At 33.0% G+C, this 123,376-nt stretch overlaps 4 protein-coding genes and 1 long non-coding RNA gene across 6 annotated transcripts; 1 reads left to right on the top strand and 4 right to left on the bottom strand.

Annotated features, from left to right (window-relative positions):
• Positions 1–2,390: 2,390 nt before the first annotated feature.
• Positions 2,391–101,099, bottom strand: LOC133324794 (uncharacterized). Of its 2 annotated transcripts, none has more exons than XM_061533633.1 (4): positions 101,088–101,099; positions 9,377–9,437; positions 3,582–3,752; positions 2,391–2,600 (listed from the first exon to the last, which is right to left on the bottom strand). In XM_061533633.1, exons 2-4 carry the CDS (start codon positions 9,432–9,434, stop codon positions 2,392–2,394), a joined length of 438 nt encoding a protein of 145 aa, XP_061389617.1. In that variant the 5' UTR covers positions 9,435–9,437; positions 101,088–101,099; the 3' UTR covers position 2,391. The 2 variants fall into 2 exon arrangements, with proteins under 2 accessions (XP_061389617.1, XP_061389618.1); XM_061533634.1 differs by lacking the exon at positions 101,088–101,099 and adding an exon at positions 10,866–10,872.
• Positions 17,148–19,161, top strand: LOC133324790 (GDP-mannose 4,6 dehydratase). Its single transcript, XM_061533629.1, has 3 exons — positions 17,148–17,282; positions 17,587–18,022; positions 18,579–19,161. The coding sequence occupies exons 1-3, from the start codon at positions 17,148–17,150 to the stop codon at positions 19,157–19,159; spliced, it is 1,152 nt and encodes a 383-aa protein (XP_061389613.1). The 3' UTR covers positions 19,160–19,161.
• On the bottom strand, positions 20,831–23,597 carry LOC133324796 (large ribosomal subunit protein bL28m). The gene is made up of 5 exons (XM_061533635.1): positions 23,534–23,597; positions 22,912–23,346; positions 21,278–21,424; positions 20,978–21,219; positions 20,831–20,911 (listed from the first exon to the last, which is right to left on the bottom strand). The coding sequence occupies exons 1-5, from the start codon at positions 23,552–23,554 to the stop codon at positions 20,833–20,835; spliced, it is 924 nt and encodes a 307-aa protein (XP_061389619.1). The 5' UTR covers positions 23,555–23,597; the 3' UTR covers positions 20,831–20,832.
• LOC133324798 (platelet-derived growth factor receptor alpha) lies at positions 32,483–59,902 on the bottom strand (the record flags this gene model as incomplete). Its single annotated transcript, XM_061533636.1, has 15 exons — positions 32,483–33,036; positions 34,676–34,826; positions 34,898–35,493; positions 38,452–38,696; positions 43,676–43,835; positions 43,902–44,381; positions 44,446–44,724; positions 44,795–44,950; positions 45,018–45,327; positions 46,882–47,538; positions 47,621–47,772; positions 50,149–50,832; positions 52,811–52,982; positions 59,302–59,429; positions 59,495–59,902. Coding segments are annotated over 15 exons (5,132 nt in total), but the record flags the coding sequence as incomplete, so codon positions are not given.
• Positions 46,335–46,703, bottom strand: LOC133324797 (uncharacterized). Its single transcript, XR_009754138.1, has 2 exons — positions 46,528–46,703; positions 46,335–46,464 (listed from the first exon to the last, which is right to left on the bottom strand). It is a non-coding gene; the product is annotated as an uncharacterized LOC133324797 (long non-coding RNA).
• Positions 101,100–123,376: the final 22,277 nt, after the last annotated feature.

The following is a 123,376-nucleotide window of genomic DNA, read 5'->3' as shown; positions in this document are numbered from 1 at the left end:
ATATTTTCTTCTTTCATTACGCATAACAGCCTTGCAACGATTTCTGCAGATACAATATATACGTCTATTGTCATCAGTAGGCCTTCTGCGCCATTCAAAGTAAGCTAAATCCCGAATCGAACGAGCTGACTTCACAACATCAGAATTCAACCACTCATCATTTTTGGGGCTAATATGACGAGTAGCAAGAGGAACAAAAGACAGCAAACTCTGAAATAACGTCTCAAACAAGGCCAGTTGGCTGTTTACGTTACTGGTGAGATACAGAGGAGAAAAATCAAAATTAAACACAAAATCACAAATACCGATCCAATCCGCATTACAAAAATCAAGATACTCGATTACCTTCTCTTCAGCAACTACAGGCAAATCAATCATCCCAAAGATAAGCGCATGGCGAGATATGCTAGGGCATTGCCCCTGCGAGGAAAAGCCCAGCCGCATGGGATCACTGATCAAACAATAGTCAATCAGCGAGGTAGAACTATGAGCAAGATCAAAGTGCGTAGGCTTGGAATTGTGGACAATAGAAAGCCCAAGAGACCTACATATGCCCCGCATCAACGTAGATTTCGAAGAATTAAATAAGTTACAATTAAAATCACCACAGACAAACACATTTGCATATGAATCAAAAATACCCTCATGAATGCTACGAAAGGAATCTACATCTCCATGCGGCAGGTATACAACGGCAACAAGCAACGTATATGCACCGAAACACAGCTCGACGCACAAAGACTCGCATACACCATAATGATCCGATTTAAAAACCACCTTATATGACAATCTGTCACATACATACAACATAACACCGCCACCTACACGTCCAATGCGGTCACTACGAAGAGCCTTATAGCCAGGAACTCTCAATGACCTCGATGAGACAGCTGAGTTAAGCCAAGACTCAGTCACACCAAAAAAATCAATTCCACTGCCAACAAGTAGACACTTTATCTCATCCAATTTGTTATTGAATCTAGACGGACGAATGCTTTGACAGTTCAAATGGGCATACGTAAGCTTACCATCACCACAATGAATGTTCTGCGTAAAGAATTGAGCATCGCTAATTACAGGCCCTAGATTCACATCAGGGCACATAAAAATTAAATAAGAGACTGGGGAGCATAATTATTAAAGTTCGATTAAACATTGAATGCATATCAAAATAATAATAAAAGAATAACAAATTAAACAATAAAGAATATACCAATTCAAAAAAATAAAATAATTGTTTTAAGAAAAATAATATTAAAATTAAGAAAAATGAGATCAACAATTATAAATATACATCACATGGCTATGTAACAGGAAACTGCACCGCCCCACAATCATTATCCAATACATTCCGCATCTGCGAATCTCGGGATCGATTGGCAAAATTAATAAGTTCCTGCTGCTCGAACCTAGTTTTCGTTCCATCAGGAAGAAGAACTTCAACCAAGGGCTGATCACCGTTAAGCAGCTTAAATTTCCTAATATGCTTCCTTTTAAGCAAATCTCTACAGGCATAGATAAGTTTGGAGGTCGACTTAATTAAGTGATCATTTATAAACACTCGAGACTCCACAATGCAATTCTCAATTACTTCCTTCAGAAGAATACGACCCTTTTTAGAGTAATTACGCATCAGTGAATCTCTATCCTGCACAGAGTTAAATTTCACCAACACCGCTCTACGGTCAGATATGTAACAACAGTGCTGCAAATCTCTAGGCACCAGTTGCATCCCACAAACCTTAGCAATATTTACAGTTAGCGCTCTAAGGTCTTTTATATTGTCCGGCAATCCTCTAATAATGACATTCGATCGATTCAGTCTGCGCTGGAGCATAGCATTATATAATTCCAATTCATGGACTCTGTCTATTAACTTCTTTTCCACACTAATAGAAGTGTTTTTCATTTCACTGACAGTTAACTTAAGATCACAAACGGACTGCTTCAGCTCAGTGATATTGCTCTTCACCTCAGAGAATTCAGCACTGTACAATTCAAAAAGAGCATCTGTTTGGGATTTAAACTCCTGCATACACTGTGCCATGTAAGCATCCATCTTTAGTTTCATGGTAGATAACATATCATTCTGCAAACTACGTAAGGCATCCGCATTAACAAGTGCAGCACCATTATCAACAGAAGCACTAGAAACAGGCATCACACCAGCAACCGAACTAACACTAGCGCCATGATCAACAACACCAGCCACACCATCACCACCAGAAGCACGGATACATGTAATGCACGTATATCTAAGAGCCTTATTAACTCGAAGAATTATTTGGTTTTTTTTTTAAAGGTACGACCGGACAAAACAAATAATCTTTATTTAAAAATAATAACAAAATTAAAAATAATACAATACAAAAAATAAAGAGGTTAAGTAAATTAGAAAGCGAACACCATTGCGACTAAAGCAATGACGGCAGTGAATCCAATAGCCATAAAACGACCAGCCGACGAGTTACTATTGCACAAATCTCCGGTACAGGTGTGACAACTGTCAACTTTACGGCTATGAGAGACAGTACAAACATTGGGATCGGAACCAATAACTTGGAAGTGACAATCGCGGGATATAATGGTGCCGGCTTTATCTGTAAAGAGAGAGAGAGAGAGGAAGAATTATATTTTTTAGTAATTTAAATGAAAATTCCTTTACGAATATTTTTATTGAAATAAAACAACTTTCTCTACAAATTATACAAGCTAAGATATAAAAGATATTGAAACCACTGTTCTTAAACCACTTAACTCTATTTAACAAATGGATTCAAAACAACAGGTGTTGACATTGTTAAAGCCTGTGTTTGGTTTTGTAATTAAGAAAGCTTTTGTTTTCAAAAAATAAAAAGCTTTACAACTAAAATTCTCATGATTGTAAGAACGAAATGTTCTCTTTATTGAGCTGTGTGTTGAATTTTATTTTAACAATTGAAAAATTGTTTCGAACATGACGTCATAAAATTCTAAGGTAATTGAGAATAATTTGCCAAGACGCATCTATACAAAAATTTTTTATATACATATTATTTTTATATATTAATTTTGTTTACTTGTGAAGTCCATATGGCTAATGTTATTGTCTATGACTGTTTACGGTGTGGTGGGAGGTCTTCCCCATACATAGATATGTAGAGGCAATCATTGCCAAATTTATTTAACAAAATGTCTGTATGGGAATGACATCACTATATCGATCGAATACAACAAAATTTCCATTGGCATTTGCTGATTTGAATATTAACAATTTCTACAAAAAAGTTTTGTTTATAAATTAAAATACGCATACGCAGTTTACGACAGCTAAGGCTTAATGGCGTGAGACTTATAATATATTGTCATATATTATTGGAATCAATCTAATCTTTAAGTTTTGGTTTTAAAAACTAGGTGTGGTTAAATACTTCTGGAAAGAAGCTAGTCAAATTTATGACAAAATTGTCTATGGATTCTACATTAATCTATTTGATATATTTTTAAAATAACTTAAAATATTTTTTTTATTAAAATACATTCTAAAATATTATAATTTTAAGGATAATTTACATGTTTCTTTTATCAATATTTGTACTTACCACTTGTGACAACACGATTACACTTTGTAACTGGCATATATTGATCCATAGAATTTGGTTTCCTTTCATTATCGCAGTCTACAACTCGGATACGAGAATTGGCATCAATCATGTCACTAGCACAGCCGGCATCAGTAATCGATTTACATTGATAACATTTAATGGCATTAGCTGGAAATAAATGGAAAAATATGAAATATTAAACATTTAAATTACAATTTTATTATTTTAAATTTATTATGATTATCTGATATCTCGTTATATACAGTGGTGGTCATATAATTATAACATTTACAGTGGTCAAATTGTTTTGATCAGCCCTCGATTCGTTTGAAGTATTTTTGAATTGTTTTTAATTCAGAACACTTCGATATTCTGCACTTAAGAGATTTAGTGTGAAAATAGAAAATTATTACATGCAATTTTTCCATAAATAACGGTTTTTATGAAAATTCGTCGACTTTGAAGTGGCCACATAATTAAAAGATTGTGTGATTTTTTACTTTATTGCATTTTTTGAAAATATTTTTAAAAAAGCTCTTTAATTTAGTTAAAATATGTAAACTAAGCACCGATAAATTCATTTACAGATACAAATTTTTGAAAAAATCTGTAAAATCTTTTAAAATTGCCAACAATTTGTACAATACACAGAATATTCAGAAAGACACCCTTATTATAGAATATAAAGGTCCGAATGTACCTGAAATTGGTAGAATTAGTATAAAACCATAAATAATTCTCAAAATAAATAAATATTTGAAATAAAAACTAAAAAATTGGGAATTAACCTAAAGGAACTACTCAACTTCGATAGCCTTTATGGAAGAAGGCCGGAATAGTTTTTGCAGTATGTCAGGAAATATCTGTCTGCTGGGAAAGTTAAAGGAAGAAAATCTTTTTTTCATTGAATAACTCGAAATTTTCAACATTTTCACACATATAAGAGGCAATGGCTCAATTATAGGAAAGATGCGGAAGCGACAGAAATATATATATATGATAAATTTCCATTCATGTTTTTCCATTTTATTTTGAGGATTCGACAATGTTACATTTTCAAAATAAATGCAATTTGTTTGTTTACATTTTTCTGTCAAATGACGTTGGCACTAGTATAACTTACAAAAACAAATTTCCATGTGGTTGTTGTACAACAAAACTTGCTTTTACCTTCTATTATTAATATTTAAAATGTTGAGAGCAAGGTTCAGCTTTAGAAAATATATTTTTTACTTTATTTATTGAAAATATGCCAATCGACATACCTAAAATTTTATGGAATTTATTTTTCATATAAATTAAAATTGATAGATGAATTCCAAGATAAAAAGGGTTGCCATCATCAGATTCTCAAATGAGACTACCTTCTGTAGTTATGCCATGGAATCCAGTATGTATCGGTCATGTCATATTTTCAGCCCGTTTGTAGCAAAACTATTGGTCTGTTCCCGTACTGCAAGAATCTACTATTTTTTACTCCGATAACACTTTTTTCCTTTATGATATCGAAGAAAATAGTAAAATCGAGTAGATTCTTGCAGTACGGGAACAGACCATATGTTGTGAGTAATTTGCTTTCTCGACATTCTGATTAAAAAGGCCATGGATCAAATTTGATCAACCCAGAATAATATTATTATCAATTGTGGTTAAAAGAACACAACTAAGAATATGACACATTACCACACAACATTCGAATTATGATTTTAATAAAAATATACATTGTACGTGCGATCAAATATGTCCAAATATAAAATTGTATTAAAAGGTTGAGGTCAATTTGAAGTTGGATTGTTTTTTATATGTGTGGATTTGTTGTTGTTATACGGCATTTACATTAGAACTTTTTACCGGGTTAACCTACTTTATGAGGATTTATTTGGCATATATTCAAAGGAATTGAAAATTTAAACCCACTGGGTTAACCAAATCCGGTTAAATGTAAACGACCTTTTATTGTTGACCTGTGATATGTTAATTCTTGTGGATTTTTTTTTTTGGCTCTAGGTCAATTGAAAAACTCGTTGGTTATGGTTTTTCCTTTTTGTTTATTTTTATTTTCAAATATTTCGACTGTCTTCGGCAGTCATCTTCAGGGAAATAGTTTATGAGAAAAGCAACCGATTTTTATCACCGTCTATGCTAAACTGGGGTTCCTTTAAAACGTGGCAAAACTTTTGGTTGCGGGTAAAAAATAAGTTTAAGAAAAAAATAATAATAAACTAATAAAAATAAATAATAATTATACAAAGTAATCTTATGCTTTCATATGTTTCCAATTTTTTTCAAAAATTTGCTTTTGACAACATTCAGCTTTCAAAGTTTAAATGAAAATACCATTGTACAATTATAAAAGGTAACGGCAAAACCCAGCTGATTTGATTTCAACGTAACTAGTGTCAATATCAATATGACAAATTATGTTTTTAAAAATTACCCAACAGGAAAATTGGGAACGCATACAATTCGAAATTGTTCTCTATTAAATGTCCTCCCGCATTCAATTTACTCAATCTGCCTGCTGGGAAAGTTTGAGGAAGCAAATCTTTTTTCATGGAATAACTCGCAATACCCAGCAATTTCATTAGTGTTACACGTATAAGTGGCAATGGCTCAATTATAGCAAAGATGTGGAAGCAATAGTAATATAAATTAGATAGATTTTCATTCATGTTTTTCAATTTTATTTTGAGGATACCAAAATATTACATTTTCAAAATAAAAATAATTTGTTTGTTTAAATTTTTCTGTCAAATGACGTTGGCCTAGTAAAACTTACAAGAAATTTCCATGTGGTTGTTGTATCGTTTGTTGTACAACAACACTTGCTGTTACCTTCTATTATTATACCATTGTTCCGTTCCAGAACCTAAAATGGTAAACAGGAATGCCTGTGTGTTGGGAAAATGTCAAATAACAACAATAACATGTTGCGTATATTTATTTCATATTCGAATTTAGAATCCACTATCTACAGAGTTGCATTTCTGCTATAGTTTAACTGACATAGAAATCACTTCACAAAAAAAATTATTAAAATAGATATATTATTCAATATGATTGTGAGATATGTTTAAAATTTACGCCGTCGGACCATTTTTCCGCTCATGTAACACATTTTTTAGTATTTCCTTTTTCTATATTTGTAAAGCAACGTGTTGTTTCATTTCTTTACAAATCGGTTAGTTTGCAACTTCCTGGTTTCCTGGGAGATCGGTTTGTTTTCTCGAGATCTTGCAGGAACACACATTTAATTTTTCCACGTTTTTTCTACATCTTTATACGAAAGATCTTTTATTGTCCGTTCTGCATGTTTGTGGAATCAGCTTCCAGTTGAGCTGTGGAATTTTTATTTGAAGACGTTAATAATGGGATTGACTGATGTCGCAATCATATGATTTACCATCAATAGTCGCTAACTACGATGTTCCTTTTTTACGAGGCTGGGGAGCCTTATAGCCTAGACAGACGACAGCCTTAATTTGCATTAACAGCCTTAATTCAAATTAACTTGTACATTATCCTCATTTTTATGTGTTGTTAATGCACAAAATCAATCTGAATTTATACTGAATTAAGTAATTTCAGTATGGCAATGCTGTAGAAAATAAATTGATTGTTGTCAAATTCGTTTACGTTTACGAAAATAAAAATTAAAAATAGAGGCAAAATTCAACATTTCTTCAAATTTGAAGCTGTTTTATCTTCATTATAGCTGTTAGTTTTCCTTCCTGCCATGTATCAATTTCAAAAAGATGTAATCCAAAAAAATATTTAAAGAAATGTCAATATTTTCTTCCTACACACAGACAAACAATAGTTTTGAAACAAAAAACTCGTTCATAAATGCAGAAACTCTCGTCTGTCAGGGGTAAATTTTAATTCAAATTAAGAACTTTTTAATGCAAATTAAGGCTGTCGTCTGTCTATGGTATTATTTTTGCATTGTAGTCTGTTATTTAAAATCCTTATATTAAGTTTGAATTGTATAGCTTTAAGACGAATTTTATATTGTGGTGTACATGTTTGTCGTTTTGAGCATATTGCGATATTTATTGACCAATAAATAAAATAAAAAGGTTTTACTAAATAGGTTCGTTCGTTTACTCAATAATTTGTACGAATTTGTACAAATTATTACAAAATGTTGTTCGTTTACCCAAAAGTCCAGTAAAAGAGAGTGAATTGAGAGAGCAGATTTGACAGTTGTGTTACTGAGTATTTGCAAATTCTTACAAGGAAAATTTACTCAGTAAGAATTTTCTTGTACCATCAGCTGATATATAATCAGCTGTTTTTTTATGTTTTGTAAACAAACAAAAAAATGTTCCCAAGAAAATTGATTGTTTTGTGAATTTTATTTTGATTTTGTATCATTAAATACCAAAATGGATGAAGAAAACGCAAGTATTTAAAAATAAGAGTAATAAGAGTAATTGGCGAACGATTTTTTAGGTTCCAAATCGAAACAAAAAAGTGTGCATCCCTAACATGTCTGGAACACCATCGGTTATGTCCACCCCCATATCAATTGCAGATACAGGAATAACAGGTCACAACCCTTTTAAATGTTTATGGGGAACAAACAACATCAATTTTCCGCTTGTTATCCATTTTTCTAATAAAAATGCTGTCTTATAGTTTGCGCCAATTTGTTTGTTGTTTTAATCAGCTGTGTCGAAACAATCTTTTTACTGGATGTTGTTCGTTTACTTTTTCCAGTTTTCTCTCTTGAAAAGGACAAATTCGTATTTACTCTCTGCAAATTCTTACTGAGTAAATATTACTGGGAAAGTAAACGAACGAACCTAATGTTATTATCCACATTAATTATATGACATGAAGAAAGATATCTTCATTTTATGATACCCTTATGTATTAAATATTTTCATTAAACACTGATTGTCTTTAATTCTGGCATTAAACAGTTAGATAATTACATTAAAGACAATTCCAAAAACAATTAAAATATATTCCACTGCATCACTTGTCAATAATTACGGTAATTAGCGGTAATTTAATTTATTATAATCGATTTGACATATATGTTCCTATATAATATACCTAATTATACATAATTGAACAGTGTATCATAATAATAGTCATAAATGTAAACATGCCACAAGATTTATTGGTGCAAATATCAGATCATCTAGGACGTGAGAATGCAAGACTGTGGGGATTTTTAATTTAATGTTTAATCTTTAAAGTACTTTTTAGCCCAAGCTTGTTTTTACAAATTTAAATTTTTATTAGATAAATAACCAAAAAAAAAAAAAAAAAAAAATTTTCAGAATATTACGTTCTACAATTAATAAAATATATTTCCATGAGTTCTCGCATTTGCGCAGGTTGCACATTTACTCACCATTTACTTGTTTATATATTCATATTTTATAAAATCTCACCAGTTGTAAATAACAACAACAATAATAATTAGTATTATAATTATAACTGCTTTTGCGTTGTAAATATGAAACAATTCAACACTGATGATGTCAAATATTTACATATTTAACATTCAATTCACAAGCTGACATTGAGAAGCCAGAGAATGTTCGATATTCTATTCAAGCAAAGGCAAAAAAACAGATTTATGGAATATAAACAAGTTTTTTAGCAACTTTTCCTTCAAACAACCAAAAAACCGAATATAGTATAGGCTCATTAATTTGTGTATAGGTATTTTAGCGTTTAAATGCAAATTTTCAAATTTAAATACACACTCATTCGTCCACAAAACATGTATATACATGTAACGTCTGTACATATAGAGGAAACACTTCACTTACCGCTATTTACCAAACACAAGGCAAATACACTGCAAACAATCAAAATATTTTTTTGCATTTTGAATTTGATTTTAGGAAAAAGAAAAACAAACACTGAATAGTTGTTGGAAGAGACGAAAGAGTCAAGTTAAGATGTTTGAGGCTACAACGTTCGCGAACGACTAAATGTATGTGGAGACTTAATTGAATAGCAATACGACATCTTTGGATATTCGAAATCGAAAGCTAAACTGAAAATCTACTTCTCAAAACAATAGCCAATGCTCGCAACGCATTGTGAATGCTCACAAGTTGATCGTGTTGACACGCAATGCACAGTGTTTTCGGCGAATGTTTTTAAAAATATATATTGAACAACTAAAAATAAATTGTCTAAGATTGACATATTTCTTAACAAAAAAAGATGGTTATTTTCTATAGATTTTATATATGATGGATAAATCTTTATATTGCATATAAATGCGTATGCAATGTACAGACATACATATATTTTAATCGGACTTACGTTCAATTGTTCGTTTACGCAAAAGAAAAATTACAACAATGGAAATGTTTATGCAATGTTCTCAATGTTTTGAAAGTAAAAAAAGTACCTAAAAACTCACAAATTCTATAAATAATATTTGTTTTATTTTGAATTTTCAGTTTTGTATTTGGTAACTGTTAAATATAAAAAAAAAAAACATGTGAAAACAGTGGCAATTTTTTTACATTGTGAGAGAGTTGTATTTTTCCTACAAAAACCTTGTTGTATCTCATTAGTATCATGATTTCAATCATGATTTAAAATAAATCCTTTCGCATGATGATTTAAATTTGTATGATAAATCGTGGTGAATTCAGCCAGATTAAGAAAATAAATCCTGATTCAGCCTTTAATCATGTTTAAATGTTATATGTAAATAAAATAATTACTTGTTATAATTTCAAGTACAACCCTGCTTTTGCAACAAAAATGCATCAATGTTTCTAAAATAGATTAAAATTTAAAATAGCTCACTAAAAAATATGGCAGCTGCCATGGTATAATTATTACAAGGTAGGGCACATCTACCAACTGATTACAATTTTTTCTCAAGGTGGCTTGTTCCATCAAATCAAAATACATATTTTTGGTCTGTTCCTGTACTGCAAAAATCTACGAGTTTTTACTATTTTTTCCGATATCATAATGGAAAAAAGTGTTATCGTAGTAAAAAATAGTAGATTCTTGCAGTACGGGAACAGGCCATTTGTGTATGTGTGTGTATTGTTTTGAATACTATCTCAAATAAATTCAAAATAAATTGAAATATATTAAAATTTAATAGAAATGAAAATTATTTTTTTAACACGTTCGTCTGGAAGTAATTACTTTGTTATGGATGAAACAAACATTTGATGGTATTCACACATACTGGATGTTGGTTTGTGTGTTTTCATTATTTTTGTTTTTAGTTTTGTGTTGAAAAAATGTCAAATAAACACAAACACTTGTTGCGTATATTTATTTTATTTTTGGTACAAGAAGCCACTCGTGCATAGTTGCTTTTTTGTTATTCACCTCAAGCTGTCCTACCTTGTATTTTTGTACCATGGCAGCTGCTAAAAATTTCATATATGTTAAAAAAATTATAATAAATATAACTATAATTGAAATATACATATGCAAAATTACATTTTTGGCCTAATGGAATCTCATGACATAATTAATGGCAACCCTTTAAGTTAACTGCAAAACTACAAGAAATACAATTCAACAACAACCACATAGAAAATTGTTATTGTATGTAATACTAGTGTCAGTATGATATGTCGAAAAATGTAAACAAAACATACGAAATATCAATAAATTTATTTTCAAAATACAATAGTTTTGAATTTTCCGAGTAAAATTGAAAAACATGAATGAAAATCTTGCAAATTTATAATTCTAGCGCTTCCAGGTCTTTCCTCACATTTATCCATTGCCATATGTAGAGGTAACAAAAACGCTAAAAATAGAGTTGAAAACTGCAATTTTTCATTGCAAAAGGATTTACTGCTTCAAGTTTTCCCATTAGGAAATTGAAGTAAAATATAATCCAGAAAGCATCGTACTTCTGTTGCGATTTCTTTGATTTGATGATGTATAATACTTAACGCGCGATTGGTACTCTTTTAAATTAATATAATTGAAGTGCTCATGCCAATACATGGTTGTAAAACCTGTTGAAAAAAAATGTACAAGCCAATATTATATTTTCCATCGTCTGCATATTTGGGAATATAGGAAAAATACATGTCAAACATTTCACAAAATTATGTTGTATTTTTTTCTGGTCCCTATATATTGTAAAGCTCAAATTATATTATCTATTTCTTATTTCAAATGTAATGTATACAAAATTTTCCTACTGGGTCGTTCTACATAAATCAAAAATGTCATATCGAACTTGACACGAGTATTACGATACAATCAAATCAGCTGAGTATTGCAGTTACCTTGTATAATTGTACCATGGGAATTCCTATATAAATTTCAAATAAAATGAAAAATAAATTCAATAAATTAAACAAAATATATTTTCTAAAGCTGAACATTGCTCTCAAGATTTGACTATGGTTGTTACATTATTTATTTATAAGTTTTAGAGGCAGGAAACTTCAAAATATTTATAAATATTATTTAGCATTTTTTGCCCCAGAACACATGATATGCGTACATTTCGAAGGAAGATATTTTCATTTATATTTTGAAAGTTGAATACTGTCAAAGAGAATTTATAAAAAAATCGAAAACATATGACTGCATGAGACTACCTTGTATAATTATGCCATGATACTAGTCATGATGTTTTTGTCTCGACCATCTGTCAATTTTTTCCTTGGACTTTGACAGTTAATCGAGACATCAGCTGCTCTAAATGGACTACCTATTCATTGTGCCATCATACTAGTATAAAAGTGTGTTTAGATTTACGAAATCCACTTGATGTCGAATATCAATTTCATAGCGTAGACGTCAAATATGATACACTGTATTTGTAAACAGGATTAAGGTGATGTATACAAGTGCTCTAAACAGCTAAAATTTTGAACCTCGATTAATAAATTGAGTCGATTTAGAAGACATATTGTAATCGTTAACTTTATACTAAAAACGCGAAAATAAATAAGGGTTTCTTCCAATAGTCGATGAAATAGAATGTACGTACTGATTCATTCCACATCTCTGATTTTCATTCACTGTGCAAGTTTTAACAAATACAATAATTTAATTAAAGCTTTTTTTTGCTACTCTCTCAGCCGAAGATCAAATTCCTAAAGGTTAAGATACAAAATGTTTATGGAAACAACAAACACACACCATTACAATCATTGAATTTTATGGAAATACATATGTATGTGCAAAAGATCAACAATTAATATGCAAATTCTAAATAAAATAAGAAAATGTGTAGACATATGCTTATGTTTATTGAATGGGTGGTTCGCTATGAGGTAGTGAGTAAAATATGTGTGTTGTGTTTTTGAAAACAAAAGTTGTTTTTTTTTTCTCGATCGCATTTGTTGCCTCTCAGTGACGAGAGATTCAAAATTAACCGGTTTGTCTAGGTTTACAATAATCACACGATATTATTTACAAATAGCAACTATATTATTATAAGCATTCTGCATTTTTCTCTAATAATTACTGTAAACTTCGGAACATATTTCTCATGCAGCGAGCTTTTTTTCAAACAACAATACGTAACAGTTTCTCAGCACTGTCGCATAATTTAAAACCGTTTTGTTTTGCTACACGTATTCGTAACCATAGTGGCATGACCACAACTTTGTTTTCAATACTGTTTCCGAATGCAGCCACTTTAATTGCCCAATGACATACTTTTGGCTGCCTTGCTTGTGAAAAAAAAATAAAAACAAAAAACGAGTTTTTCTGCATTGAAAATTGTTGTGGTCTTAGAAGATCTTTGTGTGCACATACATAGGTACATATGTATTGTAAGTCAATGAACTGGGCAACAATATTTACGTTTTTCAAAACACTAAACATAAAGTGAACATTGGCAATGTTATTAGCAGTGTTTTGTTTTAAAAAATTATATAATTAAAATTGAATACAATAATAATACATATAATAATAATACATAAATTCAATAATAATAATAATACATACATATACGATATCGTTTATGACGTTTTAATGGCACATCGGTCAAACGATCTTATCCAAATGTTTCGAAAAAAGTTCTGCCTTTTTCGACTGGATATTAAACCATAAAATTAAAACATTCAGTACAACATATTTTAAATTGTAGTATAAAGGCGCATTTAGACTGTGCATTCTAAATTGACTCTAATTCGAAATATCCAACTCGCAAGGGCACGATCTATTATAACACTGAAACTCGACGTCGAAAACTGCAAACACTCCTTGCCCCGATAATAATGTAGAACCACAATGGCAAAGAATTCCCCACTCCTTACAAACTGTAGGTTACCAAACCAAGGAGGACACCTGATGGCAGATATACATAGCGTTTTAAGGATCCGGAGGGAGCATTTTTCAAAGCTACTGATATCAAAGAGTAGCGGTAAAGAAGATACCCCAAAACTAATAAGAGATACCGCTATATATTGTAGATTGCCCAGATGAGGTAGAATAGCAATTAATCGGGTGAATAATTATAAAAAGTGGTGGCGATGGGTTACAAGCCGACCTATAGTGAGAGTCAAAAGAAAGTGTACACGAATGTTTACCATTATTTTTTCTTTTTTCCTTTCTGCTTGTTTTTTTTCTTATTGGTTCTAAAATTGTCAATGTTTTAGGAGTGAATTGGTCAGCAACAATTATAATAATGGGTAGACAAACCTCACTCGATACACGTGAGCTTATAATAAAATTTCACAATGAGGGAAAATCACTGCGTGAAATTGGTTTAACTATTGGCAGGTGTCTCAATACGGTGAAAAAAGAAATTGATAAGTATAAAAAGTTCCACAAATTGGAAAATAATCCTAAATGTGACACGCCAAAAAAAACTGAATGAGGTTCAATATCCAATTAGAATATCCAAAGAAATTTCAGAAACGTCTGAAACTACTGTTAGTGCCAGTACAATAATTTGCCAGTAAAATTTGAAGGAATGGCAAAAATGTCACGAGAAGTAATCGAAAATTTAGTCAATTCGATGCCGAGAAGATTACAGACTGTAATTCAAGCAAATGGGAAGCAAACAAAGCAAAACCATAGATCAGATTTTCACACTGCGCCAAATCCTGAAAAAGATCCACGAAAAACACATCGACAAATTCTACCTATTTGACAGCCCTATCCTTCAAAGGTGTTTAAAGTCGGATTCCTTCAATACAGAACGAGTGTTCAGATAAGTTGACAGATTTTCGTGTGACAATTTTAAAAATTTTACATCATCCCAGATGTAAAGGTGAACAGAAGTGGCACTCTGTACACCAAACAACAAATGTGACTCGCCTATGCCGATGACATGGACATAATGAGTCGAAGATTGCGAGCGGTAATAGTCACCTTTGGAAAAATTGTGAAGGAGTCTGCCAAAGTGGCATGGTGGGAAGGCCAAGCGGATAGTGTCAACGGGCAAGACGTCAAGTATACTCGGACCAATTGTGGTACAGCTTTGAGGTAATCAACATTTTTATATACCTCGGTACTAATGACATCAGCATGGGTACTTGCGCAAACAGAGGAGCCATGGGATAATTACAGAAAATAGTCTCATTTGAGAAATTGATAATAACAACCCTTTTTAATTTTGAATTCATATATCAATTTCCATGGCATAATTACAAAAGGTAGTCTCATTTGAGAAATTAATAATGGCAACACTTTTTAATTTGGAATTCATCTATTAAATTCAAATTGTTTAAAAAATAAATTCCATAAAATTGTATGCATGTCGATTGGCATATTTTGACAAATGGTCGAAACCAAAACAAAGGTTTTTTATTTAATACATCACCTTATTATTGCATCATGACTAGCACTAGAACGCCGAAGGCAGTCATTTTGACCGCTTTCCAATTTCATGTACAAAAGCAACTGTGCATTTAATGACACTTTTTTTTTTAAATTTGATGAATTTTTTATAATAAACGTAATTCTATGAGGTACAAAAAGTCACCAAATTTAAAAAAAGTGTCATTAAATGCACAGTTGCTTTTGTACATGAAATTGGAAAGCGGTCAAAATGACTGCCTTCGGCGTTCTAGTGCTAGTCATGATGCAATAATAAGGTGATGTATTAAATAAAAAACCTTTGTTTTGGTTTCACCATTTGTCAAAATATGCCAATCGACATGCATACAATTTTATGGAATTTATTTTTTAAACAATTTGAATTTAATAGATGAATTCCAAATTAAAAAGTGTTGCCATTATTAATTGTTGCCATTATGTACTTGAAATTGGAAAGCGGTCAAAATGACTGCCTTCGGCGTTCTAGTGCTAGTATCATGGCATAATTATACAATGTAGTCTCATGCAGTCATATGTTTCCAATGTTTTTATTTGAATATATATCGATTTAATTTGAATTTATATGACATGGTATTTAAAACAATACACACGCATACACAAAATTTGTATTTTGATTTGTTAGAACAAACCAACTCGAGAAAAATTTTAATCAGTTGGTAGCTATGCTCTAATATTTTCTGCTTCAAACTTTCCCAACAGGCAGCTTGTATAATTGTACCATGATTTTAACATGAAAAACTTTTCCTCTGTTCCAGAACCTGCAAGAATCAACATATTTTTCGATTTTCTCTTTATACATTTGAAAAGTTTGTGTACGGAAGACACCATATGCGTTCTAATGTTGCCAAAATAAATCACAGAATTATACAAAGTCATTTTTTATTATTCTAAATCGTGTCATTATATTTCGATGAATAATAGCAGTGTCTGTTTACTCGATATTTGGTAATAATTGTTACCAAATGTTACTGGATGTTGTCTGTTTACGTCAATTTCCACTAAAAGAGAGCGAAAAGAGAAAGCTAGTTTGACAGTTCTAAGCTGAGAACTTACTGCATGTTATTGGGTAGATTTCTTCCAGTAAGATTTATACAGTACAATTCCAGGTATAGCAATCAGCCGCTAATTTTAAATATTGACCAAAGCCCAGAAACATTTTTTATTTTATGAATTTTATTCCTTAATAACTGTAAAAAGAACATTTCAAGCATTTTAAACGAAAACAAGAGATATTTTACTGGAATAAATGTTACTGGAATAGTAACCAGACACAGCTATTAATTTATCATTTATATTCTTCAACGGATATATTAACGGTCAAAGAAAAATTCGATAATACTGCAGTTAAACGTATTATCGATTAAGCTGACGACAGTCACATATCAGTTTTTAGATCCCTATCTCAGCTACAGTAAATAGAGTTGCCATTCCAAAAGACACACAAACTCATATATAATTTACAAACTTTTGTATGTTATACACAGTACATTTCACTAAATTAGTCATCATTAATGAATACGTTAATTTATTTAGTAGTCTATTTTTCATAACTTTTTATTACAGTGACCTCTATAGAGTCAAACAATTCTTTCTGAAAATGCCAACTGTTAATATCCTAAAAAAATCGACCAAAATTATAAAACATACTTCTATATAAAGAAACTCGGCAACCCCGTCTGTATCACTTTGCTTGCCTTTGTTTATATTGAAAAGCCAGGCAGCGCATATTGTCGCGCATTTGGGGGAAGATAATTGCAATTATTTCCGATTGAATTAAAATATCCAAGAAATATGAGTGAAAATCAGAATAACGATGTAGTGGAGAACTCTAAAAATGCTACGGGGACTGAAGAAGCTGTGGAAAATTTAAATGATGGTGAAAAACCAAAGCAACGAATTGCTTTGCTTACCGGCATCACAGGACAGGTAGAGAAAAATCAGCACCAAATCATTTTGTACTGATACTACGTGGTATTCAGATAATAATTGTACAATGTTGTAATTATTTAAACTTAATAACGTCACCGTAATAGTTATGGCATTTCAGTTGATACATGTGTTCGTCGATGTATCGTTATGACTCAATTGGGTCGATGGATGGATGGATATGTTTAGATAAGGAAACACTAACAATAGTGTTGTACTAACAAAAAACAACAGTATTAGAACTATACTAGATATAATTGTGTATGTGTTTAAAAATGTTAAACATGTTTTGTTTTAATTTCAGGATGGTTCATATTTGGCTGAATTTCTGCTGAAAAAAGGCTATGAAGTCCATGGTATTATTCGCCGTGCCAGTACCTTTAATACATCGCGCATTGAACACCTTTATGCGGACCCAAAGGCCCACAAAGGTGGCTCCATGAAATTACACTATGGCGATATGACTGATAGCAGTAGTTTGGTGAAAATTATCAATACCGTTAAACCTCAGGAAATTTATAATTTAGCTGCCCAATCTCATGTTAAAGTGTCCTTTGATTTAAGTGAATATACCGCCGAAGTTGATGCTGTCGGTACACTGCGTATACTGGATGCTATACGTACCTGCGGCATGGAGAAACAGGTGAAATTTTATCAGGCATCTACCTCGGAATTGTACGGCAAAGTGGTGGAGACACCACAAAATGAACAGACACCGTTTTATCCCAGATCACCATATGGTATGTTAATTAAATTAAAATTTGAATTGAATTTGGTTGATGTAAGGCGATTTGGGGGCTGTTTATTGTCGTTAGGCAACTTCCAAAGATAATTATTAGTATTTGATGTACACTAGCTGATCAGAATTAAATTTAGTTGAAGCAGTAAGCCCCAAGGAATATATTTCTGATATGAATTCCAAACCCCTAAGAAAGTCATAAATTTAGTTTAATGTGAGGACGTCTTAATAAAGATGGACTTAAAACTGAAAACTTAAATTGTAGAAGGACGAAAAGCTACCCGGAATTAATATATGGGCAATATTACTTGGGCTATAGCTATAAAATGCTTCTAATGTCCAAATCAGATCATTCTATTCTAGAAGAGTTCTAGTTTTTGTTGCCATTGGATGGAATTATTTCTACACAAAACACCTTTTCGCCCTTACCTCCTATTTAATTTATAACTGGATGTTATTTTTTACTAATTTTTCATGGACCAACGGTTTTTAATTTATTCTGCATCAAAATAGTATAAATTATATTTGTAACATATTTTATTTTTTTTTACTTCCAGCCTGTGCCAAAATGTACGGTTATTGGATTGTTGTTAACTACCGTGAAGCCTACAATATGTTTGCCTGCAACGGTATACTCTTCAATCACGAATCACCACGACGTGGTGAAAATTTTGTTACTCGTAAAATTACCCGATCTGTTGCCAAGATCTATCTCAATCAATTGGAATATTTTGAATTGGGTAATTTAGATTCGAAACGTGATTGGGGTCATGCAATGGACTATGTTGAAGCTATGTGGATGATGTTACAACGTGATACACCCTCGGATTATGTTATAGCAACGGGTGAAACGCACAGTGTACGTGAATTTGTTGAGGCTGCATTCCGTTATATTGGACGTCAAATCATTTGGCAGGGTGAGGGTGTTAATGAAGTTGGCATCGAACAAGATAGCGGCATTGTACGAGTACGCATTAATCCCAAATATTTCCGTCCCACCGAGGTTGATTTGTTACTGGGTGATGCTTCCAAGGCTAAACGTGAATTAAATTGGTCACCGAGGGTAACATTTATGGAGTTGGTCAATGATATGATGGCTGCGGATATAGCATTGATGAAAAAGAATCCAATTGCCTAGTTGTTACAACCACATGAAATGACAAAAGAGTAACCAAGTAACGACCTGGCATTTACAACACGGAGGAGCAAAACCGGATAGGAGACTATGTTAGACGCTTGATTGTGGGTGTATCATTTATATTGTGTTATATATACATATACATAAGTACTTTGTGATTTGTTACAACTCGCTATGCCGCTTTCATCCAAAGCACAAATGTAATTCTTAATTTTCACATATATAATACATTTAAGTATTTTTTTAATTAATTAAAATTAGCAATGAACAGCATTCCTTTGTATGCATACAATAAAAAATAACAAACATTTATTTTTTTTTTTTTTTGCAATATATTACTATATATATTTTTAAGATAATTTGTATTACCATTGTCACATCATCGTGTATTATAATTTATAGACAAGCAAAATCAGTGTATTTATTGTACTGATTTTATTATGAAGGCCCACACAATAGAAAAAATGATTTTATTCATGTACACAATAGAAATTTAGTTTTTGTTTTGAAAACTTTTAATTTGGTATTTAGTTTAAGTAAAAAAGTTGTATCATTTTATATTTATTAACAATAGAATAATAAAGTGGGCGCATTATTTATTTGTAAAATGAGAATTTGGGATTATTATTTTGGGATGACACTGGTAATGGGTTGGTTTTGATAAAAACACAAAAAATTCCACTGTAATATCACCACTTTTATTCCTACGATGCAGTTTGGGCGGGCCACACACACCTATCGACCTATCGATTTATAAGAGGTCAATAAGGTTTGCTAGACTTTGCTTTAAGTGCTGTCGGTATCCCACTTTGGGGCATTGTTCGTTTGGAATAGGGGGAGGTAGGTGTTCAATCTTTCACATATGTCCTCAACAAAAGTACTCGAAGCTATGATCACGAGAACTTTCCCAAACTAAGCCGGAGTGAAGTGATCTCGTTGTGAATTTCCTTTCGTTTTCGAGTAGGAATTAGCGACTTCACATGGGTGAATGCTTTTTATCATAACATTGATCGTTTTCTGAGTGAATCAGGAGGCAGAGGCATCGGGCATTTGAATAGGTGAAACACAAGAATTATTGTTTGTTTTAGCAGATTGTATTATGGTATCTAGATGGGCAATTTTCCATCAGGGAGAGTCCTATAAAATCCTTCCTGAAAAGCTTGACAATCTAGAGTTTAATATACTCATGTACTTATGAACCTATTTCCAGATCGTATTTTCTAATATCCGGAGTCAATTTTAAATACACACTACCCGCTATTTAAAAAAATAAAACACTTTTGTTTACAATTTAATATTTCATTATCATAAGGCTAGGCCAACATATCATTTTATTTTTGTTTATTTATTTCGCATTACCTTTGCATTGAACTTGTTTGTTCGACTCTTTATTTTATTTGGGTTAAGGAACTCCAACACCGGAAATATTTTGAGAATATATAAAATCCAAACATGAGATGAACACATATGGAATTGAAAACAGATTTTCATTAATTACGAATTGCTTGTACATCTATTTAAAGAATTAAAGGGAATGGCCACAAGAAAAATAACATAAAATATTATTTTTAGGGACCATTCAGAAAGTTAAGAAAACAAAGAGCAAAGAATGGAACAACAAGTGGGGCAGTATTGAAAGAAATAAATATGCATTAATTTTTGTGTATATTACTTTATGTCTCCTGTTTCTTTCCAAATGGATTAATCTTTGATAACCAATTGGATGAAGTTGAACTTGAAGACGATGATTCCCTGGAAAAGGAAGAAAACATATTTGAAAATGTATTTTTTTTTTAGAAATTTAACAAACAAACTTACAATTTTGTTAGAGCTTCAATGTCTGCATCACTGTCTGACGAACTCTTTGTATTTACTTTTCCCGATGTTTCATCAGCTTCTGTTTCGGTTTTCATATTGGCCTGTTGTAGTTGTTCAATTAATTTTCTACGGAATTCCAATTTATGTGGTACTGGCTTGTTTTGTTCACGTATTTGGGCGGCAATTTTTTTAATTGCCTCATCATAGGTATAACCGTACCATTCAATTTCTTCGGGAGTGTACTAAAGGGGAGGGATTTTTTTATGTATTTGTAATCAGATTTGTAATCAGTTAACTTACCGCTTCCAAGTAACATTTGTATTCCTTGAGAACACGCTCACGTTCACTGGGCTGCGATGCAAGCGATGGACAATTATTTAACAGTTCAATAAGAATTTTCCTTTTCAATGTAAGTGCCAATGCTGAACGCAAGTCACAAGCAGGTGTCTGAAAAGTGAATATGAAATGGAAATTAAATTATTTTTCGACACTTATTATTCAGAATTCTGCCAAGACATGGATGGTTATACAGGTAATTTGGTAAGAACATTATTTACCCAATATGTATACGTACTATTGAATATAATCAAATTCGATTGTAAAAGTTTGATCTTTCTTAGCAAAAAATGTTCCCATTATGAAGCTATATTCTTTAATATTAAAAGAGACGCGCCAGACTGATCCTATTTCTATCTGAAAAAATCTCTTAATTTGATTTATACCTGGTATGGTTTGTTTCCCATAAACTGAGTTTTGCGATTGTTCTGTGAGAGGCTAGAACCAAAGTGTCAAAAATAGGCGATACCTTTATATCAATGACTCGTTGAAGATATTTGTCTAAGACCGACTCAATTTCAAATATTAATAATAACAAACATTTGTGTGTATGTGTCACATACTTGACCTAGACTTACCACACATAAAATTAATACAAATTGAAATATATAATATACATACATATATATTTGAGGTAAATAATATACATACATATATATTTGCCTATAGAAAGGTATAAGGAATGATCTATATTTCTCAGGAAAGTAAGTCCCAAAATGTTTAAAATTGCTCAGAAAAATGTCATTGTGCCTTGAAAAACAATTTGTTTATGACCGACACGATTTCAACAATAAATTAGTAAATTTACAAGAAATTTTGTTATTGGCCTATAAATTGGTCATTGAACGTTGTTGGTATCAGTTTGACTTAAACAGATGCACTGTAAATAATAATAATGATGTACAACGCAATCCCATAAATGATCAATATTTACTTAGCAACCATTCATTTGCCTCTTTTCAATCGAAGACAACAATTATTCAACCGAAAATTTCAAGAAAAAATATTCTCAATGGTGGCGAATGGAAAGGAAGTTTAAATATACAATCGAATCAGTTTCTAGCAACAGCGACCTATTTTATTGTTAGGGAAATAGGATCGGCAACTATACATGTCTGTAGTTTAGGTTAGAGCGTTCAAGCAAAGGTCCAAAAAATAGTTAACATACTTGACTGAAAACCATCCAGTACACGCAATTGTTTTAAATTTGTTAATCAATTGAAATATAAGTCACTACTAAATTAATCTTGTGTACATTGATCTATCGACCGATTTTACTGTCAATATTATGCTGATATATAAATCTCATTTACCTAAAACAACTATATACCAATATTGGTCTAGCCTACACACCACAGACCGATGAACATGCGGACATTATCTTGCTGTTTTGTTTGGGTGCATATTAATCTTCTCTTTTAATCTCTACTTTGCCTGAGGATGTCAGAATATATCTCTTCATTTCGTTTGGGCTGGTCATAGATTTTTTGACAGGGTAAGACTCGAGTCGTTCAGATCATAGTGAAAACTTTGGTTAGCAAGCATTCATATATCTACAATCTAATTGTTAAGATGCTCGCCTTTCCAAAAAAACTTACCTTTAACAAATAATGATCGAAACCATGACATTCATGGATTTTCTCAATAGTCCTATCGGTGACCACCACCGACATATACTCATTCAACACCTGACTATGGACGACAGATCGTTTCAGCACCGGCACCCAGAAATGTGGTACACGACGCGACAGACGTTGACGCTTTTGGAAACCCTTGATGACAGCCTCACCACCCCATATGCCTTGATGACTTTCCGGTGGATCTATCAACGGTAGGGGTACATTTTGTATTGGCTTAATTTCACCAGTCACTTCATCACGTTCCCATACACCATCCTTGGGTATGTAATGGACGGCGGCCGGTTGTGTCATTTTCCATTCGCGCCAGAATTTTTTATAGGCTTCAGGCAATTGGGCACCCAAGCCTTTGTCGAAACGGGTTAAACGTTTGAAGCCATTTAACAATTGGGGACCCTAAAAAGCAAATGGAAAAACACGTAGATTACCAGGGGGAAACACGTTGCATCCAAATGCCAAAGCGTTGGTTAGGCAATTTATGACGACAATAACAACAAAGCCGCAATGAAAAACAATTTCCACTTCTTTTCGTTTATTGCGTCACAAAAAAACAGCGGCAGGATGGTTGTCGAATAACACTCACTTGTTTGGTGGCATGTGCCATAATTCAATTTGTTGATTTCTTCCTTTTGTTTTACTTTCTTTATTTAGGAATTTTTTAATGCACCAATTCTACCGCCAATTAAATTCAAAACAAAAGTTATTTGAATTTGGTTTTTTTTTTTTGGAAATACTTTTTGAAAACAATTTGGGATGCCTTTGTCGGTGAACGACTGTCGAAAAATATCGGATCACGTTCTGACAGTTTGCACAATAACAGCTGTTTCTCTGTTTTGTCGCATTCTTCTTCTTCTTATTCTCGTTGAAAATGGTAACACACTTGCGGAGTGATGCCACACTTATGCAAATTGATGGGATATTAATAAGTGTAAAGTAAAAATAACAGTCAAAATCTAAATTTTAATTTCTAATCAATCGATTTTAATTTTTCAAGATTTTCAATGGGCTGGTAAATCAATACCAATGCTTGTTAAGGTTTGTAACTTTGCACATATATATTTGAAGATTTAAAAGAGAAAAAAAAATAATTTACAAAAAATTTTTGTTATTGTTTTGTTGTTGTTTTTTGTAATTAAAGAAATGTCCTTATTTTTGATGGCGGGCATGATAACTCCTCACTGGAACATCGGAATCCGTAAATTCTAACGGTGTTAGAAAGAGTACATGTATGGTTCTCGTATGAACTAGGATTATTGACTTCGCACTAAAATTAACAAAATGGTGGACCTTTGAAAAAATATTTTTGGAAAATCGCCGATTTTTTACCAAAAACCATGTTAAAAAATAAGGAAGATCTTCACCGATTGGCTTTATCCTAGTTCATACGAGAGCTATATACTCCCAGAGAAACGTTTCAAAATTTGGAACCGATTGGATTATTAGTTTTTGAGTTATCGTGCCCGCAATTCGCAAAAAAATGTTTAGAGAAAAACGCGTTTAAAGTTTCAGCCGTCACTTGATGCTGACACAATAAATCGGATATATCTTCAAGAGTTCTTGAGATTTTCACTTGAAATTTTGTAGAGACATTCTTTAATTAGTGTAGATTCGAATTATATCAACAAAAATTTTGACCCCGAGAATGGGGGGGGGGGTCCCCTTAAATCTTATTTTTGCAAGAATCACAGCGAAAGAACTATTGGTCTCGAAGATATCGGCTAAAATCTATAACAACACAAAAATGTTTATCACAAAAAAGTATTTTGCTTTTTATTATTATTTTTGAAAAAAATCATTATGTAACACACGATTTGTCTTTTCATAGTTACCATTGCGGGTAACCACATACTAAAAGCGATTTGGCGACGATTCCAATAAACCACGGCATTTTTTCGCGAATATTTTCTCACATTTACGTTTAATACATTCTCCAGCAATATTTCATTTAATATTTGGTAATTTCTCGTCCTAATCTCAAAATAAGAGTATTAAATATAGTCGTCGCGGCTTCAAAACATCCCAAATAAGTTTAGAATAATAAAAAGGAGGTTTTGCAAAATATATCTCGAGAACAGGGCCTTAAAAACTAATAAAACCAAAATCCAACAAACAAATTATTTAAAAATATCGCGAAACCCCATTTTTCTGACTTTATGGTCCATTAATATTGATCTAGGAACCAATATATGCGATGAAAATAGCAATAAGATATGAACAGTTCTAAAACAACAGAAACTACAAAACAGTACATGAGGTTGGGAGAAAGCATCATTCAAAGACTATTGCGTTTTAAAAAACTGTGGTAGCTGGTGACGAATACGCATTCAATATTTTACATCCGTTTAACACCACCAGTTGCGAATAAAATGCAGCAGTGAATAAACTGGTCGATCTATTTATTTTCGAAATAAGATGAATTTCTATTGCCACAAAACCGTTCATATCTTTAAATCTGACCTCCTTATTGCTAAACTTATTTGGGATGTTTTGAAGCCGCGACGACTATATTTAATACTCTCATTTTGAGATTAGGACGAGAAATTAGCAATTATTAAATGAAATATTGCTGGAGAATGTATTGAACGTAAATGTGAGAAAATATTCGCGAAAATATGCCGTGGTTTATTGGAATCGTCGCCAAATCGCTTTTAGTATGTGGTTACCAGCAATGGTAACTATAAAAAGACAAAGCGTGTGTTACATAATGATTTTTTTCAAAAATAATAATAAAAAGCAAAATACTTTTTTGTGATAAATATTTTTGGGTTGTTATAGATTTTAGCCGATATCTTCGATACCAATAGTTCTTTCGCTGTGATTCTTGCAGAAATAAGATTTAAATATGTTCACAAACATATTCCATCACACATAATTCATTTAACATCTTTAGTATGCTGGCTTTAGGCGTATATATTAGAATTTTGTCAAATTTGTATTGACTCACTGTATACACTCACTGTATATTTATTTAAAACATACTGTGTAGCATGGTACAATAATACAAGGTAGGGCAGCTTGAGGTGAATAAGAAAAAAACAAAAATGTACGTGGTGGCTTCTTCTGCCAAATATAAAATAAATATACGCAACAAGTGTTTATGTTTGACATTTTTTCAACACATAACTGTGTTGGTAGCTGTGCCCTACCTTGTAATAATTATACCATGCTATATAGTGACTTCTTCTGTCAAATATAAAAAAGCATTCACAACAAGTGGTTGTGTTTATTTGAAATTTTTTTCTACACATAACTAAAAAAACTCGAAAAATGTTGTGTTTTCTTTCCAAAAATACTGTAATATCATGAAATGTAAGTTTCATCCATAACAAAGCAATTACTTTCAGGTCAAACAAAAAAGTAAATATATTTTCGAACGCATATAAACATATTAGTTCCGTTCCTGAGCCTAAAAGAATCTACTAATTTTACTAGTTTTGCAACATTTTACTCGAAAACCGTTCCTGAACCCACAAAACTGGTAAAACATTGAATCAAATTTAAGAGAGCACAAAACAAAATGGCGTTCTCTTTGTAAACTTTTTACTCGAGAAATTTGGCGGAGTAAAAATGGTAAATAGGATTGCCTACTTCTGATTGGCTGTTAAGGGCTAAACAGAATGCTCGCGTTGAGCCATCCGTTGCGTTATGTGTTATCGAAAATACAACAACCACAAGGAAACGATAACAAAACGCTCGAAGTTGATGTGCGCTGCGCTTCGGAGTTAAATATATTTTAACTTTTTGCGTGCGTTAACGCGATATCAAAAAACGCTCAACGCGAGCATTCTGCTTAGCCCTTTATGTTAATTTTGAAGTATTGCCATCTAATTTTGGCATATTTACTAGATTTGCTTTCCTGAACTTTTACTAGCTTTACTATTAAAAAAGTACTGGAACAGACCAATTATTATTACATAATTTATTTGATCTGTACCAGAACCTGCAAGAATGTACAATTTTTTACTACGATAACAATTTTTCATTTATGTTATCGGAAAAAATAGTACAAATTAGTAGATTCTTGCAGTACAGGAACAGAGCAATTCATTTATTTTTATAATCATTTATTTCTATATATTTACACACACTGAAATTTCCCGATTACTCGGGAAAAATTTGGAAAAAAATTAGAAATCTCGGAAAGAAATCTAATATAAGATCCCTCGGCAAAAATTGTGAGCTTGGAAGCCACATTAAGAAAAAATTTTAATCGGATAGTTGCTATGCCCTACCTTGTAATAATTATACCAAGGTGTATTTAATAAGGTGTATGCATCAGATACAACAACAAATATTTTACAAAAACAACATTGTTGTTATAGAAATTAAATTGTCATGCTGACAATAAGTTTTTGACAAAAATAAATAAAAACAATTATTAATTTATTTTTGTCAAGCACTATTCTTTGAGGAATAATTAATGAATTTGTGTATTCGTGGGTTATTGGCGTTTTTAGGTCAGTGCAAAATAAAGTTTAAGACCTGGTCGCGATTAATTTTAAGTTTCCCACATGTAGCCCATGGCTCCTTGTGATGTTTATATTGTGGATTACAATCTATTTTTTTTTCTATTGAGTGGCTTCAAATCTTCCCTTCTTAAAGAATATTGAAGGACATAAATCCCCGGCCAAAGACTAAATCATGGAAATTGTGTTGACCGTATAAAATCTTTCCATAGGCGTATTTAACCTCCGCCGAGAATTGTGACAAGCACCAAGGGGTCGATTCCAATATAGGCTAACATAATCTCCTCGATTTTATGAGTAGCTGGGATTTCTGGACAGATTTCCACACATAACATAAAATATGTGGACCAATCGGCAAACGGGGGTTATGACTGAGCCTAGGTTTCCTTTCTGTCCGCCTCTATGAATGAAGTTTTCTTGAATTTTTATTAAATCGAAATGTAATATTGAAAATGTTTTTGACAATTTGCTTTACAAACAAAGAAGAAAAAAGATTCCCGATGCCATATTCAACAACTGAGGTCAGAAAAAACACTTTTAAACGACACTTTTCCGGGTTAACCTACTTTATGAGGATTTATTTGACAAGGAAAAGTACTGGAATTGACAAGGAAAAGTACTACTAGAAATTCTTCAAATTTTTATATTGAAAATTACAAAAAAGGCACATTTTTCAATAGAGATTTTATCGATTTTATAGAATGATTGTTATTAATATAATTTTATATAGAACAGTTAAGTATCGATTAATTTTCTATTTGTAAATCTACTATATATTTATTATTCTTTACATCATTATTTATCTATAAACTATTATAAAGAAACAATTTCATGTTATATAATCTTTTTCAGAGAAGAGAATGTTATATAACGAATTTTGTTATCGATTCACTTTTCTCATGAAAAAAATGACATCGACGAACGTTTTTATAGAAAAAATATATCGTTATCGATTTATTACTTTGCATTAACATAACTATTTTGTCGTTATATTATCGGATCTTTTTTATAAAAAAAATATTAACAATGGATTATTTTATATAATACTTTGTTATGCAGGAACATCTCGATTTGTTATCGATCGACTTTTTTAGAGAAAATTTCGTCATCGATCATCTTTCCTAACGAAAAATATTAATTCTATAGCCTTTTCTATAAAATCATTTCATAAAAATTTATCATTTTCTATAAAATTTATGAAATTGGTATATTTTTCAAAAGAAAAGAATTGGTTTTATTGGTAACATAGCAAAGTTTGTTATCGGGTTTCTCTTACCTAGATAGGCTTTTCCATAAAAAGTACGTTATCTTATATTCAACTAAAATGTTTTGTTTCTAAAGCGGTGCACACTCTTAACATTTCTGAATAACAATTTGTTTCTTGTTTTACACCAAAAATTTAACATATTTTAGTGAATTACATAGAGATCTAAATAGAAAAAATAATTCTCTTTCTCCTGACTATAGTATGAACCCATATATATTTACTTTTCATTCATGTTTTCCATTTTTTCTGAAAATGTTGTTGTTTTTAATACATTTTTATATTTTCTCAATTCAAATGTCACATACTGTCACAAATAAAAATTTGGAGATTTTTTTGTTTGAGTTGCCCCACATTTGTTTCTTGTTTTGTACGCTAATTAGAACCAAGGGAAAAGAAATGCATATTGCATTATGTAGAAAACAAAATTTACATCCTGCTGCATATATAAAAACTATAAAATTTTTTACTTTTCATTCATGATTTTCAATTTTACTGAAAAAGTTTGAAAATTTCATAAATATTTTCAAACTGTCAAAATTAATTTATTTTCGATAAATACTCTCAATTGTTAGGGATGGGACAAATTTATTGGTTATTCAGAGAGTGATTCGAATTGAACAACGTACAAAAGTCGGTGTTCGCTCAGACAATTTTGTATGGGGAACTAAGTAATTCCTTCATAATTAAGGGTCGAACAACGAATGAGAGAGCGAACAACGCTCGTCTGTACATGGCATTAAAGTGCAAGGCCCATTAAATAGATCAACCAGAAAGCTACTGTTACAGCTGATCTTAATGGATAACCTTATAAATAGGCCGTGATATATCGCGTATTCCATGGAAATTTATTTATCGATAGATTTTTCTACTGAAATGATTTTTGTCGAAACATTTTTCTACCTTAAGGCGAATGAGTATATGGGTATATACACTTTGCTACGGCAAACATGTGCCTCATCGAAATGTTGATTTTAGTCCCCATGTTTCTTTGGGTCAAATCCGTTTCAGACAATTTGGAGTCGATTTACAAATGTCCGTCCGTGTGTCTGTCTAGCCGGCTGATGCGCACGACAACTCTCGAAGGTAGTAACTGATATCATCCCAACATTGCACATCGTAATATTTCTTAGTTTAAGTTCTAACATGGAGAATATCGGTCCACTCATTCTGGTACCTACTCCACAAAATGATCAAAATTGTACAACAAAATAATTTTATAATACCATGCGAACGGACTATCCGATTTGAACCAAACTTTTCAAAGCCTATTATCTTTACTAATCCTATATGAAATCAGAAGATGGGGACCATTGGTCTACTCCATGCCACAATAAATAGGCATTCCATGTAGCGCAGCTGATGCCTCGATTAACTGTCAAAGTGCGTAATTTCTACTTGAATTCGATGTGCAATGTTGCCAACCAAATGAAATGTAATGTCCGATTTGAACCCAACTTTGTACAACCTATTATCTGTACCAAACCTGGATCAAGTCTAAAGACCAATTGGTACCACTCCTTCTGGTACTTTCCCAAATGTTTAATATTTATAAATGCAAGATCAGGCGAATGGAATGTTAGAATTGAACCAAACTTTACACTCTTATCTTTACCAAGCATAGATCAAGTCAATATTTAAAACTTGTAAATTTAATCGATTTGTTTAACATATAATTCGCAACACTTTGATAATGTGTAATTGTGAAGAACTCTGTCGGCGAAACGGACTGAATCTTTTTTTACTTCTTTTAAACAATCAAATATCATCGAACTAAACAGACTACAACAATTAAATAAAACCATTTTGTACAGTTGGTAAAGTTGTTTTTATTTTGTATTGTACAATTTAGAAATATATTATATATTTTTTGTTTATAGAAAAATAGTATATCTTTAATAAAACTTACAATTAAAATATATGCATTTTCTGTTATTAACGATCGAATACGATGTATGTATAGATTAAGCAATATTTTTGTTTTTCCTATTATAAACATTTATTAAAATAATTTTAATAATTGTATATATTAGATGTCGCATTATATAAAATAAAACATATACGAATATTTCTTCTGGTTGTTGTTATCTTTGTTTCAATAAAAATACTTAACGGTAAAAATAGAGTTATATTACATAAAACAAATATTTAAAGCTACAATGATATCCTAAATGTACATAGTAAGTATAACACAATAATACAGCTACATATATAATATTTAAAAATACATATATAAAGATCTTGTTTTTTCGTTTATGTTTTAATTGATTTTATTTTCTTTTGTTTTTTATTTTTTTGTTTGTTTTTGTAATGAGGCTTTAATGGTAATTTGTCCTAGGTATGGGTGATAACAAATTCTCAATTTTATTGTAAAAAATTTAAGTTAAAACTTTTAGTTAGAACTTTTATTATTTTTACAGTATGCATGCGTGGATTTTTTTTATTTTATATATCTTCTATATTTATATAAAAAATAAGATTAATAATTTATAAAACAATTGTAATAAATAACAATATTCTGTTTAGTTTAAATGCAGAAATTATGCTTTAGAGAAAAGGTTAACAAAGCTTTGTATAAATTTAAAACACTTAAAATGAAATCGCATACTAAAATCGCGGTTAGACTACTAACAGCCTGTTTTTGTAAAATTCCAAACGAACGAATTCGAGTGACTTACGACCAAACCTTTATTTATGTTTATAAATGTTTTCTGAATCAAAACAAAAATAAATGACATATTTTTCAAAACCAAGGAGTTTGGTCGTAAGTCACTCGAATTCGTTCGTTTGGAATTTTACAAAAACAGGCTGTAAATGTACTCGATTTTAAATGTCAATTCCATAGTGTACACGTCACCTTAATTCTGCTCACAAATCCAGTGGATTATATTTGCGTATACGCTATGAAGTAGACATTTGAGATCGAGTGGATTTCGTAAATCTAAACGCACATTAAACTTTTATGCCGTAGCGGCATAGCGGAATGGCTCCATTGCGTCATCCGTCGTGTTATGTGTTATCGATAATATCACAACAACAAGGTGACGATAACATCCACGATTCAATTTGGTGTGTGTTTAATAGGGAGTTAAACAACACATAGCGCTCTGATTGCGCGTTAAGCGTTTTTGCACAAAAAGATAAAATATATTTAACTCCAAAGTGCAACGTATATCACCATTAAAGGGCTAAGCAGAATGCTCGCGTTGGCCATCCGTCGCGTTATATGTTATCGAAAATGCAACAACCACAAGGAAACGATATGCGTTTGTGTTATCGTTTCCCTCGTTGGTTGTTGTATTTTCGATAACATATAACGCGATGGATGGCTCAACGCGAACATTCAGCTTACCCCTTTAAGCGTTGATGTTGTAGTCACTATGCGATCGTTTTATTATCGATAACACATAACGCATAGGATAATGCAACGGAAGCATTCTGTTTTGGCCTTTAGACGTCGTTTTTAACCCTAGTGCAGATTATTTAATTCAGGAGGCTTTCAGTAGTAGTTATATCTTCTGAACTAATTTGTTACGCAGGAAAAGAGCAAGATGAAACACAGGAGTAGTTAATTAGTCAATTGATCATGGAATCTACAGATACAAAACTGAGTAATGTATCCTCGAAGACAAGTAGTTCTATAATATATTACATTTTATTTAACCTAGAGATTTTTTTTAGTGCACAGACACAATTGGACAATACGAAGAAAATAAATAACATGACACCTAATGTGGCAATGGCGTGGTTGTGGTTTGGTTACGTCTTTCCGCCAAAAAAACATATTCGGCATCCTACCATTTTACTTGACATCTACCTTCTCTGTGCCAGGTTTGAGTATCTGATAACTTGGATTCGAAAACGCTTCCGGATGTTTTGCACCATTATTGTTGATTGCTTTCTTGGGCGATTTTAGATTCACATAATTCTCTCCCTCCTCGCCGGCAGCACCATTCAATTTGGTCTCCTTTATGTGATGGCGGGGTGACGGTGTGGGCATATTCTTCGTTTGCTGTTGCAACATTTGAGCATATTTACGTGGCTGATCCGGACTGTCTTCGCTGTGATTGACTGCCGGCAGCATTGGTATTTCCTCGGGCAGGGGATCAATGCCATCTTTTTTGTTGCGCGGTGGCTTACTATTATTCGGACTATCCAAATTGTTGGCCAGCGTGGGGGAATGTTGTTCCGCTGCTGTATCTGGGAAGTTAAAGGAAGTAGTTGAAATTTTGGGTGGATGATCGTCATTATCTTCGGTGCATATTGGGGGTGAGTCTTTGGGGCGAGTGGGTGAGAAAATGACTGAGCCACCATTGGGGCTCATTTGTAAGTAATCATCAGAGGACAAATCAATGCCTGTATTGGTGTTGGTTGGAGTATAAGTAGTATGGTTGTGTGTGTGTGCGTGTGCAAATTATGTTGATGTTGTGCATATTGTAGCAGATAGAAAGTTTTGCAGGATATTATGAAGTAGAAAAGCGTGTGCAAGGATTTTTGTTGTTGTTTGGTTTTGTTGTATTATTATGATGATCATATGGGCAGTATACAATGTTTCAAAGACAAAAGAGAGAGATACAGAAATCGTACAAGAAAAAGACAAGACAATAGAATCATTATTAAAACAATAGTGTTAAATTGTGTTTTTTAGAGCAGATTTTGGAGCAGTTATCGGATTTTTATTATCGATTTTAGTTATTGCAAAAAAAAAATCGTTAAGAAAAAATTGACACGTTTCTAAAAAAATCACGTTATCGATAGGTCTTTTTACATAAATACTCTTTAACAATGCACTGTTTTAAAGAATAGTATGTTATCGAAGCATTTTAATGAACAAATATTTCTAGTTTGTTATCGCAACTTTTTGGTATAGAAAAGTTTGTCGTCGATGTATGTTATACGAACGTTTTTAATCGATATACTAGACATAGGAAATGTTTGTCATCAACACATTTTCTCTAGAAAAGTTTGTTATCGATATACCATTTTGCAGAGAAGTTTTGTTATCGATGCACTATTTTATTAATAATATTGTTAACAATACTGTTTTCTATTTGAAGGATAATGATATTCTTACAAAAAAGTTCGAAATAGTTATAATTTTCTATAGACACGATTCACGTTTTCATAAATAAATTAGTATAGATGTAGTTTTCTGTAGACATTTGGAACAAATTATCGTAATACTTTTCCACGGAAATATTTGTTGGGTTATTTTATTGTTGAAACACTTCTATATATAGTTCAATGAACAGATTTACTATTTTATGGAAAAGTGTGTTATCGATGATTTTTTTTTGTTATCGATACTATTTATGGAAAATGTATTATTTATTTAAATATCGACAACTTTTCCCTAGAAAATTGTGTTAACGTGTCAAAATCCTATAGAAAATATTGATATCGGTGTACTTTTTGATACAATTTTTGTTGTCGGTTACACACTATAGAAATGTGTGAAATAATGAATGTTTCTATGGGGACACATTTTATTTCTACAGAAAAGTACAAGGCCCATTAAATATGTCGTGTAATTCCATATCGTATATTTTTCTTAATCAAATTCACAAACCTTAGTGGCGTTATATTTGACGTATATCCAGGTATGGAAATCATTCCATATCGCATACGTCATCTTAATCATGTTCACAAACCTAGTAGATTATATTTGACGTATAAGCTATGGAATTGTCATTTGACATCGAGTGGATTTCGTTTGTTTACGTTTTCATAGTATTATGTCAAAATTGAAGGCATTTCGACAGCTGGGGTGAAATCATCTGGTCTTATCGGATGACTTTATAAGTGTTATATTTAGACAGAAGTTTATCATAGACTTGGTGAAAAGTTTGTTATCGATAACAATTTTTAAAGGTCTTTACATCAGCTATCTGTGTCGTTATTACTCCAAAATCTGCTCAAAAATGTATGTGTATATAGGTGTATATGTGTATTTGTTTAGGTTTGACGTTTGGGAATAATATTTAAACCAACTTACGTATTTCTGGTAAAATATGACCATTAACATATCTAGGCGGTGGTGGTGCCATTTCATCCGGTGAACCCATCAGGGCCAAATAATCCGTTTGATTTCTCTTCATGTACTCAGTATTTACTCTTAAGTAAGGTTCATTTAAGTCCATATAATGCTGTAAAATACAAACAAACAAATCAAAAAATTTTCAACCCAAAAGCTAACCAATATTTTCAAACTACTTACACTTGCCACCTCTTCGCCCAACATATGACCAAATCTCTCCTTCAACACATTAAACAATGGTCTACGCTCGGGATTTGTACTCCAACATTCCAGCATAATATCATACAGATCATCATTCGCATAGGGTGGCTTCTCCATACGATAACCATCCTTGAGTTTCAAATATAAACTTTGATTGGCATCAATTTCCGGATATGGTACCTTGGCCAATGAAAACAGTTCCCACAAAACAATACCAAATGACCAGACATCAGTGTAGGTGCTGAATATGTGATCACTCAACGATTCCAATGCCAACCATTTGATGGGCAATGGTGCATCACCCTGTTTCTTGTAATTGTCGCTCTTGTACATGGAGCGGGCCAAACCGAAATCACATATCTTGACAATATTATCTTCACACAGCAGAATATTACGGGCTGCCAAATCGCCGTGCAGTACCTTCTTCGACGAAAGATATTCCATGCCGCAAGCGACTTGATATGACCAACTTATTAGGTCCATAGTGGTAATTGACATTGCCTCAGTCGAATCTGATTTGTAATTGGAACGCCATGCCGGTTGTACGGAATTATTTGACATAATATTATCTTCATCTGTTTGGAATTTGGGGATTGGGGAAAAAGAAAAGGGGGAAAAATAAAAAATATGTTATATACGGAATACAAAACTATAAGAATTTGTATAGTATTGTGGAAAGTATTACCTTCCTCTTCCTTTACTACAACAACTCCTTGTGTAGGCAAAATTATTGATAATATATATAAAATATTTTATTCAATTTTAAGATTTCAAATAAATAAATAAATAGGAGATGCAGCAGAGTCACTATAATAATATCGTATATATTAAAATAAATAAATAATAGGGTAGATGCATCTATTTCAGTTTTTTATGAGTTTTACTGATTATGACAATGTGAACGATTTCGTATATATTAAAACCTATTTGTCATTTATTATTATAACACAAATCGTAATAAAAAACAAATAGTGTGAACACCTCTTATATCCTTAAGGCGAACCCCAATTGCCAAAATAATTTACTTCAGTTCGTCTTCGGACGGCTCACAAGAAAGACGCATTTTAAAGAGTTAATCACGCCTACGGACTTAAAAAGAATTACAAAATAGCGCTGTGTTAAGCATTCGCTTAATTTGCCACGTGTTTTATCTACCGAACTAAACGAAAAAGAGTTTATCATCGAATACAAATTTGAGCGGAAATTGTTTATAAGAAGATCTTGTTTTTATACAACACTAATCCAAAGGATTCATAGATTGTTAGACGGTGTCTACATAAGGTGTATTGCCTTATACCTTCTATTTTAATAGATAGTGGACTATCTGGAGGAGGACCTACATAGTTGATTTTTTGTTGTACCATGTTTTTACCCATTATTTACATTTTCACAATGTGAAGTAAATTTGGCAGAAAACATGAGAATCAGCTGATTTGCAGCTATCCTTCCTGCATAACCTTATTTATACGGATTGTCTTATACTCCACATTTTTGCTACCATGCTCGGATTCAGATTCAGTATTCAAACACATGTGAGCAAACTGGTTCGAAATATGCCTACAAAGCGTAATGTTAACCAGACGCGGTGTCACCATAAAGTTTCAATGAAAATTACGATCGAGAATATGGCGCCCAAATTCAGATCTCTTATATTTTAACGATCGATCGAACCATTGACAAGACAAGCAATATGAATAGAAGAATCATTATCGGGCGCCGTGACAAAGGAAAGGGCGCCGATTCTTTAAAGTCTGGAGAACTTTGAAGCCGACCAAGAAGAAATATAGGCAGCCGCATACTCGAGTGTCTGGCAACTCACATCAATAACAGTGACTCTCCCTAAAGTTCCTTTGTAAAGCGAACACATACACGATAATGTTGAGTGCTACCTGAGGATTCTGTCTGTAGTGACAGAAAGGAAAAAGGTTGTGGATGGAGGAAAAGCGGAGCAGCAGTACTGCTGCGATGTCAGTGATACCAGGGGTCTAGAAAACTTCATACCCAGAGATTGAAGATACAAAAACGCACAAGAAAGAAGAGGTAACTAACTTATTGCAAAATCAAAACCGATTCTATGAAATGTGATGACTTGTGTTAAGTCAGACCTGTAGATTCAGAAATATTTTTTGACAGAATAGGAAGATATTTGTGGATGTAAGAAAAGTACCACAGTCTTATACAATTGGTATCAGGAGTCCACGTCAGTAACTGATTCGATGTAAAATCTGCACCGAAGTATAATGTAGAAAAGCTGGAGACATTTTCTCGGAAGCGAAGATGAGAATTGCAGTGCAGCCGACCAAATAGCAAAATAGCCCATCGTCTTTCTCTGCATATTTACATCCAAGATCTGTTAGTAAGGTCACCCAGCTAATGAAAGTCACCAGTTTTTTCTCAAGTCTAATGTCAAAAATTCATAATAATGGATTTTGCAGCAAACATGAGAAGTAGCTGATATCCAGCTGATCTCCCTGAATGACCTTATTAAAAGGATATGCTGACGTTAAGTGCCGTTATCATGACAGTGGGTCTACGATTCGAAACAACTCGAATCTCATTCGGCCAACGAATTTTACCTCAACACGACAATGTCCAGAGTATTTAAACCGTTACTAAAAAGACATGGGGTTCTGAAAATAATTTCCAGACACGCAAGGCACTGTAATAAACAGAAAGTGTCCGTTGCGCCATCCTTGGAGTAATGTGTTATCGAAAATACGACAACAATATGGTGACGATAACATCAACGCTTGATGATGATGTGCGTTACAAATTTGGTCACGTTGACCTGATATGAAAAAAACGCGTAACGCGATGGATGTGTTTGGACCTTATGGAATCACTGGTGTCAGAACCTTCTATTATGATCGTTGCGTATATGGTTAAATCCAGCCAGTGGATTCTGAAACAACTTGAAAACTACAGAAAGGAAGGATTGCAGCAGTGGCTACCGATTTGAGATCAGTCATGATTTGATGAAAAACTGGAAAACTAATAGAGTGAAGAACAAATGTCTACAATCGATTAGGAGGAGACTATATATCTCATAAAAATCACTTACAATTTTGACGATACAACCTAATAAAACTAAAATAATTCCTTTTAATTACTCTTAAAAAATCATCGCTTTGTAGCCTTCATAGTAATTGATTCGTTTGGGAACCTACAATGATCTTCTACTTATTGAACTTTGTGCCGAATTTTTTGTCTGCCAGTTCAATAGCATATTTATTTTTTAATTACCTTACATTAAGTACATCTTAGTTTGAAATTAGTGGCGCCCAACATTTTAATATATGTTTAAAATCTGTGTCCCATATTTTGTGATATATTTCGTGAAATTGCAAATTATAATGAAGTCTTACGAAACATTTTCTTTCAAAGTTTAGTTTTTTATAATTCCTTGTGTGGATATTCAAATGCGTGTTGTACCCCGAGGTCAAATTGGCAAATTGTAAACATTCTCAAATTAAAAAAATACATAAAATAATTCTATTGAATAAATGCGATTTAGATTCAATAGTAAAACTTACCTTCTGGTACTGTGGTCATAACGGTATTCTCAGTGCCGCATGTATTTATTTGACCCTCATACAGCTCCGATTTCGATATATAACCCGTAGAACCAGGTCGGCCAGCTCGAGTACCCGAACGTGGATCATTATCCGTATCACTGCGATTATTCATGGAATAATAGTTGTTCATATTGTTCATATTATTGACGTGATTCATATATTGATGATTTGAGAAGGATAAATTAACATATTTCAGACCAGAACTGCATTTTTTTACAACATACACGTTCGAGATGGGTTTTTTGTGATATAATAATGGGGGTTGTGGGGAGGAGGTTGATTTTTTTTTGTTAGATGATAAATTCCCATACACCACACATAAGGAGTTTTTTGTTTTTGGTTGGGGAGGTATTGTTTTTAAGGTTATGTTATTACAGCCATCCAATATAATGATCATCATCATCACCAACACCGACAGGAAGTTAATTTCAATTATATATTTTTTATTTGGTTAATTTACATATATCAAACATAAAATAATTTTTTGTTGGGATTGTGGGGAGTATATCAAAATAAAAACGGAGAAAAGAAAAAAAGAACATATATTTTATAGGTTAGAATTTCAAATCCATCACCAATTAGGTTTTGTGTTAGTGTTTTTTGGCGGTATATGTGCGGTGTTAGGTGTGTAAAAGAGAAAGTTAATAAACATGTGATTAATATATTACATGATTTGTGCATATTAGTTAAATGCAGAAAAGAAATAAAAAGAAAAATAAATAATTTTATTAAAATAATAATAAATATATATTTTTTTAATTAGAATGCATAACAAAACAGAACTAAGAAGAAGTAGACGGTGTAATAAACGAAACAATTGCTGTTGTTTGTTATTGTTAGTAGTATTTGTAAATTAGTCAAAAATGATTAAATCTCAAGATTTACGAAATTCCAAAAGTGGCAATCCATTGTGTTATATACTGCAGTTCATTTAGATATGTCCATGAATAAAAATTAATATAGATTAATACAGGGTGAGATGAAAAAACTGCACCCAACATTAGACTGCTGTAATTTCCAAGCCACTCGTTGTTTATATTGCTTACAAGCATATAAAAGCATTTTGGTGAGAATTTTCCAGAAAAAAGTTATTCGTGATCGAATTCAAGCGTCATAATGTGATTTCTTTATATTTGGCTGGAAAACCACAAAAGGATATCGTAAGAGCACTCCAGCATTTAAATGTGAATAAATCTTTAGTGTCTCGTACCATCGCTCGTTATCGTGATACTGGTAGCGTATCCCGACGTCAAGGAAGTGGACGGAAGAAATCAGCAACATTAGCAGAAATGGTTCGAAAAGTAAAGAAGCGACTTGATCGAAACCCGCGCAATATTCCATTCGGGAAATATTAAAAAATGAGCACGAGGTAAATCCATTGAAAGTGGTGAACAGCCGAAATTGGTTTTCTCCGATGTGAAAACATTTGTTAGCCAGCAGTTTGTAAACAAACAAAATAATCGTGTTTGCTTCCAAAGAGGTCAGCTGAAAATGTTCACCTTCGGTTGGCCACCAGACCTCAAGTGCCGACCATGGTGATGGTGTGGGCCGCATAACAGCCGATGCTCTGCGCTCGTATAAATCGACCTTGGCAGAATAAAAGCCGAATATTATCACGAAAATCTTCTGGAGGGTGTATTAAAGTCTTGGGCACGCAAACATTTTGGCCGCAGACCTTGGGCATTCCAACAGGACTCAGCACCATCGCACTCAGCACGTGCCACCCTAGAATGGTTACAAAATGAGGTTCCTCGCTTCATTTCCAGCGCACAATGGACAATCAGTTGGATTTTTGTGTCTGGAGTATTTTGGAAAGCAAGGTTGGTACTAAAAATACCAAAGTGTCGATCACCTCAAGCAAGCGCTTCGCCGGGAATGGGCCAAAATACCGCAGAGCAACATTCGGGCAGCGAGTAACTGTTTCATTGGCCATAATTCATGCCAAATTCGAACAAATCTAAACTTATTCTAAAATTTGATGCTATTTCCGCCATTTTTTGCTTTGTTTGTTTGTTGCAGTTTTTTTTATCTCACTCTGTATATTGAAGACCAAATAGAAACATTTCGATGCATTCGGTAATGCTTCTTATACCAGATAATGCCAGAGATACTTTGGAATCCTAGCTTTCGGCTTCAGCACCAAAAAGTGTCAAATCGAATAAATCATGGCCCTCATGGCTACGGGACTTCTACCATAATGTCGATTCAAACGATGAGATGGATGAACATGAACCAGCTGCGAAGAAACACTTGTTGTCAGAAACAACTCAGCCTCCGGTCTCGCAGGTAGTAGGCAATAATGATAGTGGGAAGGCCGCTATTGGGAAGATGAGCGTAAGACCTATTAGTCCAAAGGCTGTGTCAGTAGTGGTAAAGAAGTACAGTGGGAAGAGTTCAAAGAGAAAGTCGCACTAATTGGTAAGTCTTCACACATCTTCAAAGACCAGTAGCATGATTCAATAATAAGTTGATGTATCAAAACAAAAACCTTTGTTTTTATCTCGATTATCTGTCAAATTTTTCCATATAATATTTCAAATTGTTGGCAACACTGCACATAAAATTAAAGTAGAAATTAAGGCATCAGCTGCGCTAAATGGACTACCTATTTATTGTGCCATGACCAGTAGTATTGGGCAACCTCGTTCAGTTCAGTGATCAAACGAACTAGATCATTTTTTTTAATGAACTAGTTCACCTCGTTCAGTTGCTTATATCGTTCAAATTGGCAAGGCAGCGTATTCCAAATAAGCCCTGCCGGTTCAATTAGCCGTAATGATTACCTTTCACAATCATTCGAAGGACTTTCCTATCTACTTTCTCCACTTTGTTAATGGTGGTGATCGATGGCTTAACTCAGTTATATTCAGCAGCACACTTGTTTGCGCTGCAGTTGTTGCTCCGGACACCTTTGCCTATTTTCCGTGGTTTCCAGCTCCACGATTTTCTATGGGGGTGCTTTGCTTTTAAATCTCGCTACATATTATTTACTGACCTTCCAGCTATACGTAAAACACTATTGCAGCATATGATCTTTTAAGCACTGCAATTATGATTCAATTTAACATATTTTATATGAAATTGTTCTTATTTGACGCCGTTCAGTTGGTCGAAGTCAGTGGACCTGTGAAAAACACTCAAGGTGTAGAAGAAAATACAATGTCGTTCAGTGATCGACGGCGTTCATTGAGCAAAGATATTCAGTGAACAACGTCGTTTAGAAACCGACTGAGTTTGGAAAACAAAATTGTTCAGTGAACGACAATAATAAAAACTGAACTATGTCTTTCACTCGTTCAATTGAAGTAGGTCGACGGCCAAAAATGGAACAAATTTTAAGGATGGGAAGATACGACATTTTTGACCTGACAAATTATTTAACAAGACACCCTTCGTGATCTACCTTACATGTATTAATATTCCCTAGCTGTACACCGAGAACTTATGTTTGGTTACTGCGGATCATATTACTGCAAAAAGTTATTGGTTCGTTTTGTGTAGTTTCTGTGATCTCTGTAATTTTTCGTTCGTAGAGAATATTTTTTTTTTTAAATTTGCTATAAAATTATTAGACTCTTTACTAGTGGAATTGTTTTAAATCAAGGATTTAATCATTATTGACAATGTTAGTATTGAAAACAATATTTTTTTGGAAAACAAAACAAATTTCGATTGGGGTGCTATTAGTACCAATGCACTATAGGTAATTTGGACAGTTTTTGGGCAAAAAGTAATTTTTTCAATTTTGGAAAATAAAATCTTTTTTGATGTCATTAAAAAGAAAACATGTCAAATTTTATGAATCTGTAAGATTTTTTGCGTAAAAGTGTCTTAAAAGCGGTGAAAATCGTTGCCAAACTCTAAACTTTGAAAATAAAATTAAAGAAATAAAAAAAATTAATAAATCAAGTCGTATTTTAAACCGTTTAAAACCGCTAAATTCAAAGCATAAACATAAAAATTAAACATGGAGAGTATTAACGGTGGTGTGCGCTATTTATTTAATATATACTATTTGTTAATACGTTTGTGTAGCGATTCAAAATTTACATAGTTGACTATAATAAAATAAATGTGTTTATTTTTTACGCATATGTCATTTTAGATAGACTTTTACTAAAATGTTTAAATTTGTCTGATCTTTTGACAACTGAAATATATAAATGAAAGCCTTCTAAATTGATTCCAATAGGTCTCAAATTGCGATTGTTTGCGTTTTTCAAGGTATACCAGTTTTTTGTAGGGAACTTCAGGATAAAACAAATAATATTTTCAATATTTGGTTTGATGAAAGAAATAAAAGTAAGGAAATATATTGTTGTTCACAACGTCCCCGCAAGTAAAATTGCCAATAACAACAATATGGACGAAAAATACGTCAAATTAAAATAGGAAATTAGGTTATTTTGCATGCATTTGTCAAGATGCACCGAATGACATAAGAAGATAGAACTTTTCCGCGAAAAAACGAATACGCACGAATTTTGATTACAAAACAAATAACGTGACTCTTAATCCGCAAATAAGTTGTCGAAGGAAAGATTATGAGAAAAAAATCTAAATAGTGGAGAACAGAAAATAGCGGGGTTGAGTTCCCCCTTAGAATATAAACCATCAACAATTACTTTTTTACTTTTTTCAGGATTGATTAAAAATAAAAAAGTGGCATATAAAAAAATTTGTTCAGTATATCCAGTGTTTACTATAATCGTGTTCGACTGTAGTAAGCATGGTTTTATCTCACTTTTACATATTAATGTCCTTAAGGAGTATTAGTGGGTACTGTATTAATAGTTATTAATGCATTCTGCAAAAACATACGACATTGTAATAATTATTCCTTTAAAAATTTAATCGCGGGGTCGAAATTTTATTAAATTACTACTCTAATCGTTTTCAATCGTTTGTTGTGTATAAAACAACTAATGAAAATATCTGAAAAGTATTAGCTTTGTTCGTTATATGTGTAGTTGCTTATAACCGTTGTTCGTTATATCCGGTTTTTACTGTAGAAATCTGCGTTTTCTCTTTCTTGTACATATACATCATTTTAAAAGTAAAAAAATCGTTTAAAACCGCTGTTATTAATTTTTTCCTAAAAACAGGTCAAAATACCTATAGTGCAATGCAAAGAGTTATACCAATAATTTATTTGAAAGATGGAAAAAAACAATCGACTTACCGATCCAATTCAAAATTATCCGAAAATCTCTGTGTTGTAATGTTAGGATCAATTTTACCCGTATGCGGATTTATTTGATTTATGAAACGTTTACGATTGCGCATTAGGAAATTCTGAACATTACCGTAGCGGCAAAACTCCACAATGACCATAAGTTCACCTAGGGGGAAATAAATAAAATTTATAAATTTTTCAGATTACAGGGAAATTCCCCTCTCTGACTTACGTTTGGCAATATTTTTCGTTACAGCACCCAATAGATTGACAACATTTAAATGTTGACCCAAATGTACCATGATCTTTAGTTCCGATACTAAGGCACGCATTACTTCATTATTGGCATTACGTTTAACCATTTTCACAGCCACGACACTTTCCTTCTCCTCCGGTCGTATACCCTCGGCATGGGCTTTGAGTACAACACCAAATGCACCGGCGCCCAATTGTTTGCCCAATTTCAATTTATCCCTGGGGAATTCAAAGCAACGATCATAGGGCAACAGATCGGCCTGTTCGTCGAGTGTTAGGGCAGGATTGATGTGTTCCACAGCACCTTCTTCGAAATTAGCCAAACCAGCTGCCTTAAGTTCGCGCAATAGTTTACGTTCTCGTTTGACACGAATATACAGATAGATAACCAAACCAATGAGTATCAGAAGGATCAGAACTATGCCGCAAATCCAGCCCAAAGTCAAGCCAGGAATATCTGCAGGAAATTAATTAAATTTGTCAGAACTATATTGAAGGTAAGGATATTTTTGTGTACTTACTGGTGATTTTAACATTAACCGTTTGTTCGATGACACCAATACGATTGGCCACAACACATTTATATTGGCCCTGGTCATCGGGTTTTAAATAAGGTATTATCATGTGACCCACATAATCACTGGTAATATTCGTCAATTCCACATCATCTTTATACCAGGTTACCGTGGCCTTGGGTATGGCATGCGATTCACATCTCAGTTCAAGAGATTCACCCAATTTCCGTTCCAATTTATTGTTGTCACCCAAATTGGTGTACGTCATTTGTGGTGAAAAGGGTTCTACGAATTAGAATGATAATTATTTTTTGCATCTCTTCCTAAAAAATCCCACAATCGACATTTCACTTACCATGCGCTATAAGACTCATTACTTTATACTCCGATTTATCATCATTAACGTGAGCGGCACCACATTCATAAATACCCTGATCGCTGTCTCTGACCTTTTTGAAAGTCAACGCTGACATGTAGGAATAGTTACTTTTCGATTTGGTTATTTTTACATCTGCAAGAGAGAGGTGATATTTTTTTTATTAATTTCAAAATTATTTGAATGTTCGCTATTCACTTACTATTCGATTCGATAATGGGTTCTCGCTTTTCATTGTACCACCGAATGTTGTCGTTAAAATAGTAGGCAACTGCAGCACACGTAATTGTCACCTCATCACCCAGCGCAACAATGTCCGTCTCATTGATGCCATAAAGGGACATATTCTCTTCAATGTCGCGGACAAGTACATGAGCTTTACCCTTACCACGGTGTATAACATTATCGATGAGATTTGCGGCCGTGCAATAAACGATACCAGGAGATGGCGGTACAAAATACATGTCGTATATGAAATCGATAAAGGTATCACCATTGCGGGAACTTGTTTCCTGTTTTGGGCGGGAATTCCGAATAAAATTTTTACATTTCAAAAATAATTATCGAAAAAATCGTTATGGGTAAATTTTGTCTTTTATTATAGAACAACATTGCTATAAGATGAGATAATGTTGTTATCGAACATCTTTTCTATAAAAAAACATGGTTATCGAACGACTTTTCAATTAAAATTTTTGTTATCGATAATTTTTTCTGGTACCGCAGAACTTTTCTATAGGAAATGTGTTTATGAAAACATTTACCTTGACCTTGTTGTTATTCTCGAACAATTTTTACAGAAATGATTGTTATTGAACAACTTTACTATAGAAAAGGTGGTTATGGGAATGATTTCTTATAGAGAAGGTTGTAATCGAACAACTTTTCTATAGACAATTGTTGTTATCGAAAACTTTTCAAAATAAATGATTTTTATGTGGCAAATTTATTATAGAAAAGAATTTTATGAAGCAACTTTTTTATAGAAAAGATTGTTATGGAACAAATTCTTTATAGAAAAGATTATTATCGAACAACATTTTTTATAGATAATATCGCTATCGAACTTTTCAATAGAAAAGGTTGCCATCTAACAACTAATCTAAAGAAGACGTAAAGATTTTTCTATTTCTATAGAAAAGGCTGTTATGCGGCAAGTTTTTCATAGAAAATGCCATCGGACTAATGTTCCGTATTTTCCATAGAAGAGGTTATTATCGGAAAGCTTTTCTATAAAAACGGCTGTTATCGCAGATCTTTTCTTTATGCGATAATAGCCTTTTCTATAGAAATAGTTGTATCAGTCACATTTTCTACAGAAAAAAGGTTGTTATCGGACAACTTTTAAAAAGAAAAATTTGTTATTGGACAGCTTTTAAAAAGAAAAAGTTGTTATCGGACAACTATAGAAAAAAATTCTATAGAAAAAGTTTTTATATGACGACTTTTCTATAGAAAAGGTTGTTATCTATAGAAAATGTGTTTATCGGACAACTTTTCTATAGAATAGGTTGTCATCGGATATCTTTTCTATAGAAAGGGTTGTTATCGGACAACTTTTCTATAGAAAAGGTAGTTATCGGACAACTTTTCTATTGAAAATGTTGTTATCGGACAATTTTCCTATAGAAAATGTTATTATCGGACAACTTTTCTATAGAAAGTGTCGTTATCGGACAACTTTTCTATAGAAAATGTTGTTACCGGACAACTTTTCTATAGAAAATACTGTTATCGGACAACTTTTCTATAGAAAATGTTGTTATCGGAACATTTTTCTATAGAAAATGTTTTTATCAGACAACTTTTTTTAGCAATAGTTGTTATCTGACAACTTTTCTGTAGAAATAGTTGTTATCGGACATATTTTCTATATAAAATGTTGTTATCGGACATCTTTGCAGTAGAAAAGTTGTTATTGGACAACATGTTTAAAGAAGATGTTATTATGAAACAACTTTTCGGCAGAAATAATTGGTATCGAAAAACATTTCTGTTGTTATCGAATACAGTTGCTTTAATAAAACATTGTTATCGATATAATTTTAACCTCTCCTCATACTTACATTAAAATCTTGTATAACATTTTTATTACACGACGGCCATCTTGGTTCAATACTACACGGTTCAAATATCCATGTTACAATCGGTTTAATATGCGATTTGACCCGGCACTGAACATGTGCCTTCTCCCCTTCGTGGACATAGACATCATCTATCGCCACAATTGGTGTATCATGGACCGTCACTTTAAATTGTTGTTCCTTGCGAACATTACCATTAAGGGCCCGCACCGTGTAAATACCACTATCCAGCAGATTTGCATTCTTTATGTACAAAGTGGTTTTATCATCCAATGTGGTGACATTATATTTGCCACTAAATGAGGTACCTTGAGGTATTTCACTACCATCTGGACGGAACCATTGTAACGTGGGATGGGGATAACCCTTATAGAGGACGGCCATTTGCATGGTTTTATTTGCTGTCGAGGCAACTTCATAGTAATTATTCTGTTCATGCATGTCTATGTAGGATTGACCTTCTTCCAGTATGACCATGTCATAGGAGTCCTTATTCTTGTTTTTGCTGTGATCGGTGACATGGCAGGTGTATTTGCCGGTATCACTTAATTGGGCATTTCGTATGGTCAGTAAACTTTCAGTGTAGGTGTGATTGACGGTGAATTTTTCCGATGGTCGGCTAGTTTTAACGACACGTTCCTACAATATATAAAATGAGGACAGAGGATATGTTCTGTAAAGGGAATTCCTTTTTTCAGCATTGATTTTATTTTCAACTTACAGGATCGACACCTTCGGGTATGTTCCAAGTGACATTCACCATCACATCATGAGCTCTTCGAATTTCACATATCAACTGAAATGTTTCACCTACCAGAGCATGATGTTTCGATGTCGATGTTATACTCGGCCTTTCCATTTTCTCGGTACGAGCTGTTTGGTTTCGATTAAAGTTACAATATTAATTTCAAACAATTCACTTGATGAATTTCAACAAATAATTCCCCAAATAGGGGAAATATTCGATGAATGATTTATGTGTATGATGGGAGATTTTTTGTTTTTGTTTTTTTGAAATGGCATAAATGAAACATAAAAAATAAACACAAAACTATATAAACATAAAACATAAATTACAAGCAACAAATAAAAAGAATTGAAGCAACTACAGGTCCGAACAAAAAATTAATAACGTCTTTTTTTAGGGAAGAAATAAAAATATTTAAGTTTGTCAGGGGATTATTAGAACTAAGTTATTAAAATAAATATTAAAAATAATAATTATGACGGGAAGAAAACTTCGGTGCCCTATATAACTACTTAAAAAATTATTTAATTGATTCCTCCGAAAAAAAGAAAAGCGTTTAAAATCGGTTATCGGCACAGCCTCTGTAGATAATGTTGTTATCGAGTAACTCTTCTTATAAAATTTGATGTTATCGAATAGATTTTCTAGAGAAAAAGTTTTTATCGAAGCACTTTTTTTATAGAAAGGGTTGTTATCGAACAATTTTTTACATAAAGTTTGTTATCGAATAACTACTCTATATAAATGTTTTTTATTGAACAACTTTTCTATAGAAAATATTGTTATCAAACTATTTTTGTTTAGAAGATATTGTTAAAGGACAAATTATCAATAGAATGGGTTCTTATCGGGTAGCGTTTCTATAGATACATTTGTTATCGATCAGCATTTCTATAGAAAACAGTCGTTGTCGAACAAGTTATAGAGTAACTTTTCGTATAGAAATTGATGTTATCGAATATATTTTTTATATTACAGGTTATTATCGAAAGCATTTTTCTACAGAATGGGTAGTTATCGAACCACTTTTCTATAGAAAATTTTGTTATCGAATAAGTTCTCTATAAAAACGGTTACTTTTTGTCTTTCTTATATAAAAGGTTGTTATCGAATAACTTCTCCATAGAAACAGTTGCTATTGAACAACTTTTCTGTGGAAAATATTATTATGGAACAACTTTTCCGTATAAGATATTGTTAACGACCTACTTTTCTATACAAAAGATTGTTATCGAGTAGCGTATATGTAGATAAAGAAAAGCTTGTTTATCTGAAAAAATTTTTATAGAAAAAATTGTTATTCAACAACTATTCTAATGAAAAAATCTTATCGATCAACATATTGAATCATAGAACACGTTGCTATTGAACAACTTTCCTTTAGAAAATGCTATTATGTAGGAAAAAATTCCACAGAAAGGGAAATGGTTAGCGAGTAACATTTCTACCGAAAAGATTTTTATCGAACATCAGTTACCCAACAAATTCTGTTTAGAAAATTATCTTACCAAACAACTTTCTATGTAGAAGGTGTTATCGGTTCTTTATAATGAAACATAAATGATCGATTAATACTTTTTCTATCTATTGGATATTATATATATATAGAAATAACAGTTATCGAATAAAATATCTTTTGAAAACCATGTTATCGAATGTGCATAAAAATAGTAATCGAAAAAATCTACGAAATTAATAAAAATTCGACTATAAGATTGTAATAGTATAGGGCATTCTAGTTTTTTTTCCCGTATTTTTAAGTTTTGTCTAATTTTTACAAAAACAAATTAAAAAATAACCAATAAATTTAATATTAAAACAAACTTATAAAAATAATATACAACATGCATTTTTATACACAAATGTTTGCGTTATATGTGTTTGAGGTGTTAGTATTTTAAAATCTATCATGCAATAGGTTTGTTCACATATATGTAAGGGATTTTATCTGAACAGACCTAATATATTTTATTACTTAACTTATAATTAATAACAAAATATAAACATAAAACAATAACATAAAAATTAATTCCACAGAAATAAAACTATAGTAAATGGTGAAAGTTTCATATATGTATGTATGTGTACAAAATGTAATCCGGCGAATGGGATACTGAGTTCAATTTTGTATAGCTTTTCATAAATATATAATGTCGATAAATTTCTATAACTTATAATTATTAAAATGTGCAACAACAAACGACCGATTGTTCTACTTTTATATTTAAAATTTTTATTAATTCTTGACTATATCGATTTTTTTATCGATGTTATCGATTTTCATCACTTTTTTATATAATAAAATTAAATCTATTAAATGTTTATTTTATCCTTAAATTTGCTTTTGTTTATTTTATCCCTTTCATCCATCTAATGAATGAAAAAACTCAGTATCCTCTTCTTATGAACAACCGAATGAAAACAAAAACTTTTCCATGAAAATGAATATGTATGTAAATAGCTTTTATGCAATACCACCAAGCAATGAAACACACACTTACGCTTAGGAGTACTACTCTTAGCTAAATATTTACGCGATGAACGTCTGGTTGTGGTTTCGACATTACGTATTATTCTTGAAACCGTTTTCATTGAATTGTCGGAGCTATTTTCCGAACTAGACGACGACGAAGAAGATTCATTGCTATTGGCATTTGCATCGTAATCGTCATAGTTATAGCTATCGGTTGTCGTTGTCGGTGTTATCGTAGTCATTGTTGTTGTACGCGGTATTGTCATAATGAAACCATCACCCAAATGATTATCGTGCAAACGTGGATCATCAATATTAAGCATGGCATTGCCATCACCATTTGTTAGCTGAGGGGGATTCACATCAATGGATATAAAATTGTCTAAACGATTATTTCTACGACGAAGACGACGACCACTTTGGGAATGATGACTTGGACTTGGACGACTAGAGATGCTGTTAATGACATTGACTAGTTTTTGGTTAGTTACGGTACTTGGTAATGTGCTCATCACTGGACTTGTTGTTGTTGTTATTACTGTCGTAGTTTTAGTTGTTGTGGAAAGAGGAGGAATGGGTGTTGTGGTAGTGTAAATATTTGTTATCAAATTGTTATTATCATCCAATTGATTGGAATTTGTTAGACCCATTATTCCAATTGAAGATGGTATCGTTGTTGTGGTTGTTATTGACCCTTTATCCAGTTGTATGGCTAATATGTTTTAATTTTTTTTAAATTTTGTAAAAGATTTTTTTTTTTTTTGAAATGAAAGAGAGAAGAAGATAATAAAAGACACAACACCATTAAAATACACACCATTTTTTTCTTAAGATAAACCAAAACCAATTACATTTTGTTTTAATTAATGAGCTATGGCATAATTTTGAAGATAATCATAAAATACTACATACTTTCAAAAGGGTGGTTCACATTGTGCATAATATATGTAAAAATACAACTCGTAGCAATCATAGGGTGATTAGTAAACGTATTATTTATCACGACTACCGTTTCTTTGTTGAATCTGCCTTGGTGGACGACAAAATGATGTTGGAATGTCATCAGGAAAGATTGTCTTTTGGGCAATTTATTTTTGACAAATCAGATATAGTCAGTGCCTACAAAAGTGCAATAAAGTACATTTTGGATTATTTCTATGATACTAAAGTTTTGCAGCTTTTCTGTTCATATCTTCCTGGATCGTTCTTCAGTATATAAATGCTTTGGAGTGCGTTTGATAATTGTGTCGGGGTAATATAAAATTATATAAAGTGTGCGGACATGTATGGCGCCCAATACGAATTATCATAAGGTTCATATAATTATACTGACGTGAAGGAAAATCTATTCTACTGATCAGACAAATTACGATTCACGTGAGACACATGTAGTGCCGCAGAACAAACTATCGTGTTATAAGGCGCCAATACGTTTGTCTGCACCAAAAAGTGCATCCGTTCGTTGATTTGAAGATCTTGGTCAAATTTTTAAATTATTAAAGGAAGCTGCACTATGTACCGACGATTTAAGCATACTGATGAATATAAATCAGAGAATATTGGAGGTGTTGTTGTTAGTAATTCATAGAGAAGAACTAGTCACAGAACAACACAACACGAACAGGTTATCCGCACACACTACGATATCTTTGCCGCCTAATAGGAGTGATAGGTAGTATCCATTTCCTACTTTGGTGAACATTTCGGAATTCCTCGTAAGATGACGTTCTTTCAAACAGATTGACTTGATTTTCGGTATCAACGACTTTTGATAAGCAAACGCTTTAAGTTTTCGACTGTGACGTTTCCAAAGCTATTAATTCAAGGACATGGGACCACCATCACTTTAGATACTCTGTTTCGTTTTAAGGTAATTGGACTTCTTATTACGGAACATCGTGTTTTAAACAGTGTGACGTTATCGTCGGCATCAAAAGCTTTTGAGACATCAAGCTGTACTAAGACCGAACGGTGGTAGACCTGTTCTGGTTCATCATAGAATGACGTGTAACGCTGACTTTCTTTTAAAAAATATCTCTGAAACTGGGTAGAAGCAATATGAATATGTGAGGATTTTCGAAGATACCATCCCACGTTGGGAAGCATTTTGTTTCACTTTATGTTGTTGGTGCTTCCTATTTCGGAACTCCTCATCAGAGGGATAGCGTATGGTAGTCGCAGTGATGAAACCCGAACATTAATTTCACTTCATGATTTTGCAGATAGACTTTCTTAAAATGACATATTTTTGAGATTCAAATGCAGAGCGAGTCAGATTTATAATTCCGTGTTACACTTTTGGAACCACCCTGTGAAAACTGCAATGAGATGCAATTTAAAGTTTTATCCAATTAAGTATAATTTATATTTGCAAAAAATAAATTATTCGGGTTAATTATCTTCAAAATTTTACCATACAAAAAACCATTATCACCAAAAAATAACAACAAACCACAAAAATCCTTCATAGTTTTCTTTCTTCAAGTTCTTAACTATTTTTTTTACACATAACCCCAAATTTTCTTCAACCGCAGGATATACATTTGCCTTTTAAAGGGTTCTTTTTGAAGGTGTAGGGAAGGATTTTTTTCGTGTTGGTTTTAGACATTTAGTTAAAAGACCATTAGGGCTAACTAACAAACTTAAAAAAAGACGGAAAACAAGCACAAAACAGGGGTGCAACAACTCACGATTAACAATTTTGTTACCAAGAATAGTTTCGATGTCAGTATACTCCTCCTCATTGGCTGGAGATGGTACTTTGGGACGGCAAGTATATGTGCCGTGCTCTTCCATGCCACGAACTTCAATGACAAAGCCCAATTGTGGGTTATAGCGTACACCGCTATCGCTGGCTATAGTCTAAAGTAGAATTCATACAAAAATTATGTAACAAGTTATTTTAAATAAAACAATTCTAATTAAAGCAGCAAAATCCCAGGCAAGCAACTAATAAAATGGCGAAAGCAGCAAAGTTTTTTGTTTGTTTTGAAATGAAAATTGTGTAAATGTTTTTATTTTTATGAGTGTAGGTGTATCCTTTTGCCAAAAATGTAACCCATTAGAGAGTGTGTGCGTAAAGTTATGAAAAAGAATGAAAGGACAGTACCAAAAAACCAGAGTTGTTTATTTTATGTAGTGAATAGATAACTTAATTAAATAATAATTGAAAGCATTTTTAAATTCAAAACAAAAATATTGTTTTATACCAAATTTCAGCCGGATTTTTTTCATTTTTCATAAACACACTCTGAATGGAATAAATATCCGATTTAATCCATTCAGAGCTTCAAAAAAAAAAAAAAAATAAATAAATAAATAAATAAAAAATAAAATTAAATAAAAAATTGCTGATTTAATACAATAAGCTACAAAGTTCATTGCGATAAATTTCCTATATATATTGATTTTGATAGAGACTTCTCAACAATTCGAACTTCCTTCCATTCACACTATTTTCAAGGTCGTGTACCACTTGAGCTGGAAGGTCAGATGAGACGAAATTACATATAATTGGTTGAGATGGAATGGCGGAATGGTTTTTGGCCTATTGTGGTAAATTGGAAATTTACCACGACAAATATGTGAAACAAGCGAAATATGTATATGTAAACGTAAACAAATAACAGCTGACTGTCAATTTTATACCATTTTAATACTAGTCTAAACAGTTAGGATTTTATACCTCGATTAAAAAGTGCGTTTAGATTTACAAAATCCAGTCGATTTCAAAAGTCAATTCCATAGCGCATGCGTCAAATATAATCCACTGGATTTAAGAACAGGATTACGTGACGTATACGTTATGGAATTGACGTTTGAAATCGAGTGGATTTAGTAGTCTAAACGAGCTCTAAAGCAACTCCAAATAAAATATGTCGACTCTAAAGCAAACAATTTGCATTTTATTTACGTTTTCATAACGGACGTCAATTTACAATAATGGATTTTGACAGTAAACTTGAAAGGCAGCTGATAACCTACCGGTATCACTGGATGACCTTATTAATAGGTCTTGATAATTATGAATTTTAACAACAAACTTGAGAAACAGCTGATAACCATCTGATCTTACTGACTTTATTAATTGGCTTAAGGTTGTGTGATTATTAAGAATTAAGCGTATTTTTCAAAATTATAAACGAACAACAATATATACAGTGTGAGATGAAAAAACTGCAACCAACTTCAGACTGCTGTCATTTCTAAGCCACTCGTCCGACAGCTTTTAAAATTATTACAGTGACAGCACATTACATTGTTTACAAGCGTACAAAAGCATTTTGGTGAGAATTTTCCAGAAAACAAGTTATTCGTGAGGGAATTCAAGCGTGATAGTGTGATGTCTTTATATTTGGCTGGAAAACTACAAGTGGCTATCGTTAGAGCACTACAGCATTCAAATGTGAATAAATCTTTTGAGTCTCGTAGGAAGTGGACGGAAAAAACAGCAACATCAGCAGAAATGGTTCGAAAAGTAAAAAAAGCGACTTGATCGAAACCCGCGTCTCAGTGGCAAAAAATGGCTAGTAAGCTGAACATATCGCAATATTCCATTCCGCAAATACTGAAAATTGGGCTCGGATTAAAGCCATTGACATTCAAAAAGTGCAAGAACTTACACCGCAAAAGAAAGAAAATAGACTGAAAAGAGCTAAAGAGTTGCTTCGCTTGGCCGAAATTGGTGAACTGCCGAATTTGATTTTCTCCTATGAGAAAACATTCATTGTCCAGCCGTTTGTAAACAAACAAAATTATCGTGTTTACTTGCCAAAGAGGTCAGCTGGCCACCAGAAATCAAGCGCCGGCCATGGTGGTGGTGTGGGCCTCCATAACAGCCGATGGTCGCTCTCCGTTGGTATTAATCGACCGTAGCATCAGAATATTATCGCGAAAATATTCTGGACACGCAAACATTTTGGCTGCAGACCTTGGACATTTCAACAAGACTTAGCACCATCGCACATATCACGCACCAAGAATGGTTACAAAATTAGGTTCCTCGCTTCATTTCCAATGCACAATGGCCACCAAAATCTCCGGAAACCAATCCGCTGTACTATTGTGTCTGAAGTATTTTGGAATGTAAGGTTGGCACTAAAAAATACCAAACTGTCGATCACCTCAAGTAAGCGCTTCGCCGGGAATGGGCCAAAATACCGCAGAGCATAATTCGTGCCAAAGGTGACCAATTCGAACAAATATAAACTTATTCTAAAATTTGGAGCTATTTCCGACATGTTTGCTTTCATTCAATAAAATTAAAAAATAATGTAAAAATTATAGCGTTTGATTTTTTGCAGTTTTTTTATCTCACCCTGTATATAAGACATATTTATTTATCCCTTCAGACTTAAGAAAAATAACTTATTAGACTTTTTATGGCCTTATCAATATATATCGAATACTATAAACGAAATTTTGATTTTTTTAATATATATATATATATAAGATCTTGACGAAAATGTTATATTGATTTTTCTATAGCAACAATTGTATTGTGCTTCATAAAAGAATTCTGTTAAAAAGTATAACAATTAAATATATATACAAATATTTATAATTTTATAATTATATACACATATGATATATACAGAAATAAAATTTAGACTACTACTACATGATATGTACAATATTTGCATTATTTTTAATATATATTTATTAAAAAAATCCAAAAATGCCAATAAAAATTTAATACATATAGTTAAGATCAAAATAACAGCAGCGCACAATATCTTTAATAATACTTGCTTGTGTGACAATTATTACTAATCCTAATGGATTAATCTTATGTTTTCGTTAAAACTGCTTTTGATCGACATCTTCTAAAATGACGTTTTTAACACAATATTTAAATACATTGCGCTGCTATTTTTTGAACGCAACTTTGTAAATGGATATATACAAATGTGAAATATAGATTATTATATATAACTACAATGATATTATACGCTATATACATTATGATATTATACGCTATATAAGAAATACTGTCAGAATATACAATAAATATTACAAATGACATTTCACAATAACATTGGAATTTCCAAAGTCTATTATTAGGGTCACCAGCAATCGAAAAAACAGCTGTTATTTATCAAATGAAATATTTAACGTTTCTTACGTTTTTAAACAATTCACAATAATGGATTTTGACAGAAAACTTGAGAAGCAGCAGATCTTCCTGGGGGCCTTATTAATAGACATTGGCGAATTCAAGTGCAGTTCTACTCCAAGGAAAGGCGACACCTACACTTCAAATTCCAAAACTCCAAAATGTCAAATGCACTACCATTTATACTATACCATTTTTATCTACAAGTTTATCGAAATCAACTATTTGAAATCTACTACTAATAATATTATTATAATTGTCATAAGAATAAATGCAAAAAGAAAAGAAAAAGAACATAATCACCACATACGAAAAACTCTTATTGGAAGAATACTATCCGTCGACAATCCTCGATATCGACCAATGCAATTTACTTCGCTCGTAGCTTTACTTAAACGTTGAACCGTAAATCCAATATTAGGCTTATATGTGATACTATCGTAGACCATAAGTGGTGGATAGCTAATATTTTGAAACGGTATATTGGATGTTGTAATGGTAATATAATCATCATCCTACAGGTTTGTTAAATTTTGTTTTTTGTTTTGCAAAAAAAAACATAACAGAAAAAAAATAAAAATAACCAAAAATGAAATAAACCAAAAACCAGTGGATAGATTAAATGAAAAAATGGATAGATTTGGAAAAATAAAAGTGCTAATGTTAATGTAATAATAAAAAACAGGTTAGTTATCTAGAAAAAAATGTGTGTTCTAATATACACACACCAACAAATGGGCCACTCACAGAGTGTGAAATATTTATCAAAAGTCAAACAATCTATCGCGGGAAGTAGTTTCGAAATTCCGTAAATTGCTTATACGGAAAGCGTTTTTAATGTCCTTTCCATTAGTACAAAATATTGTTCGATAATATCAGGAGTAGGGATAAGTAAATCGACTTTAGGGATAAGTAAATCAAATTTTTAAAGCCGCTCCTAAAACTTCAGTTACATTGTCAAAATTAAAGAATAAAAAGAATAAGTTATATAAAAAATTCAAGAAAAATGTTACGCTTTCTGTCTTCGCTAATTACTGTAGCATCAGGTCAAAATACAACATCTTAAACAAAGAGCAATATAAGAAATATGTTAATAAAATTAAGTTTGAATTAGTAACGAACCCGAAATCGTTTTATACTTTTATTAACACAAAGGATCTAGGGTATATCCAGAAACCCTAAAATATGGTTCAGATTGTTTCGATGAGGATACTGGAATTTCAAATGCATTTGCATCGTTTTTTAAAACAACATACTCTAATAAGTCGCTCACTGATGATTTTCAATATCCGTACAGAATTCCTGAGTTTTGTTCAATAAATACGCCTTCTTTAAACGTTGCGACCATTTTAAATAATTTAAAAAGTTTGAAAAATGTTACTACGCCTGGTCCGGATGGAGTTCCTGCATGTATATTGAAGCATTGTACTGATAATCTTGCATTCCCACTTTACTTAATGTTTAAAAAATCTATAACAGGTTATTTCCCCACTATGTGGAAGGAATCATTTATTATTCCATTATTTAAATCCGGTAGTAGAACAGATGTATCAAACTACAGGGGCATTGCAAAACTAAACGTAATTCCAAAACTCTTTGAAATGGTTATAACAGACTCATTATCCTTCCAGGTGTCATCAATGTTGTCAAAGTACCAACATGGATTCCGAAAGGATCGATCAACAATTACAAACCTTCTGGAACTAAGTACTGTTGTCATTGAAGGATTTTTAAATCGTAGTCAAACTGATTGTATTTATACCGATTTTAGTAAGGCATTTGATAAAGTGAACCATATGTTAATGTTACAGAAGCTATGCCTCATGGGGTTTTCAAATTTGTTTTTGAAATGGATAAAATCGTACTTAACTGGTAGGGCACAGATGTTTAAATTTGGAACAGTTGTTTCAAATAAAATATGTGTAAAATCCGGGATTCCGCAAGGGAGTCATTTTGGTGCAATCGTGTTCTCATTATTTATAAACGATTTACCAAGTGTAATAAATCAATCACATTTGTTAATGTATGTCGATGATGTAAAAATTTTCTACTCTGTTAACAATATTACAAACCAAGATATATTACAATCTGCCTTAATAGTTTCAGTAAATGGTGCGATACAAATTTATTACAACTAAATATATTGAAATGCAAACATATGCCATTATTTAGGATAAAAAGGAATAAAAGAAACTATTTCTTATTTACATGATCGGAAAGTTTAATATGTTGATTCTATTACTGAATTAGGAATTCATCTGGATAATCGTTTGGATTTCAGAGAACATATCTCCCTTGTGACTTGTAAGGCTTATAAAGTATTATAAAGTATTAAGGCTTATAAAGTATTGCAAAAATGTTACGTTTATATTAAATGTCATTCAAGGTAAAATAACTTCCGAGTTTATTTTGAATAGAATTCTTATAAATGTACCTTTGAGGCCATCTCGAAACTATCAGCTACTACAAATAAAGTATTTTTCTGCTAACTATACAAATAATGATCCCCTTTGACGCCTTTTTGTTGAATTTAATAAATTATACAATATTTTCGATCTTTCTGATAATACATTTAAATGCCTTATATTATAATATAATATTGTAAATATTTTTAGTTTAGTCTGTAAGGGTTTTTGTAATCTATAGACTTAATAATAATAAAAAAAAAATCGAAAGATCGAAAAGTGTATTGCTTATTAAATTTTCATTTGCAATAGATTTCTTATAACCCGTTTGAGATGAGTATTGTTTGACTTTTAATAAAATATTTACGATATTTGTATCGAATTTTCATTGTATCTTTATGAGCGAGTGTGTGTGGAAATGTGTGTGTGTTAGGTGTTAGAAATGTAACAGAAAGCATTAGTAAAGCAACATTCATTAAAAAGAAAGAATAACTGAGGAATGGAAAGATCTTTGGTTTAACCCAATAATGCCTAGGAAATTATTTCCTTTTTTGGAGTAAATTAAAAATAATCTTTCATTCTTTCTTAATGGGTTAATTCCAGAGAGACCCAAACCATTCATTCATAGACATAATAAATATATTCCAAACATGACTCTTACATTTCCATTGGGCATTGTTAGCAACACCTCAACATCGGGAATTGTGGGTTTGCAGGGTATAACGGCATCTTGGAATTGTAGCACATGTACTACCGGAAATGGCATGGGGGCCAACAAATGCTCAGTATCTGTAAATTATAAGACAATAATGATTTTAGAATAATATCTAAATTTCCTGATTAAATTTGCTTACCATTTACAAAAACATATATCGATGATGCCAAATTGTTATTGGCCAAATCGGTTAAGGTGGCATCCTCAATGGTAAATAAATCGGTTGAATTGACATGACTCTTTTTGATGCAATAATAATTGCCCACCGATAAATACGAAACCGTTGACAGTGTCAGAGAACGACCAAATGGACGGCTTGGATCGTCAGGTGTGTAGGTGTCTTCGTCGGCAAAGGCATCCAGCGGATGTTTCCACACAATATCCTCTGTGGACTCACAACGTAATACAAAATCCGTATCGGCTTCCAATATCACCTCATCTTGGAGCGGTATTAACAGAGGTGCACCCAATTCGACGGCATAATTTCGTTCAAAATCCATTTCATTCGATTTACTAATACTATTGGATGCAGGTTTGGGATGAGGCACTGAGAAAAAAGAAAGAAAACAAAACAGAATTATAATAAGAAAAAGATACATGAAAATTAACAACAAAACAAAATCAATGTTTAAGACTATTCTTTGTTTGTTTGCTGTCGAAGACAACAAAAATGAAAAAGAGAAAAATAGAAAGAATGAAAGATGCGAGGGTCATGCCGCCGCCACCAGTCTGACAATAGATAAGCGTAAAGAATTTCTTGATCTTCTTGTGGTGCATCTTCCATTGATCTTGCTGTTGTTGTTGTTGTTGTTGTTATCGTTGTTGTTTATGTTTCCAATAGAACTGTCTCATATTTCATACAAGTCTTCAAGTTGTTGTTGTTGTGGCATTACAGCGAACCCATTTAGATAAAAAGTTAATCGGGTATGGGAAAATAAATTAAAAACAAAAACAATAAACGAACAATTCGAGGGTAATATAACCTGTTAAGTAATCGTAGAGTTTTGAAATTCAACACGAATGTGTTAAGAAATGTTCCATTTATTTTTATGGATTGGATTGGCTTAGATAATATATTTTATCTAAATAAAAAGTTGTATATATAGAAGATATGTTTGAAAGAATGGCTTGAAAAACCCGATAGGAAAACGTCACAGAATATAATCTATTTTTCAAGGTTCGACGTCAAGAGGTGGATTCCTAAAAAAATATACATTACTTTTAAAAAATATTTTTTTTTCAATTTTTGGATTTAAAAAATTTACTTAAAAATAAGGATGTTTCAAAATTATTTTTTTCAAGGCGTGGATTGAAAAAAAAATCGTGTCTTTGATTTTTAACAATATACGGTTTGGATTTTTTAAAATAATTTTTTTTAATATATATTTTTTAATTTTTTTTAATTTGATTTAAATATATTTTGAAATGATGTGAATTTTTTCAGGACATGTATTTCTTAAAAAAGGTTTAAGGGGACCCCCCCCATTCTCGGGGTCAAAATTTTTGTTGATATAATTCGAATCTACACTGATTAAAGAATGTCTCTACAAAATTTCAAGTGGAGATCTCAAGAACTGTTGAAGATATATCCGATTTAGTGTGTCAGCATCAAGTGACGGCTAAAGGGTTTCTCAAACTTTAAACGCGTTTTTCTCTAAACATTTTTTTGCGAATGGCGGGCACGATAACTCAAAAACTAATAATCCAATCGGTTCCAAACTTTGCATCGTTTCTCTGGGAGTGTATAGCTCTCGTATGAACTAGGATAAAGCCAATCGGTGAAGATCTTCCTTATTTTTTAATTTGGTTTTTGGTCAAAAATCAGCGATTTTCCAAAAATATTTTTCAAAGGTACCATTTTGTTAATTTTAGAGCGAATATATAATCCTAGTTCATATTTTTTAACACCGTTTTTTCGGATTCCGATGTTCCAGTGAGGAGTTATCATGCCCGCCATCAAAAATATTTTCTTTAATTACAAAAAACAACAACAAAACAATAACAAAAATTTTTTGTAAATTATTTTTCTTCTTTTTTAAATCTTCAATTATATATGTGCAAAGTTACAAACCTTAAAAAGCATTGGTATTGATTTACCAGCCCATTGAAAATCTTAAAAAATTCAAATCGAGAATGGGGGGGGGGGGGGGGGTTTCCCTTAAAGGCTTGAATGTGGATTATTTTGAAAAACATTTAAATTACATTAGGTCCTCTTAAGAAGACCGACGTAAATTCTTCTATGTATATATAACCCATTCTGTATTGGCGGTTCTTAGAAGATATTCTCCCATCGCTACTTTTACAATGTGACGTAAAATATTGAAATTAAATACCCATGTCTAGTGATGCTCTTTAGTAAAATCAGCCCCTTGGTCATAATGCAATTTAATAAAATATTCAATATTATTGTTATTGTTGTGGTTGGTTGGTATTGGTAAGCTATGTGTGACAACAACAATAACAATATCTGCAACGAAGCAGTCGTTGATTGAATTTGAACTTTCTTTTCCAGCGACAGTGGCATGCGGCGGAATGGTGCGGCGTTGATTGACTGGCTGGTTGAGATGATGATAGTCTGTGTACGACGAGACTTTAACATTGCAAAACAAACAAAAAGAAGCTATGAAGCTGTGAGGATGATCTAATGTCGGCATGATATTCTGTTGTTGTTGTTGTTGTTTTTGTTATTGTACACTGTCTGCAACATCCAAGGCTAATGAATTCTCTGGAATTGCAAAACAACCACAAAAGCAAAATGAAATGACATTCGATACTTTCGATTCGTAAGAGTCGCAAAAACACTCCTTGATAGACCACAGATAACTGAGAAAAAAGAATAGCTCAGCTAACAGTGGTTGATTTTCTATATAGAAAAATATAACTGAGGTCGTATAGTTTCCTATAGAAGAAAACTGATGTCGGATTATTCCTATAGACAAAATAATGATGTCAGATTTTATTTCAATAGAAAAAATAACTGATGTCGAATATTTCTATAGAAAATAATTGCTGAGATTAATTTTTTTCTATAGAAAAAAATAATTGAGGTCGAATTTTTTTCTATAGGAAAAAAACTGAAGTCGATTTTTTTACATAGAAAAAAATAACTGACTTCGAATTGCTTTCTACAGAAAAAGATAACAGAGGTTGAATTTTTTCTTTAGAAAAATCAAATATTTTTTCTATAGAAAAAAATAAAAGAGGTCAAATATTTTTCTATAGAAAAAACCAGTAAGGAAAGTTCAAAAGTCGGGCGAAGCCGACTATATGATACACTTCACACTTCGGCCGAATCAATACATGAGAGTTATATCTAAATCTGAACCGATTCCAACAAAACTTGGCATATATCAATCTGGACCTAATTCAGTACTCTGTGTAAAATTTTGTCTCAATCGGACCAATATTGGCAGTATGGTGCTCCATTTGCATAAAATCGGATGAAACTATTATGGGATCTATATCTAACTCTGAACCGATTTCAACAAAACTTCGCATACATCAATCTGAACCTAATTCAGTACTCTGTGCAAAATTTCGTCTCAATCGGACCAATATTGGCAGTTGGTGCTCAATTTACAAAAAAATCGGACAAAACTATATATGGGAGCTATATATAAATCTGAAATTTGGCATATATCTATCAGACCTAATACAATACTCTGTGTAAAATTTTGTCTCAATCGGACTAATTTTGGGAGTTTGGTCCACCATTTACATGACATCGGACGAAAATATATATGGGAGCTATATCTATATCTCAACCGAATTTCAATAGTGATTGGCGGACGGAAATGCATAAATCGACGGACATGCATAATCGACTAGATATACCCATGGTTCTCAAAAGGAACCATGGGTGTATCTAGTTTCCTTTTGCCTGTTACAAACATATACACAAAGACAGAATACTCTGTACCACAGTGTGGTTAAATAACTGAGGACGATTTTTTATAGGAAAAAATAAGAGGGGGTCAATTTTTCTCATAGAAAAAAATAAGAGGAGCTGAATTTTTTTTCTATAGAAAATAATAAGAGATGTCGATTTTTTATGTAAAAAATGAGAGTTTGAATTTTTTTCTATAGAAAAAACGAGATGATCTTTTTCTATAAAAAATATTATTTCTATAGAAAATAACAACGGAGATCGATTTTTTCTACAAAAAAAAAGTAAAAGAAGTAGATTTTTTCCATAGAAAAACTCAATTAAATTTTCTCTCTATAGGAAATAACGGATATCAATTTTTTTTTCTATAGAAAAAATAATAAAGGTCAAATTTTTTTCCGTAAAACAATTGGGATTTTATTTATGTATGTGTGATAGATTCAAAAAATTCTTCTTAAACAAATTTGCAATAAATGGGCTGGAGTAAATAAATGAAAATAAAATAAAATTGATTTACACAAATGTGATAATTTATTCGTGTTTTGCGTTCAAACGAGAGCAATGAATATTATTAGAACAACAACAACAATAACAGAAACAATAAAATAATAGCAAATCATGATTATTGTATTATTTTTTTCATTATGGAAAATGTAATAACAAAAAATGAAAAAAAAATAATTCTCAATTGACGTGAATGTGAATAGTCCACAATTGGCCTGTTCATAGCACCAAGGAGTGGGAGGCAATGCATCTACATCTATTATAAATTTGTGGCACGCATTCACAACAAATCAAATAAAATGATCTGTGGTGTCAGCAACGACAGTTTTCTTTCGCTGTGGCAGGCGTTGTAAATTGTTTTGCTACTGGCCATCGCGATGGCCAGGAGGAAAAATTGAAATATCGTTCATTGGAGGTGTCCAAGTTTTCAATTCGTGCACATAGAAAAAAACAGTACAAAGTCCAGATACGATCGATGTTACCGATATGTGAGTGTGTATGTACAGAAGTGAAGATTCGTTGGAAAAACATTACGCTTAGTTAGGCTAGGCCAGTTGTTAGTTAGCTGAATGTTTAGCCAGATGTCGTTGCGCCCGTGTGTGTGTGTGAGTGTGATTGTGACACAGTTTCAGTTTCTGCATTACAAATTAATTAATTGAATGCAACACCAGCCATGGTCCGAACATCATCATTTATCAATGAACTGACATCAATTTGTCTCATTCTGTTTTTGTTATTGTTGAATTTCTTCTTCTTTTTTTCAATTGAGTCCGCCGCCTTCAAATGTCCACCGGCGAAGTTTTGGCACAGGCACGTTCTTCTTTCACCACTGCATGAATTATAGATTTCGATTTGATAAGAAAGTCCGCCAGTTTGAAATTCGCCCATAAATAACATTACGGTTATTTGCGGGGCAAATGGTATGGGAAATTTAAAAACGAAAAACGTAAAAAAGTTCCCAGAAATTTTGCATGTGAATTGGCTGAATGCCTGCCCATCTGCATTGAAGACCACACGCATTTTTTGGCGGGTGAAAATATAAAAAAAAAACTGTTTAAAATAAAATTTCTTTAGCGGAGGATAACTTTTTCCAATGCAAAAAAATATATATCTAAATATTTAGTAATTGAAAAAACTGTATAAAATTTATAATGAATTTAACTTAATTTAAGCATGTGAAATAAAACGTTAAGTTTGGCCGGGCTGAACTTTGAATTGACAAAATAGGGAGCATACCAAAAAGGTGGACCTATACCGACAATTCTACAAACCGATTTATGTGCACCAAATACAAATTTCAGCAATTTTTAATGGAGATCCTTTTCTAAAATCTGAAACCATCAAAACGTGGACAGGTTCGAGTTTTTTTATCACGATATCCTTAGAAGGCGGAATAATCACAACAGATCGCAAAATCGTCTTAGAATTCCATACTTTGTAGGGTAAAAACTGACAATTTCGAGTAAAAAACATTCCCCATACTGTGGCAGAGTAAGCCTATATGGGGACAACCCCAACACACGGAACAAATCTGGTAACTATTTTATTATAAAAGAGGGGGTTATATGGGGATTACCCCTAAAAGAGGGCGAATATTAATATTTTTGGGATGAAGATTGGTTACATTATACGACTACAAAATTCCAAATTACAGCGAGAAACGCGCTCAAGAACCCCAAAATACCAAAAATTGGGTAACGTTATATGGGGGCTACCCGAAAAATGATATATATATATATATATATATACAGTGAGTGTAATAAGTATTTTGCCTCAATAAATATTTGAAAAAATTGCAATATATACGCCTAAAGCCAGCTAACTAAAGATGTAAAATGAATTATGTATGATGGAGTACATTTGTGGACATATTTAGATCGTATTTCTGCAAGAATCACAGCGAAAGACCTATTGGTCTGCATAATAACCCAAAAATGTTTATCACAAAAAAGTATTTTGCTTTTTATTATTATGGATTTTTTTTTTTTTTGTGTTTTATACGATGGTCTGTATTCACTCCATAATACCTTTCGCAATAATTTAGGCTTTCTTTTCGGTCTTCTTGGGCAAGAGAACAGCTTGGATGTTTGGCAATACACCACCTTGGGCGATAGTAACACCAGACAACAATTTGTTCAATTCTTCGTCATTACGGATGGCCAATTGCAAGTGACGGGGAATGATACGAGTATTCTTGTTGTCACGAGCAGCATTACCAGCCAATTACAAAACTTCAGCAGCCAAATATTCCATAACGGCGGCTAAATAACCCAAAAATGTTTATCACAAAAAAGTATTTTGCTTTTTATTATTATTTTAGAAAAAAAAATGTTACATAGAACACGTTTGGTCTTTTTTTAGTTACAATTGCGGTTAACCACATACTATTTTTTAATATTCCATTTTCAAAAAATCAGCGTTTTTGTTTTTGTGGCACATCAATTATTTTTGGTACACATATAGAGAAAAATTTTCTGACTCCGAAACCGTTCGCGATCAAATTTTTGGTTGATGCGCGCAAAAGTTATCGAGGTTTTAATTTTGGGTATAAGAAAAAAATCTTAAAATTGCGCCGATTATTATATTGACCAAAAACGTTGATATATATCTTCCTCCATAAAATAAGAATATGAATATATTATAATAATCACGATAAAGTTGCACATATTCGCGAAATATGAGAAAAATAAAAAAAGGTATAGCAGATTACATCAATATTTTCATTATATTAATGACATACACACACCTAAAAATTAATTTAAAAATATCTACATAATCTAAGCACCATGATGAATCAAATGATATCAAAATCGCACAAGTCCGTGTAGCGGTTTCTAAATCAAAGCGACAACAAAACAAGATATTGAGGAAAAATATTTGTTTTTGGTTCGAAAAAATAATGTCATCATATTTATTTTTTTAAATGTATACAAGAAATTTCAGAAAAAAATGTTGATGTTATTTTGCTATTTTACCCGAATTTCGCCGAAAAATTGACATATATAATAATAATCACTTTTTGTGTATAAGTATACGCCTTGCGGATTATATCAAGACCCTTCCGATAAATCTTAGAATTCTATAAAAAGGAATAAATCTTAAAATAAAATAATATTTTGAAATATACATTTTAAATCGAATAGAGAACATAAAAAAACTGGTTCGCCTCAACCTGTTTTTACACATTTTTTTACATTAAAGTAGACACAGCTTCCACCAAAATAAAGTTTGGGGGTCAATATCATGAACAGTTTGCAACGACAGATCAATTAACCAAAAACTATTCACTTTTTTTCATATACTTAAGTAGTTCCCGAGTTATAAGGGGGTGAACCTCCGCTTCAGCTATGTTAAAAAATTGGCAATATTGCCCATATATATATTTATAATTTTTAGTAGAGAGATTTGCTACCCAATAAGAACTCAAAGTACTAAATTAAAGTAAATTCGGGCGAAAAATGCGATCAAACCCCCAGAATATTGTAAATTGGGGGCTACCTTTATATGGGAGCTACCAGAAAAAGTATACTGATATTTATAATTTTTAGTGGAGATATTTGGTAATCAATAATAACCTAACTTCAGCTAATTCGGTTGAAAAGCGCCCTCAAGAACCCCAAAATATCGAAAATTGGGGGTTACCCTTATATGGGGGCTATGTCTAAACGTGGACCTATAGAGCCGATCTTCGAACTGCCTGCAGACAAAAGACTCTAAGCAACATTTTGGCGATCTATCTTAATTCGTTTAGAAGCTAGAGTGATTACAACAGACAGACGGATCGTCATAGAATTTTGCGCTGATCAAGAAAATATATATATATATATATATATTCCGATCTCCATTCTATGGTCTATATATACTATTGAGAAAACCTAATTGCTTTTTATCTATATACAGGAATACTCTTCAGCAGGGGTATAATTTTCTGACATATATTTTTTCTGTATATTGATTTACGCCTATATTTTTTAAAGAAAATGTCCACGTTAGCATTTATTTTCTATAGAAGAATACTTCAAGATGGTCTATGACTAGTTTAATTTGTTCTCCTCATTAACAGAAGTCTAGCGTGTTATATTTTTGTATAAAAAGTCTTTATAAACAAAGTTACGGTCGCTTTTTTTAAACTTCATTAACTCACTTCTTTTTAAAAGAATAAATTTCTGGCGTTATTTGGCGTTTGACGGGACGCAGGTTTTATAATTTTCACCATAAGGGGGCGGATATTCAATATCCTAAAATCGATCGGAACTTTTATGCGATGAACTATACCATTGAAAATTTTTGGTATAAATTTTAACAAATAATGAGGAATACCGTTATATGGGGCCTACTCCAAAACTTGAGTCAATATTTCTACCCAATGAGAATCTAAGTACTAAAATTACAGCCAATGGTTTTGGGGGCTATCATAAAAGGTAGAGCATTTTTGATCAGATATGCTACCCACGTGCCCAAAATACCGAATAATTGAAAGTAATGTAATATAGGAGCTATACCAAACGTGGACCGCGGTCACTTACACGACTTTCAAGTGCAAAAAATTATATGTTAGATAAATCAAACACCACTATTTTTGTTGCATTTTATGCTTAGTAGCGATGAATAAGTGAGAGCCACCGATTTGTATTTTTGAAATGAAAGCCACAAAAGAGCGGTCACTCACGCCACTTTAAATGCTAATAATAGGAAAACCTTGCGAATTGGGTGAAACTTTTAAACTTTTAACTAAAAAACGAAATATCAAGTATTATTATGGCACTTTCAAAAGTTCGCCTGTCTTTTTTTGAGAAGGATTTTTCTGGGTCACTCATGATCTAGAAGAAAAAATGACAAATGTTGTCTTTCTTTGTACTTTTTGCCGTAGCATCACGTGATTTAACTTCTTTTGGGACATGCCCATATGTAGATTATCCTCAGTTTAGAATTTTAAATTAATTAAAAATGGTATTTCAATTTTAACATTTCCAAAACTGTTAGTATAGCTATATTGGACCTATATTACAAATTTGGACCTCTATTGAACATTTTCCAAACCTCTAATGTACAACAAATACAGTTTCGAAATTCTACCAAGATTATTCAATAACATTTTCTAGCTTGTTTGGATCGTTTTAAGCGAAATAAAATGGATTTAAGCGTCGTTTCATAACTGTTGTTGAGACATCAATCCACCATTACTCCAGAGACAAAAATACAATCCAAACAATGGACTGAAGCTGGAGGAAGTGCCCCAAAGAAGGCAAAAAAATCAATCGGCTGGTAAGGTTGTGGCAACGGTTTTTGTAAAACAATAAATTCAGCGTACCTTTTGGATCAATAAAATGTACAAATTCGAGAAAAATATCCTGGCTTACAGCACAAAAAAAAAATTGTTGATCATCAAGACAACGCACCATTGCACAAGAGCATTTTAACAATGGTTAAATCAACGAATTGAAGTACGAGTTGCTTGACCACCCACCTTATTCTCCTGATTTAGCTCCCAGTGACTTTTACTTGTTCCCAAATTTAAAAAATTCCTTGCTGGCAAGCGTTTTACCTCAAATGAAGATGCAATTACAGTTGTAAACCACTATTTTGAAGACCTTGAGGAAAACTAGTTTAATCCAGGGATATAATTGCTAGAAAAGCGTTGGACTGAGCGTATTAAAGTTTCAGGAGATTGTATTGAAAAATAAAAATATTTTTGAAAAAAACTAACTATTCACTTTCATTGATAGGCTAAGAAGTTTCCGAACCGCCCTCGTATTTAGAAAAAAATGGTTGCACTGAGGGTGAAAATAATCCTACTGTTATTCACGGTTGAACCATATTAAATTTAAATATAAATTATCGATATTCGATTTGTGGTCATGCATGAAGATTTTTAAATTTACATACAAATTATTTCGAATATGTCAACAACATATGATGACCCAGGCAGCTGGATTGGGGTGGTCAACACATTTTAATGGAAAGAAATAAATTATGGAAATATTTCATTGTTCACAAGCAATTGAAAGCAGTAAATAACCATTTCCATTAGGATTCCAACATTAAAAAAACAGATAATAAAGGGTCCACTGAAACACACGTGATGGCCGGGGAATTATTTGCTATTTATTTTTCTTTGTCATTATTTTAAATATATTTTTATAGTAAAAAACTTTAATCCCGATTTTAATAATCAATCAAAAACAAAAAATTTCAAAAAAAAAAAAAAAAATAAATAAATAAATAGGAAAACACTGGTTTGAAACTAAAAGATTCAGAATTTTCTTATACGAATTCGCTTTTTATACCCTCGACCTTAACTGGTATGAGACCATTTTTATATGGGTCAATATTTTGACATAGACTCCATATAATGACCCAGTCCAATTTTGGCATTTGCAAGTCTAAGACACATTTTTCTACCTACGTGGCTTAACTTTGACGGATTCTTGGTGGTTAAAAAAACTTCTTCACAGAGAATTTAATATATCGATCCGTGTATTACCTTATCTTAGTCCATGGTCCATATTTTGACGAAGTTGCCCTAATTTGACAAAATGTGCACTTTGTTGTGGGGGTATAAAAATATCAGGTCGGCGGAACTTATATTAAACCCAAAACTTTTACAACCTAATATCGCAATTCCAATCGATGTACGTGTTTTATACCCTTCACCACACTGTGGTACCGGGTATTATGTCTTTGTGCATATGTTTGTAACAGGCAAAGGGAAATGATATAGACACATGGTTCCTTTGGAGAATATGCATAGAATCACTTTATGAGTTGATTTATGCATGTCCGTCCGTCCGTCCCTCTGTTGGTATTAAAATGTAAACAAAGTACAGGTCGCATTTATAATACGATTTGGATGAACTTTGGCACAGCTCATTTGTTTGGCCCAAGGAGGACCCTATTGAAATTGGGAAAAATCGGTTCAGATTTAGATATAGCTACCATATATATTTTCGTCCGATTTAACGTAAATGGTGCACCAAAGTCCCTAAATATATTTCGATTTGCACGAAATTTGGCATAACGTACTGAATTGAGCCTAGAGTGATGTCTGCCAAGTTTCGTGAAAATCGGTTTCGATATAGGTCCCATATATATTTTCGTCCGATTTAATGTAAATTGTGCACCAAAGTCCAAATATATCTTTCGATTTGCACGAAATTTGGCATAGTCGGTATCATATAGTCGGCCTCGTCCGACTTTACTACTTTCCTTACTGGTTTTGTATTGCAGTTCGTTTGGCGTAAAATACTTCCTTGTAAAATTTCACTATAAAATAATAATATTTGGCATATCGCTGCCCTATCATGAAATGGCAATAAGTCCGTTTTTTTTCGAGAATATGAGATTTTAACATACACATATTCAATAATTAATAAACCATAGATTTATAACAATTATATATATTTGTTGTGGTTTTTTGTAATGATGATTAAAGGCGCTAAGTCCAATCTATCACATATTGCTGGTTATTTTTTTGTCTCTCCTATAAAATTATAAAATATGGATCTATTGCCTTTACATGTTGAGCCAACGATATTTTGAAGATTCTAGCAGAATTCTCTTTTTTTTAGTCCTAGAGACTTTTTTTGACCAATGTGGCGGTAGTTTGGCCTTTGGGATTTGTGGCAGAAAATATTCAATATAGGTCATTGGTCCTCAAAAAAATATTTGAAGCTAAGCCATTTTTAATATAGATTCGAACGATATCCAAGGTTCGTTTATAAATTAAGTCCGATATTGTCTGCAGGATTAATTATTTATGACCAAAGGACAGTATTTTTGTGCAATAAAGTAAATGATCCATTTTTTTTTAAAGACAAGGGACCTACAATCGATTTTTTCTATAAAAATAACAAATTTCAAAATTTAAAAAACAAATCCATGGGAAATTCCTAATTCTTGTTCACAATATTATTGTGCGGTTGCACAGTTCGCTATTCCTCCTCCCAAACCAACATTAATATCAAATTATTTACTTATGTTTAATGAAGTTCAGATATTACAGGCCATTTGGATAACAGGCTGTCCGTCGAAGCCAACCAGCAAATGGCTGCGGGCCAAGCAAATTAAATACAATTAAATAAATCTATTTTTAGAAAAAAAATACAGAATTGTGATTATGAATTTATTTTGTGTAAAATAAAAAAAAAAAAACAACAAATAATAACAAAACAATGAAAACAAAAGGCAACATAAGATTACGACAAAAAGTTAGGGTACAATCGCAGCTTGCTGGCAGGCCGGCTGACTGGTTGGCGTTGCCGTTTTTTGTCGAGCTGTTGTTTTTGTTTTGTTGATATCAGTACACAGAATAAACCTTATCACGAATAATACAAGCAGCCAGTCAGCCATCCAGCTACTGAATGCAGTGTGATTAGTAGTACATATGGACCCAGCCAGCCATCGATCCATCCATCCATCCACACAAACATGCATTAATATTTACACAATGTCCGGAGAGCAGGAGATTGCTGCTGCTTCTTGCACATAATTCTATTAACTGGTTGTTAGGTAGCTGGCAAACTGGACTTGATTGATACACACTCCGAATAGGAAGAGGAAGAATTTTTAAGTGATATCTTGTTTTGTTTTTGGAATGTTTATTTTTTTTTGGCATTTCCCCCGAAAACAAAACGAAGAATGACCACTACTGATAAGGTGTGTCACTCACTGTATACCAAAAAATTACAAATACATTTTTTTGTTTATTAGAAAGTGTAGGAGGTCACTTTTAGACACTTCTAATTATTTTCTTTGTGGTTTTTTGTATTTGTGTAACTGGATACAGGCATTAGTTGAACCACCATCACCATTTGACGCAATGATGGCATCCTAAGTACTTTTTCACAGCCACACATTTGGTATTCAACACCACAAATGTTGATATGGAAATTGTATTTTAAAGAAGTGATTATTTATGTTTGAAAAAAAGTAAGCATTGAAAAGAAAATCAACAAGTTGTTGGAAATTATCAGTTTTATAGATCGTGGTGTAGATTATTTTTCCCTACTAAGAGGATAGTATTAGAACGAGAATATCTAAGCTGCATTTTTTGTAAAGGTAGGCTTCACTGTAATGAAAAACAATTAACGAGGTTTAAATATTCAATATGATATTAAGACATGTCAATCAGTTCAAAACTAATGGACATCAAAAAACAGTGATTGATTGAAATAAGGTAAGGATTGTCCTCAGTCCTGCATATTGAAATACTTCACATAACAATTGACTTATCAACTACAAACGCTTATAATCTCTTGTTAATGGTTGAATCAGGACCAAGAAATATTTTGTATTAAAATTATAATTCGATAAAGAGCTGCCAGTGTTAGTCTGTAATAATAGAATCTCAATCTGGGTTCAGGGGAGGTAAACAAAGTTCGACCCGGCCAAAGATATTTTTCGGAGTCGAGTTGTTTTTATCACATCGACACCAGCAAAGTTAGCTGGCACAGTCGATCTAAGCGAAATTTGTACTAATAAATAAATATGTAACTATTTTTCTAAAACATAAATAAGTAATTTTAATCACAGAATTAGTGAAGACGACAAACAGCGAAATATTATACACAATTTACTGCATATTTAAGTGGACCCACTTTCGATTTAAAATATTTATGATTTTCAACAGGTTGGCAAATGGACGAGCATTACATTGAATACTTGTAACTTTATATATAATAATCATGGATCCTTATGTCACAAAAAAAATTATACATAACGTTCGTTCGCCCTATACTGGAATACTCTTCGATCATATGGGATCCTATATATGTTACACACAGTGATCGCATCGAGTCCGTTCAAAAGCAATTTCTACTTTTCTGTTCACGGAACATAAACTTTTCGATTCATAATCTTCCATTATATACAGGTAGACTTTCCCTCATCAAGTTGCCAACTGTAATGCTGGATTTTTAATCAACAATATTTGCTTTAATATTCCCCAAAGAGCTACACGCAATTATGTACCACTAGCTATTCAATTTTCTAGAATGAATTATTCAAATGCAGATCCCTTAACAAGAATGTCTAAAGATTTTAGTGAATTATATAATCTTATTGATTTTTCTAAAAATTCTGAATCATTGAAAAGTAAAATTGTAATATATTTAAATTCATGATATTAAGTACAACACTTTGTATTATATAGTCTGTAAGGAAAATGTCCATAGACTAATAAATAAAAAATTAACATATATATGAATTAACATAACTTGTTATTTTGTAGTTTTTTTTTGTAATTAACGAGAACTATGCGTGTTATTGCAAAAAATTCCACATAAGTGTTTGTTTTTATAAATCTGCTGTACCCTTAGTGCCTAGACAGAAAAATTTGTAGCTTCTGCATTTTATGAATTCTATTCATAAAGCTTTAAATGCTGGTTTTTCATCAGAGAGAGAGAGAGAGAGAGACAGAGAGAGACAGAGTATAAAAACAAGTTTGGAGTGTTTGTGTTTGGTGGTGCTGGGTTTTTATGGCACAGAAATTCTTTGTCGTTTTAAATCTTCTATTTTGATTTTATGTTTTCTCTTCTTCCTTATGTCTTCTCTCGTTTCTTCTTATTAACTTACACATTCATGTTCTGCGTCAATAGAACAGCCATATACAATGTTAAAAAATAGGCTGGGATTGCTATTCGTATCAACATTTATTGTATATGTTGTATTTAGCATTTACATCAACATAATTTGGAAAATACATATGCGAATTTTGTAACACAAATGCAGATATCGGTAAGAGTCCGCCGGAAGCCGGCTGTTGTTAGCAACAGAAGCAGTAGTTAAATGAACTGTTACCAAGTAAGGGGAGAGGCGGAGAACGATACCAAAACAAAACACAACCGAATAATGAATTGTGGTTGTGTTTTTGTTTCCTTGGGAGGAATAAATTTGTTTTTGTAAAGAGAGAGAGAGAGAGGAAAAATGAGCGCAAATAGTGGTAAAGTGGAGTATGGAAACCATCGGCATAGGACACTACAAAAAAGTATGTTACGTGGTGGTCATATGTTACCAACCGTTTCGCGGGTTTTATGAGGTTCTAAATCTAAATAAAATCAGTAGAGCCAGAACTGGTTATTTGCAACAAATAGTCTATATATATCCAAAGTTTCCTTTGCAGGTGATGCGATCGTCGGGCTCTGCTACAAGAATTGTCGCACTTTTCAATGAAAAAAGCTTGGTCAAATATGAAGATTCTGCATCATGAATTCTTGCTGGTGAGGTTATTCGACGTCTACGAGATGCTTACAAGTCGATTATCCTCAATTATCGTAATGAGGACTTGACCCCCGCTTACTTTTTTTCTTCCCAAAACTGAAGACACAAAAAATGAAAGCGTGTTGCAACGACGGAGAAGATAAAAAATGAGTCGAAGCAGTATTTATTGACTATAGCAACAAGTAAAAAAGGTTTCAGCCGGGTTTGCCGACATATATATATATATATATATATAAATTTCATGATTAGAGTTCTAACCGTTAACCCAAATCCAAATTTTATCAAATTTAGTTCCATTTAGCACACATTATTTCCATAAGTACCCACCACAACCATCCAACAAAACTTCTTACATACCCCGATCCTACACCCCCACAATGATTCCAAATTCAAATTTCAAAATTCCAACTCTATTGGTTCACACACAATTTAAATTGTACCAAATTTAGTACACAGTAGTACGAATTTCCAAAATTTCCTACTTAAAGCAAACCTACAATTCCCCCCCATAATTCAAATTGCATCAAATTTAGTACACAGTAGCACGAATTTCCAAAACTTCCTACTTAACCAAAACCTACACCCCAACAGTGATCCTAAAACCATGTTTCTGGATTCCAACTCTTTCAGTTCACCCACAATTCAAATTGTACCAAATTTAGTACGTATTAGTACCAATTCCAAAACTTACTACATACCATAATCCTGCCCCTCCACAGTGATCATAAATCAAAATTTCAGATGAAATTTCGATCAAAATGGGCGTTGATGAATAGTTATGTCACTCAGTCAATCAGTAAGTCAGTCAATCACTTTACTCTTTTATTAGTAAAGATTAAATCTTTGTGGGAGAGGTGCCAGAAGGAGAGGATCGATGGGTCCTACCTTCGGACTTTATCTAGGTTTGGTAAAGATAATAAGTTGGGCAAAGTTTAATTCCAATCGAACATTCCTTTCGCCTAATATTGAACTTATAAAAATTGAAAAATTTGACCCTTTGTGGGTCAATGGGTCTCATCTTCAGACTTGATCCAGGCTTGGTAAAAATAAAAGGTTGTACAAAGTTTAGTTCAGATCGGATAGTCCGTTCGCATATTATAAAATTGAATTTTAGCACAATTTTGAACATTGTGTAGGGAAGCTAATTGGAAGAATCTTCGAACTTAAACTAAGTTTGGAAGAAATGTTATGACGTGCAAAGTTTGAATAAAATTGATTACTCCCTTCTAGAGTTATCGTGCCCACCAGCCGGCTAGTTAGACGGACGGACATTTGTTAATCGACTCCAAATGAAACATGGGATTTAAAAGCAATATTTCGATGAGGCAGATTTTTGCCGTATTAAAGTGTATACGTATTAAGGTTGAAAATCGATAAAAAAAAAAAAACACATTTACATTCGCTATATATTGGCACATCTACTGTTTTTGGCACGTCCATTTTTCAAAATTTGTGACTGTGCCTTGAGATTTGAAACAAAGAATCAAGAACCACATAAAATCTAGCTTCAAAATTGGATGTTTATTTAATGGCAGATTAAATTTCGAAAAATGATACATAAGGTACGTAATCCCTATTAATAAGGCGTTCACCTTCACTATGGTATGATGACTGAATATCACTAAGGAATACATCTCAGGAAATGGGTTCTGGTTACTAAATTGCAAATGAAATCAAAGCGAGCGTCATTGCTACAATTCGGATATACCGCAACAACTCGATATAAAAACCATATTCATTGAAAGGGAAGTGTAAAGTGTAATCACTGCTGCGGTTTTAATAATTTAATTTCCGATATTATTTTAATTTATTTTTCGAAAATTGTGCGAAAATAATGCTGCGATTAACATTTAAGTTATATTTCTTATTGTTGTTAATTAATAAAAACACTAAAAAAATAATTAATAAAAAATATTTAACGTTCCAATAATTCTCTTCATTATTGTCATAGTTTGTGGAACATTCCATTAATTTTTTTAAAATATTAAAATAAAATTAAATTTGAAAAAAAAACAGAATGTACTTACTTGCTGCACATCCAATAATTGTATTTGATATCCATAATCCCAATAACAGTAATAGTTGTAAATCCATTTGGAATAAACTGGAGCCACGCCTACTCCTTGACGGCCTTACAGGTCGGGGTAACTTCATGTTTTTTCTATATATATATTTTTTTAATATTTTTCTCAATGTTGTAAATAATTTTTAAAAAATTACTTTGTAATTGCACTTTTGTAACAGATTGCACTTTCAGGAATATATTTTTTATTTTTCAAATAAAAAATAATGAAAATCACATATTTGTTTTGTTTGTTTGAATCAAATCATTCTCTCAAATGCGGAAGAGTGAATGAGATAGGCTTGCACACGTACACACGCACGCACACACCTTTATACACAAAGGCACACACAGTAAAGTATTCTAAAAAGATAATCACAATTGGAATCACATTGTATTGAATTTTCAATATTTTATTATTATCGTTGTATTTTTATTTATTTTTGATTGACCATTGTTGTTGGTTATTTTTTTATATGCGTTTTTTATTTTATTAATTTTTAAGTTTCAATTGGAAGAGAATTGAATTTAAAATTATATTGAAAATATTGAGTAAGAAAGAAATTCAAAATAAAATCACAACTCATCGATCGACCGACCGCCACAAACCGTCCGCTTTTATTTTTTCGAAAAACGAAATTCAGTCTTATCCGTTCGAGTTCCTTAAGAAAACTATTTGTGTGCTGGACTTTTGGGTGATTGGAATCGATGTTTGTGCTATTGTTGTTGTTGTTATTGTTGTAGCTGCTGCTGAGTTTGCTGCTCACAAATGCTGTAGCTGTTGTTGTTGTTTACTTGTCTTCCTCTGATTCTTCATCACATCACACATTCGTTTGTTTCACTGCTGGTGTTGTTGTTGTTGGTGGTGGGGTTTTTGTTTTTAAAAAAATTCAGATAAATTCCCATTGTTGTTTTTCTTGTTTTTTTACGTATTGTTGTTGTAGTTGTAGCTCTGGTGCTGCTGCTGGACGTTATTTTACAAAAATATAACTCTTTTTTATCAATTATTTTTTTTTCTGTTAATGTTTTTTTTTAAAGAAAGAATGAACGAACGAATGAAGAAAACAAAAGAAACGGAAAATTTGTTTATTTCAATTTCTTTCTTTATGGCAAAGCATTGACTTTTAGCGCTCTTTTTTCTTAGAGATTGTAGTCCAACAATGTTCTGATTTTTGAGCGTTACAAAAAGCCGCTCATTTACATTTTATTGTAAACAACATACACATATCGGAGAGGTCTTCGACTTTTTTTCCATAGGGAATGCGATTTCGGTTGGAGTTACGAATTTTTTTATAATAGGAATAGGTACTCAATAATATGGAATATCGCTGACTTTGTGCATCCATCAAGTGTGACTTAACGATTCATCAACGCCCCGACGAAACGGCTGAAGCTAGAATTTTGAAATTTTGGGTTAGGGTCACTGATATTTCGAAGCTGTCAGATATGGCTGGGTTTTTGGAGATTCGGCTAGAGAGGCACGAAATGTGCTAAAAAGTACTGCACCTAAAATTCTTAAATTTGGATCACTGATGGAGTGTAGGATAGATGTACTATAAGGTTTTTTTCGAAATCGAATCGAAAATGTACTAAATTTTGTAAAATTTCGTAGCATGTGAACGGATTGAGCTAAAAACGTCAAATTTGGAATGTGAATTAAAATTGAGAAGTAGGTGCGATATAAGGAGGTGGTTTTGGATGTGTGTACTCATGCATACGAAAAGTACTATATGGTACTATATTTGGTTCAGTTTTAATTTGAAGCTACGGATGGAGCCGAAATCCTGAAATTTGAAGTTAACATTATTGTCGGCGTGTGGGATTGGGAAATTTACGTAATTTTAGAACTTTTTTCACTTATGTGTCCGAAAAGTACTAAATCGTACGATAATTAGAACAATTTTGAGTTGGTAGTGAACCAATAGAATTGGAATCTTGAAATTTGGAGTTAGTATCATTGTAGGATTTTGGAAATTCGTACCAGTTTGTGCTAAATGTTACTAAATTTGGTACAAATTGGATGTGGGTGAATCGATAGAGCTGGAATTCTCAAATTTGGACTAAAGATTTTTGTGGGGGTGTATGATGGTGATATGCAGGAAGTTTTGGAAATTCGCACTAATGTGTACTAAATCCGGTACAATTTATATTTTAGGATAATCTATAGAGCTGGAATCCTGAAATTTGGATTAAGAGTCACTGTTGGGGTGTAGAATTGGGGTATATATGAAGTTTTGGAAATTCGTACTGATGTGTACTAAATTGTACCAAATTTGTACTAATGGTACACAATTTGGCAAAATTAAGAGTTGGGTGAACCTATGGAACTTGAATCATGAAATTTAGAATTAGTTTTGGAAATAAGTACTACAAGAGTACGAACTGTGGTGTGTAGTGTTGACATATGGAGGCAGTTTTGAAAATACGTACTATAATTTTTATTTATAGTCAATGTTGGTGCATAGGTTGATTAGCTCTTTTGAAATATTGAGTTTTCTGTGAAAACCGAAAAGAAAAATGTCCAGACATGTTTAAATAATTAAATCACATTCGCTAACGAAGTAGCGGATATTAACTAGTCATTGATAAGTTTGTAAATCGGTAGGTCGGTCTGTGACCAGCTATACGGTGACAGTGTGATGTAGAGAGCTAAAAGGATGACAATATAAAAGGGAGGCTGAAGACCAAGAAGCCTATTGATCAGGTCTATATATTATTCATATTTATGATGTTGCCGATGCGTTAAAAGAAACTAAAGAGTACTGAACATTCGCTAAGTAGCGGCTATAAACTAGTCATTGATAAGTTTGGAAAATAGTAAAAAGGACTCCATGTCGCTTTCCGCACTACTTGGGGCGCAGTTAAGGACATATTTTCTACCTCTTATAAAGCGGTAGGTCGTGACTGTGTGATATAGAGAGCTAAAAGGAAGACAATGTAAAATGGAGGCTTCACACCAAGAAGCCTATTGATCAGGTCTATATATTATTCACATTTATGATGTTGCCAATGCGTTAAAAGAAACTACAGAGTACTTCAGAAAATTGCAGTCGCCTCAATTCATACTGAGCACGGATTGAGAAGAACGTGGCACAGGTCTGCACACGACACAGTATTTATTCAATCGACCCGCCAAGCTCACTGAACTTGATCCAGAAGAAGAGCCAGTGGAAGTAGCTGAATTTCTTAATTTAAAGACTAATACAGTACATGGATGGATCTAACTGGAAAATTGTTACAAAAAAGTATCGAATAGTAATGTTGTGTAAAATATTCAGACACTGATTAAGAAGCTGTGCCTTTGTTCCATGTAAAGTATGAGTCAATTGAAAACTTAAAACGCATTTTCTGCAAATTAGGTATTTTTGATATATTCTGGTCTTGCAGCAAATGAGCGATATATAGTATCGGGTCATATATGTCTAATTCTAAGTTCTCTTGTCGGTTCTGCTACTTCTTGATTGCTACAATTTATACCGAATTAGTTGTTCAGAGAAGGTTATTTATATTAAATGCCCATACCGATGCTTTCGATGCTAAGATGTCCAGTGATGGATTTTTATTTTTATGTAATCGAAACCTAAATAAATTCCGTAACCTGTGGTCTATGGCCCAAATCAAAGTCCCGCCACCAGACTCATTGCACTTCTAGTCGCCTGAAACCGAACGAGGTGACCCAACAGCTGTAGATTTAAAATCGCGTTTCTAACAATGGACACAATATGGGTCCATTCTTATGGCTGTGGTCGTAGTGGGTCTTTGTCATACTGCATACCCTAATTCCCGATTAGTGATAAATATTTTGTTTTTATTTCATTTCTTTTAAATATTCATTTGTTTACTTGAGCGCGCAATCCGGAGTCTCTAGTCCAGTATTTATCTGCAACGAAAAGAAAATAAAAACAACAAAAAATACATTAATTATTATATTAAATGAACTGATATTGAGACATTACTATAAGCTATATGAAAAAACACAGAAGAGAAAAGAACTGCAGACTTAAGTAATGTTTAAAAATAATATTTAGATAAATTATTATGCTGTTGTTGGTGGTGGTGGAAAACATTTTATTCTGGAAAAATCAGCTTTACAAAGTTACTGTTTTTTTAATCGAAAACCTCCAAAAGTAACGATTTTGAAATTATTTCTGCTAAGAAACACTGTAAAGAAAATTAACCGTTAGGTAATTTAGATGTTAATAACTAATTGCACATAAAAAACTGTTATGTTTTTATTCCGTTAAACAAAAAAACTTTTTGAAATGTTTACAGTAATTGATAATTTAGAAATTGTAAGTTCCATATGTGGGGTATACCCTAGCTAATGCGAAGCGAGAGAGTCATAAACATTCATTGTTTGTTTGGACAATCGGGTCACTTCCACATTTTATTTCTGTCCGTCGGTCCGACCGTTCTTTCAATTATCATTAATGTGTGCGTGTTGATGTCTTGTAATACTTCCTATAATAAAAAATTCTTTTGTTATGATTGTGGAAAATAAGTGGCGCCCAAATGCGTAAAAACAGATCAACAAGTCAATTATTTCTTGGTGTTGTTATGCTTCCGTTATAGGACGTGATTTCAAATAAAAGTTTCAAAAGCCGTCAAATTCAAATGTTTGTTGACACAACATATTTCATTAATTGTTTTCAACTCCCCTAACACTCATAAGTCGTGTATTTAATTGATATGAATTTTGATGAGTGGTATGATGATATCCATACCAACATATGTACACAAATTTTGCGATTAAAAGTGCCAGTGTGTATGTGGAACTAGTAAAACCTCCAAAAAAAAATAGATATATTTTGATTTCTATGTTGATTTGGTGAACAGAAATTAGCTAGAAAAAAGAACCAGACCTGTACCGATCGTTCCTTTGACGGAATAGTTTCTTTGAACTGGTTCTTTCCACTTTACAGAAACCAAAATTTTCAAATAACATTTAATGTGTTTTCGTGTTTCAGTATCAGGGTTTATATTACTGAAACTCAGACGGCATATTAGTACTTACTTACTTAGCTGGCTTGTGCTAGAACTTTCGTTCCATAAGCCGAGCTTAAAAAATATTTCCATTTTGCGCAGTTTTTCCAATTTGAAAGGCCATATTCGGTAATGTTGTCTTCCCCTTGATCTTTCCATCTCATTCGTGACCTTCCTCTTCTGCGTGAACTATCAGCTGGTTCGCTTTTATATACTTTTTGGGCTGGGGCATATTCATCCATTCTCACAACATGACCTAGCCAACGTAGTCGCTGTAGCTCAATACGTATAACAATGCCGATGTCCGAGAATAGCTGGTACAACTCATGGTTCATTCGACGGCGATATTCGCCGTCAACGCAGATCGGCCCATAGATGTTTCGGAGATTTTTCTCTCAAACACTCCAAGAGCTGCCTTATCTGCTTCAGATTCATATAACAGCACGGGTAGTATCAGCGTCTTGTAGAGTGTGAGTTTGGTCTGGCGGAAGGTGGCCTTGCTTTTGGGTTGCTTGTTCAGATCATCGTAGCATCTGTTGGGCAACACTATCCTTCTCCGTATTTCATTAGTTTTATTTATGGCGGTGCCAAAGTATATAAAATCTTTGACTTCCTCGAAGCTGTAGTTCTCAAGTTCCACAGTTGGCCCGAGTCTACTAGACGTCTTGCGCGTTGACACCATCAGCTTAGTCTTCTCGCCATTTACTGCCAGACCCACTGTGGCAGACTCCTTCTGAATTTGTTCAAAGGTGGCTGTTACCGCTCTCAATGTTCGACCCATTATGTCGATGTCATCGTCGTAGGCGAGTGACATATTTGTTTGGTGCACAGAGTGCCATTTCTGTTCACCTTTGCCATCCGTATGACATTTTCCAGCAGGATGTTAAAAAGGTCACACGACACACTGTCACCTTGTCTGAATCCTCGTTCGGTACTAAAGGGCGCAGAGTGAAAATCTGGTCAATAGTGGATTTGACAGTTCTGCAGCCGCATTGGTATGATTCAATAATGTCATTGACCATTGGCTTCAGTCGTTCACACAGCACACTGGATAACACTTTATATGCGATAGGAAGAAGACTAATTCATCGATAGTTGACACATATCGTCTTTTTTCCTTTTGTTGTGCACGGGACACAGGATGCTGAGGTTCCAATCATTGGGCATGCATTCCTCTAGCCAAATTGTACTAATCAGCTGGTGCATGCTCCCTACCAGCATCTGATCACCAGTCTTGAATAGTTCGGCACGTAATCCAACGGCACCTGCTGCTTCAGCCGATTGATTGCTATTCTGACCTCATTTTTGCTAGGTGGTATACACTTCTTTCTGCACGGCATATTAGTGTAGAAGTTTAATCAAAAAATATCGCTAGCACTTCAAGCTAGTTCCATGCGGCAACATGACACTTTTATATACTAAAAAAATGACAACGTATATCCAGTTGTATAGTTAATTATAATTAATTTGTTTTAAGATTCAAACATCTCTGAGTTTTATTATTCTTCTCTTGTATCTGGTCCATTCATGCAAAAACAATCTTAATTTGTATTAAACCACGAATAATAAATTTTAATTGTGAATTAAAAAACACACACACACACACAAAAACGAAATCTTAATTATATATCCAATGCATTAGGAATGTGAATGGCGTATTTACTATACACTAGCCTACATATACATACATTTATTCACATACATATATAATAATAGTAGCAATGAGTCATGACGTCAGTCGATATTGTGATAATTTGTTTGCCAGCGCATTTAGAAATGTTTGAATAAATTCCAAGTTCAGTACCAAAGAAAAATATGGCGGGAAAAATTTAATCTGCAGAATTTTGCGCTACAGAAAAAATATAGAGTGTTCCGAGAAAAAATCTAGTACTCGAAACGCATTCTTTTACATAGTTCGTTTTATCGATAAAATCAGAAAATATCACAAAGATTCTGAGAATGATTAAAACTTCCAATATCAAGGTTATCAATGTACAAACCAAACCTCAATAAAGATGGCCAATGCTGTTATCTTATTCCCTATAAGAGACTTATGTGATTGTTGATGTGATAGTTAAGAGATTACCGATTTTTTTGCTTCGATATTGAAGGCACAATCATTAATTGCAACTTTTAAGATGTAAAAACTTCGCTAAGTTCGGCCGGCCGAACATTTTAAACCCTCCGCCATGTAGTGTGCTTTTAAAATTAAATATGCTAGGAACTTTCATATGGGTACTACGCCCTTGAGACAATTAAATAACAAATTACAGACATTAGCGGTTGAATGATGTTTTTTTAACAATTTGTGGGGCATCAGTGGTATTTTCAATTGTTTTTAAGCGATTGAGAATGGTTTTATTCTTTACACCACTAAATAGTCCAAGCAGCTCGAAATGTTCCAACAATTATTTCATTGCGTCAGATAATGTGTTTCCCGACTACACAAAATTCATTAAAAAGTGGTACTAAAAGACAAACTTGGATTTGATTTTATGTCAGCTGTTTCAACATCAAATTCAGATTTCATTTGGCGGATATGTCGCTCATAACTTAAGCTTCTTACTTATATTGAAATATGGTTGTGTTGTGTATTATCCATATGGTCCCCTAAAAGTATGCATCACATTTGAATTTAATGATATATATTTAGGTATAAAACTACAAACCTTTGAGGGTAACCAAACGAGTTTCCTCAACATCATTAGATGGTTATCGGAATATATGTAATTTCTATGCAGAAGAATTGAAGACGTCATAACTTTACTTTCCAGCACTCAATATAGGAACAAAGTCACAAGTACTTTCTTTTTGAACTTCCTCCATATGATTTTCTAAATATATTCATTATTCCTATTTTAATTTTCAATTCGGTAGAAATTCCCACTGCCACCGTGAAAAGACCTAAAAGTGTGGCTATAGCGATCATGTGGTCCCCTAAAAGTATGCATCACACATATTATATATAATTTTTCGCACTTCTAATATGCATTGACATGTTATCCAAATGGGTTTACATGACATGATTTAGGAAAGCATAAACACAACATTTCACCTGGAGTATAACGACAGTAGTGCATCAAGGTCGGGAGAGGTTAAAAACCATAAACCAAAAGAAACAGCAATCGATCGTGTAGTTTTTCGAAAACTACTCATTCCAACGAAAGGAAGAAGCACTTTGAAGCAAATGTTCTTTTGTTTCTTTAACAAAACTGTCCATTTAGCGAGGTTGAGTTTTGAGTGATACTTCGCAAGTTTTTTGTCTGAAGTCTTCGGAGTAATTCAAAAAACCGAACAAGAGAAGATGAATCATTGTAAAACATGACAATTGCTTTGGCAATTGGTTTTAACGAATGAGAAATAGAGTTGTGTTGTTCCGGGTCGAATTAGTTCAAAGGAACTATTTCAAGAGAGGAACTATATCCAACACGTTCTTTAATCTAGATACGTTGGTCTATCTAGTACCTTTATTTGTTCTCATTCTATTTTTTGTTTTAGTTCCATTTCTTGGTCTCGTTCCTATATTGGTTCTCCTTGTATTGTCCGATCTCGTTCCTTTATTTCCTTGATTATCTTTTTCATCCACCAACGACAATGAAAACTGAAAAAAACTACGAACGAGTAACATTCAAAGAGTCGGGACTATATGGAGCGAATAAATTACATTAAGAAAACATTCCAGGAAAGATCGCTCCGCTCAATGAACTAATTTGCCCAACACAAATGAAAAATAGTTTAAGTCAATCTTGAAAATATTATAATACTTCAAACAGCGATAAAAACCATTTTGTCGGTAAATATTCATTGTTCAAAATTGCCGTTAACTTAATGAATGGATATTCATGAGTTTTTATATAGTGGTCATATGGTCCCCTAAAAGTATGCATCACACCTAACGCAATGTTGTTATTGAAAGAAACTAAACAGAAATTAGAATTGGATTTAATAAATACCCAACCCAATTTCCACTTCGGGCCACGACATTATTTTACCAAATTGTTAAATATTTATTGGCAATAATAAATATTTACATTTTTGGCTTCATTCTGTTTGTGTTATTCAAATTCAATTCAATGAAAATAATTTATGTAACACATTTTGACATCTTTAAAAGGATATAATTTATAAACATTCTTACTTCATGGCCATGGAACGAGTAGTGAACATTTGTATGTGTATGTATAATTTTTTTCTTCTTCTTCCAGAAAAACTCTTGAAATGTTCATTGAAATGTAATCCAAATAAATCTTGTCGTTTCAACAATGAGTAGAAAATGTGAAGTACCAAACTCAGTTCATTGTGATGCGATTTAAAGGCAAAATGGGGAGCGCACAGATATTAAGATGCAAAATATATTTTGAAGTTTATATTTATGTAGTTATGCATATTTCTGGTGCAGATTTTGTGGTGTTTGCTTGATGTCTTCTTCTGTGGAAAATCGCAATGGAAAGCCACAAGAGTGCTGGTAGTTGGTTGGTTGATCTCTTGATCAGTGGTTTGCGAAGTTGATGATGCAAATAATCCGCAGATGATTTGTTTGAAGTTCTGTTTCGATTTTTTTGTTTGCCCGCAGCAAAATGTATTAACATCTGTATTTATAAATTATATTCACTATGAATATTTTTTTCGCAGACGATGAACATGTAAATCTGTATTGCATAAAATTGTCTGCATGCATCCAACACTGTGGTTAAAATGTGAATGAGGGTAGTGTTACAGGTAGGTTAAGATAATTGAATTGAAATAATTTTTGTTGAAAATAAAATAACTTCTTGTTGGGCGCCATTTTATAATCCATACCACTACTGTGAAAGGCTAGGGCTTGAGCTTACCTACAAGCTGGATAGCAACTGTAGTGTTTTCCAAGCTGAAATCTTCTCTATTTGTAAGGCAGCGGAATTGATAAAAAGTCTGGATGCCGAGATCGTTGGACTGGTAAATATCGTTGTGGATAGTCAGGCGGCTGTTAAAGCCATCAAATCCTGTGATATCAAATCTAAGGTCGTCCCCGAGTGTAGAGCCGTTTTGGAAACATTCACTTACAGCTATCGGCTGTGTTGGGTACCAGGACACCTTGACGATGAAAAAACAGACAAATTAGCTAGACGAGGATCTCAATCTACAGATCTAGCAATCGATTGCTCAATCAAACCACCCATCTGTCATCTTTTTTGGAACTTTGAGGCGTTCTTCGACGAAAGGGCCAATGAACTCTGGCACAAAGAACCTAGGTGCAATGTGTCAAGATCTATCTTGCCGACTCTGTCAACCAAGAGAACAAACTCACTGTTGAACCTGAGCAAAGCTGAAATTAGAGTAATGACAGGAGTCATTACTGGTCATTACAATATCAGGGCCTTTACCTGTAAATGGGACCACGTAATATGTTTTGCTGTCCTTCTTTAGCCATCGAAACTATTCCCACCTTCCTCCTTAATACTTCTTGTTAGTTTATTATTCTCTCTCCCCCCTCTCCCTTTTCTCCTCTACAGATCTCTCCATCTTATCATGGATGATCACAATGGACCGGAAGGGGTCAGAGTGCTGTAGCTACATTAGTGACTGCACATCCCCAAACCTAACACAAAAGAGATGTACATACAAATTGACAGATCAAAATTTTGCGCGGCATACAAGGATGACCTTACAAGGATAGATTACCACAGACATCACCATAGTGGCAGCAGATCACAACTGCTGCCGCACCTTGCTGTATACCTGTTGTATGAATGCCCGTAGAAAGAAAAAATGTCCCATCAAAGGAGATGTACGACTACGATGACCCAGGTGTGAGAGAACCATCTCTTGAAGTCAACAGGCTGGTATGCGAGCACAAAAGAAAAAAGTGGCTAGACTACCTGAAGCAATGCAGAATTGGGACAAGAACAAGTAAATGGTGGGCAAAGATTAAGTCAGTCTCGAACCCTAGACAGGAGGCTTTCACATTTGCCGATATGTGTGTGACAGATATATAGAGATGCGCGTGTTATCCGGCTATTTATAGAGCACCTTGAAAACGGCAGGGAGAAGTGAAGTTTGCTATGTCGTATAAGATCCCTCCTAGCCAAAGTTAAAGCAACACAATTTACTTAGGAAGATTTTGCTGATATTATAAATGCACTAAGTCATCCAAAGCGATGTGTCGGTGCTTATTGCTCTACCCTGAGTCGAGTACTTAACATGCCCCCAATTTGTCATTAGCTGGTCAGTAGTTTAAGGAGACCTTGGCAATAGATCGGTCATTGGTAAGGTATGCGGTACCAGTGTGGAAGATTAGATCAGACCTGTCATAGTGCCTTCCTGAGAATTGCAACAGGATATCTCCTCATGACACCAGTGTGCCATATTCAAGAGGAGATGAATATCATTATCAAATGATATCGATGTTGTATTTGTTTGGATATTATCGTCGGAAAGATCCTTGTAATAGCCATCCCCCGGCCAGGCACGACGGTAGAGATCTTCATGATATACGGAGGTCCAACGGTACATACATGAATAGGTCTGAATAGCATTCATACAGATGTAATCAAGCAGGTAGTAGGACAATACCATACGAATGTTATACTCGGAGACCATACAGCATCCATAGCAGCAGACACGATTAAGTTCAGGAGGGTGTAACCACTTCAATTCCTACTGGGTACGAATTGATGGCACGTTAACTAAAACATATGCAGCATGTGGACTTAGATCACACGACACATAGCACCTATCCTTTATCCGAATTACCTATGGATGCAGCCCATACAGATTGCCACCTTCCTGAATTTGGATAACAGGGGCCAGAACCTGGCCACACAGATGGTCGTACGTTAAAGCGCACGCGATACGTTTATGCCAAAAATTGTCCTAGCTGATTTTCCTACTTCCTACTCTGTCACGTTTTCTACATTTTCTAAAATTTCCTTTATACTGTACCCCCAAAATCCGCCTCCGGCCGATTTTAACAATTTGACTCATATTTTGCATATTAACAAATCATTTAATTTTTTGTATTCAAGTGTTTTTTTACAATTGATCTACATACGCCCACAACTGTTGCGGCGGTATTGGACCCCAGCATAAGACTGCAGAACACCAAATTTAACACATCCATCCAAATCGTTTGGCTTTGCAATCGCAATAGTGTTGCTGGTGTTCAAAAGATTTAAGGAATGATACGACTAGAGTTCCTATAAATATCCCTACCGTTAAAATAGATAAACACCCGCACAACCAAACAAACCAACATGCCGCACACACACACACACGCACACATAAATCACATATGGTACAATATTGGATGCTGGTTGGTTTTTCTAAATTTTGACTTTTCCTCACTTCAATCTGCACACATGTTCGTTCATGGGTACTCTGTACTACACAACATGACACCCACTTATGAAGTGCCAAAATGTAAAAATTTTGTTTGGTGTATCGGAACTGGGTTAATCTTTAATCTTTGTTGAGAAGTTTCCGCAGTTGGTTGGCTGATTGGTGTATGCGAGGGTGTCCGTGTGTGTTTTGCATTATTGAAACTCAATTAAAATTCCTTTTTCATTGTGAAATATTTTTCTATAATTGTTTGACCCAAATTTTGTTTCATTTTTTTGGTTGTTGTTTATTAATAATATCTGATGTAGTTCTATTAGCATTCCGTATACAAATAGAGACAAATTGTCTGTAATAAAAAATTGTGAATTGTATTAAGAAGGAAAATAATTTCCGATTAAAATGGCATGTGACTTCTTTAAGAGAGCTTAAAAGTGAAATTGTTCTCAAAAAGCTACAAGACAATCTGTCGTGAATATCCTGAATATTTAAAGGGAATAATATTCATCTTTTCATATCGAAATTTCTTATATTTCAGCATCATTTTCTATACTTTTATTAATAAACCAGTACCCTATATAGGGATATATAGGGACTTTGGTGCACCCAATTACATAAAATTGCGGACGAAAATATATATGTGTCAATCGAGCTATATCTTTTCAAATCTGAAGCATCGATTTTCACCATAATATATTGCATACATAAAATTCTATATATGACTTAATTTTAGTAATGTCCGAAATTTATTTATGAGCTTAAGGGCATTTCCCAGATAGATAAGTTCCAAGGATTTTGGGTTTTGTTCAAAACGATTTTGGCTGTGCGGAGGACTACGGAATCATTGTCTAGTTTCGAGGTTTTTTAAATTCGTAATTTCCAAGTCAAATTTCGACAACACAGAATACCCCATTTCCTTCGGGTTTAATGTAGGTTTAGTGGTTCAAGTCGGATACTTAATTCGTTACTTCGGAAGTGATCGTGCACACTAGATAGACAGATAAATATTTGTAAATCGGCTCCAAAAAGGAAACTGCAGACTATCAGCTTGGACTCATATAACTGTGCGACAAGATTTTTGAGGGTGGATAATACCTATTGAGGAAGAAAGACCTTAGTGAGGAAGAAAGAACCGGGATTCTAAATTCTTGAACCGGTTATTCATATATGATCACGCCATATCTCTGAATTATGACTTATAATAAATTTTTCCTTCTGTGGTTTTCATATACTCACCAAGGACTTTCATCCCCAATATGAATTTATCACCCCCGGACGATAACTCCGATTTTGTTCCACAGTGTATTGAACATTTTTTGTAGGAAGATTTGACACCTATCGGGTAAAAAACGTACCCACAATACCGAATAAAGAAGATTGGTAACGTTTTATAAAACTTGGGCCAATATTGATCATTTTTTGCAGGGAGATTTTCTACCCAATGAGAATCCAAAAATTTAAGCAGCAAGTAAAAAGGGCCAGTCGTTGTTGCCGACAGATATATACCCTCAGTCCATGGTCTGCGGAGGTCTACGAAATTACACACAGATTTTATTATTTTTATTGGAAATTACTAAAAAGAGTGGAACGAGCATGATCTACTTTTGGTAAAAGTTTTAAAATTTGCAAAGTTTGAATCAAATCGGATGTTGAATCCGCTTGACTTTGTAATAAAAAATTTAAAAAATCTTGAGAATATGGGAGATGTACTATAAGGAGTAGACCCACGGGTCCCATCTACGGATATAATCTAAGTACGGTAAAAATATTATGTTGTGCAAAGTTTCGTTGAAATTGGATATTCTGTTCGCTTTATTTGAGATGTAGAAGCTTTCAACATTTTGATCCTTTAAGGGGGTGGTACCAAGAGGACTGGACCGAGAAGCCATGGTTCGCGTGATATTATAAAATTAGTTTTCAGATAAATTTAGACATATTGTGCGTGGGAGGTACCATAAGAAGTGAACCGACGAGTCGTATCTTCGAGCATAATCTATGTAAGATAAACATATAATATTACGATGTGCAAAGTTTCGAGGAAATTGGATATTCCTTCATATGAGACGTACAAGTTTTTAAAAATGTTGAACCTTTGTGGGAGAGATACTAGAAGGAGTCCCATATGTTAATACTGGCATAAGGCATACAGTTATGGTTATAATATAATTTTTTGCAAATATTAGGTTTAGGTTCTAATCGGGTAGCGCATTCGCATGATATTGAACAAATTAATTTTCAGAACAATTTCGACTATCTTGTGGAGGTGGTAAAAGAAGGAGTGGGCGAATTCCCCATCTTTGAATTTAAACTAAGTTTAGAAGAAATATTACAATGTGCAAAGTTTGGATGAAATCAGTTACTCCCTTCGAGGGTTATCGTGCGCATCAGTCGGCCAGACAAACGGACGGAAATTCGTAAATCGATTCCAAATTTTCTGAATAATATAGATAGTGCAAAAACGTGCCTCGTCGAAACGTTTTTGCGCTATCGAAGTGTATATACCCTCTTTAGCCATAAAATTCCAAAATTTGGGAATTATCGTTATGTGGTGCTTTATGTGGGAAGATTTGCTACCAATAAGAGCCCAACTCGCTTAAAAAATGTGCCCATTTTTTAACCAATAAGGGGGTGGTGGTGGTTCTCTTAATATCATACATTTATTACCTACAATTAGTTCCATCATTTTATTTGGAATTTTATGCTCCAATTTAATCGAAATTTTTTATAGACAAAGCATATAAAATTGTTTACTATTGTTACAAGGTAGATTATTGGTACATTTTTATTACCAAAAATACCCTGGTAAGCTAACTTTAATTTTTATCCCCCCCAAAAAACGATCCAGTTTCCTGTTACGCTTGTGGTCATGTGTCATCATCTTGGCATATGTTTGTGTGTACGTACATATTTGCAGACGTTTAATGATAAATTCGGTTCAATTAATTTAGATATAAAAAAACAATATATTGATACTGACATGACTCTCCCTCCTGACACAAAACCCCCTCTCTTTTAGATTAAAGTACTCACTCCCTTTCATCAAATATCATCATATTGAGTTGACAAGAGTCGGAGGTAATATTTATGATACGGACTATGTGTTTGTATGTGTTGTTATAATCCAAAAAAAAAAAAAAACAACAGCAACAACAACAACAAACACAACAATTTATGACATACGAAGTGTAATTCTTTTTTTATTTTTGTTTTCTATGTCACAGTGTTTTATTGTATTTAATAACAATTACATAAATAATACTAAACAAGAGTCTGATAACAGAATGGCGACCGGCGACAAGAAAAAAATCCATGGAGAAAATATGGAGAACGGAAAATAAACTTTAATATAATATTTGTAGTTGTAATTGTGTTCGTTCTAGTGATGACGATTCGAAAATCCAATGCGTTTCTTTGTGTGCGTTTTGAAATCCCTAATATGTCATATATAGGTTGTCGAATTACGTTATTTTGAAGTTTTCGGAAGATTTATTTAACCGGAAGGGTTATAATATTGCAGTTCGGCATATTAATATATTTCCATGTTTTGACATAACCCCCATATAAAGTTCCGCCCCTTTACAGTATTTTAAGGTTTGAGGTCAATCCGAAGGGGCTGTAATTTGATATTCCGGGTTTTAGACCGTGAAGAAGATCTTTGAAAACAAAAATATTCCATGTAGGTCCATGTTTTGTCCCATTTTCGGTATTTTGAAAATTATTGTAATTTGGTAATCCGGCTTTTTAGAGGGTGGCCAACATTTTTGAAGAACAATTTTAATATAGGTCTATGTTAAGCATAGTCACCATAATTTAGCGTGCCGTTCCCTTGAGGCGTGAAACACATCTCTGCAGAAAAGTTTGTATAGGTATATGACATAAGACCCCTTATTTTCAACATCTTTTAACGTTTTAGCCCCTTTTACGGCAAAAATGTGCCTCGTCGAAATTTTGTTTTTAGACCCCATGTTTCTTTGGACCTAACCCGTTTTAGACAATTTGGAGTCGATTTACAAATGTCCGTCTGTCTGGCTGATGCGCACGTTAACTCTTGAAGGGAGTAAACGATTTCATCCAAACTTTTCACATCATAATATTTCTTTCAAACTTAGTTTATGTTCGTAAATGGGGAATATCGATCCACTCCTACTAGTAACTCTCCCAAGAAATGGTCAAAATTGTGCTAAAAATTAATTTTGTAATATGATGGAAAGGAATATCCGATTTGAACCAAACTTTGTACAACCTATAATATTTACCAAAACTAGATAAAAACCGAAGAGGGTCCATTGGTTCACTGCTTCTGGTACCTCTCCCCAAAAAGGCAAAATTTCCAATATTTATAAATCCTATATCAGCCGAAAAGAATGTCAGATTTGAACCAAACCGTGCACAACCTATTATCTTTATCAAGTCAGAAGTTGGAACCCATTGGTCCACTACTTCTGGTACCGCTCCTACAAAATGAAATGTAAAAATGTTACTGAAATATTTCATTAACAACCCCGCAAACCATAGAAGGGGGTATATATCTGTCGACAACACCCACTGATACTTTTTTACTTATTAATATACCTACTATACAAAGGTTCTGCGTTTTAAGTATGTTGAAGTTCCTAGCTCCAATATTTCCAAAAATATGGACTTCACTATAAAAAATCCTGCAGACAATTTATAGTACAGGTCCATATACTGTTATTGCCCCATGTGAGGTTCCGAATCGATTTTAGGTACCTCAAAGTTGATGATATAAACGATCGCCCGGCCGGATAGCGCAGGTTTTTCTATATTATCGGAACCAATGTAACCGATTTTTGTATTTTTTTACTATAAATATTATGGTGTGTCACGCTTGGATATATAGATTTTTATCAAAAAGTTTACTATAGTGAGAGATGTACTAAAAGATCGGACATTATATAGGATTGGTAAAGATATGAGGAGTATGAGTAGTAAGTGAGAGAGTGTCTCCACTTTCTTTGTATGTTCAAACATAGTGTTCATATCATATTTCCTCTAGAGTGAGATTCTCTTCACCTCTCCAGCAATTTTAACAATTCAATAAATCTCAAAATCCCTCTCTTCAAAAATTCCCTTCCATATCGACATTCCTATTTCTGCTTGTGTTTTACAAATCAAACTAGAACGCCATTCAATTGGGAAACAGCCAGACAATAAGATATTGTATTACTTCGCCCAACCAATGATACGTTGACACAGTAACCCCATAACCGAAGACATAGAAGAAATCTGAAATTTATTTCAGATCAACAGCAAAGAACTTCGCTTTTTTATTTATGTTTATTTTGCTCTTTTTTCATTTTAGTACAGATAAAGTACCGACCACACCCCATTGTTAAGGTTCGTTTAACGTTCATTTGTCGGCCGAACTAGCGTCTGATTAAAATCAACAGCTTTGCGGTACTCATAAGCGTGATAGAGAACAGTGTTTTGAAATTAAACAAAAATGTTGACATGAAATGTGAACGATCTCATTGAGACAACTTATGCAACTAATTGAGAGGAGGAACTAGTTCCTATTACTTCAATCGGACCTTGGTAACTAATTCATTGCGGAAAGACACAACTGTAGAGGTGTCCATTCTACTATACCGAAATATCTTCATTTTTTTTATTGACATAAATTTTACCGATCTGAACACATAGCTTGGGGATAAATCAAAATAAGTTATCTTAACATTTATTAATTTTAACGTTCCTAAACACAGTATTCGACCATATGTTCCAGTTGGAATGAAAATTATTGAAGCGGAATAACCATGTCGCCCGAAACAGACCCTATTCATAAATATTGTTATGATTTTATTAAAAAATTAAAAACATAAAAAATATGTATGTAAGTACATATGAAATCTTGTAAAATTTTTGCGGTTTTGTTAACATGTCATAAATGTTGTAAAATGTTATGTAATTGTCGTTGTTGCTGTTGTTGTTTGTTTTGTTGTGGTTGTTACTGGGAGGTAATGAATGACAACGACCATGTTTTACAAACTCAAATAGCTTGGGGGATTTTAGCATTCAGACTTACTGATGACAGCTGTTGACAAACAAATGAATGAATGAATCACTTCGTAAAGAAATTTTATTGAATGTTAAGATAATATTTTCGGGGGGAAATATCGAAAATGTTCGTCAAAGGTGACAAATTAAATCTAAAAAATTTTCTAAAAGTTAAAAACAGGTTTTAAGATCTTTCTTAATAGGAAAATAGTGAGATGAATCATTTTGAATATTGAGTAAAAAACTGTAAATATCATATATTTTCGTGTAATAGATAGTTTTAGATTTCGATGGAAGAATTGTCTTGGCATTTGAAATAATTTGTCTAGTTTTTTATGAATGCAAATTAAAATATATTTAAAATGCGCCTATTGTATGTACTATATTTGTCTGGGGGAAAGCAGATTACGGACATTTGAAAATAGGGTAACTGCTGCAGGGTGCTGACCTGGACATCTTGGAGGACCACAGCGAGGAGGTTGCATTCGCGTATAGCCATATGATTAGCGAATAACTACTTTGGAGGAATAGTACCGTATCCATATACCATAAATATGGCTCCAACGTCGAGCTATATTGGCAGTAGATGCTAGCCAGCATCACCTTCCCTTCCCCCCATTCCACTAAATGTCAAATGACCACTTTTTCTGTGCAAAATTAATAGCGGCAACAAAATCATAGTATTCGTCATTAAATTTGGCACAACTGATTTTTTTGTTACTTGAATCGTTATTGTTTGTTTATTGTTGAATTTGGAAGAAATCGGTTCAGATTTGGATATAGCTCCCATATATATTTTCGTCTGATTTTATGTAAATGGTGCACCATACTGCCAATATTAGTCCGATTTAGACAAAATTTTGCACAGAGTATTGAATTAGGTCTAGATTGATATGTGCCAAGTTTTGTTGAAATCGGTTCAGTTTCAGATATAGCTCCCATATATAGTTTCATCCGATTTTATGTAAATAGAGTACCATACTGCCAATATTGATCCGATTGAGACAAAATTTTACACAGAGTATTGAATTATGTCCAGATTGATGTATGCGAAGTTTTGTTGGAATCGGTTCTGATTTAGATATAGCTCACATACATAGTTCCGTCCGTTTTTAGGTAATTGGTGCACTGAACTGAAAATTTTTGCCCGATTGGGACAAAATGTTGCACAGCGTACGGAATTTAGTCAAGTTTGACATCTATGAAGTTTTGTTGAAATCGGTCCAGATTTATATAGCACATATATATTGTTTCGTCCGATTTTATTTAAAAGGTGCACCAAACTCCCAATAATGGTCCGGTTTAAACGAAATTTTGCACAGCGTACTGAATTCAGTCCAGTTTGGCATCTTGAAATCGGTCCATATTGAGATTTTAGGTAAATTGAGATTTAGGCAATTTTCTTATAGATTTCAGAATGTCATTTTTATGGTTTTTATTGGCTCAAATATCTATGTAGATCACATTTGTTTTTTACCCGATTCCATGTTAATGGTCATCCAAAGATGGTATGTCTCTTCTATCAACAGGATATTGTACACATTATAATTTTTTGTTTGTACCCAAAGTGGTAAAGGGTATCATATAGTCGGCCCAATCTGACTTTTGATCTTTCCTTACTGGTTGTCTTTGAAAACATTCATCTTTCTGTGACATTTTTCCAAATTTGGCGCTAATTTTAAGCAAAATAAATGTAATATTTGCTTTAAAAATTTCTCTCTTTCATCCGAAATGTTGTCTACATCAATTTTGCTCACTTCATGTTTGAAAACAGCACCAGGTTTCTTTTCTTTTTTGTTACCTTCTTTTCGCCATATTTCAAAAAGGTCGATTTTTTATACGGAGGTTACCTAGATAAAAGAGGCATTACTCGCAAAACGCAAAAAATCGCAACTTGAAATAAATTTAAATAAACTCATTACTTATCATATTGGGTCATTTTTTTTAATAGCTTACTGAAATCAATCTATCAAATTACTTTAACTTTTTAAAGTCTTCATAGACTAAAGGGTTATTTTCAAGCATAGTGTAGCAAACATAAAAATGTGTTGATTTGATATAAATATGCTCACTTGTATCTATATTTTTCATTTTACACTAATTAATTATTGTAAACACAATCGAAATAATACGCACTCAAAGTTGACTAAGCCCCACAGAAACATAAGCATATTTATAGAATAAAAGTCTTGAGCGACTTGCACGGCCAGCTGTGTAACGGTACTTTATATTTAGCACTAATAAATATCACGTATCTCTATTTTAGAGTGTTCTAAATACAAAAACAACAACAACAACTCGTGAAGAACGACACTTTGATTTTTTTCAATTTTGCACAGAAAAACCAGTCATTTGACCTATAGTGCATTCAACGGACACGCACAACCCCGGATGGCTACAGTCGATGTCATTGTCCGCAATTATTATAGCAGAGCCACATCCTTCGACCGTAAAGGCCCGTATCCCCCGGCAATTCATGCACACAACCAACCCTACGGTAAGGCTCCTGCACCGACGTAAACATCGGACCCATAAGGAGAAGTGCCTGCCCGAACTCCTGCATGACAGCTGGCAGTTGGAGTATCTTCATGCACAGTGTCTAGCGTTCGCTCACGCCGCCAATGCCGTATAAATCGGACAATCATTAGAGTGTATAATAAAATGTTCAGTATGAAGACCTTTAAAAGTATATACGTTTCGCTCAGTACACTCCAGTACAGTTGTGGGCATAACTAAGTGAGTGTAAATGTAGGTGCAACTATTGTGGTTCACGAGTTACACTGACTCTCACTTAGAAAGTCAAGGAGACTCACCCATGGACTTAACAGGTGCTTTCTTCGCCCCTCTATTATCTGTTCGCCACTGGCATCATTTGACACATCTCATAACTGTCGACTCAATCGCCTGAGCTCTCTCTTATTTGGCGACTGCTTAGCCGGCGATTTTCTCTTGTCAGGAGTGTCCATCTTTATTTTTTTGCTGTCCGACCCCATCGGAGAACTCACCAACCTAAATAAAATGGAAAAATCTTAGTACAGGAGAAATCCGCGTCAGAAACCAAGGAGTCAAAGCAATCAAAACCGAACCATTGATACTTGGACTGATGAGGAGAATATTGGTGCCCCAAAGGATGAATCCCTAAAGCTGTGGTGTTAGGCGAGCTCGGGCTTGTTAGTGTTCAATGGTATGAAGTTAAGGTAACGATTGTATTCGGACGGAGACTGGCCGATAATTGGGCGTCACAACTATTACATCGGATTAAAACTAAAGCATTTTAGAAACTCTAGGGAGACAAATTGGAACTCTTATGTGTTGCTAAGAGTCTTTTTAATATGTAAAGAAGAGAGATCAACAGAGTTAAACGCGATTCTTAGAAATTTAGTGAGTCGATAGACAGTGTTAACGAAGTTGAAAGATTTCGGAAATAACTATCATAGAACCATATGACAATATGTGGTATTAAACGAAATGACGGATCATGGACTAACTTCGGATTAGGGACTCTAGATCTTTTATCAGATATATATTTGCACGTCTATCCTCAAACTGGGGCAATGAATCCATGATAATTAACGTAATTAGCTATCCAAAACTTGTATGACTGATAAATACTTTCCAACGTTCCAAATCTCCTGGACCAGAGATGTTGCAAATTGCAGCGTATCAAATCTTAACCGTAATATAGCTTATTTATCGACCATGTTTAAGACTATCATACCAAGTTTGTGGATGGAGGTAAAAGTAGTTTTCGTTCACAAAGCTGGGAAGCCAGGCCATATCTTGGATTAAAGGACGAATAGCCTTAATTTTTCAACTGTTAGTCTTTAATTGGGATAAAATCTTATGCCTAAACAATTTACAGTGCAAGCCTTTAAATGCTGCCTGTGGACATATAAGGATCCCGAACGAATTTTGGTAATCACACAACATATTCTGATCTTAGTCGTTAATTGTTGATTTGGTCTTTAATACCATCCAATTTTATCTTTGCTATTGCAGTGGCACTTGATTAGAAATATCTTCAAAGTTTGCATATTTTCCGGAGTTCCGGGAAAGGTATATCGTGGAATGGGGTTGTAAAATTTCCTACTAAAACCATGAACGCATATCTGAATTAAATTTCATAAAAAATGTATCAAATATAAATGCAATAATAAAAATTCCTCACACCTCTACCCACTTCATGGAAGAAACATTAGTCACGTATGTAAAGAAATATTTAAATAAAATCAAAAACAAACAAAGTAATGACGACATCGCAATTCCCCTCATTTATTCATTCATTTGTGGCAGTTGAATGCCTCACACTTGGGATCAATTAATTAATTATTTATTTATGCAAAAAATAAAAAAAAAAAACAAAAAAGCTTACAAAGAAACAAAACTGTGATGGTCATTTGTGTTTGACATAAACACATGCATATATGGACAAGGGGCGAGGAGATGTGGAGTAGATTTGAAAAGAAATTACATTCATAAATGTATGAATGAATGTTCTTCTCTATGTTAACAACATTAAAATAATATATGTTGTGGTGAAATAAAAAAAGCCTAAATAAATTAATACTTATGTTCCAATGAACGTAGTTTATTTTGAATATCATTAAGAAGCCCCAAACGGAATCGAAATTTAAGAATATTTTAAATGTTTGAAAATCAATTTTACAGGAGTCCAACATAACTAATTGTGGGTCATAAGCAACTTTTTTTATAAGCTTAGCGGAGAAATGCAGACATGTTGTAATGTCTGATTATAACATACGTGCAGGCATGTTGGAATGCAATAACAACAATAAATAATTACTGTATTGGCATATATGACATCAAAGAGGAAATTACAGAGACCATCTGTCGCATAATGCTGATGTTTATAAATATAGTATAGTGATATAAATATGCATAAGCATGTACACTGCATGAAAATAATATAAGTACTGTCGCAAATATTTTAAATATCATTTTAATAACCCCCGTGTAAGGAACTCTATGGAATTAAGATTGGTACAGTTAATACTAATTTTCTTGCAAATATGCTGTCATTTGGTGCCTCAAATGTCTCCTGAAGTTCGGAATGACTCTTTTTAACCCCAATTGAATCCAATGGAAATATATATATAAATACGGAGAGTAAATTTTACACCCTACACAATTTTTTTTTGTGTAGCACCAAATGTTGAATTATGAATTATTGCTTCCCGATCCACGATTTAGTATACGGAATGTCATATATCGACTAGCTGAATCGATCTAGGCATGTGTGTTCCTCTGTCCATTATAATTTGCACTCAAAGTAGAGGCCACAGATAGGTACCAATCGGCAAGACATAATGCATGCAAGTCGGTTTCTGGCCAAAAACGACACGAAACGAAATATTATTTACCGACCCTATAAAGTATATATATTCTTGATCAGGGTAAAAATCTAAGACGATCTAGCCATGTCCGTCCGTCTGTTGTTATATGGGGTAGACCCCACATAAGGGCAATCCCAATTTTCGGTATTTTAGGGTCCTTGAGCGAGTTTTTAACACATTATAAATATCAGTCCTCTTTTTCTGGTGCGCCCCAATTTACGGTATTTTGGGGGTATTTTTAAGCGCGTTTATAAACCGAATTCGCTGAAATTTGGTACTATGTGTTCTTGTTGGGTACCAAATTTCTCCACTAAAAATTATAAATATAGGTCCATTTTTTCGGGTAGCCCCCATAAAAAGGCACCCCAATATTCGGTATTTTGGGTACATTGGGTTATTTTTGGGTACCAAATGTTTCCACTACAAATTATAAATATCGGTCCACTTTTTCTTGTAGCCCTCATATAACGGTACCCCCCAATTTACGGTATTTTGGGGGTATTTTTAAGCGCGTTTTTAAACCGAATTCGCTGAAATTTGGTACAATGTGTTCTTATTGGGTACCAAATTTCTTCACTAAAAATATGGGTCCATTTTTCCGCAAGGCCCCATAAAAGACACCCTCAATTTTCGGTATTTTGTAGTTCTTGAGCGCGTTTTTCCACCGTAAATGTAATTTAGTATTTTCTAGCCGCATAAGGTAACAAATCATCCTACCAAAAGTTATTGATATTCGCCCCCTTTTAAGGGTAGTTCCCATATAACCCCCTTCTTATGTTAAAATAGTTAGCTGACTTGTTCCGCGTGTAGGGGTTGTCCCCATGTAGGCGTATTCTACCATAGTATAGGGGATAGTCGTTACTCCAAATAGTCAGTTGTACCCTACAAATTATGGAATTCTAAGACGATTTAGCCATCGGTTGTAATCATTCCGACTTCTAAGGAAGTCGTGCTAAAAAACTCGAACCTGATGATAAGGAAATATATCGAACTGCATTTAAACATCTCCCCCATATATTTATACCTCCTGAAGGAAAGAAAGAAAACAAAAATATTGGGTTCGAAATTGTCATATGTCGGTCATTAATTAAGCATAGCCCTCATATATATAACCCCAAATATTCGCTAATTCCTACACTATGTAATACAAATTGCAGTCCACGCTTTGGAGTTTTCATTAAAAATTGCTAAAATTTGTATTTGGTGTACACAATGGTTTACATAAAACGGTTTGTAGAATTATCGGTAAATGTAATTTTAAAAATTTGACTTCAATTCTATTGATGTTAAAGGCTAGATATAGAAAATATACTATATACATAGAACCTCATAAAGGTTCCGTCGCATTTTCGGTGTTTCTGATATTTTAGTTTTTTAAGGGTGAACTAATTTTTAATATATTTTCTTGTTTAGACCTAACCGGTGTTTTAATCCAAAAATGTCTTATCAATAGTTAATTATCCGCCTCTCCCCTTTTGTTATTTTTGCAACCATTGATGTTACAAAATTCGCATATGTATTTTCCAAAATTATTTCCATATAAATGATAAATACAATGTATCACCACTTACTTGGTTAGTTTAACATTTCAATGTTTGTTCATTTCAAACACTGTGTTGTTACTATAAAATTCGCATATGTATTTTCCAAATAATTTCGATATAAACAACAGATGTAATAGGTGCAGCAAGTGTTGATACGGCCAACATGACCATGACCAGAGTGTTTAAAAATATTATATGTGATGATTGTTCTAATTGTGACTTAATATGCGAACATGGATGTCAATAAGACAACGAGACAAGACATAACAAAGAATTATATTCATAAAATGCAGAAATCCGGACATTGGCAATGCTCTACTTTGAAACATATTTTTTCAGAACATGAACAACCTATTAAGGCGCAGTCCTCACCGATTTGAGGAATTTTAAAAGTATGGTGGAAGGTATAAAAAGTTCAGTATTCACGAACATAGCTCCGAATGACTTTGGCCTTTACTGGTTTTCTGTCCATTTATACAAAAATAGAAAATAAAACATTTATTATACCAAGTCAAGGTTTGAAACCTTCCTGTCCTTTAATAGGAACATTGTATTAATCCCTTGGCGATCGTCTACTTTTTTCTATATAATTTCCATTCGCCACTAAAATATGATTTGTGACACAATTTGCATTGTCTCTGAGGAACGGTTTACACAAAGACCATTATTATTTTCCACAATTTGCAATGCAGTTGAGAACACTTTTCTGATGTTGTTGCTGTACAACAATTATTATAATTGGTGGCATGCAACGTTGGAATATAACACCAGCAGCAGCACCAACAACAGCAATGTTAATATTCATTTCACTACCAAACGATTGGAGGAAATAGTAAAGCACCTTGAGTGGTAGTGAATTATCAATGAATTTGCTTCGTGAATAGTTGAAACTGCTAACAAGTTGTCGTTCGTTTTTTTCTTCGACGGGCTAAGTGAGTGCAACAACGACAAGTTGCCAACGCCAATGATGATAGCCTTCATTGTAATAGTTAATTCTATACTGCGAACAAAAGACATAAGTAAAAGTAATAAGTTGACGGGGTGTTGTAGTTTGGGTGATAGCTTGTAAAAATAAAATACTCCGGTGATTCTTGTGGACTTTTAAAAGAAGACCTTAAAGTCTTTTATAGAATGATCTCCATGAGAAGACCTTGTGGTCTTCTATAAACAGACCTTCTATAAGAAGACCTTCTAGTTTCATATGTGAGCATATTTTGGTATTCTATGAGAGTACCTTTTGGTATCCGGTCCACTATAAGAAGACCTTTTGATCTTCTATAAGATGACCTTCTGGTCTTCTATAAGATGACCTTCTGGTTTTCTAATTTCATATGTGAGGATATTGCGCTCTTCTATGAGAATACCTTGCGGTATCCTATGAAAACGCATTCTGGGTTTCTAGATTCTATAAGACCTTTTGATATTCTATAAGATGACCTTTTGGTCTTCTATAAGAAGACCTTCAGGTCCTTTGTAAGAAGGCCTTCTGGTGTTCTAGTTTCATATGTGAGGCTATTTTGGTCTCCTTGGGGTATCCTATGAAAAGACATTCTGGTTTTCTAGCTTCTATAATACCTTCTAGTCTTTTATAAAATGATCTTTCGGTCCTCTATAAGAAGACCTTTTGATCTTCTATAAGATGACCTTCTGGTCTGCTATAAGAAGACCTTCTGGTCCTCTATAAGAATACCATCTGGTGTTCTATAAAAATACCTTCTTATGGAAGACCTTCTGGACTACTATAAGAAGACTTTATGGGGTCAGAAGGTATTTTTATAGAAAACTACACGATCTTATAGGAGACCTATAAATGACCAAATATTCTTCTTATAGAAGACCTTCTATTTTTCATTCGCTCTCTCTATATTATTTTTTAAAGAAGACCTTCTGGTCTTCCATAAGAAGACTTTCTGGTCCTCTACAGAAAATTCTAAAGAAAGAGAAGACATTTTTTTAATTCTTGTCATTACTTTTTAAACACCCTTTTTTCCTAATGTCCACTTCTATACTAACACTGTTGTTGAGAAAAAAGACAAATGAATGGCAGACGTTTGTCATTAGTTTACCATTTTCTAGTAGTTGTTGTTATTGCTGTTATGGCATTGTAAATAATTACCAACTGTCAGTAAAGTTCAGACATTATTCTCGCATTTTGCAGTTTTGTAGTCGTAGAAAAATAAAACGTGTTTAGAAATCTCGACACACCATTCGCCATTCTGATGATGACGGCCAATTGTCTGACCATTTTTGCCCTTCCTTTGGAGCAAAAAAATATATTTAGTTTGTCTTGTTGTTGTTGTGTTCTTTCTTTGAATATTCTCATGTGACGCGATGCAATTATTTAGAAAATACCAATAAATTAGAAATGATTTAGTGGAGGATGTGAGTGAAATAAATGCAGCAAGTAGTCTCAAGTGTGTGATGAAGTGTACGAGAGCAGTTCGGAAAGTTCTTAGCCTAAAACAAAAAGCGTGGTATAAACAGAAAGAAGTTAAGTGTTTTGGAAACTTCCATCTCTGTTATGAACACATGTTAATTTTTTCGATCTGGTAACTCCTTCATATAGAAACAGATGTTCAAAAAAGACAAATCCGCAATTTTTAACAATGGAAAAATTAGAAATGCGTGCTTTCATTGTAAAAAAATTGCGGATGAGTCTTTTTTGAACACCTGTTTCTATATGAAGGAGTTGCCAGATCGAAACAAAATTGTACATGTGTTCATAACAGAGATGGAGGTTTCCAAAACACTTAACCTTTTACTTTTTGTACTAGACTAAAAACTTTCCGAACTGTCCTCGTATGTGTGTGCTTTTAAATTTAGTATTTGAATATGGTTGTGGATATTTTTTTCACGGTTTTGTTGACTTTGATAAAAAAAAATATTGCTTCTTTTTATTATTGATTAAATTGAAATTTAATAACCACAATACGAATGTGTCATTATTAGTTATTGGTATTAATATAGCTTCTCATATAATGAGTTATATATGAAGAACTTCCTTTTCCGAAAATGAAATTTGAAGAAATATGGCATGGAGTTTATTTTCGGCGGATAGGAATTGCAGAGTATGAGGTGGAAATTGAGATCTTAAATCCATATAACAAATGATAGGTATTAGAATCAAGTCAATGATTGACGTTCATCGGTAGAAAACATAAGAAACTTCTAATCCAACAGCACTGTTATGTTTTGGAGGTGTCGTATGCGAAGTGGAAAAAGTGATACGACAATTGGTTTGAACCGATTTTACGTTTTTACACGTTTTTATTTATTTTGTGTTGTATTATCGTAACTTTAAAAGAGAACTGTAAAAGGGATCTGTCTAAAATAAATCATATGGGTGATATAATAAAAATGTAAAAATTAGATTTTAATTAACGGCCTTTGTTAATTTTTGCTATTTAAGACTTCGATCTGGTCATTACAGCTCTAATCATATAAAACGTGCTCTAACTTATGTGACTCATAATAATTTATTTTTTATTGAACTGAGAAAAGAATCGTCATGTAGCCACAAAAGAAATAACAGGTGAATTACTCATTTGAAGCTACTTGAAAATAAAAATTACCAGTAAAAAACAGCATACAAATATATCGATTCACGTCAATATTGAATGATGCCAAAAAAGTGATGAATTCAGCAGCCATGATGAAAACAAAAAACAATGAAAAACCAGTGAGCGGAGCAGTATAGTCGGACGGGGCCGACCATACGATACCCTACCCAACTATCACGGAACTCTAACTTTCTGCTGATGTTTATTCCGAGCCTGGGGAATATTTCTGATATTTGCACCATACTGCCTGATTAGTGGTTAACAGCATCTCTTCCTTACACTGATATATTTTCCGAATATTACTAATATTCAGTATGTCCCTCTATACTTGTCGAGATTCCTTTCGCCGTGGGGTTTTTTGTGAAAAAAACGACTAAAAAAAAACACAAAAATTAAGTTTTCGGTCCACTTCATTTCAAAATTATTATCTGATATCACCAACAATTATAGCCGTTGTCCTTGACCATAAATGGAATCTCATGGAAATTTTCAAAGCGATCAGCGCTATATTTCCGCCCTCTAGTGTGGTAATGGGTTACTAAATAATATCTCAGTACGTAAGCACCTTTAAATATTTAAGTGTAACTCCCACATCAGAGTACATACGACCATATAATTTGTATCAATTTAAAGGTCAACCACTCCACTTTGGTATACTATCAACTTTTCGGTCCTATGTCCTTCAGGAGTAAATATATACGCCAAAGAATATATATTTTCTAATTTTTCTCACAAAAGTCGGGGTCCATTTGACCCGCTAAACACTGGCCGATCATTGTCAAAACAGGCATGCTTACTCTTCGGCCCGATCCCCTTCTCCATGTAAAAATTCGTGATGCTTAAGCCATAATTGCGGCCTCTGGAGCGACCAGAAAAGCCGACAAAAATTTAGTATTTGGTCCATTTCATCCTTTAAATATTAAACGATCTATATCAAAAACAATAGGGGTCTTCATTGGACCGAACCCATCCTACATGCAAAATTTCGTGAAGATTGGTCCATAACTGTGGCCTGTATCGTGTTTACAATAATAATTTTTTTACAATTAAAATCTATTTTCAGAACATCTACCAACCTTCATTAAATTGGGATAATTGTAAAATAATTTCACTTTTATCTCTAAAAGCTTTTAAATGTATATCGCCCCAACTTGAAGATTCCTTAACTCCCTGCCCACTCTGTAATGATAATAATTTATTTTTTTTTTTTGTACAAAAGAACGCCCTGCAATCTTAATTCCTTTTTTTTCTTATTTTCAAAATCAAAAATTCCACTTACATGTAATTTACATCAACACGCACGTTGCCAATTATTCTCTGGTAAAAAATGAAAATATCAACAGATCTTTGCAACAGCCCTGTAATTTGTGTGTCAGTCATTAAGATTGATGTTGCATGTGCAACAATGCCACAATCAAGGCCAGAGGTAAATGTAACAAGTAAAGGGCTGAACTAAATGTCGAAGAACGTCATTTAAATGACTGGTAAAGAGAGAACAAAAGATTTTGAAATAGAGTAGCTGGTAAACTACGTTAAAAGGAAAATGAAATATGTTTCAAGTGGAACAGATGGAAATTTAAACTTGAGTAGAAAAACTACAGATTTCGTTATACGCATTTGTGCAGATATTGATAAAAAATATAAGAAAATTTTCAAAATTTTACTGATTAATATTTTTATAATATCATGCGAATCAATTATCCTATTTGAACAAAACTTTGCATAAACTATTATCTTTACCTAGCCTAGATCAAGTCCGAAGATGGGGCCCACCGGTTCACCTTCACCAATATTAAATGGGGCGGAACGTGAAAAATAACAAATTCGTTTGAAAAACTTCTCCAAAATCTTCAAAACGCCAAATTTTGCCATTCACAGTCAAAAAAGTAAAAAAAATGACAGTTGGGAAGTACCAAGGGCTATAGTTAATTGTGGACCAATATTATTAATTTTTAATGAAGGTATAGAAATTGTCAAACTGTAATCAATTAAGGGCTATAGGTACACCTTTGAACAAATCATCAAAAGAACGAAAAACAGAAGCTTTCATATTGTGAAATATTATGGACGGTATACAAATATTAAACTTTGGATCTATTTCACAATTTTCAGTGACGCTTTTATTAACAATATAACATTTATTTGTTATATTGTATTTAACATCTCTATCGAAATAATTTGGAAAACACATATGCGAATTTCATAACACAATTTGGAGCAACAGTGTCTATTAAAAACAATCAATGGATTGCAAAAATAACCACAATCGAGTGTGTGGAGAGACGTCGGTTGTCAGCAAGAGAAACAGTAGTCAAACTGTTGCAAAACTAACAACCACCAAGTGTGGTGAGAGTTGGAGGTCGATATCAAAACAAAACATTTGTTTTTGTCAAAGAGAGAGAGAGAGAGAAAGGAAAATATGAGCGCATATAGTGGTAGTGGTCAAAGTAGGAATCAATTTTGAAATTAATGAAATGTTAAATTGTATTCTAAGTAAAGTCGTTTTTTCCCAAAATATACTTCGTTAATACTTTTTCTCAGATTCTCTCTCCAATAATCCAATTAAGCGCCCAATTCATAACTGAACAAATAATAAAATAATAGCTCAGAATATTTGCAATTATTCCCTTCTAGTTCTTAACATTTTTGCACTTAGCTGCACACGGAATATCAAGTTAAAAAACGGGCCTTATTTCTTACAACAAAATACAATTAATACTTTATTAATGCAATAAATAAATACGTCAAAAATAATAGTCCTTCTTTTTCATTATTAGATATTCAGTTGATCGCGTATTCCTGAAAATGTATCATTGTCCTCTTTTTATGCAGTGATTTAACTTACGTGCACGTTGATGCAGGCAAGAGACTTCAGATATCGGCACTTTTGACTTTCCTGCACATAAATAATTGCATGTGTTGCTTGTCAAAACTACTGTATATCTTCATTAAAAACTTGTAATGTAATAGTTAATAATGGCGGGACAGTTATATGGGGACTATGTATAAAAATAAGTAGAAAAGAAATGCCGGATTAAAGCCAATTCTGTTGAAAATGTGACTAGGGATAGTTAGTACAATTGGGTTCTTCCGAAAGAACTGATTCAAAGAAACGATTCCGCAAAAGATTCGGCTTTTCGGGGAGAATGTGCGAAAGACTAAAGTACAAAATAACAGAAAATGTGGTCTGAAAATTTCAGCCGGACGGGTGTTTTTTGTGACGCTATTCCGTGAACCGTAGTTTCATTGTATAGGTAAAATTTCAATGTAGTATCGCTATCTTGGTTTCAACAGACATGCAGAATTGGTTAAAATGCCATAAAATTGTATTCAAACCAAGAATTCAGTGTCCGGAGTTAATATAATCAATATAATCTCCATTTTATGGTGGAGGGTATTATTAAAGTGGTGAAGAGTTTACAATGTCTTAAAATTTCCAACAATCGTAAAATCAATTTACAATCCAGCAAAAGCAGTCATAACAATTTTTATTTTAATAAAATTCGCAATGTTATCCTCTAAGCAAACCGGAAAAACTACATAAAAATTAAGCCAAACCTTGTAAATAAAATCAACAACAACATAAATTTGTTTAAAAAAATACACACAAACAAAAACCAGCAACTAGATGCCTGATGATGTTGTTGGCACAAATATCACTCCGAACATGCAACGAGGTATGCAACAAGCATGTATCAGCTCGCAACAACAGCAAATTAATTGAACTTGACCTTGGCATTGCCAGACACATGAACATTGATTTAGTCAAGGCCAACAATGCTTCACGGCTAATTGCTGCAAGATGTCAAGATGGCGTGTGGAAACTACAAAATCATGGGCAGGACTAAAAATAGTTTGACTCGTTCGCTAGATTTTAGATTTCAGATAAGCATCTTAAAGGAAGTTGGCTACTTTATTTGTGTGTTTTTGTGGGCTTTAATGCTGCTTGAATTGTGGAGTCACTTTCAATTTGCCTCAACTGCATATGCCACATGCTGCTGTGGCCACTAGAGTAGACCTCAATGATGTGGTTGCTATCTCTGATGTTGTGTGTTGTTGTTTTGCATGAAGCATACATTTCATTAGCTTTATCTTGAGACAAGTGGATCTTGTACTTGTTGTCTGGTCTGCTTGAAACATTGTCCAGTCTTCGGAGTGTTTGCTCAGAGGATTGTCGATTTAGACAGGGTTTTTGCTGTTGATATTGTTGTTCGGATGTATGTTTGCCATTGTATCATGTCCCATTTTTTGGTCGTCCACATCATGCCTGTCCGCCCATAGTGCTGTGTTGTGCTGCCATTAAGCTACGTATTTGTTGATACTTTTCGCTACTGTGTAACGCAAAATTTAAGCAATCACTGGATATCGGTAGACAACGACAACAACAAAACGTGTTTTAATCGATTTCGTGTAAACATCATTAATAATATTATTGGCGAAGTTTTCGTTAATTTTGATACAAGGAGAACACAGTGAAGAGTGACATATAAAAACAGGATTGGGATTTTATAGACCATAAAATTACTAACAGAGATATTCGATTTCTAATGTTTAAAAATGTCAAAATAGTGGATTGAATTACCCTCGACCGTATTAAAGTATGTAAAGTTTTATTAAAATTGGTTCAGGTTTAGATATTGACCGCATATATATTTTCGTTTGATTTTAGGTAAATGGTGTGTCAAAGACTCGATGTTTGTTCGATTGGCACAAAATTTTATGTAATTTTGTTACCGAAACGGATCTGAAAAAAGATACAATATATAAATAAACATAAAATAATTAATTTCGTAAAAAAACTAAATGCAAAATTATTACCAATTCGGTTGGCACGGGCCTTTGTATTGAAAATTTTCAACAAGGAGGTATTCTGAGAACTTAAAATGCAATATTACATGCTCTTCGGTTGCATGTGGTCTTAATATCTGAACTCTGTCGGAACCCTTATGTAGCGGATCTTTCAAACTAAGAACCAACATTGAATATATTCTATGAAGCTTGTTTTTCTCATTTGTGCCCTGTTCCTTTTAAAGGATCAAAATGACAAATGTATGGATTTATATCCTCGAGGACCTCGATCGTTCTACATACAAAATGCAATCGATAACATTCTGCATGAAGAAAACTTCCCACTGTACCTCCATAAGTATGTACGTATATATGTGCATAATTGTCATGAAGATAAACAAAAACTCTAGATTTGACCACAAGACATCAATATAATTTATGGGTCCACAACATGAAGACGTCAAGTGCATAAAACAGCAGCAGTACAAACAGCCCTGTAAAGTGACAGGAAAAGACAACATACATAAATAAAACCAGTAAGGAAAGTAGTAAAGTCGGACGGGGCCGACTATACGATACCCTTCACCACTATGGGTATATTAAACAGGACTATTAACATGAAATTGGATAAAATAAAATATGTGATATTTATCTAAATGTGAATCTACCTAGATCTATCCATAAAGTATGTAAATCGACTTCAAATAAATATTAATAGGTGCGTCAATTACTTAAAAGCAATCTATAATAAAAGGGAGCTATATCTAAATCTGGACTGATTTTCACGAAACAAGACAGACATCACTCTAGGCTCAATTCAGTACGTTATGCCAAATTTCGTGCAAATCGAAAGATATATAGCGACTTTGGTGCACCATTTACATGAAATCAAACGAAACTATATATGGGAGCTATATCTAAATCTGGACCGATTTTCTCGAAACTTGGCAGACATCACTCTAGGCTCAATTCAGTACGTTATGCCAAATTTCGTGCAAATCGAAATATATATAGGGACTTTGGTGCACCATTTATATGAAATCGGACGAAACTATATATGGGAGCTATATCTAAATCTGGACCGATTTTCACGAAACTTATCAGACATCATTTTAGACCTAAATGATTAGGCTGTACCAAATTTCGTGCAAATTGAAAGATATATAGGGACCGTTTACATTAAATCGGTTAAATATATATATGGGAGCTATATCTAAATCTGAACCGATTTTTTCAATTTCAATAGGGTTCGTCCTATTGTCGTCCTATTTAACATTGACAGACAGACGGACGGACGGACATGCATAAATCGACTCAGAAAGTGATTATATGCATATTCTCAAAAGGAACCATGTGTCTATCTCGGTTCCTTTTGCCTGTTACAAACATATGCACAAAGACATAATACCCTGTACCACAGTGTGGTGAAGGGTATAAATAGCATAAGTATGCAACTACATACATTTTTTGAACTGGAAGAATGTATATGTCTACTTTTGCCTTTGGTATTTTAATCATAGCCCAAATATAAGGTCTGGTTCAAATCCTTCCTCGGTGGGTTCATTAAGAGACAGTAAATAAACCACTATTAAATGTTTCTTAAGGAATTCATTCAGCAGGAGTAGTGACAGAATCCCTTCCAACCGTGTTTCTTGCCCTGCACTTTACAGTTTAACCATCTATTCCTTAGCATATGTCTGACCCAGTCTGTGATTACCTGATCAACTCGAAAGGCTTCTAAGGATTGGAGAAGCGTTTCGGTGCCAACATCAATGAAAACAGCAAAATTAAACATTTGCATGTCGAAGGTGGCCTCAATGTGTTGTACTACCAGGTTGCGGAGACTGATTAAAATACGCTCTTTCTCACGAATGTTCACGTCGAGAATTCGAATGCTTTCAATTTATCGCGAATGATAAAGTTACAAAGAATGAACAAGCATTCAGAAAGAATTTCAAAAACCAAACGAAAAGAACGATTGTTGTTGTGTGCTCTCACTCCTTTGTTATGTGTGTGCGAACATTCGTTTGACAAATGCTCGTTTGGTAAAGAATTTATCGCGATAAATTCCTTCGTAAAATGAGCCTAAACGAAAAAGAACGTATTTTGAATCATTCGCGACCGAATTTGGCACACCAAACGAAAAGAACGATTGTTGTTGTGTGCTCTCACTCCTTTGTTATGTGTGTGCGAACATTCGTTTGACAAATGCTCGTTTGGTAAAGAATTTATCGCGATAAATTCCTTCGTAAAATGAGCCTAAACGAAAAAGAACGTATTTTGAATCATTCGCGAGCGAATTTGGCACACCCTGTGTAATACCTTGTGAGTGCAGCTAAGTATGGTGATAGATATTCCGTCTTTTTTTGCAATATAGCAGATGATTACCTTAATCATCTGCCACTGTTTCAGTTTGAATATGATTTGTTAATTGAAACTTCTTGATTTTTAAAACGTTGTTCACAGAAAATTTTCCAGGAGTAGCGTTTAGCAATTCTTGTCATTGTGTTATTTAAGTTTAGTATAGAAGTTGTCCCACTAAACTACAGATTTTTACGGCGTGTTCTGTTGTATAGACGTCGAGTCTCTTTTCTTTGTTCCAAATCTTCGCTGTCATTCAGTAGGTTTCAAAGACAGATTTTCTTTATCGAAGAGGACAACTTTCTTTGAGATTAATGTCTATGTCATTAGTGTGTAAAATGTCATACAAAAAAAAAAAAAAATACATAATTCGTATATTATATGAATAGTGTTCAGAAAGTGTTGTTAATGTCGGGATTTCTGCATTTTATGAATGCAATGCATAAAACGATAAACTCTGGTTTCTTGTCAGAAAGAGTGAAAGACAAATTTGGAGTGTGTGTATTTGGTGGTGGTGACACGTTTCTATGGCACAGACATTTTTTGACGTTTTAACTTTTTTTATGTCTTTGTATCGTTTCTTCTTACTTACGTACATTTTCATGTTCTGCGTCAGTAGAACATATAAAATGTTAAAAATTCGGTGGAACTTTTTGTTCGTATCAACACTTGTTTGATGTATTGTATTTAACACCTGTATTGAAATAATTTGGAAAATACATATGCGAATTTTGTAAGATCAATAAAGAGGTGGTAAGAGTGTCTGAAATAAAGAAACAATGGAATGCAAAGCTATTCACAATCGAGAGAGTGGAAAGTCGGCGGTTGTTAGCACACATAAAAAGAAGAGGGGAATAATGAATGGAAAAAGTGGTAAGGTTGAGTGAAGTAGAAAAATAGTTGTGATATTAATGAATTTTTTATTTTTTTTTTTTTGGAAAAAGTAGTGGCTTTCTCATGATTATAAGAATTTGTACTTGTATTCAAAGTGAGGTACATGTACAATATGGCAAAAATTAACTATGAATGAAATTATGTAAATATTCATAAAATTTTGTTTCTGTGTATTTAAGCTTAAGTCTCGTAATTAGAATTAAGAAATTTATTTAACAAAAAGTGGGTGTAATTATCTTATATTTGGTATTCTCATTGGGTAGAACACCTTCTTACTAAAAATTAGTAATATTGACAGAAGTTTCAGGTAACCCCCTTTTAACTTATTAACAAAAGGCTTTTTTTTTTAAACCGAATCGACTCTAATTTCATATATTGAGTTTTCATTCGGTGTTAAATCTTCCTAACAAGATTATCAATATCTGTCTTCGTTTAATATAGCCCCACATTGTGGTAATGTGAGGACCAATGATCAATAGGTTTTTTAAATTTTATAAAATACAAAATTAGTTCCATGTTCGACGCACAATGGGTTAGAGTAGCATGTTTTCTTGGATCAAATCAGGGAAGAAGAATAATATTTATCCTAAATTTCTTTATTTTTCCATTACCAATAAAATAACACCATTAAAATAAGCTAAAAAAATGTTTTCTAAGTATATTTGAGTATAATTTTATTAAATAATGTCAAATATCAGTGTAGATATATAGTGCTAGGAGTACAATATGAGAACTTAAACATTGAATTTTATACGTCTTAAAGTTAATCATCCACATCATCATCATCCGCAAACAGGGATGGTGCGTATGACGAATTTTCAGGTTTTCGACTGTCAAAAAGGTGTAAACGTCGAAAATGTCATATACCTGTATAAAATGTAGTAAACGTCATTTATTTCAATATTATCACCATATACAATAATTTTCAAGAACATATATTATTTTTACTGTATATCTGGCTATTCTTTATTAGAACTAATAAAAAATTCTGAACTTTTTTGAGAAAAAAATTTTGAAATTCGATATCGATTTGAGTAAAGCATACGTTATTTCCAAATCGATAAATGTAAATAGCTATTTTATCAAAAACCTAATAGTTTATACGTCGGAAATGTATGTCATTTACGTCACTGTTTCTGACAGGTCATCTCTGTCCGCAGCATCACCAACTTCTGATAACTGCTCAATATGTAAAAGGGCATTTGACGCAATTTCGGGTCCGTGAATAAAAAACTTGTGCAAAGTGGTAGGCATATTATACCAAGGATACGTTTCAACAAAAAGTCGTCCTGTATTGTGTGCATATATTTGAAATTTTTCATTATTAATCTCATTATCATCTCATTTTTTAGAGTTTTGGTGCGTTTTTTGATTTCATCAGCTAAAAATGTCATCTTGTCATTCATTGCTTGAGCGCTTGAATTCATCATAAGCTTCGGCGATTATAAAAAACAACGTTCGAACTTGTATCTATTTTTTTATGTTAATAAAATCCCTTTTTATCCGATTACTTGATACTGCACAACACAATCACTATTTGTCAAAACAAAGAATATTATTAAAATGATCAAAAACTAAATATTATTGTAACAAAGAATATTATTAAAATAATAAAAATAACAACAATAAAATAGCATAAAAACAAAAAAACACAACACACAGCAACATCACCAGTCGCGAGATCAATGTGACTTTTAGCTAATTTGACTGCTGCAACACTTGTATTAAACAATGCATGGCTTCTAAAAGGCACAAAAGGGCAGCGTAAAATTTTGCAATGTAACACAGATTTATGTCCTCTTTAATATAAACTAAAAATTATGACACGAATGTGGACGAATAATAACTATTTATCCATTTAAAATATAAAAATATTAAATTTTTTGGCATTTTCAATATAAATAACTAAATCTTAATCACTTCCAAACACAATTTCATACTCAAATGTTAACGAAGTATTTGCAAAATAACCTGAACTTCATGGTTCCATTGAAAAATGTTTAACTTTTACAATACTTTTTAAAATAAATAAAATTTTCAACGGGAACGTTTTAACGTTTTTCAGCCTTTTTTGCCACAAAAATTTTTTATGAAGTTTGACTTTGAAGTTTCACTACAAAAACACCAGACCACTTTTGAAATTTATTTTAACGACAAGTGATGTAGAATTTTATATACTGTAACCGGGTGCAAAAATTTTAACAATACTTAAAATTTTATTTTTTAATTAATCCAAGAAAACAGGCTATTCTAACCCACTGAGCGACGATTGTCGCTATCGGCTAACTCCTTCCGATAAACCCCACCACAAATGTTCAAAATTTTGAACTTTATAAATAGGTGCTGAATTTTAATGCTTTTCATCTTCCATAAGAATTGTAGAAAGTCGCTTTAGTGAACTTCACAGATTCCTCTAATACAATATGAAATATGTACATAGACAGGGTTTGCTGGTTCACCTTTGAAATATGTGTAAGTGTTTGGATAATTAATTTAATTTTAAAATGCAATGAGGCGATACATTGCCAGAATGTTAAAATATTAATTCTTTACATAACATGCACATGATGCTGGAGTTTCCATTCGATTATTTTTTGTGGTAATATCTCGCATATTGAATTTATAAATTATGGTAGGTGGGTAGTAGTGCTATAGTTGCATACAACATCACATCAATACACCACAACACATTGCATTTTTATGAATGTATGTGTGCGAGTGTGCTTTCAACTAAACTAATGGAGAGTGAGTTGATAGTAAAAGCGTAGGGGTTTTTCTTTTAAATTCTATTTTTATCATTCGACAGAAAGCAGGAAGTTGGCAGAAGCTGCCAAATAACCATTTCCATTTTCATTCACATCCCCATGGCCATTCATTCAAGAATCAATGAATTATTTTTGACTCTATGCAAATGGGAAATTGGCCTGAAAGTGAGTGAGTGCAACTAATACTTTGAATGTGTGTGTAGGTGGGTGTCTATTGCAGTTTTTCACTTCATTCACATGAACTCACAGACACACAAAAATAAACAGAATTGCCTACTAACCCTGTTAAGAGTATCAAGAACAAAAGTGCTGCTCTACTCTCTGTGCCTTCAGCATAGAGTAACTTAATTGTTAAATGATATGTGAAAAAAAATGTTTTGACATAAAATGTCAAATGACCTAACTACAAAATATATCATTTAGTAGACAATGAAAACTTGATTGCCGTGCCACATTACGTAAATAGCAACCATCCTCGTCTCAACTCTCCCCAGTTGAATTCGTTTTTATTTTCCAATAATTGAAAATTAATGTTTGTGGCAAAATTTCCAAGAATTCAATGGTCATGTCAATATTTTTTTGACAAAGGACAAGCGATTTGACAAATGAAATAAAAAATGGCAAAATAAACATTCACAACAAAATTTTCTGTTACTTGTAATGTCTGACAGTTGAACTATCACTGTGGAAGGATGGATGGATATTGGCAAAAACTTAAAACAGCTCATGATTTATTGATGTTGAGGTTGGTTTATATTTGTTGTTGTCGGCAAAACAAAAAGGATGAAATGGATAAAGTTGAACATTTTGGTTTTTTGTTTGGAAAACAACATTTTAAATCGAATTTTAGCTCAATTAAAGTATGTTGGTTATGCTTTTAGTTTAAAAAACTATTTCTTCGAGAAATTTAAAATTGTGTAATTACATTTTAAAAATTAAATTTGAACTTGGCTATTTAAGTTATGTTAAAAACGGGAAAATTCAATTAAATTTAGGCAATTTGAAATATGTAAATGTTTTCTATCGAATATATTTTTGTTAATGAGCGATTTTAGTAGATTATGTAGAAGTCTAACAAAAAGTTACACCTATTTATGTAAAGCAGACTATCATATTTAAATAATGGATTTCAGCTCACAACTAAAAGTATATATCGTAATATGTAAGTTTCGAGGTCGCCTTATGTAAACTTCCGCAAATATATCCTAACTCTAAGCATAATTCCAATTTATCCACAAGAAATTGTATAGGCTGCATTAAAGTTTTACCATTAAAAAAATCCTACAAATAGAATGAACCACGGAAAATTCAATTCCAGAACCATGAAGTAAAAAATGCACACTAGTTTGAATCTTGAAAAATATTTTATGCGCACTTATGTAATGTTATTGAAAAATTGAACAAATTGACGCAGAAGAAAATACTCCTAGTTTAGAATCAGAGGCGTAGATTTTAAAAATATTTTTTGATAGGACTATAATAGGCGTAGATTTTTAAAATAATTTTTTAAAGACTACCAGAGGCGTAGATTTTTAAAATATATTTTTTAGAAGACTATCAGAGGCGTAGATTTTTAAAAGAATTTTATAGAAGACTATCAGAGGCGTAGATTTTTAAAATAATTTTTTTAGAAGACAACCAGAGGCGTAGATTTTTAAAATAATGTTTTAGAAAACTACCAGAGGCGTAGATTTTTAAAATAATTTTTTTAGAAGACAACCAGAGGCGTAGATTTTTAAAATAATTTTTTTAGAAGACAACCAGAGGCGTAGATTTTTAAAATAATGTTTTAGAAAACTACCAGAGGCGTAGATTTTTAAAATATATTTTTTAGAAGACTATCAGAGGCGTAGATTGTTAAAATATATTTATTACAAGACTATTACCAAAGGTGTAGATTTTTAAAATAATTATCTTAGAAGACTACCAAAGGCGTAGAATTTTTAAATAATTTTTTAGGAGGATGTGAGAGGCGTAGAATTTTAAAATATTTTTTTAGGGGACTGAGAGAGGCGTAGTATTTTAAAATATTTTTTAAAATACTACGTGTAAAACAATTTTTTAGGAGGCAACCAGAAGCGTTTTAAGAGGCTATAAGAGGGCATTGATTTATGAAAAAATTTGGGAGGCTAATTTGATATATCGATGAGGTATGTTTTGCCATAAAAACATACAAGGCTATAGCTTTAATAAAAATATTTAAAAAATCAACTTAAATAAAAATACGTTTAGTTAGATCACCGAAAAAATATTCATACGTTTTTTTAATCGGGCAGACATTTTATAGTCAATTTAAGGGGACCCCCATTCTTGGTGTCAAATTTTTTTTTTTTGGTTTAATTCAAATCTACTCTAATTCTAGGATGTATCTACAATATTTCCAGTGAACATCTCAAGAACTCTTGAAGATATAGCCGATTTATTGTGTCCGCATCAAGAGACGGCAAGAGTGATTCTCAAACTTTAAACGCATTTTTCTCAAAGCAGTATTTTACGAATGGCGGGCACGATAATTCAAAAACTAATAATCCAATCGGTTCCAAATTTTGACACGTATCTCTGGGAGTGTATAGCTCTCGTATGAACTAGCCAATCGGTGAAGATCTTCCTTATTTTTTAATTTGTTTTATGGTAAAAAAATAGGCGTAGCCAATAATCCTAGTTCATACGAGAGCCAGTCATGCACTCCTTCTAAACCGTTGGAATTTCCGGATTCCGATGGTCCAGTGAGCATGCGGGCATGATGCCCGCAATGAAAAATAAGGACTTTTCCTTAATCACCAATAACAACAACAAAATTATTTTTCTTCTCTTTTATTTCTTCAATTACATATGTGTAAAGTTACAAACTATAACATGCATTGGTATTCATTTACCAGCCCAATGAAAATCTTGAAAATTTATTTTATTTATTTATTTAATTCATTCATGTAATACAAAGCCTTTAAGGCCAAAAATTTACACTATAATATAATAACATCTGAGTATAAAAATCATGTATATATAAAAATTAATATATTAATTGATGAGATAAAGTTTGGGTTCAGTATTAGGTATGGCCTCCAACCATTAAAAAAGAAGATATATACAGCAATAACACAATAATAGTCCTAGGTAGCAGTAACCACAATACAAAAATTAATAACTCTTTTTTAGGCATTATACAATTCAATTAGTTTTAGCTTGAACATGTTATTTGAATGTGAAAAAACTCGTAGCTCTAAAGGTAATACGTTCCAGCTACGAGCTATACGAACTAGAAACGATCGACAAAAAATATTTTTCCAAATTCTAGGTATAAATATTTGGGGATTCCTAGAAGAGTGGGAAAAGTCAAACGATCTATATAACGATGTAGGTTTCCTGTTTTTGACAATCTTATAAAATAATGACAAATTGCGAAGGTCAATATATGCATTAAAAGAACATTTAAGAAACTTCTTAACGTACTCAGATACATGGTTCCTTCTAGGGATGTTATGTACAAAACCAGCAATGGTGTTAACAAGTCTCTTGAGTCTATCTAAGTAAATACCCACGGTACCTGAAAAGACTTCCAAACAATAGTTAATATGAGACATTAACAACGCATGACCAACTCTATTTTTGATACGAATGGGTAGATATATGTTACAAGCGTAGATTTTACGCAAAGATGACATAACCTTACCATAAAGTGAATCAATATGGTATTTGAATGAAAGTTCACTGTCTATAACTACACCTAGGCATTTCAGCCTGTCTAAGAGTTGTATTCTATCATTCTGAAGATATATATCAAATTGAGGGCAAGCACGAATCGACGGCCGAAACATGACTGATTTGCTCTTAGACGAATTAATAGATAACGAATTATTACAAGTCCATCCTTCCACACTCCGAAGACAGTTGTTTATGTTGCTTTGACATATTTGATGAAAGGAAGGCTGACCACTAAATAGCAAAAAAATGTCGTCAGCAAACATAAACGTTTTACATTCTGCAAAATCAGTGTAGGCAGGTAGGTCATTCACATAAAAAATAAACAACAAGGGTCCTAAAACGGAACCCTGCGGGACTCCAGAGTGAAGAGTCAACAAATCAGATTGAAGACCATTATAGGCCACAAACTGGGTTCTATTGCTCAGGTACGAAAGAATGAGTGTGCATGCAGAATTAGAAAATCTATATTCATGTAGGAGCTTATGAATCAAACGCTTGAAGTTGATGGAATTAAATGCCTTAGATAGGTCAAGTGAAACCAGAACACTGAATTTTCCTATATTGATATTCTCTCGAACGTGATCTGTTAAACTTAGAAGTAAATGCGTTGTACTATGCCCAGCTCGAAAAGCAAACTGAGAGTCACAAATTTGGTTGAAACAGTGCTGTAACATTTGGTCCTTAATAATATGTTCAATGATTTTAGAGACAGCTGGAAGAATAGAAATGGGGCGAAAATCTTCAGGTCCACTTATGTTCCTAGTTTTTGGTATTGGTACGACGCGTGCGCATTTCCAAGCTTGCGGGAAAGAAGAAGTCATTAATATACAATTAATCAAGTCAGTGAAAATATTAGATATATAAGGAAACACAAGTTTAATGAACGATATTGGAATACAATCTACCCCCAAAGATTTGGATCTAACCTTAGTTAAGGCAGAAAATACGTCAACCTCATTAACACAAGTAAAAGAAAAACGATCGTTGTAGTCCATTTCAGGGTCAATTGTAATCAAATCATTAGAATTTGAGTCACCTACAAAAAAAGTATTAAGCTCATTGGGATCAATATCAAATTTAAAATCATCACCACCAACACAGCCAGCATTTCTTAAAAATCTCCACATTTCAGACGAGTCAATATCTTTAAAAATTTTGCAAAAATGATTCCTACGTGCTTTTCGCATAACACCTTTGGCTTTGTTTCGATAGCGGCAATATGTCTTCCAGTTCAACTCAGTTTTATCATGCTGAAATGCAGTATATGCCAAATCTCTGAGTGACTTCGCAAACCTAATTTCCCTTGAATCAATCCACTTATCATCACGAAGATTAACTGATTTTCTTACAATGGGTACAAACGAGAATAAACTACTTAAGAGATTAGAAAATTGTACATATTTAGACTCAACATCAATTGAATTGTAAATATTATCATAATCATATTCATTCAGAAATACCATCATGCTATCCCAATCAACTCCAGCAAAATTTCGGTATTCAATCAAATCCATTTGTCTTCTATAGTTACAATCCAGAGAGGCAAATATTAAAGAATGATCAGAGATCGCAGGGGATTGAACTTGATCAGAAAAAGTTATCAAGGATATGTCACTAACTAGTATAAAATCAATAAGCGATGTTGATCTACTTCTTAAGTCAAAATGTGTGGGTTTGGAATTATGAACAACAGACAGATCAAAACGAGAACACAGCGAGCGAAGCATGTCAGATTTCTGTGCATTAAATACGTTACAATTAAAGTCGCCAACAGTAATAATATTAGAATAACGTGAAAATAGGTCATGGTGGTAACATTCAAAATCATGGAAGTTACCAGATGGTAAATACACAACACCAAATAAAATGTAAGAGTTATTGACTTCCAATCGAACAAAGAGAGATTCACAACTGTGCATAGAAACTGAAAAAACTGCTTCCGAACGGAGTCCATTTGATATATAGATAGCGACACCTCCACCCCTATTTGGAATCATGCGATCGTTGCGTAATATTCTGTACCCTGGAATAGATATTACTGCATCAGATATGTCTGGTGACATCCAAGTTTCTGACACGGCAATAATATCCAAAACATTATCTTTAAGAATAGTCCTAATTTCATTGATTTTCAGCGAAGGCTTGAGGCTTCTACAGTTCCAATGAGATATTTTTAATTGATTTTGGAAAGGTAATAAAACAGACTTAATATACGCGTTACTACTAACTATAGGACCTAAGTTACCATTAGAAGACATCATATTGATTAAAGGAGCAAGCGGTGGGAGGCCAAACGAAATATACTATTAATAAAAAAATTATTAACATTTCATATGAATACATCTTTTAATATCTAAAATACTTTTTAAAATACTATTACACAGCTGATCATGTAAAAAAAGGTAATGAGATCATAATAGTTAGACATACGTTCTTGCTAAACGGACGATGAGTTAGATTGCTGTAGCAGCGAGCTACAATAATTAGTATCTCTCTTCATCTTGGCGCCACTAGAGTCGGTTATTTCAGCCAAAACTTTGTCTCCATTTAAAATCCTAAATTTTGAGATAAAAATTTAAAATCGAAAATGGGGGAGGTCCCATTAGAAAATAAGAATTTACAATTTTCATTGCTGGATTGGAAAAAATATTGTTGTTTAATATTATTGACGTACTCCAGTGTCATAACTTTATCTTAAACGTTAGAGATGATTAAATAATGAGGATACATGCACCTGATAAATTATGCTTAAAATAATGGGTTTTCATCTGCACCACTTAAAGTTTGACGCAAATAACTGTCTCCAGAATCTATTTTCTATATTTCCGTATGAACCTGGCCTATGCACATTTCAAATTAAGAACTGATATTTCGAATAAATATAAAATTCATGCCAGTCAAGGTTCGTCGCAGGAAGTTTTCCCAATTGGATCACAGTTTACGTCGACCGCAAAATGACATACGTAAATTTTTACAACAACAACTATGATTCATAATCAATAAAACAAGACATTGGACCAATGTTTGAATTTACTCATTACTACTTTTGGAAAACAAAAATTGGATCAC

This window comes from Musca vetustissima, unplaced genomic scaffold (genome assembly GCF_032173495.1).
Source record: "Musca vetustissima isolate MV318-11 ecotype Yass unplaced genomic scaffold, APGP_CSIRO_Mvet_v1 utg665, whole genome shotgun sequence".
In the NCBI taxonomy this organism is placed as follows: Eukaryota; Metazoa; Arthropoda; class Insecta; order Diptera; family Muscidae; genus Musca; species Musca vetustissima.
This window is presented reverse-complemented; position numbering and strand designations above follow the sequence as displayed.

Bases quoted from the DNA above. Each gene is read 5' to 3' on its own strand.
- LOC133324796 (XM_061533635.1), bottom strand. From the start codon at position 23,554: ATGGCACATGCCACCAAACAA. The intron at 23,347-23,533 runs GTGAGTGTTATT...TTTGCTTTTTAG, and splicing joins TGGCACATGCCACCAAACAA to GGTCCCCAATTGTTAAATGG. The intron at 21,425-22,911 runs GTAAGTTTTTTT...TTCACTTTTCAG, and splicing joins TCGATCATTATTTGTTAAAG to ACACCTGCTTGTGACTTGCG.
- LOC133324794 (XM_061533633.1), bottom strand. From the start codon at position 9,434: ATGCAAAAAAATATTTTGATTGTTTGCAGTGTATTTGCCTTGTGTTTG. The intron at 3,753-9,376 runs GTAAGTGAAGTG...ATTTATTTCCAG, and splicing joins CTTGTGTTTGGTAAATAGCG to CTAATGCCATTAAATGTTAT. The intron at 2,601-3,581 runs GTAAGTACAAAT...CTCTCTTTACAG, and splicing joins TAATCGTGTTGTCACAAGTG to ATAAAGCCGGCACCATTATA.
- LOC133324790 (XM_061533629.1), top strand. From the start codon at position 17,148: ATGAGTGAAAATCAGAATAACGATGTAGTGGAGAACTCTAAAAATGCT. The intron at 17,283-17,586 runs GTAGAGAAAAAT...TTTTAATTTCAG, and splicing joins TTACCGGCATCACAGGACAG to GATGGTTCATATTTGGCTGA. The intron at 18,023-18,578 runs GTATGTTAATTA...TTTTACTTCCAG, and splicing joins TTATCCCAGATCACCATATG to CCTGTGCCAAAATGTACGGT.